Source organism: Elgaria multicarinata, chromosome 9, assembly GCF_023053635.1.
Source record: "Elgaria multicarinata webbii isolate HBS135686 ecotype San Diego chromosome 9, rElgMul1.1.pri, whole genome shotgun sequence".
In the NCBI taxonomy this organism is placed as follows: domain Eukaryota; kingdom Metazoa; phylum Chordata; class Lepidosauria; order Squamata; family Anguidae; genus Elgaria; species Elgaria multicarinata.
Window position 1 is genome coordinate 66,392,951 of NC_086179.1, and position 121,896 is coordinate 66,514,846.

At 39.8% G+C, this 121,896-nt stretch overlaps 1 protein-coding gene across 4 annotated transcripts; it reads left to right on the forward strand.

Annotated features, from left to right (window-relative positions):
* Nucleotides 1–14,518: 14,518 nt before the first annotated feature.
* On the forward strand, nucleotides 14,519–121,692 carry MET (MET proto-oncogene, receptor tyrosine kinase). Of its 4 annotated transcripts, none has more exons than XM_063134042.1 (22): nucleotides 14,631–14,712; nucleotides 25,080–25,265; nucleotides 38,379–39,599; nucleotides 58,670–58,861; nucleotides 71,626–71,760; nucleotides 74,841–75,014; nucleotides 82,027–82,187; nucleotides 84,908–85,010; nucleotides 85,157–85,293; nucleotides 86,417–86,578; nucleotides 88,631–88,730; nucleotides 95,520–95,735; nucleotides 99,942–100,088; nucleotides 102,271–102,430; nucleotides 103,579–103,719; nucleotides 108,023–108,253; nucleotides 110,072–110,152; nucleotides 110,974–111,155; nucleotides 112,555–112,664; nucleotides 115,834–115,999; nucleotides 119,258–119,394; nucleotides 119,489–121,692. In XM_063134042.1, exons 3-22 carry the CDS (start codon nucleotides 38,394–38,396, stop codon nucleotides 119,697–119,699), a joined length of 4,152 nt encoding a protein of 1,383 aa, XP_062990112.1. In that variant the 5' UTR covers nucleotides 14,631–14,712; nucleotides 25,080–25,265; nucleotides 38,379–38,393; the 3' UTR covers nucleotides 119,700–121,692. The 4 variants fall into 4 exon arrangements, with proteins under 4 accessions (XP_062990115.1, XP_062990112.1, XP_062990114.1 ...); XM_063134043.1 differs by lacking the exon at nucleotides 14,631–14,712 and adding an exon at nucleotides 14,838–14,853; XM_063134045.1 differs by lacking the exon at nucleotides 25,080–25,265 and having other exon boundaries at nucleotides 14,519–14,712.
* Nucleotides 121,693–121,896: the final 204 nt, after the last annotated feature.

Here is a 121,896-nt window from a genome sequence, read left to right on the forward strand (position 1 = left end):
CATCTCTTAGCACATATTAGCTGGAGTTCTGTACACAGAGCTAAGTGACCAAACTGTGTGGGATTTCAGCTAGCCGCAATAAATGTAGATTGTAACACTGTCAGTTTCGAGGACAACATTCTGTAAAGTGCCGTGTGTGTTTATAAAGTCATCCTTGTGATCATAATTCTGCAGAGAGATTAGAAAGTATTCTTTAGACAAGAAGAAGCCTCTTCCTGAAAGTGTACTGGATGTCTTTTGACACCCTTTTCTTATTTTAACATAATGAGTACTACAAAGATGGAACATCAGGACATTTCCATGACAGGTTGTTTCCTCACCCATTCTGTGCACAGTGGAAAGGATGCCAAGTCCAAGACATAGTGCTGATAGACAGCATTTACATTTGCTACTCTTAATAGTAGGTAAGCATTAATTCATATTAGTGTAGTGCCCTGATGTACCTAGAAGACACAGTGAATGTATAATTAGACAAAAGCTATTAAAGAATGGGATTTGATGCTGTCTCCACATAGCAGCAGCAAGGAGAATCACATGAAGTCCCAGAAACTGATGCTGGGCCTGTTACTTATGACCTTCAGCCTCTAGGGCAGGGGTGGGGAACCTCAGGCTTGGGGGCCAAATCTAGCCCTCATGGGGTCCTTGTCAGGCCCTTTGTGGTTGGCCCCACCTCTTTTCCCCAGTCACCAGTCAATCGGTCCTCAAGCTGTAAGAGGTTCCTTGCCTCTGCTCCAGGGCCTTCAAAGCCTCAGTGGAGTTTGCCGCCTAGTGACATGCAACAAGAGAAACCTCTTTCCACCCATCCCCATCCGTGTAAATATGTGCCTTACCAGCTAGTGGTGAGCTAGTGGTATTGTGCATTCACAAACTTACTTTGAACCATTTGAAATTATTCATGGATTATGGCAGCAAAGGCAGCAGGCCTGGCCCAACAGAAGTTGCCACCTCAAGTCAGCTGCTGCTGCTGCTGCTGCTGCCACCACATACCCTAACCCACTTCTTCTCCCCATGCATCCCCACTCCCTGTTCTCATGGGGCGGTAGCTCCTCCTTTCATAAGGTGGCTGGAACACTCCACCAAACTTTGCAGAAGATGGGAACTGCCAGCCAGAGGAACCATCACCGTTGGGCAGCCGCAAGCTGTTGGGCAGCTGGCTAAGGAAGCAGGCAGCTAGGGAGGGAAGCAGTAGTGACAGGAGGAAGAGAGTGGCCAGCCAAGCAGTGGCAGCCCTTTGGGTGGGGAAGGCGGAAAAATTCTATGCTCTTTCCAGCCTGTGTCACCTGTTGCACCTGCTTCCTCCTGCTTAATTATAGGGCCAGCCTCAAACAGGAGAAAAATCTGATATGTTTGCTGTTGAGGATAGGACCTAGGGTAGCCAGGTGTCCTCTTTTACAGTGAGCATTCCTCTGTTTGAAGGGCTACCAGAGGACTGCCCTCTCTTTGAAGGTGTCCTCCTTAGGCATGCACAAGGGGTCTGCCGAGTGTGCTCAGGCACATCCTAATGTCTAAAGCAATAAGCGCCGAATTGAGGTGGGGTCATTGAGTAGGGATCCAAACACAACGGGAATGACCCTCTAGCTGCTCCACCACTTAAGCACCACTACCTCCAGGAGAGCACCTTTGTTCCTGGCAGCAGGAGCGAAAAGAAATCGCTGTACTGGGAGCTTCTTTGGTGGCAGCCGTGAGGCCAGGAGGAGGGCTCCCGAAGGCTAATATCACCTTGTAAGCCCCTCCTTTGGCCAGTGTCACCACAAAGCCCAATCAGTGATGAGGCTTGAAGAACATCTCCTCACACACACACACATACCTGCAATGGCCCTCCTGCGTTCAGGCAAGCCAAACACAGAATCAATGTCTACTGTGTTTAATAAATAAATGAATAAAAATAAGGCCCTTTATGACTGAGTATTCAATAAATGTTTGCCTTTTTAAAAAAAATTGGGTGCACCCCCTAATGGAATGTGCTGTGAACGCCTGTAGTGAAGCCCTGTGAACGCCTCTGTTGGAAAGGTTGTCCTGCCTAAGTCCATTTTAAAGATAAAGAACATTAATTGCTGTTACACATCCACAGTTAGTACCTGAACAACAAAAGACTGAACTGGCAGGCACACAGGTCACCTGCTCACTGTCTCCCATGGTGAAATGTAATATATTTCCATTTAAATTATAACTATTATTTCTCAAGTTGCATCTATATGTGTCAATTAGCATATGCAAATTCTATGCAAATGGTTGGCTCTCTCATTCTCTTTTTGGGTGTTGCATGTCCTCTTATTTGGCCGTTCATAAAAGGCTATGCTTACCTGCAGCTGCTCCAGCTGAACAGCTGCTGCTGTGCTCCAACCTGTGCTCTAAATGCCCTAACTTGTTTTCAACCATGCATAATTATACTTGTGCGTTTAGCAGAAAATGCAAGCGTTATTTAATTAAGCTATTTGGCTTCAAGACAACTGATATGCCTATTAAAACTATATCATAAGGAAGGCCTTTTTTAAAAAAAGCAAAGGAGCAAGATTATATAATGAGATTAACTGCTAAATAGTTTGGGTTTTGAATTGTTTTTAAAGGCACAAACATTTCCCACAATGACTTGAAAGAGCTTTCGCTTGCAAAGATAAACAAACAAACCCGTACAAGTGCCAATCTCTGGTTTCAACTGAAAGCTGAACTAAATGGGCAGGTGCTTTTGCAATATACCCTCTCGTGCACAGAGTGGTGGGATTGCTTGAGAGGAAGTTCACCTCCCTACAGGCCACTAGAACTCTGAACTATCCGCAGTCCTTTTCAGTAGGGACCAAAAAACCTCAAGCTGCAATGCTATGCATCAGAAGTGTCAAACCTCAGGCTCACCTGGGATCCCCAACCTTCCTGAGTTCCCCAGATGGGCACCACTCCTTCCCCAGGCCTTGTTGTTTGGTGGTTTCCTGGCTCTTGTGCAGTCCCCGCTCCTTTTCTAAAAGAATCAATTGCCTCTCCTAAGGCTTAGTTACTGGCAGTGGCCCCGTTCAGACAACACGCTAAACCATGCTGCTTAACCACAAAATGGTTAACGGAATGCATTGCATTCCATTAACCATTTTGTGGTTAAGCAGCATGGTTTAGCGTGTTGTCTGAACAGGGCCAGTAAGAGCTTGACACTAAAATAGGCTGATATTTTGGCTCCACCCCTTTTGCCTTTAGTCCTGCCTGTCACTATAATGTGGTCCCCAAGAGCGTCTCTGTAATTAAATTTGGCCCCCAGGCTGAAAGAGGTTCAACATGCATCTTGTACACACTTCTCTAGGGATAAATCCCTGTGGCGTTCTAAGATTTGCCTACAAGAACCTGGCTCCTAGAGGCCATCAGATAAGTCATGCAGCCTGTCCATTGAGACCACACCTCTTCTAATATCCCCCCAAAGTAACCTGCTGCCACCACCTACTGATTTGCAGCGAGCAGTAAGGCTCTCCCTCTTGCATACTTGGCTGTGTCATTAAAAGCCAGCATGTGGGGTGAGGCATGCTAACCTTAGAATCCATAAATGTATGTACTGATGGGAAATAGCAGCCACAATGAATAGTGATTTGATACAAAATAACAAATAGTAGCTCTAATATCCTATCATAACCTAACCGACAGCTTTAACAACTGTCCCTCATTCTTCTTCTTACTTTCTTCTTGCCTCTCTCCCAAATTCTTCTCTTATTCTTCTAACTGTCTTTTACTCCGACTTCTAACTAACTTTAAGAACATAAGAAGAGCCATGCTGGATCAGACCAAGGGTCCATCTAGTCCAACACTTTATTGCCACAGTGGCCAACCAGCTGTCGACCAGGGACCCACAAACAGGACATGGTGCAACAGCATCCTCCCACCCACGTTCCCCAGCAACTGGTGCATAAAGATTTAGATAGTGGAGGTAGCACATAGCCATGAGGGCTAGTATCCATTGATAGCCTTCTCCCCCAGTAATTTATCCAACCCCTTTTAAGTCATTCAAATTGGTGGCCATCACCACATCTCATGGTAGTGAATTACAGAGTTTGTCAACTGTCTCTCCTCACTTGTCACTCATTCTAACTCGGGGGTGGGGGACTTTGGGATGTCTTTGGGCCATTTTTAGCCCCAGACACACAGCCCACCTCTGCATGGGCTGCAGTCTGTGGCGTGCCCCCCCCAAAAGAGCAAAATTAAGCATCAGACTATTCTGTAGCAATACAGACTGCTACTGTGATTAAATTTAGCTTGTCTACAGCCTAAATTTAACTCTTCTGACAGTCTGTAGTAGCTATGGAGCACCAAACACATCAATTTTAGCTTTGCAAGTAGAAACCTTTTTTAAAACAACGAAACTCACAGTATGGCCCTGCCTTAAAGCAGGAGTCATAGCAAGGCCAACTACAGATCCAACTTAGGCTTGTAATTCTTTAGAGGAGTAGGTGCCATCTCATCCATGAAACTCAACTATCATAATTGATTCCCTGGGGGATGTTTTACCAAAATCCTGGAATAGAACAACCTGCTATTTTCAGGTTGATCAATATCTTTTGTGCTGCCAAGCTGTGTAAACAGCAAAGCAAACAAAATATTGCCACCTGAACAATACATCAAAGAAGAAATGTCTTGTAAACATTTTTCTTCCAGTTTCCCTAATAGTTCTCAAAGGGCCACTAATTGGGCAGGCTTTGGCTTACACTTCAGGCCAGACTTGCATTCAAAAGACTCAGCACAGGAAATGAACTCGGTCCTGAACTTCCTTTACAAAATGGAATAATCCAGGTCAGACCAGTGGGGCTGTTGTACAAAGAAAAGAAACGAAAAGAAAAGAAAAGAAAAGAAAAGAAAAGAAAAGAAAAGAGGAAAGTGCATTGGAGATAAAACGAAGGACATCTGTTCCCTACGAGGAGTCCAAAGTTCCAGAGACTCTAGGTGGTGCTATTGGTCCAATCAGGAGTTTGCTAAAGCTTTACATAAAAGTCCTGGCCACAATGAATAACCTTATAATGCAATCCTATACATGTTTATTGAGAAGTAAGCCCCATTATATTTCCTGGGTCTTACACCCTGAGAATATAATGCAGTTCTTATTTAAATTTAGTTTAGGTTACAGTAACATGCTCTAGATGGAGCTGCCTTTGAGAAGTGCTTGGAAGCTACAGCTAAGAACGCGACCACCAGGATATCAACTGGGGCAGGATACATGATGCATATACTGATGTCTTTATGACATCATGACTGTCTTCCAGAGGTCTCCAGACTCAATTTCAAAATGCTGGTTTTGACTTTCAAATTAGCCTGGGACTGGGGTATGTTAAGGACCATCTTCTCCCCTATAAACATTACCCACCCATTCAAGACTGGCATTATGGGTCGGCATGTTTGGACACCTACTGAGGGCCCACAGCCCAGCAATGGCCCATTGACAAGAGCCTCCTGGAGTTGCTCTGTTTCTTCAGCATTGGAAACTGTTTATTCACCTGCCTCTTGTTCTGGCCCAGACAATGGTGGTGGTGAGCAAGAAGAATGGTAGATGATGATGATGCCTGCTTGTCACTGGCTGAGTTTGGATGACATGCTAATCAATGGAGTGGGGGGGCAGGTAATAGGAACTGAATGGGAAACAACCATTGATTAGCGTATCATCCAAACTCAGCCACTGTCTCTTTGCATATCAAGAAAGCAATTGGTCACCATGATGAGAAAGAGGAGGAGGAGGAGCAATAGCAGCTTGGGACAATGGTGGTGGAAAGGTGAGAGAAGAGGTCCATGGAGGGTACCTTGACCAAGTGCCCTTGAAAAACTGGAAGTGGGACTGCACACCTTTAAAAAATTCTTGTTGGGTGGGGGGCTGTTCCATGTTCTCTCACTGTTTGGCATGTGGTGGGTGGGATGTCTGGGACTGGACTACCTTAGCAGTATCACCAACATTGTGGAATTCCCATCCCAAGGAGATTTGCTCTGTCCTCTCTGTTGGCTTTCAGGGGCAAGGCAATTTTAAAGGACTCTAGCAGGCAGCAGGGGGGAGGCATTTAAGTTATCTTTTTGGTTCTGATTCCTGCTCAGTTATTTGATATTTGAAATATGATTGCTTGTAATAATTTTTATAACCATTTTAAATTTTGGTATCTGTTTTAATGTGTGTTGCAGATTTCATTAAGTCTGTAATCCTTTTCACACCTATCTGGAAGTAAGTCCCATTGAACTCAATGGGGCTAATATCTGAGTAGACATCTATCGGATTGCACTGTCAATTTGTTAGCTGCCTTGTGGACCTTTAATTGAAGGGAAGGACATAAATATTCCAGTAAATAAGAAGACATAACCTGGGGCAATTTTCATTGGATGAGAGCTCACCGCAATCAGAAGCTGTTTGCTCTTCCTGAGTTAAGTTATGTTCTTAAACAGAATTGCTCAGGTTAGTCAGTCATAATGGGTGGGTCGTACAGTTTCAGACTTTTGGTATATCCGCTCTTTGATGTCTAGTCTAACTCACAGCTTAAAATGGTTACAATAACTTTTGCACCAGTGGTCCTAAAAATTTTAGAACTCCCTACTATTATTGACATGAAATTGACTTTCAAGTAAGCAGGCATACTTCAGTCTTAGCAAATACATGTCCCTGTAGGGCAATGATTGAAAAAAACCTTGTGGAATTTGGGATGTCTAAAGGTCTAATTAGATAACCTTATGTTCTTTCTTTTTTTAACTCAGGAAGAGCAAACAGACTGACAGTCACAGGTGTGCTTTCCATGGTGCCTGAAGCTCAAATCAAATAAATCCTTTTCCTAGTCTTCACAGCAGTCATAGAAGTGAGAAAAGCTAGAGGAACCAGACATATTATGCTGAACTGCAGTGAAGAAAGGCTCATACATAATCAGCGTGATATCTCTGAGGCACATCTCCTACCCCTATTCTTCTCCCAGGGTGGCAAAGATGCAATAAAACAGCAACCTGTGGATTTCTGGTGACCAGATACAGAAGAGGGCAGGGCTGCTGCTGCTTTAACTATTGTTATGAAGAGGGAATGCATACATACAAATGACACCTGCTGAAATTCCCTTTGCTATACAACTATTAAAGATACAGGAGCCCTGTCCTCCTTTTCATATGGTCACCCTATGCATAAGATTGCACCCAAAATAACTTTCTCTTGAACCTGTATACCTTGCAGTATTGGGCAAAAGGCGGAAAACAAATAAATATAATAATAATAATAATTATAATTATAATAATCTGATGCAGTAGCAGGAATGCAGCAAAGGATGGGGGCACTGCTGAAGACCCTCCCCACTGATTAGGACAACTTAGAAATTTATTAAAATATATGCTTCTCTATATAGTATCCAGTGGCAGCTAAAAATGTTTTAGTTTGTTCAAGCATTTTAAATATGTGTGTTTGTTTGAATAACTCACCTGCCTCTCAATGCTGTCAGTTTGTTTAAATGTTGTTCTTCTATTTTATTGAATTATTAGATATTTTATACATTTGCCTCAAAATATCGTTGAAATGTTAAGAAAAATAAAATATAATACATATATTTTCATTAACGATGTGCTGGTGGGATCAAAGTCTTTTCATATAGCTAATCCAAGTATATAAGGACAAAATTCATTCTGAAATTTGTGTTAACATTCTCTCTTTTGTCTTCTTCCTATTTAAAACAAATCTTCAACAGTTGTTGGAAGAACTAATATCATGTGAGTATTTTTTCACAGTCACTCCAAAGCAAACATATAAATGTGGGAATATAAATGCTGACTTAGTATTTTATATGGAAATATTAGTGACTTATCTTCCTATTAGGTTAGATGTCTCTGGAATGGTAGGAAACTCAGAAAGATAAACAAAATGCCAAAAGCACTAATGATGTCCTGTAGTTAGCTGTGCTAGTGTTTCATTTTAAAAATGTTTTCTAGTTCAAATCTCTACATACATATAACTTTTAGGGTGGAGGGAGACCTGAAAGAAATGTAATTTCCCATCACAGTTGTTACCCTTTTATTCTATTTGATGAAGAGTTTTGGATAACTTGTAACTTTTCCTCTCTTACACCAACATAAGTTGTTCTAATATCCCCTTACTTATGTGGAAAGTAATTATAAGGATACTCCTGTTTCCAGTGAGACTTTCTAGTAGAGTGTAATTCGAAGTAAGTTGACTCAGAAGGTAAGTGCTTATAGGATTAAATTCGAAGGCTGCAATCCTATACACATTTACTCAGGAGCAAGCCCCATTGAATACTTACTTCTGAGTAAACATATAGGGTTGCACTGCAAGTGTGCTTTGAATTGTAATTGTAACCTTAGCCAGGCTATAGTGTGAACCGCCCAGAGAGCTTCGGCTATTGGGCAGTATAGAAATGCAATAAATAAATAAATAATAGGAACAACAGGTGCCTCATGGTGCAGCTACTGCTGTATAGCATTTTAAACTGAAGGTAGGGATATCACATGTTTGAATGATCCCATGCATTACACCCTATGTTAAGCGACCTGTATGACAAAATGGCAGCAGAAGCTAGCAAACCCCTGGAAAATCTGTATGTGTTTTGGGCACAAACCAATTTCCAATTTAATCTACTTCTGATAGTCTTTAGTTTAATTTCCATTGCCCCACTGTTGTGGTCCAGATAAACAACATTTCCTAGGGCAGTTTTGCATCTTGATTTGTTAGCCTAGCTTTCAAGATTCCTTTCAATACATCACCCATTTTCTTGAGATGGGCTTTCCAAGAAGGAACTGAAAACTGCAATGTTGTCAATGCAGGCAGAGGTCATCTACCCTCTTTATTAAATTATGAACCAGCCCCTGGAAAATACGTGATCTAAAATTAAACAGAATAAATTCAGGTGATAATTCTAATGATAGTCCAAAACTTACTTTATTCTATCATCTGCATCTAGAGTTGCCTAGCAATACTCCTTGGTCGGGAACAAAGGTTGACAACCCTAAGAATGTTTCAACACTAGCACTTTTGTCACATGTAATTGCAATTTTATTTCTCAGTTACTTGGTGTGTTTTATGCCTCAGATCAGCCTTCCCAAATCTGGTGCCCTCCAGATGTTTTGGACTACATCTCCCAGCACTCAATGCTGTCATGGACTGATGGGAGTTGAAGTGCCAAACATCTGGAAGAAATCAGATTGGGACAGGCTGTCAATACCACAATCCAGTTTTAAGCAAGTCACATTCTCCCAGCCTCAATTCTCAAATGGGAGTGATAGAGTGATCTATTACACCATCGGGATCAACAGTTTTTGTGCGGGAGGATGATACTTTGTTTTCCTTTTTACTTCTGGGGCAAGGCTGGAATTATGGGATTGTTGTGTGCAATCAGACTTGTGTAACAGGGCTTGCCTAGATTTATCAATCATTTGTGAGTTTGTTATTTCTGGCTGCAATTCTATTTACAGTTACCTGGAAGTAAGGTCCATTGAAAACTGTGGGACTGAGTAAACATGCGTAAGATTGCATTGTCATACTCATGCAAAGGGCATCTAGGAATAATAATAATTCTTACAATGAAGAACTCTTGATACAATGACAACAATTATAAGTCTTGGGTTAATTTTCAATATAAAATAATGATTACCCCACTGCTTCTGTACTCGTAGTTCCTGAGATCTGCATTCCACGCATAAAGCCTGTTTAAGCAAGCACTGACAGATGTGTTGTGAACAGGGAAGTCCCGCTGTGTTTCGATTTCCATTCTGTAACCATGCAGGCACCTAGCTCTTTGTAGCGAATACTTCACTGTTTTCCAAAGTAAAAAAGCCTAGCTGAGTGTCATGTATGGATGGAGGGGACGGACGGACGGACGGACGGACGGACACACACACACACACACCCCTTGTGCTTTCTTCCTGCCCAAATAAATGGCTCCCAAATAAGTTGCTTGTGAACAATCTGGGAACTGGCTCTTGGATCATCAGGTTAACATCTTGCCTCTTGGCAGGGTCCTTCCGCAGTTTTCCTATTACATCTTAAAGGGTTGGATGGATACTGTGTCATTCTTTTCTTATCTGCAAAATCAGCCTGGGGGTTGGCATTGTTGTGAGATACTGTAGAAAGATTTAATCCTATGTTTTTTCCTTAAAGCAAAGCCTGATCACAGCCTGGGATCTGACAAAAGAATGTTAATATTTCTTAATGGTCCTGGAGATATCTTTTTATGGGAGATAATTGTTAGAATATGTTGTTGTTTTTATTCAGAGACCTCTCTGGAATGTTTAGAATGGGGAAGCCATCAGGACCTGGAGAAGATGACACATACCACCCCACCCACATACACACACGGATCTCCAGCTAAGTGATGCAAAGTGTGTGTGTGTGTGTGTGTGTGTGTGTGTGTACACATGTGCGAACAAATTGAAGTTTATGAGTGCAATCCTATGCATATTTAAACAGAAAAAGTCCTGGAACTCCCAGTCTCACAATTAAGGATTGTAGGACTTTCTCACCAGTCTAAACATCTATATAGGATTGCACCCTAATACACAGAGGCAAAGAGCTTTAAGCTAAAGGTTAGAAGTACCTTGGTGTGCCTCTCTCTCTGGAGATTTGAAGTGACATAATAGATTTGCTGCTTAGCAGGAATGTGTATATTGCTTTCCTCCACCTATGCTCTACTATGTTTATCATATCTGTAAACAAACCAAGTACCATACCATGAGTCTCTAATGATCTTTCCTTCAAAGAAAGCCAAACCCGAGTTGTGCTGCCCCTGGAACTCCTCCTGCTGTAGAAGTGGGGAATGTGCAAAAGAATGATTAAACCTCCCTGTAGATCCGTCAAATATAATTGGAGATGCTTTTCTTACTCATCTTTCTGTCAACAGTTTGAGCACTGACACATAATAGGATTAGTCAGTTTTTCTTCTTACAGATAGGAATGGTGCACAGATCTGGAGGCAGGACAGGGTTGGAATGGGCTTGATGAATGGATGGAACCTTCTATCAACACCACTTGGGGGAGGGAGGACGAGCTCCCTCCCCCATCTGAGCATCCTCATACTTTTCTCCATGAACATGCAACATTCTAGCCAAGTTTAAATAATATTTTTTTAAACTCATGTATTGGAAAGAATGCAATTATCAAATTGCTGTCATTGCAAATCCAATGGGTTTGGGGTTTTTTTAACCACTGGAGCACAAGATTTGATAGGCGTTATCTCAGGACCATATGTAACTTACAGAGTGTTGCAGGAAGAACAGTCCACTTGCTTAATATTGAAGTACTCCGTTTCTCTCAGGAGTCATATACCCACAAATAGATGGCTATTTGATGATGTTTATGAGGTGATTTAAGTCTGGGTCTCTAGGGAGAGATGTTCCCCTTTGACAGTCTCAACAGAGCGAATACAGATTGAATTTTCTGAGATATCTATTGTATTAGCTCAGTATGATGGCATGGAGAAGGAAGGCAAAGGTTACCCATGCATGTTTAAATGAAGGACAAGGGCTTTACATTGTATGAGATCTTTTATTTAGAACACTTATGTGATATTGGTAATGGGGTGTGGGTGGGTGTATGTGTGTTTTATGAGCTTTTGAATACGGCACTGGTAACAGAAAAAATTACTAGGTCCCCTTAATGCTGTAGTTCTGCACATTTCTCTGTAAAAGGGGATTCTTAGTTTTTTAGATAGGTGCAAGAGTCTTAGAGCAGGGGTGAGCAGAAAATAGACTGGGATCTATTGTTAGATCTCCAGATCATTTGCAATAGATCAGCAAGGATCTCTGACCCCAATGATTTAATAAGAGCATCAGAAAGCCTTATTTCCCTCCTAAATTAGGCTGCTGAAATCAAGAAAGCTGGGTGGAGGGAATTGGGAGTAGATTTGTGTGCGAAAGGATCTGTGTTCTGAAAACAGAATTCTGACACTGAAAACAAATTCTTGAGCTGAGCATGTGCTCAGAGGCACATTTTTCCTCAGCTATATCCACTTTCCTGAGCTACTATTTTGCACTTGACTCTGGCTGGGAAACCTCAGGGGTCCAGTACAACAGCAAACTAATTAACTGAAAATGGGAACTTTGGTTCAAACTATTAGAGTTAGAACAAAAACAGCAAAGAGTGTTATAGCACCTTAAGTCTAACATTTATTCTGGCATAGACATTTGTGGACCATAGCCCACTTCATCAGATGCCATTTACATTGCCATAAGATATATTGTGATTTATATTCCCATAACATGGTTTGATCCTATGTTTATTTTGTGTACTGACAAGGGCAGGGCAGAGAGAAACCATCTTAGGAAAATGTGTTTGTGGAAAACATTGATATCTCTGAAGACAGCAGGACTGCTCTAAATTAAATGTACAATCCAATGCATGTTTAGATAGAAAAAAGTCCTACAATTTCTAGCATTCCCCATCTAACCATGCTGGCTGGGGAATGCTGAGAATTGTAGGACTTTGTATGCATGTTTAGACTTCCTGCCTAAACATGCACAGGAGTGTATCCTAAGCGGCTTAAGATCTGCAGTAAAATCTGCAATCTACAAACACGGACAACAGAGGTTCTTGAATTTAAACTGGTTTACTCCCACAATCAGCTAATCTGCATGCTCTTGGTTGCAGCTAGTGAATTGGTAAAAAACCAGTTTGCATTGTTTGATACCAGGAAAGAGACATCAATAATTGTGTTTGAAAGAATGTTTAACACCAGTTGTTCCCTTTCCTAGTTCCTCTGTGCCTACTGAGGGATGCCACTAAAATTGTGTCTGGTTTCTTCCAGTCAAAAGTGTGTATGTAGGGGGTACCATTACAGTCACACATTCAACAAAACCCCATTTTCCTAGCATAGTTTAAGGGCATTTAGTTCGTGATAAAAATGTTGCAGGACTACTAATGTACAGTCTCCACTTCAGCGCAAAAGTGGTAAGGCATTTATTTGTGTAGAAATGAACCTGTGTGGGAGGGTTTGGGGATACGCCTGCTGGCCCTGCTCTGACCTCCATGAGTTCAAAGGTCTCCTTGCACAGAGCCTACAGGTTTCAAAACGATATTCATCTGTATCCTGGAAAAAAAAGGGTGATTCACATCATGCCCATTGGAATGTGATAATTACACAGCATATACCTCTGACTGTGCTTTTGTAGGGCTGCCTTTGACAGCTCTGTGACTGGCAAAAACATAACAAGGAGTCATCTTGGAGAACATTAAAGAAGTCTTCTTCAACTGGGTGCCCTCCAGATGTTTTAAGACTTCAACTCCCATTCACAACCAGCATGGTCAATAGTCAAGAATGTTGCGAGTCACAGTTCAAAAACTCTGGAGGGCACAGATTGGGGAAACTTTAAGGACAGATTTCTTGGGACAAAAGCTTTTATAGAGGGCCATTTTCATCATGATTTCAGTCCATGAAAGCACAATAAATCTGCCAGTCATTAAATTGCTTTATAACAGTTTGGACAACTGTATATGAAGTGTGTCCTGGGGCCCAACAGTTGTCAAAACTGTAACAAAGCACTTTAAAGCAGTAGTGTAGATCCTGTTCTTGTTGTAACAGACCAACACAGCAGGTGCCAATTTCTTTCTTACTCCATCTTTATGCTGGCTGGGGAATGCTGGGAGTTATGGGACTTTTTTTCTGTCTAAACTTGCATAGGATTGCACCCTTAAAGTCACATGAGCCTTTTCAGGAATAGAAAATGAAAAGTAATGGCCTCCTGAAGAACGATTGCCCATTGGTCACATCTAACTCTGCCTGTGCCCATGGACCCCAATACCCTGGGGCTGCTACACCCCGGGTTGGCGCTACCATTAGGCCAACTAGAGGGTCAGTACTAGCCCTCAGAGGGGCGCAGAACTGACCTTTAAGGCTCACAGTTTTATACAAATTAGTTGTTTTAAGAAAAAACATAATAAAAGGAAAATATAACAGTTCAGAAACTCTTCTTGAACAGCTGAATCGAAGTTGGCAATTTGTTGAGGTGTGCAATAGCTCGCCTTGCCTAGGGCGCAAAATAATCTGGCCAGCTGCGTCTCAGGGCAACGACGGGCTCATTAAGGGCAGCTCTTGGTCGAGCCCTGGTGTTGCTGTGCGCTCTGAGAAGCGCCCTCCTCTTTCCCCTTTCCCCACGCTGGCAGGGCGTTTTCGAACCCCGCGTTTCCTTCCCAGGACGAAGGAAATCACCTGAGGGGGGCTGTGGGGCGGGCGTGGGCGCGGGGCAAAATTGGCGGGAAGCGGGCCTTCGACGTATCGAGAGCTGCTCGTTTGCTTTAGGGGCCGGCCGGCGGGCGGGCGGGCAGGCAGGGAGAGGAGTCTCTACACGACGCGGTCGGGCCTGAGCTGAGGGGAAGGAGAGGAGTGTCGCTCTTCGCCGCCTTTCCCCTCCGTTCCGCTCGTGCGCTGGTGAGTCACCGGCAGGTCGGGAGCACCGCGCGGGAAGGGAGCGGCACAAAGGCAAGTGGCGAGTTTGCCGCTGGGAGCCGCCACGAGAGCGGCGAAGCGAGAGGCTCAGCCAAGCCCACTCGTCGCCTGCAAGGCAGCCAGCAAGCCAGCGCGCGAGAGACGCTCTCGCCAGGCAGCCGCCGGCGTCTCCGCCTCCTTCCCTCCAGGTGGCTCCGTCAGCGGAGGGGAAAGAGGAGAGGCGGCGGGCAGAGGCAGAGCGAACGTGCGGACTCCCGTAGTAGTGCGGCGCTGGTCGTGGTGGGACCGTCAGCGAAGGAATCCAGATGTGGAGCAGGCGCTGGCTGAACAGCTGCGCCTTCGCCAAGCAAGCAAGGTACAGCCCAAAAGAGCCCCGCGGGTCGCCGGTGCAACGGGGAGGGAGGACGCGGACATACCCACAGTACGGCTGCAATGCACCAGCGGAGCAAGTAGCCCTTTCTGTTTGGTATAGCCGAACAGGTTTCTTCTGTACCGGGTAAGGGCGGCGAGTAGGGCTGGAGTCTTAAACACATCTTTGTAAGTTAGTTGACTTTAGTCCGGGGGTTAATTCTGAAGCAGGCACTTGGCACAGTTCAGCTTCGGCACTTTCCCCCCTGATGCCTGGAACGTGGGAGGGAATGGTAAGAAGGTGCGCGCTCCTGAACGTGGGCATATTCTTTCCCCGTTCATCTGGAATGAGGCTTTCCTCTCATTCAAAAGGGTGTGAAACCCAACATATCGGCTTTTTTGCAGCGCGTTTCTAAATGTGCCTATTAATAGTGAATTTAGTAGGGGTTACTTCCAGGTAAGTGAGCGTAGCATCAGCCCTGGAGGGATTCCAACGATTTAAGACGTTGTTATTAGGGTGGTGGTACTTCCTTTTGAGGGGCCGATGCTGTTTATCTGGAATAAGTTACGGATGATGGGTGGCTGCGGATGGTAGAGGAAATGAGTGGCTGGAATTTTGGCTGCCATGGCTTTTGGAGATCTGCCTGGTCTGGTCTCAGCAAGATTCAGCCAAACCTCTTGTCTGTGCCAGGGATCATTCCTGGAGCATGTGGAGCAGCAGTAATAAGAGGAGGGGACCTCTAAGCATGTGCAAAGTGTTTTTTCGCCACTGAGTGACCGCAGCCAGGCCCTCCTGCATTTGAGATTAAAGGCGGAGCTTCTAAATCAGGGGATGTCCAGATAGTTTCTCTTTTAACGAGAACCGCATGACTTGTTTTCCTGAAGCTGATCTCGGATTAGGTGAAAATAGTGTTTGGTATGCGTGCACAGACGCTCAAGTTTCGAAGAAGCGGGATTTAGCAGGTGTGGGAACGGCTAGACCTCAGAATCTTTTTCTGAATGTAAAGGTTCAGCCTTAGGACATGTGATGTAATAGCAAAGCGCCTCTGAGAATACAAAGAGTGCATTATCTTAACCATTCGTAATCACAGTTTAGCGTCTACACATCTGAAATTATGGAGCACAGCTACCCCAATATCCAGGGTTGAATCTTGGGCTCTATTCAAGAGTGAAGTTTGCTTGTCTGCGATCTTAATATAGGATCTGATGGGTGCTTTGATTCCTTATTGGACTGGAGCGAAAGGGAATCTTCCGGATCGAAGCACAGGTCGTTTTCCGAAGACTTTACATAGAGGGAGAGGGAAAAAGAGAGACATGCTGAGCTCAGGGAAGGAGCCAAGAATAGGTCAAATCCCTTTTCTTAGAGATGATTGAAATGAGATCCTAGATGATTCAGGAATGACTCTCCCTTAAGGAGGAGTGGAGGGTTAGGGAGAAAGGACTGAAGTGGCCGGAGGCTGTGCAACGCAGCGGCTTGCTTACAAAGAAGTTTGGCGACCCGCAGTCTGACTCAGTCTGATGGTAGCGGCGGCAGCAGCAGTAGTAACTGCAACACCACCGCTGACGAGGAAAGCGCTGGGAGGGTTTGAGAGGCAGGCGAAGGAGGCGCGCCTTTTCAGGCAACATTGCCGGGAGGGGGGTTTCCTTCTTCCTCCCTGCAGGTGGGCGCATCTTTTCGCAAACTTGCTTAAGGACCAGGACTCCTGGTTGAAATAACGCGGTGCCCCGCTTCCTCGAAATGTAACTGACAACATACGTGTGTGTGTCCTGCAGTAGCATGGTAGGTACCAAACCAGGAGTGGATGGCCATGAAAGCAACTTTAACCACACCTTACGAGAATGACTTAATCTTCTCTGTTTGCAATGTTGCCAGACTTCTACGAGCATCTGGGTGTCGTGCCAATTTGAATGTTATAATCTAGGAGTACAGTATACTCCTGCAGTCTGCGAATGGGATTAAAAACTGGTTTAAATCGAAACATGCAGTTCATGAAATTACCCTTACCACCCAAGTCTATGGGGCAATATTGGAATAATATAGGAGGTGAGATGTGGCTTGCAGCCATGATCCTCTGTATTTCTAACTTAGCTTATTCAAATTAAGTAAGAATCCTAAATACTTCTGCAAAGAAACTTGGTACTTAGGCAATGCTCTGGCAAGAAGTATTGTGTCAATGTCACAGTGTATTAATAAGACTTGTTCCATTCTCTTGAAGGTAGACTTAGGCATGTCAAGTCCATGTCCACAAAACGTGTTTACAGGCTTTTTCTGGCCTAATTTAGCCAAGTCTTTTATTTGAGCAAAATATTATGTAATTCTTCAGATAGTAAGTTCTGTCAGGCCTGGAAGAAATATGAGCCAAAAACAAGTGGTTGTCAATTTTTTAGCTTCAGTGCATACCCATTTCTGAATAGAGAACTTTAATTGGGAAGATTGTCTCCCACGTGAGTGTGGTGTATAATTGTGATATTAAAGCACTTGATATCAAGGGGGTGGTTGCTGATTTTAAAGGGAAAACGTGGCCCAAGGTTGCGCTCATGTCCTGTCTGTGGAGTTTCCGTCAACAGCTGGTTGGCCATCATGTGAGATGGGTGCAATAGGTTCTCCTAGATGTTGTGGTAGATGCGTGAACTCCTAGGAAGTAAAATGCTGGCTAGGGATGCTGGGAGTTGTAGGACTTTTCTTCTGTCTAAACATGCCTAGGATTGTGTCCTAAGGCAATTATGTCACTCAGTTGAGGCTTGTGTTCAAAAATGGACAGGGCTGTATCAACAAACATGGGGGATAATTGCATATGGTAGAAGCATAACTTGTTTGTTAGAAGGAAGTTCATGCCAAGTTGTTGGGAGAGACCTTTAAAGCACAGAAGCAGGAGGGAGGAGTTGGTGCTGAACCCAATTACAACTGTACCTGCACTTCCACTGTTCCTCCTGCACTTCGCCCTCTAAAATCTGTCCCTGCAGCGTTTTCCCCTCCCACTGAGGGTTATATTCTGGACCCCTTTGCTGGGGGAGGGGGAGTGGTTCAGCATATCACCCTCACACCTTCTGCTTTTGCACTTCAACACACTCCTTTGTGTGAAAGGATTTCTATCACAATGGCCTGCTGCCCTCAGGCCTAATTAGTTATACAGTCTCACCTTTCAACAGCAAGACCCCTGCTCACAGTACACCATGACATCAACATGCCATAGAGCAGAAGTGCATAACCTCTTTCAGCTTGAGAGACAAATTCTATTTCACAGAAGCTGCATTCCAATGGTGGGGTGGGCCAAAAATACAAGCCTATTGTAGCTTAAAGCTCTTACTGCCAGTAACTAAGCCTTGGGAGAGGCATTTCAACCTTTTAGATTGGGGGTGGGGGGACTGCACAAAAGTTGGGAAACCACCAGGGGAAAACAGGCTAGGGCCAGGAGAAAAAGGGCCTTGGGCTCCTGAAAGAAGCCAAAGAGACGGCTTTGCCACTGAGTGTTACACCCCTGCCATATAGCATGAGTATTCACCCAAATTGGGTGGTGCTTCATTGAAAGTTCAGCCTTCCCTATTTTTGTCAACAATCCTTTCTGGCACTCTTATTCTGGGCTTGCTGCAGCAAGTGGGTGGTTCACATTTTCTGACATTGCTCCAGACACATTGCATGATGCAGTTAAGGCATGCTACAGAGTAAATACGGTGAAGCCTTAGCTATGGTACTCTTCAGCCTCACCCTTGTGAACCACTCTGTCCCATACAAAACTCTGCTTTCACTCCCAACACTTGAGCTAAGTGGAGCAATGTGGGAGTTTTCTTTACAAAAAACCATTTCCCTACATTTTCCTATAATTAATACTATCTTAAATACAAATTTGATAACTTAAAAAGATACCAACAATTTTGTTTTGCTTAACCAGATTCTATTTGGAGTTTTAGGAAATATTGTTTTGCTTGTATTTCCTGCATCACACAAAGTGTCTAACTCAGGAGATTTGTTTTAAATAGTTCTCATCAGTGTCATTTAGGGGAGATGGCTGAATTCCAAGCATACACTATAGCTTGTTTTGCAGTCATCACCACATGGTGGAATCACATAGGATTTGGTCACATGGAAGTGTTCCAGATGTACTTGGCTCTGTGGTCATCAGTCAATCAGCAAGTCTAGAGAGCAAAGTAGCAGGGTGTTTACACTGCATAAATATTTCCCAATTCCCATATGATGGACTTCTATGGTTGGTCATGTCATTTTTTTTGTCATTAATGTAGCCTGTATATTCTCTTAAAGGCTAAGAGCATGTGGGACATCTCCATAAAAAAAGTAAAAAGTTATATGGGGAAAATGGGCTCTGATTCCACTCTTACAGTATTATACGAGCCATTTGATATATAGCTATAAAGATAGCACAGTATTCATTTTCTGTCCTGATGTGATGATTGCTGTCCACACTGAAGAGGATTTTGGAGAAGGACATGTTGGGAATCACACAAGTGGGATGACTTTGTAGATATACTTTTGTATGAGAGCATCAGAAATCTGTAAAGTCCTTAGATAAGGCTCAGAAAATCTGCAGTTCTCACCTACTAGGGGCAAGACCATTAACATAGCAAAACTGATTTTCGAGTAACAAATACAGAATTGTGCTGCTAGTGTCCCAGTCTTATTTTAATATGCCTTTGGGAAGGAGTTGATTCCTCTTTTTAGAAAAAAAATGCTGGGAGAGTTACTGTGGTGCATTAAGTATAATGGCATATTGATCTTAGACGTGTCTCTGCAGTGCTATTTCCATACGTCTGAGAGACTGCCACAAGGCTTGTTGGGTTTATCTCTTGGCTTTAAAAGTCTGAAAGATGCAGTTATGCTAGCCCCACTGTTTTCTTTTCCATTTACAGGAGGAGTACTATGGTGGCCTGGAGGGAGTTTCTGCCACTCATCCATCGCTTGAGGACAAATGCTTGCTTGTCTTAGAATAGCAAGTGATTGACTAATTACAATTCTTGCTGATACTCCTCACATTGTACATCCCTGATCAGCAATTAGATTAATGGGAGGGTGCATTTGAGCAAGCAGTGGAGGGTGGTGGACTCTGTTCTCACTCATCAGCATTGATCTAGCCATCACTTCCTTCATACAGCTGTCTAGATTTGCAACATGGTGGTGGTGGGGCTATGATTAGCAACATGGGGGTTGGTTTGTCCCTGGTCCTCACATTACTTTATACCTAAATGTATCCACAACATTATTCGTATGTAATCCTGTTTATACTATAGAACAGCTTTCTGCAACTGGGTGCCTTCCAGATGTTTTGAACTTCAGCCATGGGGTGGTATACAAATGTAATAAATAATAACTACAACTCCCAGCATTTCTGACCATTGGCCATGCTGGTTGTGGCTGATAGGAACTGAAGTCCAAAACGTTTGGAGAAAGTAACTATATGCTTCCTATTGACCCAGAACACACTTGATTCTCTCCTTCAGAAGTTTCTGGCTCTTCTGGAATAGAATGAATGGGGATGTGAAAACTGAATCCAGACATGATGGCATTTGGCAATCCTTGCCTTTCAGAGTTCAATGACCAGACCAGTTGTTTCTAATGCAGTTCGCCCATGCAGTTCTGTTCTACAATCATGATCTGCTCTTTTAAATTGTCATTAGGGAAGCATTTTATCTATTTTACCAGCTGTACTTAGGTGTAATGTTAAACCATGAGTCAGTGCTATGTGAATGACCCTAGACTCTTTTTGGGTTCATGCACTTCCCCTCCCCTTCTTGGTGGTCCAGAAGAGAAGTTTGGAAATTTCCACTTTCTCTTAACTGTTACTTGTCATTTGTCTAATCGGGGATAATGGTTTAGCACTAAATATGGTTAGTTTCAACAAACCATCTTCATAACCCATGGTTTGAAGTTGGCATGTTTTGAAACTGACCATAGTGTTAAACTATGATACCAGGTTAGATGAAATAACACACCAAGGTAAAGCAAAAGGTTCCAAACTCATCCTCCTTAGCCATGTGGCAGGGGGGAAGGGAAGGGGGAGCATCTGAACCCTGGAGGAAGCTAGGATTGTTCATGTAGTAGCGAAGCATGATTTAACATTGCATTCAATTGCAGCCAGTGCCTATAACTACATGGAGTTATATGATTTTGTCAATCATGTTGCTTCCAGGCTTCATAATTGTAATATATTCCATCTAGGCCTAGGGTTTCCACTGAAGAGTATTCAGAAGCTGCAGATAGTGCAGAATATGACTACCCATCTTTTTGTTAGATTATTCAGTTACCAGGAGAACCCTCATGACAGTATAACAGTGGTCATATAAATGGCTCTTGTGCAATGGAATTGGTAGGGTGCAGGAGAATTCGCAGGGATGTAAGCGCCCCATTGGCCTATATATAATTTTTAAGGAGCCCTTAAAATAAAAGGTATAATTATAACTGTAGAACACATTCCTTCATTGAACAGGCAGGCCTTTGCATATTTGCTGAATGTCCAATAAACTCTAGATCATTTGAAGTAAGAAAAGTAATATGTTTTAGAATATTTTACCAGGAACACCAAGTGACCTGCTTAGGAATTACTGCTAGGATAAGATACAAGGCAAAACAAAGAAAAAAAATCCAAAAGATAGCAGTGAACTCCTTATTTGTTATTTAGCTGATTGAAGAACACTTGTGCACAATGGTTAATTATATATTTGGCAACTAGAAACCATGGAAGACATAGACAAGTGGTACTGAGCAAAGCGAAATGTCCTGAATTTTGCCCCCAAGATGAGAAATAATGTGTGCAATAACAGACATTTTCACAATAATTAGAGGTTTTAACTTTTGATAGTGTTTAAAAATATTTTTTTACCTACAATAACTCTTAATTTCAAACAAATTCAAGTAGCTTGCCATTCCACTGACATTCTGGAGAGTGAAATATTAGCGCTATGTTGCAGATCAAGGCAGTGTTGTTCCACAGAGATCTGCATTCAAATCCTAGATCAGCCACAGGCCAACTGAATAGTGGCTCAGCATGGAGCACGTGATTTGCAGGTTCAGTTCTTGGCATATCCAGGTAGGGAAGGGGAATACTCCTTAACTGAAACCCTGGAAAGCCTATGAAAGTCAGTGTACACAGTATGGCTAGATGGACCAATGATCTGTTTCAGCATAAGGCAGCTTACCATTTTTCTAACAAATTTCTCTTTCCATTAGACCTTCCTTTCCATTAAGTAAATCGTCCAGGTGGAAGGCACAGAACCTAAAAGGGGAACTTACCAGCAACAAGATGAGAGTTTTAATCTACCCAGCCTTAAATGGTTTGGGCCAGGGGTAGGCAACTTTTGGGGCTGCGGGCACATTTAGCAACTGTCTTGGGTACCACCACAAAATAGCTGCCATGGGAGGCATGGGAAAAGACAAGCAACGCGCCCAAAAGACTGAACTCAAAGGAGAGGTAGGTTCTGATCCCCAGCGTGTTAAACAATTCCTTTGAACCCATAGCTTTCGGCACCAACAGAAACTTATTTCACAACAATCATAGCAACTGGTAAGAAAATGTGTTAATTTTTTTTAAAGAGGTAGGGCACCTTGGGAGGTGCTCAGAAAGGTGACTGAGGTACATTGGTTCCTGTGGGTGCAACATTGTCCCCTTCTTCTCAAAGTATTTCAGGGAATCTGTTCTATATAAACTCTCTGCCACTGTGTTTTAAGTCTGCTGAAGAGGCATTGTCAGGGTACCACTTTTGAAAGTGCAAGATCATCATCCACAAAGAGCAAGGCCTATTTAGTAGTTGTCACAGTAATGCAGAATGCCATCATCCAGGAGTTGTCCTTGGTCCTTCTGCCTTGTGGAAGCAGACAATCAAATAGTCCTCTTGCTTTTTATATTATTGTAAACCATTTTGTGAATACATACTGGCCCTGTTCAGAAGACACCTTAAACCATGGCTGGTTAAACCACGGTGGTTAAGCCAGAAAGCCAGGCTGTGTTCAGAAGACACCTTAAACCACAGCTTTAACAACAGTGAATAATATTCATCATGGTTAAAGCCATGGTTTAAGGTGTCTTCTGAACATGGCCTGGCTTTCTAGCTTAACCACCATGGTTTAAGGTGTCTTCTGAATGGGCCCACTAAAATGAGGAATACAAATGCTGGAAATTATTTTAAAATGGGAACTCATTAGCATTGACTTGAATGGATCTTCAGTTTAGAGATGATTTTGCCCAGGATTTCCACTTACTTACATTATACATAAAGAGCTTTTGAATATCCCTCCTCAACATTTATGTAGTTTTGTATAAGGGCTTAGAAACCTGCAGTTCAATAGTTAAACAATTTTTCTGTAGTTAACAGTAACATAAAAAATAATCTGCTTGTATAATTTGCCTAGGTTATATGAGTGGGTTGAGGAAACATATTCATTTATTACCATTACGTTTGAGTCACACCCTTTTTCTCAGATTTGAATACCCATCTGATTAAAGATTACTCACTTAAATATTTGATTTTAGTTTTTTAATTCAAACAGGATACACCTGCCTTGGGGGAATTCTGAATTGCAACATACCTGGAGACTTGCACAAAAGAATGTTTTGAAAGTGATTCAAGGACAAGGCTTGTTTGGGCAAATTCTGCTCTTTTGTCATCTGTATACCACTAATTCCAAGTACAGTTTTTAGGACTACTTATACGTGACATTTGCTTCTGGGCAAGAAAAAAATTATGCCATCATCCATGAATTGTGGCAAAAGAGGTTATTATTATTATTACATATACTCAGATCAGACCGTTGTTTTATGTATTGGCTTTGCAATCCATATACATGCAGCACAATAAACTCACAAGGTGTCCTTCAAGACTAGTGGTGTATACGGTTATACCTTCAACACAGACCTTGTCTCAAAGTAAGCTAGCCTTCCCCAGCTTGGTGCCTGCCCTCCCAATGACTTGGCCTACAAATCTCATCATTCCCAGTCAGTATGGCCACCATGCTGACTGGAAATAATGGAATGATGGGAAGTAGGGTGACCATATGGAAAGGAGGACAGAGCTTCTGTATCTTTAACAGTTGCACAGAAAAGGGAATTTCAGCAGGTGTCATTTGTGTATATGGAGAACCTGGTGAAATTCCTTCTTCATCACAACAGTTAAAGCCTCAGGAGCTACTGTATACTAGAGTGACCATTTTTAAAAAGGGCAGGGCTCCTACAGCTTTAACTGTTGTGATGAAGAGGGAATTTCACCAGGTTCCCCATATATACAAAGACACCTGCAGAAATTCCCTTTTCAATACAACTGTTAAAGATACAGGAGCCCTGTCCTCCTTTTCATATGGTCACCCTATGGTAACACATCTGGAGGGTACCAAGCTGGGGAAAGCTGATGTAAGACAAGCGTTTTGCAACTCTTTTTCAAGTAAATGTGTTCAGGAACCGGATGTTAAAAAAAAAATCCATTAATTCAGCAGAACAGGGACTTTGATTATAAAGGAGTAATTACAAGAGGACAACTTGGTCACAACGTGCCAAACCAATCAAACTTACTTGTGATCACGTTAGAGGAAAGAGAAAGGGATGAATTCATATTTTCTATATTTTGATATATTTGAGGCATTTACTACAAGCATAGATTTTAAAACTCTGAAGCATAAAGAATTCAATGGTCCAGGAAGAAATTATTTCTAAATAATTGCTGTGGTTGGGGAACTTCCTATGCATGTCTAGATTCCAAAAACAGATGAGTATCTTTAGATATTTCCATGTCGTCAAAAGCCTCCAGAGCTATGTAAGCAACTTTCCCCATATTTATCTTAGCTGCTTGAAAAATTCAAATGCTCTTTCTTTTCTGAGAGCCTACATTGTAATGCAGATTTTGTGCTGGTAGTTGTGAAGCTTCATTCAGTAACTGTCTGAGTTGCTCTAACATTTTAAGAAGTCAAGGCAGGCAGGATAGCCTTGGCTGCCATTGGCTAGATCTGAAAGGGTAACACACACAAGGCAAAAGGGTAAAAGTAAGAGCTTAAAATATGCGTAATTCAATAATAGAAATTAGCATACTTTGGACCATGCCTTCAAAATACCTATAAAAGAATAACCCAAACAACATTTAATGTATCAATTAAAAACAAAACAAAAAACATTTATTTTGGAGAACACCGCCCCCCCAAAAAAAATAACACTGAGGAGTTGTACTGGTATATTTTTCTTATTAAAATCAAACTTCTTTTTTATTTTCTCAGGAAATAAATTTATATAAAAGGCTATTATTCAGATCTAAGATTTTTGAAATAGTAATCAATCAGCTTATGACATGCATTCATCTGCTGCTACCTTTCAATAGAGTTGCCAGATGGAAATTTCAGAAACAACTGGGAGATCTGTAATAAGAGACATCCATTATGTTCTACAGAGCTGTCATGTTCTGGAAGAAGGGACAAAAAGGGAGGCAGGCATTTGGCAACTCTACTTTTACCTCTTCTACAATGGTACAATGCTGCAGAGAGTAAATATGGATGATCACCAGAGGAACACCACCCCCATTCGGAGGGAAGCAAGCAATTGTATACACACAGGTTGCAGCCAAAGTCCAGTATAAGTAAGTTTTAGTTTATAGAATCATACTCTGTATGTCAACCAAAGTGAAAGTATTGTCCATGTTCTCTTATAAAAATTGAGTATCTTAACCAAAAGTACTGTCAAAGAAAATAAATCAATTCCTACTAATTAGATCTTTGTGAAATGCTGATAGACCATGCTCTGAATTGTTTGTATTTACATGCAATCAATTGCTGCGTTTGTGAGAAGAGCCTTATCGTACTTGTAATAGATAATAGCCCTGTTCAGTTGCTCATGTTGCTACAAACGAACACATGGCAGAGGCTGATATGGATCCTGACTCCAGACCCCACCTTCAATCTCAAAGCATTGAAGGATCATATGTGCACAGAGCATATGCATCTTACATACATTCTGGTCCCCTGGAAAATAGAGGATCCTGGAGCACTGTACAGAAGCATGCACAAATAGGATATTTTAATGCGTGGAGACTGGGGGTGGAGCAAGCAAGTACAAGCCCATCAACCCACTCTATACATCCAATTTTACCTAAACAAGTACATGGATATGGCTACTTGTCTTTGCTTATGAACCAAGGTAACTAGTTATGAATTGCCCTCCAAAAGGACGAAAGAGGCTTAGTTTGCATAAAGTTTGCATATGCTAATTTATGTGTGTATAGATGCAAATTTAGAAACACTCCAATTTAAATAGGAATACAGTACATCTGACCATAATGTAAAAGATTGTGGGCTCACATGATCAGCAGAGGAGAAGTAGCCATGGTGGCTTCTTTTCCCTACTCATGCATGCTGCCTGGATACATGTCTTCTCCAATTACTCTCGTGGCTTCCAAACCACCCTGTAACCCCTACAGCAAGCTATGGGTTGTGGGATGGTTTGGAAGCCACACCCAGCGTGCACTTTGCCAAGTTCAAGCAATACAGCAACCCATGTCACAGTGAAGATAATTAGAGAAATGGTGTGTGGGGAAAAGAAGCCACCATGGCTTCATTTCTATGTCCAAACCTGGCCAGGTGTCCTGTGTGCATTGTTCAGTCTCCTGTCAAGGTATTAACTGTTGATGGGCATCCATTCTTATGGTTTCTTTATCTTTAAACCAGAATTGGACACGACAGCCTTTCAAATAGAGGAACGCCCTTTGTCAGCCCTTCAAATTAGAGGGCTGTCCTCTGTAAAAGAGGCCACATGTTAGAAACCTAAAGCTATAATACTGAACTCCAGTCTTCTTGCTGTGTTACTGCAATAAATAGCTCCAAATCAGGAAATCATGACATTACTAGGATGGCCTACTTCAGGTGGGGAAGTGTCTAAGCTATGCCAGCATGGGTCCTGTGCTACAAATGCCTTTTTTATTTCTACATATTTCAAAATGCATAGCTACCCCTTATGACTAAGTAGCCTTAGACATCTGCTTAAGGCAAGATTATGTAGGCAGATGTGGTACTTTGCTGCAGCAGCATATGTAAAGGATGCTCCCTACTTGCTCTGTTTTAGCAAAGATACCCACCCACCCCAGAAACTTCAATTGTGAAGAAAATAATGAGTATGAAGGAAGAACGAAGGCCCTGATTCTGTAAGGGAGAGAGATAATCCCAATCTGGCTGGATATTGGGCTTTATTTATTTTATTCCTCACCTTTCTACTAGAAAATGGCACTCAGGGTCACTTGGGAGAGTGAATATTATTCTGCTAGAATTTGAGATGTCTGATCTATTAAGAGGTACAAAAGAGAGTGGATGGTGGAGAGACCATATGTGCACATGAAGGAAATGTTACAGATTCAGCAAGCCATAGAACCAGGCATGGATGCTGTGGGTAATTTGAAGTCAGCCTCTGTTTTTCCAGAACATGTCATGTGACAGATTCTGTTTGATTTAACTATTTGGGGAATAAAGAAAAAAAAGTTTAGTCAACACACATGGGAAGGAAGGTTTAGCTCAAGCAACAACATATACAGAAAACAGGAAACCTCTACAATAAGAAAGCATTTGTCTTCATACAATGGAACATAAAGATGTGTCATCATGCAGTTTCAGACAAACACAACTATTTCTAAGTAAACTTGCACATTACAGTAGAGCAAGAGTATATTAAGTTTCCAGGACATTTCATAGCCTGCTAAAACTTGCACAAAGGGGGAAAACAAACAAATGTAACCTATTCAACTCTGTGCAGAGCTCTTAATAAGTAAGTAACTCAAGCACAGGGAAGGGAAATCAATTTTCAGAAGTTAAAGAGTAACAACTGCAGATTTAATCAAATTGCATCTGCAATCCCCTTACTATTCTCAATATTTCTGAAAGCAATGAGCTCAATGGCTAAGAATGAATTTCAATAACTGTCACATATTTAGTTGCTAGACTTAATTCTTAAAATTTATAGAGCTGGACCAACTTAATAGAAGCAAAATGCTTTAGGGTGTTTGATGCTATTTAGTAAGGTAGACATTCCTATAAAACTACAGAAAGAACACAAAAAAAACTAACAGCTCTATCTACAACCTAAATAAGATGAAATCCTGGCAATTCAATAGGGCTTTTCTAAGATAAAGAAAATATCATGAAAAGATGTATAAAGTCAATATTAGATTCTAATAATCTGAATGTCAGTTGGATTCATACCCAAGTAAAAAAAAAAATGATCTGAAAATTGGGCAAGCAGTTGGGACCAGTACATGTACTTGCTCCTGCATGCTCAAAAATAACCTATGGTTTATTAAACACAGGTTATTTGTCATGCATAGCGGGTCAAACACTCTATGGGGATTGTACAGGACACATTCCTATAGATTTTATCCTTCTATTTCATAGTAAGTGCACAAGATATGATATTATTAACTTTTGAAACTTTACAGAAAGCAAAGGTAGCTGTGTTGGCCAAAACAAAAATGCCAAAAATCATGTTACTACACTACCTTTATTAGGCCAACTAAAAGGCCTAATAAAGCTTGCACAATATTTTGTGACCTTTGAGTTGGCCTAATAAAAATATTATGGATTTTGGACATTTTCTTTTTGAACTTAATTCATTAATTCTCTTGGTTCAAAATACTAGGCATTAGTAGTGGTATATTCCACAGTAAGTACCGTATTTCTTTGATTGTAAGGCGCCATCGATTGTAAGACGCACACTAATTTCAGTACCACCAACAGAAAAAAAGCTTTGATTCCAAGAATAATAATCACACCTGCGATTCTAAGACACACCCCATTTTTAGAGATGTTTATATGGGGGGAAAAGTGCACCTTAGAATCGAAGAAATACGGTAACCTTTTTTTTAAAGCAGGGGCAAGGAATTGCTGCGTAGCCTGTCAAGAGTTGAGAACCCTCCATGTGACCTTCTCCAAGCCCTGCCTTATTGGCCTGGAGGCTACCATGGTCATGGGGGAGGAGATGAAGAGAGGAACTTGTTATCTCCAACCTGTGGTTCCCCTGGGGACACTGCACACCTGGCTGGCACTTGCAAGACTTCCTGCAAGCACCAGCTGAATGCATTTTGCTCCTGCTTCTTGTTCCTCATGCAGGAAATGAAAACAATAAATAGATCAGCAGGAGTGAAGCTGGTGAAGGATGCACCCAACTCAGCAGGTGCTTACAGGAGCCAGCACTGCAAATGCCTGCTGAGTCCCTTTCTCCATACAGAGAGAGGCATGGGGCTCCATGCCACTAGCTGGGTTCACATGTCACGCTAACCCATGGTGGATGGCAAGCTATGCTGAGTAAATGGTTATGCAAACAACCTACTGTTCTCCCATCAGATGATTAGGCAAACAAGCTACACAGAGCAGTTTATTTCATTCTGCCCCCTTGGCTTTGGAACGGGCACTCTGGTTTAATCAGTGATTTGCAAAACTCTATACAAATATACTACCATGCCTATAGTCCCACTTTCATAGTTCAGCCCAGATTTTTACTACAACCAGTAATGTCAAATCCATAACACAAATAAATGGTTGTCACATGCTTTAAGGAAAAGAATATGCTCTAGAGAATATACATTTCCACACAATGAATGTTCATCTGTTGAAATTCTGTCCTACAGGTATTCCTGCCTTTTAATTTATCCTCAAATAACATGAATAAGCAGCAACCTGTACAGCACACGGTCTTCCTTGAGGCAAATAGCCTGCCAATTCCAAAGATGTGTTAACACTGAAAGGAACAAGTTAGCACACATGCCCTGTATAAGGATGCCTTTTGAAATTAGATTGCAATGCTGATTTGATTTCCTAAAAGCTATCTGAAACAAGAAAACAACACAAGGTTAAAGATTCTCAAGAGTAATGAGCATTCGTGTGATTTCAAAGAGCTCAATGTAGAACAAATCTTGTGTTCTAGAGGGAAATGGGGGAGGGGGGAAGAGGAGAAAGGTCACTTAATTATTCTTGTCTTTAAAGTGTCATCTACACAACATTTCCCCTGGGTGAAGAAATCAGTTTAAAAACGTTTCTGCTAACATGGTTGTGTTGGCTGTTATGTATTAATTATACTTTAAAAATAATTGCTAAGGGCTCTAGAGTGCTCTATAGGAGAACAACACAATGGAAATCCCTAATTTGTATGAGACATGGACCTTTCTGCACACAGATGACACAACACATACAATGATTGGATGTTTTCCTACTTTCTTTAGCTATAACCAAAGTGGTTCACAACATGCAAATTAAATCTAAAAATGAAGCACAAACCTATAGTATCTTATCTCAAATAACCAAAGAGTGATCAAATACCCTCTTAAACATTACAATTTTCATCAGTCTCCGAAAAGTCTCCAAAGATGGGCCAACACAGATTTCTCTAGGAAAGTTGTACAAAGCTAGTGCCACTATGAAAAAGGTCCTGTTCCTATACTCCAGGTTGACATATCCTGGCAGTATGATGGATACAGAACAGGGCCACAAGTGCTGATTATCTTTAAGGAATGCTTTTCCCTTTATAAATTGAAGACCAATATTTTAAAAGTGATAAAAACATCACTTTGGGTTGGATCCATCATTGTGTAAATGTACTTCGTCTCCTCCTTCTGAAACCCCCGTGCATGCTCCAAATCTCCTCTGCAGGGTCCCCTAACCCACTGGAGCAGATTTTGGGTGCAGGAGGGGTTGCAGGAGGGGAAGCTTTTGCCCAGCAATGGAATCAACCCTTTTTATTAGGCCCAGAAGCTAAAAAGTTTATGTGACTTTATTGTGTAACGGAATCATGGCAGAGTGGAATTGACAGGAGTGTAAGCACCCCATTGGAGCCTCCCCATATCCACAGATAGATACTGTAGATAGATAGATTATAGACACATTGTACAGATCTGTTGCTATAGGATATTTTAATAATATATCCATAGTTTTGAAATTGACTAGTAATGGTCAATTTCAAAACTATGGTTTGTGTTTCAAATGCACATGAGAAGTGTGTACAATTTTTGTCACTCTGGTGCAAAGGAAGTTATTGCTTGAATTGATGGATTTTTGTTTCATTTGAAAACTCCTCCATAACTCCCTAGAGTGAGTAAGGATGCCTGCTTGGAGTGAGTAAGGCATGTTTTAGCCAGGGATCTCCAACCATTTTGGATGATTGGATACATTTAGAATTTTGAGAGAATGTTGTAGGTGCTCTCACAAAATGGCTGCCATCTATGGGCTTGCGTATTCATAAAATGATTTCCATTTGACTGGTCACAAAACATTTATTTCCGAGAAGGCAAAGTGGTGAGACTAAAAGAAAAGTAAACTGCCCAAGAACCTAAGTATAAGGCAAAGGTGAAGTCTGAGCTGAAATACACTGGGGTGCAGAAACATACTGTTTGGCTATTAAAGCTTGAGCTTTGAACTTTTTAATGCATGTCTACACTGCTCAAACTTTGGTTTAAACAAAAATGAGCAAAATCAGTCAGGTGGATCTCTAGTAATAAGCATTATACTAACTTTATTTCTTAATTAGATTTGTCTGCAATAAAGCTGAAAGGGCTGTTAATAATTATGTCTTTTATATCCAGGAAGACGTGTTTCCTAGGTGGAAGCTGTCATAAACAGCTACTTGGCAGTGCTGAAGTATAAGAAACTGATCCCACCCAACCCAAATCCTATCTGAATGGAATGAAAACATCCCCCACCCTTTCAAAAGCAGCCCTACACCCTAAACATGTGGCACTTCAAGCAATATGTTCAAATATGCAAGTGGACTTGAACAGATTTATGATGATTCATATTGAGATAGGGATGGATTGCAAACATGATGGACCTTAGATAAGTTCTGGCGAAGAGGAAACATGGTAGCATCCATTATTTGTAGTTGAGATAGTATCATGCCAAGAACGAAGTGGGGTGTCAGGCAGTCTGAATGGCCACAGGTCATTTAGAGGCTATCGGTAATTGATTATGTCAATAACAGGAAGGCAAAAGAGTGGTACCTTGTGCTCAAAAGGGTTGCTCCAGAAGAATTATCTTTTTAAAAGCCTACTCAAATACTTTTTCCTGTTTCATTAGGCATGATTAGAAACTTCATGAGGGTTTCAATCAATTTGTAGAAACAAATCATTAACAATTTTTAAACACTTTAAAAAGTTATTTAATATTTAGTGTTCCTTTGTTTTTAATCTGAGCATTCCGATGAGGTAGGCCACTGTTTCTGTTTTAGTAATGGGGAACTGAACAAATAATTTTGAGGGAGGGAGAGAGAGTGTGCACCCAGTCTCTATAAATGGCTACTTCAGGTAAGAATCTCCAATGTTTTTTGTTTGTGGAACTTATCATGAGGATGCTGTATCTTCAAGGTGTGCATTTCCCTTTTTCTCTACTTTCAAGTGTCAAACGTTGTTGGGTTGTTTTTTTAAAGAAAAAAGCCTTACTGTTAAGATTTCATAAAATTCGACTATCAGCTCTGATCCATATACAGATGTGAGTTCCTATTGTCTGCTTCCCCACGCCTGTTCAATGTTCTTTTGAGAGTTCTGATTTTGAGGCTTTCTTTTCTGTACTTTGAGCATTTTCAGCTTTCTTATTATGGTTTTGATCCTTTAACCTTTATTCCTCATAGAAGTGCTGTACTTCCTCAACAAATGTTGGCTTATATTTCTCCTTCTCAGTATTGTTAAACAAAGCAAACCTATTGATCTGCTTTGTTCCTCTGGAATACTAGTGAATATTTTTGAAGGTTCATTATTATTATTATTATTATTATTATTATTATTATTATTATTATTATTAGGCCTGTAGTGCCATTCTAGTCCATCACTACCAGATGCAAAGAAATAAATCTAGTTGTCTGACACAAGCTCAAAAACTTGCATTATTCTTATGGGTCTAAAGCACTACAGCAGGTTACAAAGGAAATGCTATGATTTGTACTGCACTCCAGTCTACTTACTGTAAATTAACATTACATGAGTAAAGAACAATATATTTTCTTCAGGATAAAGGACTACTTTCATATGCATGTGTCTAAGAGCATGCTAAAAGTAAACCTGGCAAAACCATGAATACTACAGTGATCCTCATAGAGATTGGATAAATTCATGTTTAAGTCATGACAGAGAAATAGAATATCAAGATCCCCAAAACAAATTCTCTGTAGTACTGTTTACTGTGGAACTGGCCAGAAGGGAGGTGGTTCTTGGATTTAACCTTAAATAATGCAAAAGACCTTGTGCAAGATGTGAAAGTTATTGCACTATTTATAAACAGTGATCAGAACTACCAAACGGTGAACAGTTACCAAATGTACCAAATGAACCGCCCAGAGAGCTTCGGCTATTGGGCGGTATAAAAATGTAATAAATAAATAATAATAAATAAATTATATATAAGTGGGAAATTACCAAGGAAGACCAACACAGTTACATTTTACTTCAAAAGAAGAAACTTCCCCCAAATCGATGGGATTAGTAAAAAGAAGTTAAAAGGAAAAGTCAAGGGGGTCAGATCTCTCCAGAACACTTGGAAGTTACTCAAAACCACAATAATGGAATTTCAGCTAGAATGTACAGTATATTACAGGTCACAAAAGGTACCACCAAGTCCAAGAGAGATTTGCCAGATTCATGGAGGATAAGGCTATCAGTGGCTTCTAGTCATGATGGCTACAAATTACCTCCAGTATCAAAGGTAGTATGCTTCTGAATACCAGTTTCTAGGAAATACTATTGCACTAATGTCCTGTTTGTAGGCTTCCCATAAGCATCTAGTTCGCTATTGTGAGAATGCTAGTGCACCAGGGTGAAGTCTATACTAGAGTAACCAGCCTTCTTAAGTGATACAGCTCCTCAAAATCTGTACATGTTTAGTTTCTGAATGTTTGTATCAGCTCTTGTGGTGTTCAGCACAGTACAAGTTCCCCGGAATGCTTGTAGAATTTCCTTTGTAGTGTACTGTGTGTGTATGTGTGTGTGTGTGTTGGGCAGGCTTTTGTTGATTATGTCTTTATAATGCATCTTGTCTTGAAATGTGTTTATGAACAAGATGAGCCATTCAGCCACTTCCAATTCTGTTATAAATATTAAAGGAAATGCTGTGGCAGGATAGGATGAGTATGGAGACCAATCCAATCAAGTTTCCAGATGGTTTTGGGGGTAGTGGGGGTGGATTTTCTTGGGGTTTGAAACCTGAATAATCAAAAAATTAACAAAGGGAACGGAAGAAATGTATATGCATGACTGTAACTGCATAAGATGGTCAGTCAGTTAGGAATTACGCTTAGTAGTGAAAAGAGAAAATTAGTCTCCCACTTGTAGTAATGAGTGTTAAGCCACATAAGTTTCCACCATCAACATAGCAACTCCAGCACTTATTTTTGCACCTCCAGTAACATGACATGTCATTGCTGACTACACTTGCGGTGATGGGCAAAAATCCATTTATAATACAAGTTGGTTGCTCTATGAGAGATTACTGAGATCATGCTCTACAAAAACAGCTTTGCTGGTGACTGTGTTCAGTCTTGTTGTCAGTGCTTTTTCAGTTCCTTTTAGGAACTGAAAAACATGTTGAATCCAAACCAGAAAAGTATCTATGTAGACAACAATTCATATTGTAGGTTTGATTCACTAAAAAGAAAGAGAGACCATATGCCTCATCCATGATTTCAAAGAGAAGTACTCATGTATTTGAGGTCAGTGATGGTCTTGAGTACTCGGTGAAATCTAAGAGCCAAATGATGGGTTGCTGAAGACTTTCAAGTCTTTTCCAAAAGCACATAAAGAAGATCAGTTTACAGTGACTTAACTTTGACTAAGACTTAAGGTGCTAATGGTAACCAACAGTGCACAAACAGTTGAGCTAGGTCTACTTTTGTACCATTATAAAAATGACAACCTGGACACTGCAACTCTGTAAATCTTGGGTGGATCATGCTATATCATGTCTCCCAAGAACATAATTCCATTACCTATTGGAGAATAAACAACACAGACCAGTTGCAGTTCATAAAAGCTAATAGCATGCCCAGAGAATGCCATGTGCAAATGTGACATATACATATTCTGTGGCTTAACTTAACAGCCATGGATATTCCAGAAAGAGGCCATAGGCAAAAGAAATGGAATACCACTGTTAATATGATTTGGGATGATTTGGAGTGATATTCCTATTAAATAATGCATTTTAAACCCATGGACGTTCCTTTCCAATTTGTTTGCTATAATTGGCATGACGTATTTCTTGCACTTTAAAATAAATTTAGCAGTTTCAAGTTTGTGCTTCTTATTTTTTCCAGGAAACATATGTTCTTAAAAATCAAAGTTGGCATTTTTGGGTGTGTGTCTCTGTGTGTGTGAAAGCAGCTCACCTTGCCTAGGGCGCAAAATAGTCTGGCACCGGCCCTGGTGTGTGTGTGTGTGTGTGTGTGTGTGTGAGAGAGAGAGAGAGAGAGAGAGAGAGAGAGAGAGAGAATACTTCACCACAATTTATAAAGATTTTTAAGACCCCAACCCAATTTGCCTCTTCTGTACAACGGGGCTTGCTGGTGGAGCAGAGAAATACAGTCTCAAAGGAATGCTTTGGTGTATTTTGATGGGTCAGAGACCCCTTTGCAGGCCTGATGTCAAAGTTAATTTCTCAGGTTCACTTTTCTGTGCAATTGGCTGCTGCCTGGGCCCTGCTTATCATTAGTTGCCTTGCTTTACACCCCAGCAGCCACAATCATTCTTCTCTAACTAACTGTTTCTTAATTTTGGCTGAATTTAAATGGATTGTTTAGATAGACCAATCTGATATTTCACATGGCTTATAAAGATATTTAGAGTTCAACATTTGTTTCTTATCTCCTCCTTTCTCCCTGTACAATTTTGTCCAGCTTTGAGAAAGTATCAGCAGTTTAGGGGCCTGCATAGATGGCTTCTGCCAAACCTCCTGTCAGCACAGATTAATAGTATAAACTTCAGGGAAAAGAAATGCATTATTTACTGACTGAAAGCATTGGGAGGGATGCATCAGTCTCCATAAATCAAATATTTTGTCACAACTTATTGAATAAAAAGTATGTATTAGTTTTAAAACTATGACTTGGATTCAAAGAACCACCTGTAGGATGGAGGTCTCCCATCTCCATTCCTGTACCCTGGAAAGCTGCTCCTGTGTTTGCAGAGTGGATGCCTCCAGAATAGCTAGCAAGGCAGTTTGGGAGGCTGCAGGGAAGTCAGAGATGGCAGCCCTTGAGTGAGCAAAAGCGTCCTTCGCTGTGCAGGCAACTCTTCGGATCCAAGCCAATGTATCCTTTAAGAAAAAAATGTAGGATTAATATTCGTAAAATAAGGCTATTGTTAATTTTACTAAAGCCTGGCTTAACGTTTCTAGAAATCAAAGATGCTTTGAGCTTGTTTCTGTGAGCATTTGTACATCCGTAAGAATACTATTCATCTGCAGCTAAATAATATTTTCCGCACAATCCTGTAAACAGCATATGGTCATATTCATTTTAGATTGTTTAATTGTTTTCCTCTAAGGAAACTAAATTTAGCTTAGCAACTGTGCCTAAGTATCAATAGAACAATGTTTAGTGTGACTTGTAGTGTAATGTTGAAAACTGGTGGGAGAAAAACCCACTTCTTCAACCACAATTCATTTATTGTCCACGTCAGAATTTTAAATATCACTATAGCCATGAGTCATATGACTCTGAAAACCACATCAAAAATGAATAAAAATGAAGAAATCCGCTAGGTTGGACTCTTCATTGACTTAATTAGCTTGTTAGTTCTTTGTATGAGAGTGCTTGTTGCCTGCCTATGCAATCTAAATACTTTCCAAAGGGACTTATTGCTGTAGGCATTTTGAAAAAGTGAATCTAATCTCAACAAAATAAGTCAATAAGCAAAATATATGAAAAATGCATTACTCAGATAATGGAGTAATGAATGCACTTGGAATGTCATAGCACTAGAACAGAGAAAAAGATTCCTACACAACTTGAAAACAAAGTTTCCTCTCTTTCTCTCTCTTTCTCTCTTTTAATAAAAAGCATTTTCTTTGCCAAAAAATAAGAAAATTCTCATACTAGTGACTGACACATTGTCATTATATGAGGCAAAATATTATAAAGGTTGTATTTTAGTACTGAGTTGTAGAAAGATACTAGCACAAATATAGAAGCATGCAATACCGACCTAAAAGCTATTTTGGATTAAGTGCGGTTTATAAATTAATAAAAGAAATATATGTGATTAATATATGGCATTATATTTTAAAATATATTCCATGTTAAAAATGCTACCATTACTATTTCATATATATTAAGTTGGATCCAAATCAATGTAATGAAAATACCGTGTTATACCACTTTCTTATGTTACCTTATGTTATTTTATATTATTATGTAATGCATTCTATATTAAAGGATCTGTGTATAAAATGGCTTCTTAAAACAGTTCATATTCATAATGGACTTCCCTATAAAACTATTGTAGCAAAAAATAGTTTCAATAAGTTCCCTGTGTTGGCAAGCAACATTCCTTTGATGGGACTTGATCTGGGATTTTAAAGGTTTGGGTCGTTTTTACAGGGCTGTCAGAGTTAGAAGACTGTAGGGATAATGGGAACATCAATACTGCCTTAAAGGTACTAGAAAGGTTTCTTTTTGTTGCTGCTTTTTATCACTGAAGTTCCAGTTTCTGTGGTTTGCAACTCATGGGGTTGTCCTTTGGCATATATATATATGCCTAGACTCAGTAATGGGCTGGATGAGGGCCAATAAACCGAGAGTAAATCCTGGCAAGACGGAAGCCCTGTGGGTGAGTGGTTCCCGAGTCTGGGAGACAGGCTCATTGCCTGTTCTGGATGGGGTTGCTCTGCCTCTGAAAGAACAGGTTCATAGTTTGGGGGTACTCTTAGACCCATTTCTGTCGTTGGAGGCTCAAGTAGCCGCCACGGCTCGGAGTGCCTTTTACCATCTTCGGTTGGTTCGCCAACTACGGCCTCTCCTGGACAGGGATAGCTTGACCACGGTGGTACAGGCATTGGTAACCTCAAGATTGGATTACTGCAATGCGCTCTATGTGGGGCTGCCCTTGAAGCTGCTCCGGAAGCTGGAGCTAGTGCAGAATGCTGCAGCTCGGCTGTTGTCTGGAGCTGCCCCTTTCCAGCATGTAACTCCTCTGCTGAGGGAACTGCACTGGCTGCCTATTCGCTACCGGGCCAGGTTTAAGGTTCTTGTACTTGAGTACAAAGCCCTAAACAACTTGGGACCAGGATACCTGAGAGAGCGCCTTCTCCCTTACCAACCTGCCCGGTCACTGAGGTCATCCGAGGGCCTGCTCCTGGTGGTTCCACCTAGATCCATCCTCCGATTGGAATCCACCATGGGAAGAGCCATCAGCGTGGTGGCGCCCCTCCTGTGGAATTCCCTGCCTCTGGAGGTCAGGCAGGCTCCAACCTTGTACTCCTTTCGGCGCCTCCTGAAAACATCTTTATTCCAAGAAGCCTTTCTTTAACATGCAGCCTTGGATTTCTGTGTTGTTGTTGTTTTGCTTCTTTTTAAATTTTGTTTTAACTGTTTTATTCTGTTTTTATTTTCATTTTACCTTGTACACCGCTCTGAAATTTTTTCAATGAGGAGCGGTATATAAATATTCTAATATATATATATATAAAAGTTATGTTGACTCATTATGTGCTTTATTAACTTTTCTTAAAATATCTTTTTACAGGTTAAATCTGCAGTTATGAAGCCATTTGCTACTTTTGCCTCAGGGATTATTTTATTTCTCTTCACCTTGGTACAGAGGAGTGACAGTAAATGTAAAGAAGCAGGTTCAAGGCCAGAGATGAATCTGAATGTCAAATACCAACTCTCTAATTTCACTGCAGAAACCGCAATACAAAATATAGTTCTGTACAAGAAGCACATCTACGTGGGAGCAGTCAACAAAATCTATGTCTTAAATGAAAGCCTTCACAATGTCTTTGAGTATAAGACTGGACCTGTTTTGGAGAACCCAGATTGTACTCCTTGTGAAGAATGTAAACCTAAAGTAAATCAATCTGATAACATTTGGAAGGATAACATCAACATGGCATTGCTCCTAGACACATACTACGATCATCAGCTCATCAGCTGTGGTAGCGTTGCACAAGGAATTTGCCAGCGCCACATCATTCATCTTGATAATCCTGCTGACATTGGACGTACTGTGCACTGTATGTATAGTAAAGTGATGAATAAGGAATCAGACCAGTGTCCTGACTGTGTTGTAAGCCCCTTGGGAACTCAAGTTCTGGTAACAGAAAAGGAAAGATTTGTGTATTTCTATGTAGGGAATACCATAAATAACTCACTTCAGCAAGACCATTTGCCACATTCAATATCAGTGCGGAGATTAAAAGAAACCCTGGATGGGTTTGAGTTTCTCACGGCTTACTCGTATATTGATGTCCTTCCAGAATTCAGGGATTCATACCCCATTAAGTATATTCACGCCTTTGAAAAGGACCACTTTGTGTACTTTCTCACTGTCCAGAGAGAATCTCTAGACTCCCAGGCTTTTCACACAAGGATCATACGGTTCTGTTCTTTTGATTCTGAGTTGCATTCGTACATGGAAATGCCCCTTGAATGCATTTACACTGAAAAGCGTAGGAAGAGGTCAAGCAAGCGGTCAAATGAAGTATTCAATCTTTTGCAGGCTGCATATATTGGTAAGCCAGGTGCAGCCTTAGCCCAGGCAATGCGTCTTGATCTGAACGCTGATATTTTATATGGTGCATTTGCCCAAAGTAAACCAGACTCTTCAGAACCAGCTCATAAATCTGCTGTCTGTGCAGTCCCTATCAAAACCATTGATGAATTCTTTGGCAAGATTGTAGGCAAACAAAACATGAAATGTCTTCAGCATCTGTACAAGAAGAACAGCAAGTACTGTCCAAACAGGGTAAGTAAGCATGGTGCTAATTACTTGCTTTAATCAATTAATTATCCTACCCATCTCTAGTTTTATTCATATTGACTATTCCATTATTCACTGCGTAGCCCCATTGATTTCTCTTGTGAATAGTAAGTATTTTTCAGGGCTACTATTTTTTGGCTGAAGTCCAGGGCCAATTGTTCCAAATGATTTAGGTTGTCCATCTAGATAAATAACAGTGCTGGTTATAGCCAGTGATAATTCATCTTTGTAAATAGCAGTTCCTGTAAATTAAATATAGAAGTCATTGGAGGAGGCTTGAAGAGGATAAAACCTGTATTGGAGATAAAGGTCCCAGGAAGAAAATACTCTTTCCTTTAAGATATTCTTCAATGTAGTTCAAGTCACCCAAAATGGTTGAACATCAACAATGAACAAACGGAAAATCAGTTAAATAATAGAAGTAAGCAATAATACAGCTGCCAATAGGTAACCCCTTCTGGCCATTTGATATTAATTATTGTTAAAAGCCTGGGTAAACATGCTAGACTTGGTCTGAAAGATGATAATAATAATAAAATAATAATAATAATAATAATAATAATTTATTTATTTATTTATTTTTTACCCATCTCTCCCTCTGGATCAAGGCGAGGAACAACATAGAATACAAAAATATTTTAAAATACATAAAACTGATTAAAACATATAAAACCAATACATTGTTAAAATAACAGCCAGACTTGGGGGTTAAAATTCGACTGGGTAGGCCTGCCAGAAGAGATCAGTCTTTATAGCTTTTTTATATTCAGAAAGACTGTTGCTTTGGTGAATCTCTCCCGGCAGGCCATTCCACAGTCTGGGAGCGGCAGAAGAGAAGGCCCTCTGGGTAACAGTTGTCAATCTAGTTTTAGCTGGCTGAAGAAAATTCTTCCCAGAGGAACTGAGTGTGCAGAGCAGATTGAATGGGAGAAGGTGATCCCGCAGGTAACCTGGACCCAAACCATGTAGGGCTTTAAAGGTAATAACCAACACTTTATACTTCGCCTGGAAACTAATTGGCAGCCTGTGGAGTAATATGGTCACCCCTAGGTGACCAGAGAAGGTGACCAGAGAAGGTCTTTGGTGGTGAAGACCTTGGTTGGTGTGCAGACAGATTAAGCCCTAGTCCTAGACTCTGTACAGCACTCTTCCCCAATCTGGTACCCTCCAAATGCATGGACAACAACTTCTATCATGGCTAGCCAACATAGCCATTGGAGAACCCCAGGTTGGGAAAGGCTGCTCTAGGACGTTACAGGTCACAAATTACAGCAGTGTTTAAGTACTGGAGACATGTTCACCACATTCACTTTTATGTGGGAAGAGACACATTCAAATTATGCAACAATTCATCTGAAATTACAAGATACAAATTCACAGTGCAATCCTATGCATGTTTACTTCAGAAGTAAGTATCACTGTGTCCAGTGGGGCTTACTCCCTAGTAAATGTGTTTAGGAAAATAGCCTTAAGTTGTTTTCATCAGTGGCATAACCTTTGAATATGTTTCATTATTCCTTTGTTGCTGCCAATACTGTCAGTGAAATGATGTAGAATGCTGCATGTTGATGTCATCCCATATCTTGAGGCCACAACCCATGTGTGCATTTGGGAATTGCAGTGCAAACCTTTCTCATTTTTAAAGCAAACACTCAAATATTTCCCAAATGTCCCAACTGAACTGATGCACTACATATCTGTCAACAGCAACTGAAATAGCCAGAAAAAAATATTGCAAAGGAAGGTATCCTCCTAATGTTTCATGCTTCCCAATTCCCTGAGTGGTGAGAAATTCACAACGACATTATGATTTGGGGCTGAGGTTTTTGTGCACAGTGTGTTCTCCCATTCAAGCAGCATTTTTCCCCACCCCAAGACAGCAAAGGGAAGTCCCAAAAATATCTTAGGGATCATCTATACCTATTAGCCTTTTGAGAGGTAGGGGGAAGGATCCCGAGTTTTCCCGCTTCTGGGATCGTCTCCCAGCATCCATATGCCAGTGTGATGTCCCAGAAGGAAAGAGGGACATCCTGCATAGTGTTTTTTGTTTGGTTGGTTTTTAGTTTTTGAAGGAGACTTTTGCGCAGCAATGCAGGCGTGGTCATGCGCCAAAAAGTAAATCATTAAAAAAAACACCTGGGAGCCATCGCTGCAATGGCAAAGCGACTCACCCCTCACCCCCTTGCAGAGCTCCATGCCCGGTGGCAGAGCCCCACTATTCACAGGGAAGAAGGGACGACCCCACGAGCAGGTGCCACAAAGCCTGCAGTCCTCGGGGGTGGCCTGGGATCATGGAAAAATCAGAAAATTTGCAGTCCCAGTTACCTTGGGGAAAGTCACTGGTTGTCCCTGCTTGACCCTGGGATCCCCTCTGTTTCATTTGGATGCACAGGGTCGACCTAGAGACGACCCCGGGATATATGCATGGTGTAGACATGCCCTTAGATTCAGTGTGAGGAACTGTATAAGTACAAGAAGTCGAATGTATGCCTGCAAGCCCTTGTGCACACCTGAAGGGATGTCCTTGGATCATTGTTTGTATTTGTATCAGAATATTAGGAGTCCACAAATTATGTCTGGGCTTAGCAGGCAAAAAAGTATTTCTACTAGCGATCAAGAATATAGTAAAAGTGCCTCTGACTAGAGAGTGCCATTCCTTTTCTATCCAGCAAGTGATAACCTACTTATACCACAGAATCAAGAGGAGGGCTAATAGCCCAGAGGGCATTGTTCTCTATAACCCTAAATCTTCTGCCGCTCACTTTCTGGAAATGTAACTTTGCCCCAAAACAGCTCAGCAAGCATCTATTTTCATAATGTCTCACCTCTTTCCCAAAGAAATCTACTTGAAATGCAGTCCCACTCAGAGTCCAGTATTTTATTTTATTTTGTTTTGTTATCTTGGGCCATTTCTACACCTGCCTTTTTCCCAGGGATCATCCCTGTACATGCAAATGACACACAGGGGATCCTGGGAACAGGCAGGGATGATCCCTCCATTTTCCTGGGATAATCCTTAGGTGTAGAAAGGGCCTCAGTTCAATGAATGCGAAGAGAAAAGGTGTGGAAAAGGAAAGTGAGAGGGCGGTCAGTTGCGAGTTGGAGAATGGTGAAATGTTGCAGTGGCAGAGGCACTGAGGAAAGTAAAAGGCAGATTTGAAAAATCTACTGGAGGCTTTCCTGGCAACCTAATTTAGGTGCTGTCTCCCTTGGTATTCTTGCTGATCAAGATGAAACACTTTCCCAACCCTAGCTGCCCAGCAAGTGAGTTTATTGAAGGCTATAGAATGTAAATTGGGCCCTGAATAAGGAGATTCTGTACATGGGGAAAGAGTTTCTGCATCCCTGATTTAGAAAGTCCTTTCCAAGTTATCAGTGCCAAGTTGAGACATTTACAGAGAAACTGTTTCCATTAATTTCTCAAATGTTCAATATAATCATCAACTAGGTGCAATTAAGTATTTGGATTTAAGCCAGTTTGTTCTCAACCAGAATGAATGGCTTAAAATTTAAGCCCTAAACTGAAGCTCTTCAGTGTAAATCGTTTGTGACTTGTACCTGGTGGCTCTAAAGGGTTTCTTACTTTTTTTTCACACTTTCCAGGAAATTATTTGTAGTGTGGCAGATACTGCATACCACCTCACGCTGTCTTCCTTTAGTGCTTGAGTCAAAATTATTCTTTTTCTCAAAGCTTTATTTCCTTTACTCATTTTTCATTTTAGAAGCATCAGGCATTTTGTTAGAATGATTTTCTTCCATAAAACCATTGTTTAGCTTGTAAAAAAGGAGGCTAAGGGGAGACATGATAGAGGTGTACAAAATCTTGTGGAGAATGTGGATAGGAAGACATTTATCTCCCTCTCTCAAAATAATAGAGCCTGGGGTCATCCCATGAAGCTGACTGGTGGGAAATTCAGGACAAATAAAACGAAGTCCTTCTTCATACAGCACATAGTTAAATTATGGAATTGACTACCACAAGATGTAGTGATGGCCACCAATTTGGATGGCTTTAAAAGGGGGGTGGATAAATTTCTGGAGGAGAAGTCTTATCAATGGCTACTAGCCCTGATGGTTATGTGCTACCTCCAGTATCCAAGGCAGTAAGCCTGTGTGCACCAGTTGCTGGGGAACATGGGTGGGAGGGTGCTGTTGCACCATGTCCTGCTTTGTTGGTCTCTGGTCTATAGCTGGTTGGCCACTGTGTGAGCAGAGTGCTGGACTAGATGGTCTGATCCAGCATGGCACTTTTTATGGTCTTAGTATTTGGCCTCTCCTTGCTTTATCTTGGGTGGTATTATTATTTTTTCTAACTCACTTAAATCTATCTAATCTTTCCAAAGCATCTCATTAAAAAATATTGCCAGAATCACCAGTCAGTTTCCACTTTCTGAAAAATCTTCCTTGTTGGAGGATTTTTTAGAGTCAGCCAGTATTTTGCATATCACTGATGAATATATTAGGGATACTGAAGGTTTGATTATATGAGCAACAACACAATTTCAAGAAATGTCATAAGAGCTTAAGTCAGGGGGCTTGCTGGTTTTCGATGCATAATACTGATAACGAGCTTCTGTGGAGGGAATAAAATGAATATATGCTCCCTTTGCTATTCTTCTCATAAAGATGTATTCATTTATTTCTCTTGATCTTTTTCCCCCCCTTCTCACGGAAATAGCAAGTTTTGTAAATACCTTGTGTTGGAAAGCCCACCAGAAAGCTTAGTAAAATTTGCAGCATGAGTTTTCTGCACTCCTAGCTCATAGAACAATTTAGTGCTGAATTGAGATTGGTAACATACAGAAAGGCATAAAACTGGTTTAGGGACTCTTATTTGCTGCTTTTGTAGAACATAGAAAGGCCATGTTTAAAGTTGTCTTCTAAATCTTGATTTGTTTGCTGGCATACCTTCTAAATCCTGAAGCTATGATTAACTGTGCCTTCCTGGTTTGTTTCACAGTTCGTGCAAAGAGAAGAACGAAGCAGCAGCAATGCCAGAATTGATTGACTGAGTTTGGGCCATTAGGATAATTTGCTTGGGGTTATTTTTCCTTGAATTAGGCATGGTATCTGCTGAAACATAAGACCATGTCTGTTTGTCCATCTAACTCAGAACTGGCTGTTCTTGCTGTAGTCTATAGACTCCCATTTTATTCCCATAATGTGTTTTAATACAACAGCAAAAAAGAGGTGCCAAACCTATTAAAACTAAGGCCATAGCTAGACGGGGCTTTATCCCGGGGTGATCCCCGGGATCATCCCTGTGCGTCCACATGACACACAGGAGATCCCAGGATCAGGGAGGGATCCTCCCTTGTCCCAGGATCTTGCCCTCCCCTTTAGGCCCGTTTTTTCCGTGGTGCTCCTCGTGAGGAGCCGGGACCCACGCACAGGGCGCAGAGCTCCTCAGGAGTACTGTGCCCATGGGGGGTGGGGTGAGGGGAATGGGTAATTTTTTAAAAAAACAACACTGACCTTTTGCGCATGAGCGCTCATGCGCTGCTGGCTCTTTAAGAAAACAAAAAATGGCGGGCACCACGCCTCTCCCTCTGAGGTCGTTGCGCGCCGCGTGTAAACAGAGGGAGAATCTCACAATAAAAACATTGCGAGATCTTCACCCCTCCGTCTCAGACTAACAGGTAGGTCTAGCTAAGGCCTAAATCTGACATGAGATATCTCCATGAGATGTGTCTAATACTGTATTTATTTTAATGTAAGTTATATTCCTGAAATAGCTTACCTAAACTGGCATCCTTCAGATATTTAGGACTTCAGCTCCCATCAACCGAAGACAACATGGTTAATGGTCAGATATTCTGGGAGTTATAGTGCAAAACATCTGGAAGGCGGCAACTTGGGGACGGCTTCTTCAGAGTAACATACAAGTACTATGCAATGCAAGGTTTAAATGATAGGGAGAAACATAATTCGGTAACCTCCCAGAAAGCTTTGTCTATTAGGCAGCATAGAAATGTAATGAATACTTAAATAAAATGAGCATTTTGTTAGCAATACCACAGGGAGACCTTTTTTGTTTTTAATTTAAGCTCACAATTGTGATCATTTATTTGCACCCAGATGCTGATAATGGAAGGCCATATCATAGCAACAGAAACTTTCCAAGCTAAATTTATCATGGGTTGTGTTATGCCAAAAGATAACCCAGCTGTGTGAAAAATTCTCATGGTTACAGTTTTAACAAAACCTTATAGAAGGTTAAAATGAGAATATGGTTGTGAAATGTTTTGCTGCCTTACGTGGGGGGGAAATAACCTCGCTGTAGTGATATGCTGTAGATGGGATTCCCAGAAACTCCTACTGTTCCAAATGCAGTTGCCAAGGAACTGACCAAGGCAAGCCACTTGGGACATACAACACCTATCTTACAAGAATTTCAGTTTGTTTGGCTTCTGGGCCCAAGTCAATGTATTGGTTGTGGTTAAATGGCCAGCAGCCTTTTACTTAGCTACTACTCATCTGATCCAGTTGTAGATCCAGGTAGGGCTCTTCTAACTGTTCACTTGGTCAGCACCTGCTTTACCCCAAATATTTATTCCTCACTAAATACTGAGCCAATTCCTCTGTCAGTTACAGGCAAGATTCAACATTACCTCAAACAACAACACATCCGTTTACAAACAACTATGCACCAATACACAACCCCGCAACATATGTCAACTTTATACTGTCTCCAAAATATATATTTTAAATCCAATCACAGCAACTTTACTTTTCTAAATTCAGTGTCCATAACAATGGACATTATCTACCAAGGATTTGGGGACTTTGAAGTGAGAGCAATGCTCAATGGAGTTCACTCTTTTGGCAGTTCTTAATTTTAAAAGGAAGTGGGAAAAGACCCAAACAGTACCTGGGGAAAGGGGGGAACCTGGGGAAAGGATTTAGAGCAGTTTCATCGAAACTAAAAGATGGTTAGCAAACAATCCTGAATCATAGTTCTGGCATTTTTCTGCCACACTCATGATAGAAAACTCAGTCCAGGCACAGATCCAATTTTAGTCATTTTCAGCTTGGGTTACTCAAATGAAGGATTCTAGGCATCTTAAAGTAGAGACAGTTGAAATAATTAGACCTCAGTTTTAGTGTGTGTGTATTCTACAAAGGAAGGTGTGGCAACCCCCCACCCCCACCCCCACCCTTCTTGTCTCAGTATCAAGTAAGCACACAAAAAGTACTTTAATTTTACTGTCCCTTTGATTCACTCTATCTCTCTGCCATGGCATGATAAAGTGGTCACTATTACTGTCAAATGAAGATGCAAATAGGGGAAGAAAAGATTTAGGAGTGTGAAATGAAGGCAAGAGGGCCCCTGAAATGAAATCAAGAGAGACAGTGAAATAAACATGCAGTGATATTTCTTTACAAAAATGATAGATGAGAGAAATTGAGTTACGCTTATTTTGGAATGGGAGAAAATAATTGCAACCTTCTATCAGGAAACCACAAAGACCTTTATTGATCTGTTGTCCTCGGGATATGTCTAGTAATATTTAATAAAATAAACAGAGACAAATAACTCCTTCAAGGCTCTGTAACTATAATCTCTTAATTTTTAATAGAATTGTTTGGCAAGATTAAAAATACCACATTTCCTGATCTTACAGAGTTGATGTGACTTGTTTGAAACACTCACACATTAAAGAAATGGATTGCACATTGCAAGTAGGTACAATATAACCCAATTGTTTTTCCTGAGGAGAAAATATATATGGTTTCCCCATTTATTTAATATCTCTTGCAATATTATACAAATTGCCTAATACATCAGAGTCTCTACTTTTCAACCTGAAAATAAATTTGTTCTCATCCAAAACTGAGTGGTACAAAAGCCAATGGAGATAACTGAATCTGTGTGCTCTCTCTTTCTCTCTCTCAAAAGAGAGAGAGAGAGAGAGACGTCAAATTTATTTCTTGTGTAGACAAAACAGCATATTTCCCATTACAAGGGCCTAGTGGAGTTGATTGGATCCTGGGATCAAACTGCAGGTGAAAGCAATGCTGAATCAGCTAGGATTCAACACCTTACTTCTTTAGAACCATCTTGACTGCTCTTTTACAGCCCAGAATTTCCCTAATATCCAAGCTTCAATGCTAAACAATGGTGAAGTATGGTATCCCCCCAAAGCTGCCATCCTATGCACACTTAACTGGGAGCCAGTCCCATTAAACAAAGTGGGACTTACTTTTGAGTAAATATGTGTAGGGTTGCACTATAAATTGACAGCACAAATTAGCAATGGTCATTCTTTAGGTTTGCCACCTCTCATAAGACAAAAGTAGAGCTCACCTCCCAAAGAGCACAATATAGCATTGTTTGCTTTTGTTCACAGCTTTAAACAGAAACAATGCTGAGTAACAGGTGCAGGATTTTATTTCCTCCCTCAATTTTGTTCTACATATAGTGCCAATCTTCATCTATTGATCCTGCTGTTTCACTCCAGTTTGGGATTTTGTCTGCCCCATCCATTTGGAGAAGAAAACACGCACCTTAACCGGAGCTGCAAAACTACAAAAATATATAAAATAAACAACTATATCATAATCACATAGCTACTTATGACACAGATCTGCCAATTCAACATGGCATGTAAATCATTTTTAGTTATAGCTTTGTGTTTATAACACAATTAGTTGTAGTTTGGGTTGCATTAGGTTGTTCTGTGTTAGCTGATATTAAGTGTAGATGGTACTGCTTGGTAGCAAGGGACTTTTTACCACGTGCAAATAGTTGTACGCCTTAGATTAATAGAGTGTTTTCTGTAGCTTCTGCTTCACCTCACTGGATTCTGCCCAAGTTCATTTTTTTATTTCAAGGCCCTACTTTATTTTATGTTATGCATTCAACTCATTCTTTTTGTTCATCCCCCCTTCCCCTCACTCACACTCTCTCTACACGCAAACACACAACACAATTTTCTAAAAGGAGTCTGCATTTGGCCATGAGGAAATAAAAATGCCATGCCTGCTTTTTACTGTAAGGGCAAATCATGCTAAAAGTAGAATGAGCATGTAAGAGTACATTCTAAGATTTCTATTGATTGGTCCATTCAATGGGGTTGTGCATATGTTCATTCCCCCACCCTCCTGGCCTGTGTTCACTGCTTGCCCCTCTGACTTCAACATGTCCAATACCTGCAAGTTTGGTGGGCCTAGTCATGTACAGCCCATCCATTCTGTTTCAAAGCTGGTGGATTGCACCCCACAGAGTCAAACAGACTCTGATTTACAAACACATTTCCAAGTTTGTATTTAAACAAAGGCTTCTCTACAGAGTTCTCTCAGACTGTGGCCCCTCTCTTCTTGGTCAAGAAGCAGCGGGTGTTGCCCTTAACTACTTCCTCCCAGGAAGCACAACCCATTCAGGCTGAATCCAGCTGTTCTCTCATACTGTTACATCCCTTCTCTTTTGAGAAAGAAAATAAAAACGAACTGAAATTTCATACATAGGCTTTCAGACGTGCAGGTCCCGTAGTAACTCACCCACTTCAAGTGTTGACATCCTTCAGCTGCCATCTTTTATTCTGCTCTCCTGTAGACTCAGGATGTATCCTTGCTGCAGTCTCTTCTTCTATATTCATGTTCCTTGGACTATCCTTTGTTGTGTCCCGTATTCCACACATTATCTGGTCCCTTATCAATATCTTCAAAATTGCAATGGGCTGCTAACGTCTTTAAACTTGTCCAATATTCTTCAATGGCTTCCCTTGTTGCTTGGTCACATATGAAAAAGTGGTATCTTTCCAACATTTCATTCTTTCTGGGGTTGCAGTGGGCATCAATGCAACCTATTAATGTAGCCAAGGTACAGTATATTTAGGGAATGTTTGCACACAGTTTCTCACTTTTCTCCCCCTTTCTCCAATCAAATATAGAAAGAGTTTCATTTTTTACAGACTCTTTATCTGCCATCACAATACCCACCTAGAGATTAAACTCCTCTTTCCAGGTTTTCCATGCCTGGGTTAAGTACTGAGCTCACAGGCTTAATGCGCTTGGTGGCTTCAGGCCCTCCATTTTCACCCTCTCTTCCTTTCTCTTTCTCTACTCACAGTTTGCTTTGCTTTTCTGTCTAGGATTCAGTCACTGCTGCCACCATGTTTCAAAGTTGGTGGATTGCACCTTACAGATTCAAACAGACTCTGTTTCAAACAAATTTCTAAGTTTTTATTTAAACGAGGAGTTCTATAAAGAACTCTCTGAGGCTGTGGCCACTCTGTCCTCATGCCAGAAGCAGTGGGTGTTGGCCTTAACTACTTCCTGGTTTCTCCCAGAAAGCATTCCCCCTCCCAGCAGTTCTTTCATATCGTTACATATGCATTCAGATTTAGGACCTCCCAATATCAGGAAGCAGCTGTACTCCCTTTTGTGCAATCCACAAAACACATGGGCTTTGGTGGGTGCAGCTATGGGGTACATTAACATTGGGAAGTCAATGGGTGCAGTCTCTTTCCCCCTATATATTTACTGAGTGCAGGTGGGTGAACATGTGCCCACCTCTAAGATCATGATAACTCTTATTTAGGTATTTTTGCCTTAAGTTAAACATTACATATTACCAGAGACCTTTATTGATACAATTATTCATTCAACTCAAGTGCTATCTTGGCCAAGGGTAGCAACCTATTTTGGTCACTATTTCATATTTTGCTTAAAATAAGTAGCACCCTTTTGGTCTTGGTGATCTGTGTGCTGTGCTTTAAAACCTAATACAGAGGAAGTAGACAAACTACAAAGAATGCATGGGGGCATTATATGTATATCTGAATCAATACTATTTACTTAGTGCTAATGCACTAACCTGATTACAAGAACTGATGCAGTGGTAATCAATATCAAAAGTGAATAATACTATGAATGATCTCTGAAAAGAAAATGTGTGATGTTTTTAATTTGTATTAGCTAATTACATCAACATTTGTCTCTTTTTACCTTACGTAATGCACCACTAGTATAATCATTAGTTTCTCCCTGTTGTTTTATCAGTAAATTAGTATTACGAGTTTCTGGAAATATTGGATGCTAAATTTATACTAGATGTCTTATTTTATTGCTGTTTATTTTGTGTTTTGAACAACTGTGTCTATTGATTTGAAGGAGTCTGGGACTGAATTTCTGTTATTTAGGAGACGGATCCAGGATCTGCCTTCCGTTGACAGAAGAGTTTGGCTCATGGAAGGTGCCTCTGCCTAATATTCAGGGATTCCTCCCCCCCACTCCCCGCCCCACTGCTGACCCTATTCCCTGACCCTCTCTGTAGTATTTTCAGGGCACTGAGGGAGCTGCAGTGAGATGGAGGGATGGGGAAATCTTCCTGGTAGCATATTTACATGTGGCTAAATCTGGTCCCAACCCAGTGTGTATATTGAAATGGGGACCCTCACTTTCCAAGAGCTCCTATTGCCTATTTTAAAAACTCAAATGGTTCATAAATTAGGAGCCTTATCAGGGTAGGGAGGCAGAGCTCAGGTTAAGACTTACTGTTTGGTATTCAGTGTTTACTGCAGCTTTAGATAGTTAAGTATTTACAAGTTGAAAGTTAAGCATTCTTGCAGAGTTTAAACAAGCTGCAACTCGTGCTATGTATCATATTAAGAATAAAATTAAATTAGACACGAGGCTGTACATCTACTGCTGACATTTCAGGGTTAGAATCCTGTCGCCATAATTTTAATTGATTTTTTAAATTTGATGTTTAATTTTTGATAATTTACAGATTATTATAAGCAATGCTATCCCCTGCTTAAATAATAAAGCTTATTTGTGAAGAGGAGCTGGGTAGAAACCACAAAAATGCTTGACTTATTCTCTAGGAGTCTGCAGGAACAGCATACAGCCTCAGATAATATAGTCTTCTTCCAATTTATGTTTTATGCTGAATAGTTAAGATTCCAATCACATGACAGATAAATTTTACAGTGATGCTTAGTTATCATAAATATTTAGCAGCTACTTAAGCTAGATTTTTGATTCCAACTCAAGCTTTATCTCAGGAAACCTGAAATGTTTATATATGCACACTGATAAATTCGACTAGCTTAAAGTCAATGGGTCTACTCTATGCAGGACTTCCATTGGACACTGCCCTTAGTTTACAGTGTGTTGTAATTATTGTGATAGGCTTAAACGTGGAAAAGCAAAATTCAAATCTCTATTCAGCTACAAATTCACAGGGTGTTTTCAGACAAAGATAAGCTTATTTTTTTTCCTTTCTGATTGTATTTTTATTTTTATACTGTGTTGCTTTTGCGTAGACTACCTTATGTACTTTTATAGAAAGGTGGGGTATATTTTCATTAATATTAAAGACAGAGCAATACGTTTTCCAGCTTACCTCACAACAACCCTATGAGGTTAAAAGTAAAACTGGGGTCTGAGTTCCTTGGAAGACAAAATAAACTTATATAGACATAGACAACTTCAACGTTTTCCAAGTTGATTTTAAAAAAAACCACTTGGAGACCTGTATCATGAATCGTAGATGCAGATTTACTTCCAGCTAGCCACAAATTATTGTATGAGCAAGTGAAATGCAATTTTATTTCACATCCAGTTTGGACCTGAATTAAATAATGGCCTGTATCTCATCAAATTCCAATTCAGACCTACATCAGATAATGTTTTTTTCTGGATGAGTCACAGATGGACTTCGTACTTTCCCTTATGTACATGGAAGAAAGAAGCAACACCGAGCCACATACCAGTAGGGGCCCTGCTGAACTACAATATTTGTGAGATGTGTCACTGAAATTTGGCATTGGATTTAGGAACATTTAATCCAAGGATAATGGCATTTTCCCTGTTGCCAGCTAAGTGAATAGTTTAGGGAATCTGTGGGGTGCAGGAGAACTGAACTTGAGTTCTCTAGACAATGGGTAATAATAATAATAATAACAACAACCCACCTCTCCCTCTGGATTGAGGCAGGGAACAACACTAAATACAATATAATATAAAAAATTAGTTTAAAAAGCATATAAAACCAATATTTATTTATTTATTTATTACATTTTTATACCGCCCAATAGCTGAAGCTCTCTGGGCGGTTCACAAAAATTAAAACCACAATACAACAACCAACAGGTTAAAAGCACAAATACAAAATACAGTATAAAAAGCACAACCAGGATAAAACCACGCAGCAAAATTGATATAAGATTAAAATACAGAGTTAAAACAGTAAAATTTAAATTTAAGTTAAAATTAAGTGTTAAAATACTGAATGAATAAAAAGGTCTTCAGTTGGCGACGAAAGGAGTACAGTGTAGGCGCCAGACGGACCTCTCTGGGGAGCTCATTCCACAACCGGGGTGCCACAGCGGAGAAAGCCCTCCTCCTAGTAGCCACCTGCCTAACTTCCTTTGGCAGGGGCTCACTGACAAGGGCCCCTGTAGATGATCTTAAGGTCCGGGCAGGTACATATGGGAGGAGGCGTTCCTTCAAATAACCTGGCCCCAAACTGTTTAGGGCTTTAAATGTCAATACCAGCACTTTGAATCAGGCCCAGACCTGGACTGGCAGCCAATGAAGTTGTAAAAGGACTGGCGTAATGTGATCTCGCCGGCCAGTCCCTGTTAGTAAACGGGCTGCCCTGTTTTGTACCAGCTGAAGCTTCCGGACTGTTTTCAAAGGCAGCCCCACGTATAACACATTGCAGTAATCCAAACGAGAGGTTATCAGAGCAATATTAAAATAACAATCACAGCATCTTAAAATTCATCTGGGTAGGCCTGCCGGAAGAGACTAGTCTTTATGGCTGTCTTAAACTCAAAAAGAGCATTAAGCTGACAAATCTCCTCCAGAAGGCCATTCCACAGTCTGATAAGCCTTTTTATCAATTAAGCAATATAGTTATTATTCATGGTAAACTGACTGGCAAGATCTTAAATAAATGGATTAAGCCTTAGAGGTGGCATTGTTTTCAAAAATCATTTTAAAGTCTCTCTTTTCCCATCCAAAGACTAATTTTGCATTCTTAGAGTAATTAAATATACAATTAATGTAGTCATTATAAAGAGAAAGATATAGTCTTTGAATAGGTATCGAAATTTACAATAGCTCATAAAGATAAGTCATGGTGTTCATATTTTTCTTTTGCATTGGTTAAGAAAATGACGACGCATTCTGTAAAGGTGTACATGGTAGTTGCCACCAAAAATTGATTCATTCTGGCCGAATTTTAAACACAGCGTTGAGTGAATAAAAAGAATATACCCATTTGCTGTTACACATACCTGGTGTCGCATTTAAATATTGGCACACACTCACTAGGTAGCCTTAAGCAAGCCGCTGTCTCTCAGCTTCAGTTCTCCCCTCCCTCACTCCAGGCACAATATTCAATATGGGGGGGGTCTCATAATACTGAATCATGTACAGGGTAGTTGTAAAGATTACAGCTAGATAATGCATGTAAAGCACTTTGGACACTTGAAAACACTTTACCATCCTCCCCCAGCCTCATGCCCTCCTGATCATAGAATAATAGAATAGCAGAATTGGAAGGGGCCTACAAGGCCATCAAGTCCGCTGGAGGAAGAGATTCCTGCTCCCTGCTCCAATGCAGGTGGATTCCTGCTCAGTGCAGGAATCCACCTGCATTGGGGATGATGTATTGGTCTACCACTCCCATCATCCCCAGCCAGCATGTTAATGGTTAGGGATATGGAAATTGTAGGCCAACATATTTAGAGGGCACCAGATTGAGGGAGGCTGCACACTATAGATGATGATAAATCTCCACATACCATCAAATCACCACGAGAGAGTTCCCCAACCCTCCAGAGCAGATTTGGGTGGGGATGGGGTGCAGGAGGGAGAAGGAATCTCTTCCTCCAGTGGACTCCTTTCTGCTGGTCGAATGATACCATTGGACACAACCCATGGAACAGGGTGGCTGGAATCCGCAACAGGAAGCACTCTACCCTGCAATAATTCAGTACTGACTAAGCAGCAGGGCGAAGTTCAAGTTTTCTGAAAAGTATCCTACTTTTCCTAAAAATATATATATCTTAAAAGTCCCAAACACAAAGTAATTTATGCTATGAAGTGTATTCAGATATTTTAGCCTGATATATAATTTTAATAAGTTGCTGAGTAAGCATGCCTGTTGCAACAATATAGCCAATGCCCTGTTAATGTTATATCTCTAGCGTCCTAATGTGATGTGACCTTACACTCTAACAAGCTGAGGCAAAGCTGATGAACATTAACATTTTAAAAAACTTGGTTTCAAGATGAAACTTGAAATAACATTGTTTTTATTGGTATTCTGGTTTGCTATTAAAATGCCTGTTGCAGAGGTCTGAAGAATAAAAGGACACCTCTGCATTGGATCTTCAATACACAATTAATCATGTCATAATCTACCTTAATTTTTAAAGAAATCCTTCAAATTAATAAACAATGAAGAAAAATAAGCTCAGTATTGATTTTAGAAGACAGTAGTGTTTTGTAATTTTTATTCTTATTGTCTACTGCTCCATTTCATATTCTAGAACTGAAGCATATCATATATACTTTCCAATATTAAATTGCTTATCGACAGCTAAATGGCCCATTTTTATTATCTGAAACAGAAGATGGGGGCATCAATAGTAACTGAATTCTTAGTTAACAGATTACCATTGAATTGTCAATATAACATGGATGTGTTCTTTTTCTAAGGACTAATTTATAGTGTATTGTTTTAGGAGTAATTCACCAGACGAGAAAGGCATGCATACCCTGTCAATGACTTGGAGGATTAAAAATGAACACATAATCTATTATGGAATAGTTATGACAATATAAAAGAGCATTGCCAAGTGTAAATTTTAAATAATGGGTGGTCAAAATATTCCCAGCCTAATTAAATTTACCTAGTTAAGCATTTTTTATTTGGCTTGAAGGAATTCAGTGGAGAAAAGCAATACTTTTCATTTTTAAAAGCAAGTGTCTAGGATTTATCACCTTATCTATCCCCTGCAAACATTTTCTAAAAAGGCGTCTACAAAAATATTTTAAAATCTACTTGTTAGGGTTATCATATCCTATGTATGTTTTTTTGTCTTAACATGCATGGGATTCGTAGGGGGATTTTCTGGTGGTGTTTTTAATTTTTAGAGGTACTGAACATAGGCTGCTTGGAAGCTTAAGTTCTTGCAATACCTTACAACAGTACTCCTTAAATTCCCCATTATAGTAGGTGTAAGGAAGATCCAGAGATAGACACCAGAATGGTTGACTTCACTCAGACTCACAAACTCAATGAAACTGTTATAACTTTAAAACATGTATTAAAACATTCAAGAAAGTTAAAGTCAAATAGATACACGAACCTCCAATCAGCAAAGCAAATTAAAAGAATGTACTCACAAGTCTAGCAGATTTCTGGAGAACAAGACAAACACAAATAAACATAGACGAACACAGACTCTGTGAAGGAGCTCTTCTCCAAAGAGGGACTCCCATCTCTCCCAAGCAAGACCAAGTCATGCCTGAGGGAAAGGGAAGACATCTTATCCCTCTGTGCTCAGCCTTAAATGCCCAATTTGACATAATCAATTCCTCCTATTGACATCTTCTAGACTCCTAAACCCATTGGACCACTTCAAAATTTAGACAATCCTCTTCCCAGAATGTTCCATCCCTTTCTGACGTATTTGTTTAGGACAACAAAAGGTCAAGTTCCCTGTTCTTGTGGTTAACCTGTCTGGTTTACTTCTCTTTACTTATGTACAACCTCGCCTGTCCTTCACCCTGGACCCTTCACTATTAGTACATGTCACAAGTTCTTATGACTAATGTCTTTTGAGCAATACCAAGTTGCAAGTCCTCATGAGTAACATGTTTGAGCAACCTCAAATCATATTTCCAAATCATTTTCTATCAGGCCTTATCTAAACTAAAACATCTAACCCTTGATACAGTGTTCCATGTGTGTATGCCTACTTGCCCATTTAATATTAAAGTATATCCTATCACTTGTATACCCATTTAAACCCATTCCATGCCCCCAAAAGCTTCTTTCCATGCTATGCCAACAAACTTTTATAACCCCAATCTTATAATTAGTAAAATTTAAAATGAAGAAATAATCTTACAGATTGCGACTTAAATCTGTCATAGGCTAACCTGTTATTTATCAGTTTAGTAGAAAAAAATAGTATATTGGATTCTTCCCTCAGATTTTTTTTTTACCTTTTAAAAACATAGTACTTGTATAGCATGCATATAGCATGCTAAGATCTGTGAAACAATTCAAAATCTTCTCAGTTACATTCACAATACTTTGAAGAAAAAGTTGCTCACATTCGTCACAACTTGTACCCCACAGTTAATGCAGGTCCGTCTGTAGAGAACTCACTGGTCTAGTTTTATTGGATGAGTTTTGGTTGTTGAGGCCTGAGGATGTGGACAAGCTGCTTTGCCAGGTCTAGTCAACCACCTGTACGCATGACTCTTGTTCTTCATGGCTTATTACATCTAATAGGGATGAAATGTATGACTGGGTCCAGGAGGTTGTCAACTCCTCTTTGAGAGAGGGGGATGGTACCTGTCCCTTTAAAGGAGGCAGATATTAGGCCATTTTTGAGAAAAGCTAACATGGACCTGGAAAACATTGACAACTATAGGCCGGTTGCCAAAATCCCCTTCCTGGTCAAGGTGCTTGAGCAGGTGGTTGCAAGTCAACTCTAGGCACTCTTGAATGAAACTGATTATCTAGATCCATGTCAAACAGGCTTCATGCCTGGTTTTGGAATGGAAACTGCCTTGGTCGCCCTGTGGGATGACCTTTGCTGAGAGAGGGATAGGGGAGTGTGACCCTGTTGATTCTCTTAAAGCTCACAGCAGCTTTTGATATCAACCATGCCTTCTGGACTGGGAGTTGGAGGTACTGCACAGCAGTGATCTAATTGGATGGCTGATTCCAGAAGGTAGTGCTGGGGGATTATTGCTCTGTTCCTTAGCAGTTATGCTATGGGGTGCCATATTTTTATCCCCATGCTGTTCAACATCTACATGAAACTGCTGGGGAAGGTTATCAGGAGATATGGACTGAGGTGTCACCAATATGCGGATGACAATCAGCTCTATCTCTCCTTTTCATCAAATCTAGGTGAGGCAGTGGGTGCTCTGAATCAGTGCCTCGGTAAAACAATGGACTGCTTGCAGGCTAATAAACTGAGACTCAATACAGACAAGATGGATGTACTGTTAGTGGATTGTTCTTTTGCTCGGATGAGTAATATTCAACCTATTCTAGAGGGGTTTGTACTTCGCCAAAAAGACCAGGTTCATAGCTTAGAGGTGCTCTCAGATGCAGAAGTGTCATTTGATGCACAGGTTGCATGGAGTACCATTTACCAGCTTAAGCTAATATATCAACTACGATCCTATCTGGACAGAGATAGTCTAGCTGCAGTTATCGATTTTTTAATAACTTCTCGTGTGCATTACTGCAATGTGTTATATGTGGTTCTGTCTTTAAAAAAGGTCTGGAAACTTCAGCTGGTCCAAAGTAGGGCAGCAAGATAGTTAACAGGTATGTGGCTGAATAACGTGATCATATTATGGCAATACTTTTCCATTTGCACTGGCTCCCAGTTCATTTCTAGGCCTAATTCAAAGTGCTGCTACTAACATTCAAAGCCCTAAATGGCTTAGGGACAGGTTGCCGGAAGGATTGTCTCTTCCCATATATACCTGTTCAGATTCTAAGATCATCTTCAGAGGTCTTTCTCCGTGAGCCCCTACCAAAAGCAGTGAGGTGGGTTGCTACTAAGAAGAGGTAGGGGGGGGGGTTCTGTTGTGGCACCGTGCTTGTGGAATGAGCTTCCCAGAGAGGCTTGCCTCGCCCCTATATTGTGGTCTTTTTGGTGTCTGGGAAGATCTTATTTTCTCAGGCATTTTAGTTTTTTAGTTTCTGCTGTTGTTAAATATATATCAATATCCACTTTGAAAGTGACTTCAGTGTCTGATAAAGGGCCCTTCCTGATTCCCTCCCCACTTTGGGGTTTCTGATTTGGTTTGCTGAAACACTTCTAATTTTCTTACAGACATTTTCCAGAAACACGACCTACTGCGGAGCACAAGATGATGAGTATCGAGTGGAGGTTACAACGCCTTTGCAACGGATTGACTTGTTTACAGAGCAGTTCAACACAGTCTTGTTAACATCTATATCTGTCTTCACCAAAGGGAATCTTACCATAGCAAATCTGGGGACATCTGAAGGCCGCTTCATGCAGGTAAGTCATACTGTTTTTTGTTTTTGCAACAGCTTCAGAATCACTGTGGAAACAGTAAGGGCTGAGAAGGAAGTGAAATTTCACTTAATGGGGAAAAGGCAGCCATTCTAAAATGATATCAAAAGAGGGTATAGATATAGATTAAATAAGAATTAGAAGAAAACAAATTGTGATGCTAGGTTTCCCGAGTTGACATTTTCACCTCTCTCCAAGTTAAGTTTGCTTCCTAATACACTAGAGCCAGATCTACACCAAGCAGGATATAACACGTTGAAAGCAGTTTGAAAACAGCTTATGGAATGTGTCATGGGCCCCAACAGTAGTCAATACTGTTATAAACCATTATAAAGCAGTAGTGTGGATCCTGCCTAGGTTATTTATCAATTCTACTTTGCCTCTCTGTGGCTTTCCAGCCTCCAGCAGTTTTCCCCAGTCCTCCTTCTGAGATCCCATTGCTGGGGACAGTGCCTTAGCAACTGTTCCATTTATTGGCCAGTGCTTCTGCCTTCACTTCTGGGTCATAAAGCAGCCTCTTGCGATAGACTGCAACTTCATAACTGCCATTGGTTCAGAAGTGCTGCTGCCATTCCCTTGATTTGTACCAGACAAAGATCTGTTTAATGGATTCAAGCAATAGGACTTAATAATCCCTTTTTTGGGAGGAATGGGAAATTCACATTTGTATACTATAGAATGATACTGTATGACCTAATTCTCCTTTAACAAGAAAGTGAATGAAAATGGCCGCTGTCCTAGTTTGTTCAATAAAGGTGGAAGATGCATCTGAACATTCCACTTGGTTATCTCCTAAGAAACATGAAACTAAGTCTTGATCTTTCTTAAAGTGTCTCATTGTTTCCTAAAACATTATGTGATGGCAGTCATGGGCTTGTATTTTGCTTCTTGATTCTTACATGCAAATTCTTGGTTATTACAAGTGAGCTTGAATTCTGTTTTAGACTCCCTGCATAATCTTGAAGTGAGAAAAGTAAAAAGAGTTGACTAAGTAAAATGTTAGTAGCAACGAAATTAATCTCTCCTTCGTCTCCTGCAAATTTTATGTACTTAACATAAAATATTGTTATATCCTCGATAGAAGAACAAATAGTTAGAAGTTTCTACTTTATAATGGTTGCATTATTCATTCATGCCTTGAGCCAGATCTTTTCACTCAGCATTTTGCCCCCATCACATGGAACGCTAAAGAATCTAACACAATACTTCCAAAGCACGTTTCCTTTTCTAAGGCCAGCCAAGGGAGCAAAAGGAAAGCTATTGTCTGAAATACATAGTGCTATTAGCAGAAATATTCACATCCACTGAATTAAACTAGATTGAGTTACAGAGCAAAGTTATCTTCAAGATCATATTGTAATAACCCATCGAGTCTCCCCCTCCCCCCCCCCCCGGCTTTTTGTTTCTTTTTCTTCTTTTTTGCTTGGGCAGTCCTAGGGCCTTACACATTCAACAATGCAGAACACATGGCCTGACTTTAATACCTAGTAACAACATATCCCTGAAACCACCCTTAATATAGCTTGCTTTAAGATACATTTTCAAGGGGAAAGAGAGTGGAGGAAATGATATGTCTCCAGGATACGGGTATTAAAGCACTTTCAGAATGCAATGATGACTTAAATAAAAAAAAATATTCCTCTTTTCCTGCACATGTGGTTGCTGAGAAATAGTTTCAGATGTGCTCATTATCAAATTCCCTAGTTTATGCTAGATGAGAAGGGGATTTGTATATTAATGTGCATATTAATTAGCAGAATGTATAATTTTCCTTCAGTGGAATTGCCTAACTTTGGGATAACACAACAGTTACATAATTAGACAAATGAAATGCCCTAATGCTCAATTTAGAAATGACTGGCATGATCTGATCAGAGCTAAGCATTCTGAAATTTTGTATAATGTAGATAGCAGGGACAAAGGGGTGTACTCACTTTGCCTCTGTAGTATAGGAAATGACAGAGCTGAACCTCACTGACACAATGGCTGAGTTCACACAACATACTAACCCACACACAAAGGTTTAGTGGGCTTGTTGTCGAACTGTGGGTTGTCTGAACGCAGTGCATTTTTCACAGGGTGGCTTGTTAACCATGCAGTGTGGCTTGTTAACCAACCTGAACAACCCATCAACAAACTAAGGGTTCTCAAGGTGGCTTTTTCAAGAAAGATAAGCCACATGTATGGTTAACAAACCATCCTGCAGACAATGGCTGTGTTTGGACAACACACTAATTCTGTTTCTATTACTCCCCCTCCAGTTGATTAGCATGTCATCCAAACTCAGCCAATACGATAATCCATGGTACAACCATAACCCATGCTTCAACAACAACCCATGCTCGGCTACTGAGTATGAGTTAGTGTGTTGTGTAAATCCAGCCAATGGATGTCTACTAAGCCTAGCCCAAATTCATGGGCCTTAGTGTTTTAACTTTCATTAGAACCAGAAGGGCTTTAAACATGAAGGCTTAGATGTATTTAACTATATACCGACAGGCCTATGCACAAACCTATGCATTTCCTCAGAAATAAGTCCGTCTGTGTTCAGTAGGCTTATTCTCGGGTAAGCATGCATAGAATTGCAATCCAAATCAGCTATGGCGATCTTTATCACACATATTTTATGAGTCAGACTCACAAATGAGACCTCAAATTACCCTCTGTGACCATTTCCCTAATTCCCCACACCTCTCCCAAACAAATAACTACAGCTGATAATGTAAGGATTTGTTCAGGTCAATAGTGAGTCCAGATGCTTTACATCAGTGAATCCAGATGCTTTACATCTGCATTCTAGTGTTTATAACAATAATAATATAACAATAAAATACAATAAAATAATCACTACTTAGTAATAAAACTCTACAAGTTGGGTCACCTCAGGAAAATCCTGCAGGAAGAGGTGTGTCTTAAGCGTACTTCTAAAGATCAAAATTGAAGGCATCTGCCTAAAATGAATAGGAAGAGCATTCAAGAGGGGAAATACTGCAACACTAAAAGCTCTGTTACAGGTCCTCCTGAGGTAAACTTCTGGAGCATACAGCACTGCCAGAAGTGCTCCTTCAGAGGACCACAAGGACCAGGCAGGACATGATAGTATCCACAAACCAGGAAATCTTCATTGGCAGAATTTCTGCATGTCATGTAACTGCTAAAATCCCTGGAGTCCTGCTAGGAAAGAGACTAGCAGTTGTATTGCAGAGTTAATGTATAGCAACAGGTAGCAAGCAAGAAACAGTGATCTTGAGCCGCTTTAAAGTTGGCAGTCATTTTATTTTGAATAGTCCAAATAGCATATGGTTTACTGACTAAACAAACCTTTGCTAGCCCATTGGGTCACAACAATGCTCCAAAAACATTTAGACTCTAATTTACACTTTGTTTGTTCCAACAGAGTATCTCGAATGTTTTTCCTTTTAAAAAAATCACTCCCCCTTGCCCACCCCAAATATTCTTATAGAAAGTTAGACAGCATGCAGTCATGGGAAGTCAATCAAACCATGTCAGAATAAGTGGCTTTGGCCACAACTCCGGTGAATATTACTTACCCACAAGAGGTCTCAATAAGGTCAGGTAGATCAAACAAAGATGAATGTGTCTATTTGAAATAAGAGAAGGTAATTTGGATTCTGGTTCTAGTTTTTGTAAGAGGAAAAAAATAGGAAAACTATCCTGGTCTTTAAGACTTGTATGTGGTAATGTAACACATATTGAGCTACTGAAAAGGTATCCTTTTTCAATTCCTACCCTTTATTTTAGTTTGAAGATCAAACTACTTTATCAACTGGGAAGAGAAGAATGATAAACTCTACACCAACTGCAGCAGGCAATTAAATATAAGACTTGGAAATAGGTTTAGCCTTTAGAGTGCAGATTGTAATCTTCTTCTGGTCTAAAGTGAGTAATAGTATGTATGTGGACGAGGGAATACACTTTGGCCTATTGGAGCACTTGCAGCCCAGTCCGATACATCATTGTTTTGGCTATGCCAAAAGTGTTAAACTTTGTGTTAGGCCCTGAATATCCTTGACTTCAGCGTTCATTAAATATTATTGAGTTTCTGTTACAAAACAAGACTGCTAATAATTTTTACTAAGACAGCTGCCTTGCATGAGAAAGAAAAGAAAAATGGTATTACTTCCTCCCTAGGCTGTATGACAAGCTCTCTGCAAGTTCTTCAACCTCCCCCCTCCTCTCCCAAGAGTTTGCAGCTGTTTCTGCCTCTTACTATTGTGTCTGTTTTTGGTGTGTGGCTGGGAACAAAGTCTCTAAGTCCAGCTGTTAGGTGCTAAGTGAATTGGGTATTTCTCAGTGGTGGTTTGTTCAGAAAGAATAATGCTGTCACAACTAGTAACATTATGGGTATAAAGCTACATTTTCAGTGGGTGAAAACTGGGAATGGTCTATTGAATTTTTGGAAGCTCTGCTGAGTTGCTTCAGAGTTTCATTATATAATTCTATTGTCTATTGGTTATTCTATCATAAACAATACTATAATAAATATGGCTGTAGTCTCATTGGCCATGTTTGGATATCTGTCCTCACTTCATAAACTAGATCCTGGCTTATTAACCTGGTTTGTTAACTAACACTAAGCCAGACTTCTCTGGTTCAGATGTAACAGAAAACCTTGGCTTAATACAAGCCAGGATTTCCATGCCAAACCCAGTGTGCATTGGGAGAAGGGATGGGGAGAGGTGTGGGATGAGTGCACAGACATGGAACTCAACTGTGGCTTCATAGAGATCTGTAGGCATCTATTATCACTTTGGCCCCATTCAGAAGACATCTTAAACCATGGCTTTAACCATGGTGACTAAGGCAACAATCCTTATTCTCCGTGGTTAAAGCCATGGTTTAAGGTGTCTTCTGAGTTGGGCCATAATGTGGATAATCTGACTGCTATCAGTATGAGAAATCTCTGAATTCGCCAAAATCCCCAAATGTATTACAGAGTTATGTAAGGATTGTGCAGCATAAAGAATATGACTGCTAGGTAATTAGTGGATAAATAGTAGCCCATTATTGTATAGGGTCATACCTGTCAATATAAATTTCTTTAGGAAGATGGTAATGCATATATGGCTGTCTTGAACTGTAGAGAGAACTACAGCAGAAGTATGTTCTGAAGCCAAATGTATGTATAACATTTCATCCCTCCTGTACAGACTTGCTTTCATCTGCCTCACCTTATCAATGAAAAGAGGCAGCTTTGTCTTCTCAACAGAATCAGGTTTTTACAGAATCAGGTTTTTACTTGTTTCTACAATATACAGAATGATCGAGTGCTTGACCTCAGAATGTTGATAAAAGAAAATTAAATTATATTGTTGGCTGATGTACACCTATGTAAGTGATGGTTACAACAGCTGGGATTGCTTAGCTTGGAAAAAAGGAGGTGTACAAACTTACACATGGTGTGGAGAACGTGGGTAGAGAGACATTTTTCTCCCTCTCCCATACTACTAGACCCTGGGGTAGGGTGACCATATTTTGGAAACCAAAAAGAAGGACAACATGGTCACCCCCAAGGGCGCGTGTCCAGTACCAAGGGGGCGTGCCCACCCGAACATAGCCTTGGTCACATGTCTGATTTTACAGCACACATTTAAGACAAATCTGTTCTACATAGCATCTTAATGTTAAAATCACTGAAATAAAGAACAAGTGAGAGATTCAATGTAACTGAAATTAACTTCACTCACTCCTACTTTTGTAGGTTTTGCTGTACTTTGAAGCTTTTGCTATGCTTTGCGTGATACAGTCTCCCCTTCCCTCAAATATCTTTTTTGACTGTGTCTTCACTCATTGCAAGCTGCTGTTTTTGTTAACAGGGTTTGCTACTGGCCGGCCGGATGGCTGGCTTTTTTTAATTTCAATTTTTTAAAAAAGCTTGTGTATAATTGTCACAAGTGTCTCTACTCTAACATTAGGGTGGGTGTTGTGGCAGTTTACCTAAAGACTGGAGATCCCCTTAATGCCAAGGGCTGAAACTGCTCAATATGCAAAACCCCAAAGAGGAGGTTTGACAACCTGAGTTTGAAGGATATGGCTCCAGCAGTTTTAAAACACAATAATTTTAAAACTTTGAACTTTTAAAAAAATCCTAAAAAAATAGATTAACAGATCTGATTCAAACCTGGCATGGCTAAATCTCTCCTTAAGAGCTATCATGGTGCCAACTTTCAGCCCTTTATCTTTTAAAAATGTCATTTTTAAAAAATAATTTTAAAACCTCAAACTTAAAAAAAATCCTAAAACTCAATGGATGGACAGATCTGTTTCAAACTTGGCAGAACTAAAGTCCTTGTTAAGAGCAATCATGGTGCCAAGTTTCATCTCTTTATCTTTAAAAAATATTTTTTTGAAAAAAATTAAATCCTCAAATTTTAAAAAAATCCTAAAAAATCAATGGATGAACAGATCTGTTTCAAATTTGGTATGGCTAAAGCTCTACCTAAAAGCTATCATGGTGCCAACTTTCAGCTCTTTATCTTTAAAAATGACAGTTTAAAAAATAATAATTTTAAAACCTCAATTTTTAAAAAATTCCCAAAAAATCAATGGATGAGCGAATCTGTTTCAAATTTGGTGTGACTAAAGCTCTACCTAAATCCTTTCATTGTGCAAAGTTTCATCTCTTTATCTTTAAAAATGATGATTTAAAATAATTTTAAAACCTTAATTATTAAAAAATTCCTAAAAAATCAATGGATTAACGGATCTGTTTCAAATTTGGTATGACTAAAGCCCTTCCTAAGAGCTACCATTGTGCCAAGTTTCATATCTTTATCTTAAAAACTGACAGAGTTTTTGTTAATTCCCATTAGAGCTGCTCTTTGGAAAAATCCGGATTTCCCCTCCCGGATTTGTCATCAAAAACCCAGACAAATCCGGGCAAATCCGGTCATATGGTCACCCTACCCTGGGGTCATCCCATAAAGCTGATTGGTGGGAGATTCAGGACAGATAAAAGGAAGTATTTCTTCACACAGCACATAGTTAAATTATGGAATTCACTATCACAAGATGTAGTGATGGCCACCAATTCGGATGGCTTTTTTATACACCGCTCCGAAATTTTTCAATGGGGAGCGGTATATAAATATTCTAAATAAATAAATAAAAGGAGGCTGGATAAACTCCTGGAGGAGAAGGCTATCAATGGCTACTATCCCTGATGGTTATGTGCCACCTCCAGTATCTGAGGCAGTAAGTCTGTGTGCACCAGTTGCTGGGGAACATGGGTGGGAAGGTGCTGTTGCACCATGTCCTGATTTGTTGGTCCCTGACTGACAGCTGGTTGGCCACTTTGTGAACAGAGTGTAGGACTAGATGGACCTTTGGTCTGACCAAGCATGGCACTTCTTATGTTCTTACGTATGTAATCTTAAACTTTCCAAATCCAAGGTGATATATGGTAGATCAACCTATCCTTTTGCTAGGTATATACCTCATAATTAGAAAGCACAGCATTGCCAGACTTTCTTCTGTACCAAAGATACAAAAAAGCACATCCCCTTTTTGGACTGTTTGTTCCCATAACATTTTGTTCATTGAAATTGTTATGGGACTACAACTTTTCAATGCTTTGTCTTATACAAGCTAGAGTGCATTGTTTCCTTTTATATTCCTAGTCCTAGAAAGTTCACACACAATCAGTTTTTAAATTAAAGCCTGGAAGTATTTTAACAAGGGGTGCACCCTGCAGCAGCTACCCATGCTCATGATTGGTTCTTGGCACCATAGAGATGGTTTGTGGGAAGTAGTTTCTTATGGGAAGCCTGCCAGGTTGATTGCCCAAAGTGCTGGCTTTCCTGTAGCCCTGCAAACTGAATAGATAGTGTGCAGGAGGACAATATGGGCTTCCCTTTCCTCTACTGGAAATATCAAATGTGCTACAATATCATACCTGATTCTAAATCTAACATTTAATTACTTCTGAAACACGGCAATTCTACAAAACCAGTACAGATAGTCCTGCAGAAGGGACCAATGAGTTCAACCAACCAGAGCAGAAGTCTTATAGACATAAGTTTCCACTTTGTCTTTTGTCTTGATTGCTCCTTGCTCTTCAGGGATGCATGAGATAGCTTTCCATACTTCAGTATTAATATAAGAGATAAAAGTATGGGAAAATCAGAGCTAATCATGCCTGTAAGAACTGTAGTGTACTGACTGTGAAGAAGGAGGAGGAGGAGGAAGAAGAAGAAAAAGAACAAGTTATTGTTTGTGGGAACAGGGCTAGAATCAAAACAGAGTTTATATAAATAGTTGGAAACAATAGCTGCATTTAGATTATTATACAATTTCTTGACTAGATCCCAAGCTTTGTACATGTCCATAAATTTATTGCTAGTTTGAATTTTAGTTATTTTAATTTAATTTTAGTGGTCTTAGCTCTGTACACTGTGAAAATAATGGTAGCAAACATGGTTCAGATAAATGTCATTCCCTGACAGTCAAGCTCATTCCAGGGAGTTTGAGCAAACAAATAAGTTTGAGGGGTGTGATGCAGAAAACATTTAAAGGAAATTAATAGCTGGAACCAACTGACTATTTTGAAAGAATTCCTTATTCTAGCATTCTCTTCAAATGGGAAAGGTTAAGGTCCTCAATGTAGATCTATTATATTGAATGGATTAGAATGATATATATAGTATTTTTAAAGAGATCTATGTATGTGCCCTTTTTACAAGGATATGGTGAAAATGCTGTGAAATACAATAAAGTTGGCTTTTGGCATATCTGTTCTGGATAATGGCTTACACCTGCCAGAGAACCGTGGAAAAATAACAAGGCAAAGCTTGGTTTAGTTTCAACCAAGTCTCTTGTTTTTGTAGAAATCATCTTGAGATGTATACAGAATAGCACAGTTCTTATAGTCAGTGCTGATCCCCACTGTGATAAAAGTTACTGCATGCATTTTTAGTGAAATAATTATAGTCTTAATATGCAGACTTATGTGTAGTTTCACTGATAGTCGAGACTTCTGATTATATATTAGTATCAATTGATAGCAATAAAAATGCTGGAAAGAATTTATCTGGTAGCCATGCACTTCAAGCTGATTACTCACTTCCAGTATAAATGAGACATTAATCTCCTGATCTTGTGTCTTCAGTATTTGCCATCTCCATAGACCGCAATTATTGAAATATTCTGAGTTGCTGTGGAAAGCCTCAACATACTCATCTGTGATTATATTTTAGTGTCAGAATGCATCTGTCAGCAGTGCCAGCGTTATAAATCTTACTCAGCCATTTAATCAGGAAAGTTTGGTATATATTGCTTGGCCCCAACTCCAACTTCTGTTTTACTGTGAGGAAAACAGAATCAACCTGAACTGTCTCAGCTGGATATTTAGCTAGTTCTTATTTGTAACATCAATGCTGCCACTTCTTTGGATCTCCAATGCATTCTCTCCACTCTGTTTATGTTTATCTGAAGCACATCTGGGCCTGGCCAGCACTTGAGAACCCCCATGTATTACCCCCAAACTTCTAGGAAGGAAGTACAGGATGCATATGTAACAATCAAATGAAACCCAAATGTAAAATGTCCTGGTTGAGGTGATAGGCATCACTCAGATATGTGGCCAGTTCCTCCCTTACCTGTTTTCAAAGAGATTCTACTGGGATATGGAGGAGGTGATCAACATTTTACAGTATGGTGCTGCAGGACATTTACAATGCTATTGAATTCCTGTTGTAGTATTCAAGAAGACCACACATACATATCACTTAGTAAAGAATAAGGATAGATGATTATTTTGGCTACTCTAAATTCCCATTGCTCAGTGATAGAGCATGTGTACTACATGTATGTGGTCCAATGCTGAATTCTTTGTATCTCCAGTAAAAGAGTATAAGGTAGCAGGATTAGAAAAGACATCTGCCAGAAACTATGGAAGACTACTGTATGTCAGAGTAGACCAGTCTTCCCCAACCTCATGCCCTCCAGATGTTTTAGACCTAACTTCCATCATCCCCAGCCAACCAAGCCAATAATCAGGAATGTTGGGAGTTGTTGTTCAAAACATCTGAAGAGTACCAGGTTGGGGAACGCTGGAGTAGACAATACCGAGCTAGATGGACCAACAGCCTGACTTCGTATAAGGCTGCTTTATGGTCCAAGAAATTCACCAGAATTTAAATGCCTTAGTTTCACTTAGAAGGAATGTTGGTACAAAGCAACAACAAAGATGGTTTCCATCAAGGAGATGATGCTTCCAAGTATCAGATAGTGATAACGATGAAGGGTTTTCAAAGAAAGCTTACAAACTTCTGATTGTTTTGCCTCCCATATATTGCATTTCAGGGTATGTGGTAATGGCCTCAACATAAGTTCCAGAGTGATAAGTGTGTGTCAGCTGTACTTTTCACCAGCAGTAAAGAATTCCATTGTCTGTATTGCCAGGGCAAATCTTGTTTATTTGCTATGAATTCCAGCTACAACAAAAGTGAATCTTTGTTGAAGCTCTAGACAGCTCTCTGGAACCATGGAAACAGGACCAAATGCTTCTGGCATTATTTTGTGGATGCCTCCTAGAAGCACTCAAAGGGTTAACACTGTTTCTCAGTCAAGAAATAACATTTGGCAATAAAAGGAAGCCCAAATGAGTGATAGAAAAGCATTCTTGGCATTTTGTAACAGTGGGCATTCAAGAGAAAACACAGCTAATGATCCACGATAAAGGTATTTGCAGCTGTGGATTTACCTCTCCCTAATGCCAACATTAATCTGTTTTTTTATGCAGCTTTGCAATTTATTCCTCCTCTTTCTTCTTTAACTCTCCTGGCCACAAAACCAAACACATCTGAAATACATATCTAAGTTGCATGCCCCTTAAAATTATGCATCTTGGTTCATTTCCCCCCTCTACATTATCAGACAATGACTGCAGTGCAAGCTTCTACCACGATTTGCTCATAAACATGCCACTGAGGCTAAAAACCTTGGGCACTAGATTCCACACCTGTGGCAATAGCAACAGAGTCTTTTAAAAAGTGTATTTTAGAGTAACTTCAATGGGCTTCACTGAGATTTTACAGAATTCGTAATCTGTGGAATTCAGCCTTGCCACAGTTAACAAAACATGATTGCACATTGTAACAGTAATTAACATTTACCTAAAAATAAACCTTTCACATAATAATTGTGGTTAACCTAATCGTCATTAAAACGTTTTTATACAGACTCAATTGTGCCATACATTTTAATAGAGTAAATATAGTTCTCAAAATATCTATCTGAAATTCTCTTCAAACCAGCCTTCCCAATCTGGTGCCCACCAGATGTTTTGAACTTCAACTTTCATTGGCTCCAATGGTCAGGAATACTGGGAGTTGTAGTCCAAAACATACGGACAACACCAGCTTCGGGAATGCTGCTCTGAACCATTGATGAAACTGTTTTTATATAGGTTTAGTAGAAAATATATTTACTGTGTAATCCTATGTATATTTATTCAGAAGTAAGTCCCACTGAGTTTACTGGGGATTACTCCTAAGAAAGTGTGTATAGGATTGTAACCTTACTCCTCAACTTTGTTTTGCTGATATAAATTGTTTGTTGCCTTTCTAGAGACTGCTCATAGCAACATGCAAAATTCAAAGAAAATTTGATTTTTAAATTTGGGATTTGGACATGTAAAACCAAACACAGTATTCCCAAGAGGGTTTTAAAAGCAGCAGTACAAGTAGCTAAATGCCTTTGGAAGTAGATAGATAGATAGATGTTATCTGGTAAAGAACATTTAGTGACAAAGCCTGATCAGTATCCATAGGGAGATCTATTTTACTTCACAAATAGGAGACACCCAGATCAGAGCTGCTCCTGGATATTTTAGGCCTGGGGAAACTTATACAAGAGGTCTTCCCAGGGTATCCTGGGCCAAAGCTATTTAATGCTTTAAAGATAATAATCAACCATTTTTAATTGACAGCAATGTTCTGCACTACTTGGAGCTTTTGAAAAACATTCAAAGGCAACCCCTGTATAAAGAACATTGTAATAATGCAATCTAGAGCCTACAAAAATATGATATGAAATGTTAAAATCAGTGTGACTTACCCACAGATAATGTTGTACTGAATTGCAGCTTTAGCTTATATACAATATCTTTTGATAAATGTATTCTATGGCATTGCCACTACTAAAATCATGCCATGAGGATTTAAGGCCCAATATCCTTCTTGTATTTGAGAACCAAACTGCAAGATACCAATGAGAAATATTCAGGATGGGATCACTCACCATTTTCTGTTTTAATGAAACACAGCTGCAGGGAGCCCACCAATTTATTTGGAGCATTGGCTCGGTGGGTATCCCTTTTCCTCTTGTGCCATCTTCTCAATCAGATTATCTATGCCCCACCTAACAAGCTGCTCTTTCATCCTCTGGATGGAAAAATACATACAAAGCTCCCTGCCAAAGACTAAACAGCAGCCAAGGTGGAGAGCTTGATCAGAAAAAATGACCCAGAAGAAAAAGGGCGAACTGTGCAATCCTAGATATGACTACTCACAAGTAAGCCCCACTGATTTCAGTGGAGCTTACTTTCAGATAAGCGGTACAGGATTCAAGACTAAATGCCCCTCCAATCTCCTGTGGCTGCACTTCATTAAGAGAGCAAACATTAAATCTGTTTGTACCAGTGTAACAATTTGTGGACCAATACCTGAAGATCAAGAGCAGTGGGTAATATGAATGTAATTATTTGTTTAAAATGTTCCTTTTTTTAGGTAGTGATTTCTCGTTCAGAACGCACAATACCATATGTGAATTTCCACCTTGATCTCCATCCTGTTTCCCCAGAAGTTATAATTGAGAATTCACCAGGCAACGATGGTTATGTCCTGGTGGTCACTGGGAAGAAGGTAAATGATTCATAATCCTTTGTTTTGCTTGAGAATATGCACTTGTTGAACCAGTCTTATATAAGGATTGCTCCTATTATCCACCATTTTACAATGCTTCAATTGTGTAAAGTGCATTTTTGTTGTTATCTTCACTTTCACAGGGTGAGGTGTGAAGGTAGGTCAATAATTTCTCAGTTTTATAAATGGAGAACTGAGACTAAAAGAGTCTGACTAATGGTTGTTCATCAGGTTTTCATAAGGCTGAGTGGGTTGCGAACCCCAACCCATTAGGTCAAAGTCTAAAGAATGCTTTATTCAACCAACAATAAGCACACTTACACTTTATATTTTGGATTATTAAGGGAACAATCAGGTCTATCTACAATGTAGCCAACATAACCCTTTTCTTTACATTTGAATATAAATGTGGAAATGCAAAACTGATCTGCTACTTGTGAAAATGACCTAAAACTCTCTGCACTGGTCCAGTGACTACTAGACTGTGCTACTTCAAATTGTTTGATGCACTCTCTCATGTTCCAATGATATTTCCTTTGCAGCCTTTCCAGACTCTCATGTATGTTATTTGTTTCCTGAAATGTTTTTTGTGCTTGTTTTAGTTCTAAGGAAACAAGTCAATGAATATTGAGAATTGTTTGAACAGGAGAACTGTGATATAAACCAGCAAAAGGGAGGAAATGCAAACGTAGGGCTGACACCTTTTCTTTTTCTTCAGAGCAAGCTGTTGAGAACAAAAATGCACAATGACTTAAGTAAAAAAATGGTGTTCAGCATTTCCTGGCCTTTGTTGATTTGTATGAGTCTTAAATGGCATCAAGCGTGTCTTATGCTTGGAAATGGAGCTTAAAGCAAAGCTAAGATATATTAGTGTAATTAGTAGTTGTTGACAACTGTAGCCAACAAAAATTTCTTTACATTTGAATATAAATGTGGAAATGCAAAAAGTTTTGCCCCATCCTTTTAGGAACATCATCATTAGCCATATAAAATCAAACGAGGGGCTGGCTTGGGTAATCAGAGATATGATAACTGAAGGGATGTTGTTGATTCAGGTTTTTAAATCATCAGCGTGTTAGCACAGGCAATGAATCCAGGATGATTTTAAACTCCCTTGCTCATTATCTTTGGAAATGAGTAAGTCACTACTGCTTTCAAACAACCCTGTATTTCATCCACATCTATATGACTTCAGCTGTTTGCAAGGCCAATTAATCTGAAGGTGAAAGAAAAGTAAATTAAGACTTTACAAAATAATAATAATCCGTGTGTGTGTGTGTGTGTGTGTGTGTATTTAACAGTTCTAATTTGCTGTGGTGGAGATTTGCTGATATCTTTACTTGGTTAAGCAGCTCAGCTCTACATAGGGTGTTTTTGGATAATCATGCAGAGGGATGAAGCCATCATGGCTTCTCTCCTGCCCCCATGTATGCTGTGCACTTGGCCACCGTTTGCATAATCCCCCATGATGCAGCACAGGTTGGCGTGTCATCCAAACCCAATGTTCAGCTTGGCATGTCATGAGTTGGAGGGTGGGTACAAAGCCATTCCCGCTGCGCCCTGCACCAGATTAGGATGACATGCCAACCCATGCTGCACTGCAGTGGATTACGCAAATTGCAGTCACTCATGTGGGGGCAGGTGGAGAAGACATGATGGCTTCTTCTCCCTGTGCAGTCGTCCGAATCCAGTCATAAGGTGGGGAGCAAGAGGAACCTTTTATTTTCTGGTACACCTGTTGCATCTGTCCTGTCTCTGATGCCACCAAGCATCCATTTGGAGGTGTATTGTTCTTAAAAGTATAGGCACTTAGAAGCAAATCACACAGTCATTTCCCAAATTTCATTTGGGATATTGACTGAGCCTTCTGGGTCTTTACACATAGAATTTTGCACAGATAGGTCTTTAAGGGTTGTATTCAATGCTATTGATTCAGCAGCAGAATGAATTGCATGCCACACCCATATCTGTTGTGGATGGCCGATGGGCTCTCCAGAGCAGATTTGGGGGACATTTTGTCGTGTGCAATCTTGTTGCATGAGTGCAATGCACTTGCATGATGTTGCATGGAACCTGAAGAATATTACACTCACGCATGGATGTTGAGTGGTGTCACAGGCTGGCCTGAAATGCCAGACAGACAGGGAGAGAAGGAGGGCACACCTTCCTCACCACACATAGGGTTGAAAATTGGATAAGCATATCCGGCCTTCTCGCTGAATTGATTCTTCCAAGCTTGTAAATGAATTAGAGGTTGAAGATAAGAGATGCCACCTATGTTTAAAGGACACAGGTTGTAATCCTAAACTATATAGTATCTACCTTATTACACATTTGGTATGAGAAAATGTAGAGCATACTGTATGAATGTAATCAAACAGTTGAACTTTGTATAATTCACCCAGAGATTTTCCTGCACCATTACCAAAGAGCTGTAATTTCTTGGGATGCACTCATTCATTTAGATGGGGCTTGCAGAAGAGACCCTCCTGCTGGATTGTGCTTTCTACGTTCATCAATGAATATGAGCTTTATGGGACTGTAAAAGTTAGTAGCTATATCATTGAGACTAGCTTGAAAGTGTTACTGGCACCTCATATGTGTGCAAATTGCCTGTTAACCCAACAAATGTTTGGCAGGGGCTCCGTGAGCCCCTGCCAAAGGAAGTGAGGCAGGTGGCTACTAGGAGGAGGGCTTTCTCCGCTGTGGCACCCCGGTTGTGGAATGAGCTCCCCAGAGAGGTCCGCCTGGCGCCTACACTGTACTCCTTTCGTCGCCAGCTGAAGACCTTTTTATTCACTCAGTATTTTAACACTTAATTTTAACTTAAATTTAAATTATACTGTTTTAACTCTGTATTTTAACCTTATATCAATTTTGCTGCGTGGTTTTATCCTGGTTGTGCTTTTTATATTGTATTTTGTATTTGTATTTTTAACTTGTTGGTTGTTTTATGATGATTTTAATTTTTGTGAACCGCCCAGAGAGCTTCGGCTATTGGGCGGTATAAAAATGTAATAAATAAATAAATAAATAAATAAAATAAATAAATGATGTTTGTGTAATGTTCCTACCACTAGGTAACCAAGATACCCCTAAGTGGACCCGGGTGTTCTCACTTTAGTACCTGCAGCCAATGTCTTCTATCGCCTTCCTTCATGAACTGTGGCTGGTGTGGCAATCGGTGTGTGTGGTCATGGGAGTGCAGCACAGGAGAGTGGACACAGGAGACATGCTCGCCCAAAATCTCTGAGGTAAAGCAATCTTTTTCTTGAATTAAATGAACCTTTGTGTAAGGAATATCTGTATTATTTCCAAATATAGTGATGGGTTGGTATAGCATCACGTGTGTACAATCCTAGGAAAACTCTCATGTCCTCCCTGGAGGGACATTGCCATAAAAGAAGAAGTCGCTTGCCAGTTCAGCATGGTTTAAGGGCTGGAGGGAGCCAGAGAAAGTGATTGCAACGGGCCAGATGTAGTCCATGGGCTGCCAACTGGCTGTCCCTGTTGTAAACTTCCTTTTCACTAATTAAGCTTCCCCCCACCTCCAGTTATTTGGAAGCTGCATGCTTTCACACTGTGGAACACCAATGCAACATGAAATGGAGGGCCAAAGTAAACATGACATTGGGCAATCCCTAATTCAGTCTCCTTTGTGTGGTTTTTTATCCTGCAAGTAAAAACATCAGTGACATCCCCCAAACCAGTTTGGGGCTGCAGCAGTGAGTGTGTGTGTGTGTGTGTGTGTGTGTGCGCGCGTGCGTGCGTGCACGTGTGTGCATGTGTGAACCCTGTGCCCTACCCTACCCATTTTTCCACTTGGAATCCCACCCCTCGCAAAGCTATTTGCCCCACAAATACATAAAAATACGTAAGTCTAGAAGAAAGCCTTTGTTGTGTCTCACCTGAATAAGAATCCCAGGAAACTGGCAAAAAGCTGATAGAATGCTTTTCCGTGCTTTGTCTTGAGATTTGCTACCAAGGTAAAACTGGGAAAGTGTTCAGGCGCGCCGATTTACCTTGTTATGTTTTTCATTCCTGTGAACTAACAAGTCATAAATATGGGAATAAGTCAGGTGTAAATATGTTGAATGGCTCCCAAGCTTTTGGCATACCAGTGTGTGAACACACCCAAATCTTTTTCACTTAGAAATCTCACCATGGAGTGACTTGTTCATTCTTGATAAAAACATTTGTGTAAAATGGCTTTCTTTCCTATATTGTGAGGCTATTTTTAAAAAAGAAATGGTAAAAAATGCAAGTAAAAGCCAGTTGTTTGGCTAAATGTAGTTTTCCCTCATGGGACCTCTATAATAGAGTTGTCAATTCTGGAGTCATGACTGAGTCGAATGTTGTTGTTGTTTTTAAAAAATAAAAAACACGATTTCCTTTATTGTTGCCCAGTAACTAAAGAAAGAGCTTTCAGCTATGCCCTTGGGAAAGGGGACAACTAGAAGAGGCGTTCAGTTAGAAAAAGTTCATAAATATAAAACGTGAACAAAAATAAAATTACATAAATGAGTAAAGATCCTAGTAGCCTATTGCTGTTTTCATTTAGCTATGGTCATTGGAAGATTTGTAAAGGCTGCCTCTGCATTTAACCAAATCATTTTGCATTAAGTGTGACGTAATTATGAAGGTCTAGTTTTACAGAATGACCATGCAGCCCCACAAATACATGCACCAGCCACGTGGACTACAATGTATTTGTCTCAGCTGCAAACCTGATGAAGAAAATAAATCTGTGGTACACATGTAACTTATAAAACTATTGTGAACTACATCAGAGTAAAAGAGGAAAAGCACATGGTGACAGGACATTTATTTTATTTTATTTTATTTTATTAATTAATTAATTAATTAATTACATTTCTATACCGCCCAATAGCCGAAGCTCTCTGGGCGGTTCACATAACAGAATAATGGTAAATATATCTACTGTAATGGATTATAACTCAGTTGTGAATTCAGGAATGATTAGTGAACAGTCCTTTCACTGTCATGTACTCTAAAGTTATGTACAGATGCACAGCATGACGGGAGATCTATCTCCTCTGAAAGGGAGCATTTGCTTTCATTTTAAGCAAACACATCTTAAATGGGGGTAGAAGGCAGGCCCTAAATAACTTTTAAATTATGAAGTCTGATTCATAGTTACATTAGGCCTCTTATGTAGTTCATGTAGTGTAAAAGGGCCTTAGAGTGAATGTAAATCATATTTAAAACTACATTAAAGCCCCTTGCCCCTGGCAGGGCAAGGGTAAGAGTCCTTAGTGTGGCTGAGATGTCATGCTTTGATGAGTCTTCGAGGTTAGCATGAAATTGTTCAAAGCCATCCTGCATAGCATGTTTGTGACAAAACGAAAGCATCTTACAGTTGTATTTTCACCCACATGAAATAACCTTAAGGTTCTGTTTTGGGGGAGGCACCAACCTCACCTCATCCAATTTCTGTTGACATGACTATGGCAGTCCTTTAAATCAAGACCACTGAGTACAGTTTTTGTGGTTACTGATAAGGAATTTGCGTGCAAAGTTAGTGAAAGGGGGGGAGTATTTCACAGAGTGCCATTGGATTGATTTAAAGCCCGAGTTCATTTGCTGAATATATGCAATGAATATTATTCTCTGGCAGAGATAAATGATGAAATATCCTAATAGCTTGCACCACAGCATGTGCGAGTTTGTGAAACTTGTTTCTAAGAGGAAGAAATATAATGCAGCTGAGTACCTAAATCTTTATGGTTGCTAGCTGCTAAGACAGATTTCATGCTTTGCTGGACCATGACGCTTGGCATTACTACTAAAAATAAAAAAAAGATTATTCATCTTTGGCCTAATGCTTTAAACCCATGCACATTAAATCTTGCAGAGAACCAAGGGTTTGGCTTCTTCTCCTCTTTTTTTTTTTTTTTTTTTTTTGCTGTTACTATCAAATGGAAGATAACCTGTGTTGTGTGGCTTTTGCAATAGAATCTGAAAATCCCTTAATATATAAAAGGTTTTCAGAGAAACAGTGTGATTTAAAACATGTTAAAATTATACTCTTATGCTAAAGCCAAATATAAAGTAGTAGTTGCACAGGTTTGAGTCAGTGCTAATGCTCTCTTGTGCCCTTAGGTTGCAATCCTATGAATGTTTTGACAGAAACAGCCCTACTATTTCCAGCATTCCCCAGTCAGCACAACCATCTGGGGAATGCTGGAAATTGTAGGACTTTTTCTGTTTAAACATGCATAGGATTGCCTCCTTAATGTGATAAGACAAGTTTTCGTCATTCTGTATCTGTCTTAATGCCCAGACACATGGGCCATAGCTAGACAGGGCGAAATCCTGGGGCGACCCCTGGGATTGCCCCTGTGCATATGACGCATAGGGGATCCTGAGATCAGGGAGAGATGATCCCTCCCTGGATCCGGGATCTCGCCCTCCCCTTTAGGCCCGCTTTTTCCGTGGTCTCAGTCTCCTCATAAGGAGCCGGGACCCACGCACGGGGCGCAGAGCTCCTCAGGAGCACTACACCCATTGGGGTGGGGTAGGGTGGGGTGAGCGGGGAAAGTAATTATTTTTTAAAAAATTGGCGGGCCTCTCCTTCTGATGTCATCACGCACCTTTAAGAAAACAAAAAATGGCGGGCACAACGCCTCTCCCTCTGAGGTCGTTGTGCGCCACTTGTAAACAGAGGGAGAATCTCACAATAAAAACATTGTGAGATCTTCACCCCTCCGTCACGGACTAACAGGTAGGTCTAGCTAAGGCCATGATTACCTTGGCAATGGTTGCAAGGGTTTTATTTCCCAACATTTCTTTTCCAAAAAGAAAAAGGAGAAAAGCCCAACCCATCGAAACAACTGGGATTTCTCTTTACATATAGAAATGTACAATTATTGAAGACATTTTGGACTAAAACTTATTTACCCTGGAAATTCTAATGTAATGCCTATTTATTTGGCATTGAGCAGCTATGTTTGTTTGGCTTGAGAACTCTGTTGAAATGCCTTGCAATTATTGCTTATGCCAGTGGGGAAAAAAGATGTGATTCTTTGTTGAAAGCCGGCTGAGAAACTTGGATGAGTATCACCCGAGAGAAAACCTAGTAATAGAACAACAACAAAATGTTTTAGTTGTGGAATTCAGGTCAGTTTAAAAATGTGAACACACACAAATAAAATTCCCTCTGTGTGAGGTTTGAGAAGGGGCTGTTATCTGGTTTTGTAGTCAGTTTCAAGCTTCCTCTTTTAAAAAAAACAAACAAAAAAACATTATTATGTATCTGTATAGCAGAGTCCCTTGTTCAGTTGGGCAACAACTCTATTCCCAGGGTATCAAGTGAACAAGCACCTATTTTATCCCTTTCTCCACCCGCATATAGTAAAGAGTTTCCCAAAACACTTGTGATGCCAAAAAGGGACTTTTTATAATATGGGGGAGTCCTAACCTCATGAAATAAATTTCCAGTCATTTATATTGTATTACACCATTTAAAAAAACATGTTTGACACCACTAATGGTTCAAGGCCTGTTGCAATCTAGTCCAGAGAGAGATTTGGTGTAAGGTTAGCATGTTGTGAGAAATGTGCAAGACACTTTACAGTCAAAGTCTTTTCCACCCATTTCAACTTTGACTTCACACTTAATGTGGTTGTGTTAGTCTAGCTGTCCAGAGTGTTGTCTGGGGGCATTTTTATGAGTTTACCAGCTGACACGCTCTCTTGACAAAGATAGCCTTGCCACAGTTATCCACAGTTACCACGGTAACCTTCTCAACTGGATTACTGCAGAGCATGTATGTGGGGCTGTCTCTGAAAATGGTCCAGTAACTTCAGTTGGCACAAAGGGAAGCAAGTTTATTAACAGGCTGAACAGCTTAAGACTGTGTGTTTTCTAAAGGATTACATCTACCCACAGTTACCTACTTGGACCATAAGTTTGTCTTCAGAACAAAGTGTGTTGGCTAACTACTTAGGAAAGGGGCCTTTTCAGTGGTAGCACCATGATTCTGGTCTTTTTACCTCCAGGTGAAGGCTTTTAAAAAATAAAAATCCTGGGTTTTTTGAATTTTAAAATCAGTTTGCAATTTATAGAGTTAATAATTCTGCAATTTTAAGATCTGTGAAATGTTTAGTGTTTCTGCAAGTTGTATTGTTTTATCCTCTGTTGCTGTTTTTATGCTTGCATCTAGTTATTATGATTTAAATTTTGTATGCATTTGTTTTATTTTATTGTAAGTAAAATAACTTTTGTGGTGGCATATAAATAGTATAAAGCGATAAGTAAGTAATCAGTATTGTTCAGGAATGGCCCGTGGATTCATAACCCTGGGAATGCACTTTATGTTGGACTGCCCTTCTGCATAGTTCAGAAGTTGTAGCTAGTGCAGAATGCAGCCACTAGGGTGCTCTTTCAAAAACAAATGGAATGTCACCATGAAGAACCTTAAGAGCAGGCCTTCTCTGTAGTGGCACCTACTATCTGGAAAACCCTCCCTCGTGTGGTTCAGGAGATGAAAAATGTAACATCCTTTAAACGCCTCCTGAAAACACATGTTTTGGACAGACTTTCCCTGGGCTGCAACTGCTGCTGAGTTTATTTTGGTTTTGCATGGCATTTTTAAACTTTTAAGCTTTATATTATGTTTTGATTTGCTGTATTTTATGGTTTTAATTGTGGGCTGCCCAGAGAGCTTCAGCTATTGGACAGTATAAAAATGTAATTAAGAAATAAATAATAAATAAATAATTCTACCATCCATTTTGTGTGGAACCCATGTGGTACACTTGATTTAGTATTGCAAGCATGCACACACACTCTTCCAACCTGCTCCTAGGTGTAAAGGACTCTCTATAGTCCCTGGCACAGCATATGTAGGGTTCCCAGCAATGGCCAGCTCAGCCAGACATCTGTACATGTGTTGTGCATGGATGTAGAGTGTGCGTTGTTTGGTATTCAGTCTTGTTTGAAATATTTAAAAGCAACCATGTGAGAGAGAATTCCAATTTGCAGCACTTGCATAATGTAAAACATTGAGGAATGCACAAAGATGACTCTGAAGAAGATTCCAAATGGGCTTTATTAAGCTTTGGATTTGATTCTTCATCCCCTTTTCCCCAGGAGCAATTATTTCACCATTATATGGTTTAATTTGTGCAGTGTGTTCCGAATACCTACTCCCCCCTCCTGTAGCATTTCATTTCTTAAATCCTTCTAGTATTAAGCTAAGTAGATGAATTTTTTTTAAAAAGTGCCAGTTTTATTGGATGTTCAAAGAGAACAGTAACCTGAGCATTTTACTAGAAATGTTCTTTTCAGAGGCTGCATGAAAAAGCAGAGTTCATGATGAAAGGCCAATTGTGTTGCTTATTAAGAATAAAATAACTGTTACTATAAAAGATTATGCTAAAGACACTTTAGTAGGTTTCATCACACGCTTAAGTCAAGTCTTTTGTTCTCTGGCCAGGACTTGAATGTTTGCAAAATTAGATGGCATTGTTAAAAATCTACGTAAGTTCTAAAGCATTGTCAGGTTTTTATTGACAGTGCCATGCCGAATCCCCTTTTCTGAAATTTGTACGACTTCTATAGTATTCATACATTTTTCCCACCATTGTTACATTTACAGCACAATTTACAATATAGAAAGCTGTTGGGGGCAGGGTGGGGGGGGAAGACCATTTCCTTTCTAGATTGTCACTATGTTGCTGCAAGGTAGTTTATTTTTAACTTGAAATTTAGAAGTAACCAAATGATAGCAACTCAGCCAAAGCATTGTAGAAGCCATATTAAATTTGTGGCTCCCAAGGCAACATTTGATTTAGATGTCTTTGAAGCTATCATCACCGTGAATTCTTGCCTTTTCATCAGGTTGGTGAAATAAGTTACATCGCCAGTTTGATATTCTTTTATTCAGTATCATGCTTCTAATAAAATAAGTACATTGTATTCTTCTACATACCACAAGAAAGACATAAAAGACAAGCTAAAGGGGTATTAAAAAAACTATTACAATGCAGAGCTTGTTCAGAGCCCCTAACTATAATAATTCAGAGCTTTCTTGCAGTGGCTGGATTATTTATTGCTACTGTCTGAGGAGGCTCATACTGTGATGAATGAAAGGTGAAGAACAATTAAGATAAAGGGTATGGTACTCTCCAGCAAAAGAAATTATTTTCTGCCATTATTGTTTTCCCTTAAAAAAATAAAAAATAAAAATCTTCAAAGCTGACCAGAAATCCTAAGTGCGTTACTTTTTCCTCTTTTTTTCAGGTACTTCCAAGCAGTGCAGCTTTTGATGGTGTAACAAGACTGACGCTATGCGGGTGGGACTTTGGGTTCAGCAAAAACAACAAGTTCAGTTCAAAAAAGATATCAGTGATTATTGGCGGACAACGATGCATTCTGGATGGCAAAGCGAGTGATAAAAACAAGTAAGCTATCAATACGGTCTAAGCAATTATTGTGATGCATGTAGGCAATGGAAACCTCCACAAACAACCTTGCAGGCACAGTCCTATGAGGATAGTCACCAGCCTCCAAACTCAGAGCCTGCCACATATCCAATGAAGGGCCGTCGGAGGTGGAGGCGATCTTTGCTTTTGCTCTCCAGTCGCCCTGCATTGTTGCTAGGGGTGGCCGAACTCGGTGAGATCACCCCGCTGCCGCTTTAGCCTGCCCCAGTGAATTGGGCCGCGCAAGCCCCTGTCGAGTCGGCCTGCTGCATTAATGGCAGCTGCCATTAATGTAATGGAGGGAAATGTTCACTTTCCGGAGGCTCTGAAAAGCACATTTATTTCCCTGCCTCCCCTGCTCCAATGGGGGCCTTAAAGGCCCTCTTAATGCAAGGGTACCATGTTCTAAGCGGGCCTTTAAGACCCCCATTGGAGCAGGAGGGGGTAACAATGTGCTTTCCGGAGACTCCGGAAAGCACGCGTTCCCCTCCTCTGCTCCAGTGGGGCCCTTTACCCTTGCCTTAAGAGGGGTTTTAAGCTGTCAGCAGGTTCGTTATCAATTCTTTCATTTCTTTATTACATTTAAGATCATCATGCAGTGAGAGTAATGCAATCCTTGGTGTAACTTCTACTTTAAATCCCACAATCTGTTCAATCTCATAAAACACCATCTTCCATAACTTTTGCACATGTATACAATCCCACCACATATGTAAATGCGTTCTCTTTTCACCACAACCCCTCCAACAATCTGCTGAAAGCTGTTTATTAATCTTATTTAATCTAACCGGAGTTAAATACCACCTCCATACAAGTTTATAGTAATTCTCCTTTATTCTTACTGACATATTTCTCAACACTCTCTGTCTCCATAGTCCATCCCACCTCTGTTGTCCTATTTGTATCTTCAAATCAGTCTCCCAAACCATTTTCCCAGCACTATCCAGCCCTCCTTTCTCAACTAATATATTATATAGTTGACTCACTAACCCCTTTATCCCTATATTTTGTCCCTTATCTATTTCTTTTTGTTCAATTAATTCCTCAAATTTCATCCTCTCTCTACATTCTCCATTTTCTCTTACCCAATTTTTAGTCCATTGTTCTAATTGAAAATAATTTAACCACGTTAATTCCAAATCTCTCAAAACTTCTTCCAACCTCTCTCTTGTATTCATCCCCCTTAACCACTCTCCTAATTTCATTTTATTTATTTATTTTAAAACTTTGCTTAACCTCTTCTTTAAATTTTCAGGAAATTTAATTGATAGTAACTAGGAATTGGAAAATTACAGGAGATTATTGTATTGAAGAATGGTATAAAGAAGTGTGGGACATTGCTATAAATGATAAATTGACATGTAATATAAAAATGAAAAGAGGCATAGTAAAAACGAATGATTTTGAGAGTATATGGCAAAAGTTCCTGGAGTTTGTATTTTCTAAAGGAAGGGGGGATCCACCAACAGATGAAACTATGAGTTTTTGGAAACAAGAATGAGATCCCGAGGTGGGGGGAGCACTGTTATGTTTATTATATTATGTTTAATAGGTTAACATCGAATATATGATAGTAAGGTATTATAATGTTTTTGTATTAAGTGATTTTGATTTGTGTTTGTTGTTTCAATAATATATATATATATATATATATATATATATATATATATTAAAAAAGAGGGGTTTTAAGGCCCCATTGGAGCAAGGGTGGAGGGAAATGCACTTTCCGGAGCTTCTGGAAACTTTGCATTTCCCCCTGCTGTGTTAATGGTGATTGAATGTTATCACCCTTATTATGCTTGGCTACCATTAAGGTCAGTCCCTGATTCGGTGTTCAGAAACCAAGCAATCTGAGTCTTTCATTCTTTGGAAGTCTGTCATTGAAGTTTGACTTTATACATTTATACTGGCTGAATTATATTTTAAGGTATTGTTGGTTTTATGTATTTATATTTTTAATTGTGAAGTTTTATGATACTATATTTTTATACTTGCATTTTGTTCGCTGCTTTGGGTGGAAGCATCATGTGCTGGTGCGGCAGTAAGCATGATGTCAACGAACCATTTGCTTTTCTGTGACTGGCTAAAAAAAGCCTCATAGCATCAGCCTTTAGATGTATTTCTGATCAAGCTGCCCTAACATGTTCTCTTCATTTTGTGACACCCTTGGAAGATCCAAGGTTGTAGATACTTTTCTTACTACTGTAATCTCTGTTATGAGGGGGCTGTGGAAAGAGCTTTGCTGCTCTACCTCTGACTGGGTTCGGACAACACGATAATCCATGATAGTTTAATTAAGCCATCATGGGTTATCGTGTTGTCTGGAGGTTTTTTTAACCCACAATGGCTTATTTGGCCACAGTCTGCAGAGTGGGTTATTTAACCCATCACGAGTTATTGTGTCATATGATGATCACAGTGTGTGTGTGTGTGTGTGTGTGCGCACATATATTGCAGTCAAAGTATTTCAACCAATTATTGGCAATGTATCTTTAACATGAAAGCTCTAATGTGCTATCTACACTCACTAATTTAAAAAAGAAGACAAATGAAATCAATGTTATGCACCAAAAAGCCGTCAGTTGGCTGATATCCTTTTTTGTTGTTAGTTTGTTTGGATTCAATTTATTATTATAAGTTTGTGAAATTCTATTTTAGTTATAACATAATTAGGATTAATATCTTTGTTTTTGTCAAAGATTGGAGTGCACACTTGGTGCCGTAAAGAATGCAACTTTTAATGTTTCAAGCACTGTTTCAAATGGACAAGCTAATTCTTCCTTCAGTACATTCTCTTATGTGGTAAGTGTTGAAAGGTGAAAGTTTCAATTTGATTAGGTAACATGAGTGCTCATTTGGACCTAATTATACATGTTTCTTATTCTTTTTAATTTGATTTTGAGCACTTTTTTTAAAATGTAACTAGCCAAATTACTTTTACTGTGCAGGATCCCATAATAAGGAGTATCTATCCCAACTATGGTCCAAGATCAGGTGGAACATTGCTGACATTGACTGGAGAATACCTCAGCAGTGGGAATTCTCAAGAGATTTATATCGGTACAGAGCAATGCAACTTAACCAGGTATAATGTGAGAAATAACGTTTAAACTCTTTTATATTTTTAAATTAATTTTCTCAAAACAGATCTTATTCTATTTCGGTTTCTTTTTTTTTAATTACTCATTTGTCTTTAGTGTGAATTTGGTCATAATGGCCAAATCCTGCATTTTATCTCAACGTTCTTTCAGTTAAAGTAAATTTTGAGATTTCTAATTCTTTGCCAAAAGCAATCTATCTGCAGTGACCATACAAGATACCAATTCCTTAGGTACTAGATACTTAATTGAATGCTGGTCTTCTAGAATCCCATGTCTTAAGATCTTTTCTATTATAAACCTGATTATTGTTCAATGTTTTTTGGCCAAAGGGCATTCGCACCATAACTGATAAAAATCTCCAATCTCCTCCTCCTCCTCCTCCCTCTTTCTCTCTCTCTCTCTCTCTTTTAATGCATTTCCAATAAGTAGGCAGATATTTTTTTATTTATCACTGCTGGAACAATGCCATCTAAACATAGACTTATTCACTGTTATTAATGTACAGGCTGGCTGAAGGTCTTAACAATTGTACTTTGTATATCCAAAAAAAGAAGAATAAATTAAATAGTGCAATTTTTTCAGCAGAAAAGGTAATTAGACCAAATATAGACAATTTGTGTATGTAAGAAAGGTCTATATATTACAGAGACTGCAATAGAGTGCATATCTATGCATCCCTCCCCATTTTTTTTTGGGGGGGGGGGCTAATGGATACCCAGACATACACACTGTCAAGGGTGATGGACAGGTCTTGCCCTTACTACAATGTTGTTTTTAGAATGCCATTGAAAAAATATCTTATAGAAGTGAATAACAGCCATGCATTTATTTGGATCAAAGTAAAGGGGTGCACTTTGCAATACTAGTGGGGGGAATAAACATACATCTTGTACTTGATGTACCTTCTGTCTGAGATGAAGGACATGTTTTGTTTCCTATCAAATGTATTCCAGATGGAAAACTTTTTACTTTGTTCCTGGCATTTTCCCCTATTGAATGGATTTTCCACCTGAGTCAGAGACTGTTTGAGAAAACATGCTGTATGTATGTTGTAATAATGGTTATAGTAAACATTCCTTTTAAATTTATTGGTTTTTTCTTGTCCAGTGTGTCTGATAATACCATAGTGTGTTACACCGCTCTGCAAAGAGAAGCGTCAGAGTATCGTGTTAAAATGAAAATTGACTCAGTCTATCGGCCAGCGGGTCATTTTACATACAAAGAAGATCCTGCTGTTTCTAAAATTTATCCAGCCAAATCCTTTCTTAGGTGAGTGACATTTTCTCATTGAATAACAAATGAGAGAAGAACAGCACTGCTACAAAATAATCTACAAAGGGCACAATCCTATGCATGTTTAGACTGAAAAACGTCTACAACTCCCAGCATTTCCTAGCCCCAAGTGAAATAGCATTTTTTTACCTCTAGCAGCAATGCCAAGTGATTATTTTATGATCTGGAATCCATAAGGAGACAATGCCTTCCCCAAAAGTGACAGGATTTCTACTGTTAATTTAGGAATGTTATTGAATTCATGGCCGCTTAGGCACCGTTTCTCTCTCTCATTCCCTCTTTCTCTTACACACACATACATACTGTCTCTCTGGACATGTTCAGATGACGCAATAGTTAACCATTTGTTAATAGTTAACTCCACGGATGACTAGGGCAGTGGTTCCTAAACTTTTTCAGGTAACCACCCCCTTGGTTCAACAAACTCATGCCCAGTGCCCCCTACCCTACACTATAAAAATCATTATTCAGAATAGCAGTTTTCAACGACCCACTAAGGAAGATAAGATAATAACAATAAAATTCAAAACAGTAACAATTAATTGAATATTTATTCAAAATCCAATTACTTTTTTTTAGTTTATTCAATTAAACATAATTGATGAACTTCACCAAGTGATATAATATTTTCAAAGTCTGATAGTCATTTAGCAAGAATATTAGATATCACATTTCGTAACTAGGGTAGAGTACCTCACTATTCTGTAAATTCTTAATGTGATGGATGGGCTTGATGAAGTGATACCAATTTCCCAATGTCTGATTTAAAGTCACTTAACATGAGTCTTAAATCACCATGTTTAGTAATCTGTTTTGCAGCCGGCGTGGCAGGGCACACCAAGCAGGGTATGTCTCTTCATTAGCGTTTTGGTGCTTTTGAAACATTTCAATTCACTGTTAAAAGGACTCTTCTTAAATGGTATTAATACATCATGTGTGGATTCTTCCCCTATATGGCTAGGGACCAAACTACCTTCTCCCATAAAAATGTCCCTGGATTTTAAGACCTTCTGGAGAGGCGCTTCTTGGAAAAGACCACCTCAAGCACCCCCCTGCCGCCCCTTTGCTTCTTAGTGCCCCCCCTGCCGCCCCCTTCCCTCTTAGTGCCCCTATGTGCAATCTCACCACCCCCAAGGGGGCAGTACCGCCCACTTTGGGAACCACTGATTTAGGGGGTACTCCCCACATGACATGATAATAGTCATCTGTGGAGTTGACTATTAACACATGGCTGAGTATTGATGATCCCTCCCCCTCCCCACCCCCTCTCTGCCCTCCCCACAGAGTGGCGGCACTGTGTTTCTTTATCATTTTCTCTTGTAGGAGTCACTTGCCCATGATATGACCCCCCTCACATACTGTACTTGGGGGTATGTGTGTGTTAAGGTGGGCTTGTTGTCCTTGAAAAATAACACATGACAGACAATTCCTGTGTTGACATGTGGTATTCCTTGTTCAATATTCCATGGATTATGCTGGGGTAGGATCTGGCTTTGCTTAAAAAGAATTACTCTGGGCCAGTCCAATAGTCTGACTATCTAGTGTCTTTTCCCTAAGGGTTGGCAAGATTTTAGTGCAATCCATTTAGAATACTATTAAAATACAGTATATGGAAAGGATCCAGTGGTGTTTGTCTGCTAGTGCTCTTGACGTTGCGCTAGTGGAAATCAGTGTTTGTGCAACGTTTGTGACACTTGCTAGTGTGACAGGTTTTCCAGGAAATCCATCCTGCTAGCAAGTGCTTGCATTGGTTTCTCCAAGTGCAATATCAGTAGTACTAATGGGTGGACACCATTGGATGCTTACCTATATATGGGCTGGTCCATTTTAGAGGAAGAAGTCATTTTTCCAGGTTAAATATTTTGGTAGGTTGCATATAGAGATTACATTACTTATTCTTCAGGGAACATTCAGAAATGATAACCTGTAGAATCCTAAGAACACATTGATATTTATGAAAATTCAAATACTAATTAGTTTTCTGAATTGTTATTTATATGATTATTTCAATTTCTTACTTTTCATCAGTGGCGGAAGCACAATTACGGCACAGGGGATCAATTTGAATTCAGCAATCTCTCCCAGGATGGTGGTAGAAGTCCGTAAGCTAGGCAGAAACTTTACTGTGGTAAGTTTGTAGCAGGAGTGCAAATTTTAGGTGCATATATACATGCCTTCAAGTGAATGTGCAGCATAATCTTGTGCTTGTTTACTGAAAAGAAGTCCCACTGTGTTCACTGGGGCCTATTCCAAGGTGTTCATATGATTACAGGCTTGCCTGCTCGTTCCACCTTTAAAACAAGTTGGGCAGACATAATTACCAAGAGTACTACTGCTGTTTCTATTATCAGTCTTACATTTCCCTTTCCCCATGCTTCAGGTAGGCAGACTGTCTGCTGTCTTTATTCTTCAAAGTTCATTTATGGATTTATACCATGGGTGCGGAACCCTTTCAGCTCGAGGTCCCAATTTCCATTGAGGAGAAGCTCTCAAAGACTGCATTCCAGTGGCAAATAGGGCTAAGTGCAAAGCGTGCAGGACCAAAATACTAAACATACCAACTTATTTTAGCTTTTCAACTCGTTAGAATGGGGAGAAACTGCATCATAGCCAGGAAACCACCGAACGATTGGTGGTTGGGGGAAGGGAGTAAGGTCAGGAAAGGTGGCATGGCCTTCTAGGGCATCCCAGAGGGCCAGATATGATCACTGGGCCTGAAGTTCTGCACCTAGTTCAACAATCCTTTTAAAAAATAGTATCAATGTCTTAAATGTTACAAAACTGCTCTAGGATGGAGGTGGAAAATCAGTTCTTCAAGGCTGCCAAAGCTGGTTTCTATTGCAAAGTATCTGAACTCAATGTCCTCGAACGTAACCATGCAAATATTAGGTAAATGTGACAAGGACATGTAGTTGGGAAACTTCCAAAGTGCAACTCCTCTTTTTATTTAATCTTACAATTGAAATACCAGATCTGTGAAAACTGGGAATAATTACATTGGATTATGAAATGTACATATGAAGGATACGAAAGCTATTCTTATTTATTTTGGTTATAGTAGATGCAAATATGATCTGAATAAACAAGCATTTAAAATTTTGAGTAGTTTCAGAGATTAATTTTTATTCTGTATTTCTCTGTGCATCTACTAATTTCTGATACATTGACAAAATAAACCAAGATGAGGGTTTTGTTTTGTTGCATCAAGGATGGGAGCAAGGAAAACATTCGAGGTTTGGTTTTCTTAAGGTCTCTGAAAAGGTTTGATAGTATGCTCAGTCAAATTCAAAAGCAGCACAGTGCAAACTTCTATGCCAGCATAATTTCCAAATACCACAAAACATATTAAGCCTAGCCAAGCATGATGATAAATCCTCTGTCACACGGGGTTGCATTTGGCCTTGTCAGAGAAATGTCCTTTCTTATTCTGGAGAAGCCATCACGGAGAAAGCAAAACCATCACAGACAGAAATCTTTTTATCCAGATTGCCATGGTTTGAGAGCCATTTTAAGGTGAATTCTGAGGAAAAGAATTCAGTGCCATGAAGACGTTTGAGAATTCTGGGGATACAAAGATAACATGGAGCATTTCAGCTATGAAATAATGACATGGGTGATGGCATCTATGCTAGGAATTTGCACAAACGCATTTTTAATCCATCCAAGCATATGTTTGCATGATTGTCACTCAGGAAGATTCACAAATAAGAGAAAGAAAAAGTCCTTTGTCATCTGGAAAGCGATACTAGGCTTTCAGACTTGTGCAGCAATAGATGATGCCTGGGCAAGAAGAAGTGGTGAAGTGGAACCTTTCAACCCATCACTGGTATAAAGTCTGTTTAAGGTGGACCGTGGCTATAAAAACTGCATATTTGCAGATCAGCATACACACTCAAACTGCCCTGTGATTGAAACACAGATGCAAGCTCATCATGATAAGACTGGTGTCAGTATGTGACAGTTTGGACATAATACCATGTGGGAATTAATGTCAGGCCTATGCACTCTCCCCTTGCCCCTCCCTCCTTTCATGCACTAGCTTCAGTACTTCAATCCTCGTCTGTTTAAACTAGAATTCCCTAGAGTCCAAAATTATGGATTAGTATCAATTCACTAACCAGAATCTTAAGCCAGGATCAAACCATTGTTTAAGATTCTGGCTAGTAAACTGACACTAACCCAGAGGGAATTCTAGTTTAGACAGACCAGACAGAAGCACTAAAGCTGACACATGAAAGGGGAGGGTAAGGGAGGAGCATACATGGACCTGACACTAGCTCTCCGCTTCCTAAACCATGGTTTAACAAGCCAGGATCATTATGTCTGAAAAGTTGTATAACACCCCAATTTCTGCATTACCTACCAATGTGCCCCCCACTTTCATTTTGTTCACTGCCCCTCATCTCTGGTGAAATAGACAAGGGCAGGATTTCACATGAGAAATCTTAGCTTATAAGTCTTGCAGTTGGGTAAATGCATTCGTTCAGTCACAAACTTTTTTTATATCCACCATTTTTTTCCAAGTGCCTGATATTGATCTGTTTAATCTTTCCATTCTGCATTCTAAAACATGACTCTTTCAGTTCCTGTGTCAAAGGCCTTTTATCCTGAGCGCTGTTATGATGGCCCAAATTCTATCACAAACCACCCTTTTACTCCTTGTTTTATCTGGGTCAGCTATTAGGTGATGCCCTAAGCACACAGATCTTCTTCTACATTTATCCAGTTGCTGCACAAGTTAAAGAAGAATCAAGTTAGATTCTAGAGTTCAAGTTTTATGGGTCATGTTTGCATTCTTTGTCTCATGGGTCTACAATTAGTGTTGAGGCATGGATACTATGCCATGTTGTAAGTCACATGCATTTTGTGAAGAAATCTTTCTTCTTCCCTGTGCTCCAATTAAATACTTCAGCAATATTTTACTTTTGGGCAAATACTTCCACTTGCATTCTTTAAAAAATCAAAACCCCAACATCAAAAATAAATGTATTTAAAGCCAAATTGAAAAGGCAGTATCTTAATATAGTCTTGGATAGATTGAATTGGTTTTTTCGTATAGATTATCAATCCAGTATTTCATGAAAAGCATCACATTTTTCAATTGCTAAAACCAATTTCAAAGTAAAAAATGTCATGTCAAATTATATAACAATAAGGGCACTACAAATGCAATTTTGCTTGACCTTCCCAATCAGTCACATTGCATCACCACTAAAGAGTATTATTAGATTTTTTTTTATCATTCTCTGAAAGCATCCTTTTCAGAAACTACCCTGATAAAGTAAAGAGCTATAGACCCTATTCTAATAGATACCCACAAACTAGGTTATGAATGCCACTGTTATTAATTTAAAAGACATTGGTACTCTGCAGTAGATAAGAGGCACAATGAATTTATACTAATGAAATCAGTGTAATGATTACCAGGGATCTGTTTTGATGTATACAAATGTTTCTGTGTATAATCATCTACATTCTAGCTACCTTAAAATTGGATATAGGTATATTTTTAAATAGGCTTATTAAAGAACAGTGAAAGAATTGCTTGAGGCCACTGCAGTAAACATGGTAGTTATTTACATGTTTAGCCTATGTCTTGCTATTATTTAATTCTGGGACACAATGAAGTAGGTCTGCGCTAAGTATTACTAAATCTGGATTCAACCACTTCCAAGGAAATCTCTTTGCCAGATTCTCTGCCCTACTGACCAAATTGCATGAATAGCACAGTCCTGTGCATGTCTACTTAGAGTTAAGCCCCACTATCTTTAGAAGCATTTACTTCCTAGGTAATGTTTAGGATTATAGCCAGAAACACTTAAGTACCATTAACTTAAATAGATCTAACTTTCTCTGAATTGTTGCTGGTGCCTGCAATTTACATTTGTTGCCTTGAGACATGCACACATAACAATACAAGGGAAATGTGAAAGATTATGGAATAGACTGCAGTGTGGTTGCCTGGGCCAAAATCTGCATCATCCTGGGTTTAGAGTCCTGGGTGCATATCATTTTGGATTTGCACAGTGGATCCTTTGAAATGTACCTAGTATAAGATATGATATTTTCTTTCATACCAATATATTATCTAATGGCTCATAAGGCTTGGTCTGCACATTGGCTCGGTTCAGACAATGCTATAGCCAACACTAAAGGGCTTAGTGTGCGTTGTCGTTGCGTGTGGGTTGTCATTGAAATGTGGGCTATTGTGTTATCTGAACCTAGCCACGCTAAGAAACCATTGCTTATAAACCATGAACAACCCATAGTTCACAATGCAACAACAAACCTTGGGTTCACTTCATGGGTTGTTCATGGTTTACAAACCATGGTTTGTTAGTACAGCTGGGTTCAAACAGCATGATAATCCATATTTCAACAGCAACCCACAGTTAATCTACAAGCTACGCTCAACTCCATACTCCGACTTGAGTGTGGGTTATCTTGTGGAAGGAGCTGGTGAAATAAATTTTGTCCTGCAGATTTGGGATCATGTATGTTAAGTAAATAATAATAATAATAATAATAATAATAATAATAATAATAATGAGTTGTAAGGGACTTTGGAAGGTCAATGGATGTTCTGCAATGCAAGATGCAACCACAGCACACACACACCCCAACAGATGTCCAGCGAAGAAGAGCCCACTACCTTCCAGAGACAGCCCATCAAATACCTCATTCGATTAATAAATTCGTCCTAATATTTAGCCAAAATCTGCTTCCTGCCATTTTCACCCACTGATTCTGGTGCTGGTGAGGGCTGAGCTAGATCAGTTGAAGCATTTAGATGAGTTGAAGCTTGCAAAAGAAAACATTGTGCAGGGGAAATTTGGTTTCTGCTTCGTAACATGGCTGCTGTCCTAAGCCTATCCCCATCACCTGTGTGTTGTATGGTAAAGTGCTGTTTAGAATGCTTTTCCTCCTCACAGCTACTTCGACAAGGGTCTTTAGAGAGGCAGCCTCCCGCCCCCCCCCATCAGATGCTACCTGACACTCTTAACTGTCAGCATTTGAACTCACTGCTTACTCCCCCCCCTCACTTCAGAATTGTGAAGGTTTTAATTGGGCATCCTCAGAACTTGCACTATATTCATTTCAACAGATTGAAACCAGAGCTGTGGTAGTTTGCAAACTGCAAGAAAATGAGTTTGTGCTACAGATGGCAAAAAAAAAAATGATGGAATCACATGCAAAGCTGCTTCACACAAACTGGTTTCCATATGGAACAGCCTCCACACGGATGTGTTTTGAAGTACCTAAAACACAATGTTGTTACCGAATGCCTCTGCACAGTATGCGAACAGCTGATCACATGTGTAAATTGGCCTTTACATTTGTGTAAAATAAACTATGTTGCATAAATTATGTGGTTTATTTTGGACTGAAAATTATTGACAGAGAACATGAGATTTAGAATTTCTGGCATAAGATATAATGGTTCTCTTCAGCTATCCAGGCACTGAGCAGAAATAAGGTCTTTCTGTGTTTTCCCCCACTACATTTTCTTAATGTAGGTTTCAGTAATTTTACAATAATTTAAGCAGTTCACTAGAAAAAACATTCCAAATCTCTGCCAGTTTTGAGGTTGAGGTGCCCCATAGAGTTTTTGGCAGTAGTTGAGAATATTTTTCTCCCATTGTCTTAACTAAATTCCATTGCTGGTCTATTTCTCTTGTTGTTCCAGTTGAATAAAATACCACAGTCCTCTGCTATGTACTATTCATACTGTTCTCTCAGATGAAAAAATGTACAAGTAGAGCAGAATTTTGCATGGGTATATGAACCAACAACCTCAAATTAATTTTAGGGAATTTTTGTGTACCAATGGGTTTTGATAAAGATGACAGGGAGGAGGCTTCTTTATTCAGAATTTATGTGATACAAGCTACACATACTGGTAGATCCATGGCTGATCTCTTGACTTATTTTTTATTTTTAACTTAAATGTTTTTTGTTCTTAGTAACTGTAGGAGTAGCTGCTAATCCTATTAGATGAAGTGGTGAAGAATATGAAGGCATTTAACCCTTTCCCTCTATTTTCCTGATGTAAATAACTCTCACACAGGTTGCAAACAGTAGCTTGATGTGTCTGCATGAGGGCAAAAAGGGTTAAACCACCAGGCAGAATATAAATGTAATAATGTAATGCCACTTCACCTGATCTAATTAGCGCACCACTATCCTTTCAGCTGTATTTAATTAAAAAAAAAGTGAAAGAAGTACCCTCTCAGTACTTTGCAGCCTCAGATAGTTGAGCAATTTCCTATGAGTGCAGGAACAAAGTGTCTCATTCATTTCCATGGAACTCTATGTAAGACAGCTTTCCCAAACTGGGTGCCTTCCAGATATGTTGGTGACAACTCACAACATCACCAGCCAGTGTGGCCAATGGGTTGATGTATAAACAAATCTTCAGAAGTAAGCAGGAACAGAATTTATAACCTCCACGTATTATTTTTTAGCATAAACAGCATTCCACAAGATGTAGGGAGTACTGGACACTGTGTACTCAATTAGACATAAAAATAGAAAACAATATTTGAAGTTGGGGGTGTCTCTCCAAGACCCACACCCAGATTCTTGCTTACATACAGCAATGCTTCTAATATATCTTGGTTAAAATGGGTTTATGTAACGTTGATATTGTTCCAGGTAGGTAAGGAAAAGCATGCCCAAGAGTTGAATTTCATTCATTTCTTTTTAAGGAGTGCAACATTTTATAATGGATAATCTATATTGCTATCCTGTTGAAAGGAAAATATCAAACTATAATGGCAAAAAAATTTTAAAGCACAATATAGCAAGAGGAGAATATAGCAAAAGTCCACAAGCAACCTTTCATATAAAACGTTACAAGTTCATTTATGATACTCAAACATTCTTGTACTTACTTGGTTTCCTTTTCTTTTTACAGGCCTGTAACCATCGGTCAAATTCTGAGATAATTTGCTGTACAACTCCCTCACTGAATTTCTATAACCTGACACTGCCTTTGGCGACAAAAGTTTTTTTCATTTTTGATGGTGTTACCTCATCTCGTTTTAACTTTGATTATGTGAATGACCCTGACTTTACAATTTCTGAAAAACCAGTGCTGATTTCCAATGGAAAGCAAAATATAGTGATAAAGGTAAGATGTTATGCAGTTTTAAATGGCACAGATTAGTTTCCACCAACAACAACCTGGGCATTTTGGAAACATGAAATTTGTCGGGAATAACCTTCCCTCCTTCCCTGTTCAGCGATCCATTCACTTTGGTCTATGTTCATGTGAATAGTTATTCTCTGTGGCTGTAAGTATATGCTTTAACACCACTTCTTTTCACTTATTCAATGGAAATTGAGCAATAAAAGTGGCTGCATATACTTTTTAAAAAGGAGTCTATACCCCTGCTCCCATCCCTTAGGCCATAGCTAGATGGGGTGAAATCCCGGGGCAATCCTCGGGATCGTCCCTGTGCGTTCACATGATGCACAGGGGATCCCAGGATCAGGGAAAGATGATCCCTCCCTTGCCCCAGGATCTCGCCCTACACTTTAGGCCTGTTTTCGGAACGTGTGTGCAGGTGTCACAGTTTGGGAAAATTAAAAAAACCTTACCTTTTGCACACGAAATGTGCAAAATGGCAGGCGTGACTTCCTCTCTTTCCGCGTGTAAACAGAGGGTGTGTGTGTCTCGTAATAAAAACATTGTGAGAGCGTCATCCCTCCGTCGCGCAATAACAGGTAGGTCTTGCTAAGGCCTTAGTCATCTCTATTAGGTGAGCTAATACAGAATCCAAGGGAGATTGGTGGCTCCAATTTTAGTCAGGCAGTGAATCCATTCTGGATTTCAGGCAGAACCAGCCAGAACTCTAAAGGAGCTTTCCAAGGTTCTGAACCCATTTTGGGGATAGGGTTCAGCACCTTGTGTAGCTCCTTTTGAGTTCTAGCTGATTTTGCCTGAAACCCAGAATAGATTCACAGCCCCTTTGAAACTGGAGCCACCAGCCTCTACTAGGACTGGACTGTAAATTGTCAGTATGTATGTATTCTACACTAAGCCCTTATACCTCAGTTGGCTGTATGTTTAAATAAGATCACCGAGTAGCTCCCATTTAAAATGAGAAGTACATCATAGGGTAAACTAGGATGATTATTCAGCATTCTCCCCCACAAGTTAAACTCAAATTGAGAGGCACTCATAAACTATTGGACAGCTTTTGAGAACTTGTGTTCCTTCAGTCAAAAGGTCACTGTGGGCCGGGTTGGCAGCACTGTGAGATTATGTGCACACAAAAACAGAAGCAAGTTTACATGCCTCTTGATCATATTTTGTTGTCCAGTAATTAAGCAAGCACAGCATGAAATTAAATGGCCAGTTGGTTCAGTGAACAAACAGTTCTTGCCGAACCAAAATTCTTTTATCTACTTTCTTAATTAGTTTCAGAAGAACGAAAGAGCCTTTATCACTTGGTTTTTCAGTAAAAACTAATCCAATGTGGCACATTGTGCTTCCAGCAAATGAATATATATAAACCAAAAGATTATTTTTATCTAGCTCAAAAGACAACAAGGTTCTTTATAATAATAGCACTTAAGAAAAACAACACATATTTATGCAGCCATTTCATTTATTTTAAATACTTTTAAGCCGCCTTGTAAGGCATAGTCCACACAAGGCAACTTATAACCAAAAATATAAAAAACATTAAAAATGTCAAACAATTAGAAAGCAGAATCTTAAAAAACATAGGCCAAAGACATCTCATGATATTTTCAAAAAACAAGTTAAGTAGCTAAGCAATTTCACAAAAATACACAACCGCTAAAACTCTAAAGAGAAGCCCATCCAAAACAAATGAGTTTCAAGACTCATCAGAAGCCTGTTATTGTAGGGATCAAACAATATTCAGTTGAAAAGAAGTTCCATAATGGGGGGACACCACCAAGAAGGCCTTGTCACTTGTACCTGCCAACCAGGTGGGCAAACGAGCTGGTTCTCCAAAGTTGATCTTAACACAGAGGCAGGTTCATAGGACAAGGTTTTCTGAATCCTTCAGGAAACCTGGGGCCAAACCATCTGGGCCACCACATTTTGCACCAATTGAAGCTTCCAAACCATCTTGTATTCCTCCCATCAATAAAACTGCCAGGGCAGCTAAGGTAATAAAAGGTATTGAAACATGAAAGGACTTATGTATAGAGAGGAGCTCCATCCAATCAGTGGATTTGTCTGTCAAGTTCTGGAGTCCTTGGGTTTACAGGGGCGGGGGGAACACTTTTTATTCTTTTATTTAAGGAACGAGGCAATGATATAAAGAATTATAGAGTGTTCAAACAGTACAAATGTGCTTCAATCTGAAACATGAGGTCAATTTTAGTTTCCTTGAATAACGTTTTAGTTCAGTTTTATAAATGGTAATCAAACTAGTAACAATGTGGAGATGCCTTGGGCACTAAGAAAGAACAAACCTCTATTGTGTTTCTTTTAGTCATTTTTTTCTCAAAGAAAGAGTACATAATGTTCTGTCTTTCAGCTTTTCTGCCCATGTGTAGGTCGTACCTTCCAAACCGAGATAATACATGTTTAAGTGTCCCAGAAAATTGCAGATGGCAGAATGCCTGTTTATATAAATAGAAACCAATAATGCTTCATTTAAACAGAATAACCAGAAACAAAAAAATACGTGTTGCATATTTAGCATTTTACAGAAATCCATAACTCTGTTCAGGTGTTCAAGAGAACGTGTGAAGGCTTAAAAGTATGTACTGGGAAGTGTCTGGCACACTGGCCCCATCTCCCTCAGTTCAGACATTGTTGTGTTGAATGAACAAGGTCTGTGATCACAAGTGGAACTCCTTTTCAGACCTTGCTGATTCAACATGGGATGGGGGTGGGGATGGCAGCATGCATGGCCTCCCACCAGTGCACACTTTAAGCCCCCGTGTGAGCTGCATACAATAACTGAGGGTAAAACTTAAATTTATGTTTCTAATTGTTACACTCACTGTGCCAGCTCCAGGTTACAGGAACAACATAATGAAATGACATACAAAAACAAATAGCAGAGAATGGACATTGAAATGTAGTAAACCAGGGATACATGGCTTGTAGGCCACATATCCCCCCTCCCCAAGGATTAAAGTGCAGCCCCCAGATCCCCTGCTGCTGAATTCCTCCCACCCCCCAACATCATGCTGATTTCCTGACAATTTGCCTAATTACTTTTCTGCAGGACAGCAAGCAGAGTGGTGGGGAGAAGAGTAAGATAAAAGCCAGGTGGGGTGGAGAGCTGGGTCACATGGGGGCAGGGTGAGAGGCTGCATTTGAGGGCCCTCAATGCTGCAGGGCCCTGGACCTCTGCCCGGCAGTCTGGCCCTAGACAACCACTGCAGATATGGCCTTTAGAGCCAAAAACGCTGTGCATCCCTGCAATAAACCAAGGGTGATGGGTTGCTTGCACACTTGTCTTCAAATGGCCAATCAGAAAAGTATGGCCCTTCCAAGTGCCCATTGCAACATATCAGTGTAGCCTCTATCTGGTTGAATTGACCCTCAACCCATTATTTCTACCTTATCTATGTAAAAAATTGAATTTGCAAATGGCTATAATGAGAAGACAGGATACCCTGGAGAAGAGGCTGATGCTAGGGAAAGTGGAAGGCAAAAGGAAGAGGGGCCGACCAAGGGCAAGATGGATGGATGATATTCTGGAGGTGACAGACTTGACCTTGGGGAAGCTGGGGGTGGCGACAGCCGACAGAAAGCTCTGGCGTGGGCTGGTCCATGAAGTCACGAAGAGTCGGAGACGACTGAACGAATAAACAACAAAAATAGGAATGCACTGATAACTTGGATCATGCGAAATAGCCTGCAGGCTTTGCTGCCTGCCATGTCATAGAACCAAGTAGCAGAGTTCCAACAGGAATCCATTGAGATGTCTGTGAGAGACTGAATTATGATATGTGTAAGCCCCACTATCAGTCACAGATATACATGGGCCCCCACTCATTCCATCTCTCTTCATTTTGATAATACTTGGCATACATTATTTCAGTCAAGGAGGATGTTGGCACCATGCTATATGAAAGCAGAAGAGAAAAAGAAACCCAGTGTTTAAGCAACCAATCACCCTTGGTTTAATGCATTTTAATAGCCATTCAGAAATTCAATGCATTTCTCTGACTGGGGAAAGAGCTAATATATTCCAATGCTCATTCTGTAATTTGTTTTAGCCTGTTTCTCCAATAAACAAGCTAAGCAAAGAAAAATGAACCTAGACTGGTAAAGTGTCCTTATTGTCTTTGTTGTAATTTTGTCCTGTTTTCTAATTATTTTTGTGTCTTTTTCTAGGGAAATAACATTGACTCAGAAGCTGTTAAAGGTGAAGTGCTAAAAGTTGGAAACAAGAGCTGTGAGAATATCACCTTAAAGTTGCAGTCTGTTTCATGTACCATTCCTAAAGAGCTGCTGAAATCCAACCATGAACTAAATATAGTGGTAGGATATCTACCTTGGCATGATATACTTCATGAATTTGAAATGTCATTCCTGTATTTACAGTACTTGCAGAGTTGAAGCTCCAGTCCTGTTTTGTGTGTTCATGCACTGTGTTTCATCCTGGCTCCAATTTATATGTTTATCTGGTGGCAGCATCTGCAGCAGTGTGATGGTGGAGTGACCTAAGCCTTTTCATCACAGATCCTTCCATATTAACCAGGCCCTTCTATGTCCCTTTGCTCTCCCTCCACTTTTTGGGGGGAATGCCTATTTTTTCTTGCCCCAGTGGAATTAATAACAGCTTTGGGGAGATCATTTATATCTGGAAAATCATTTATATCTGTAAACACATTACTCATACAAAAGATGATCTATTGGGTGCTATGGGATTAACATCTGGGTTTGTCTTCTGGGTTGTGGCCTTTCCTATACCAGAAAGGCTAAGTGCAGTATTTTAAAGAACATGATTAACATTTGAACACATATAATATAGGCTGCTGTGATGTCATCACATAGATAAGATAAATCCAAACATTGATACGTCCTTTGCAGCAGCAACAAACAGCATTCAATTTAAATGCCACAGCATTTTGTTGTTGTCCTATAATATCTTATATCACTATAGAAAATTATATATTCTAGAGGAATTCAAAATCTATCCCTTTGTTACATAATATTCTTACAGCATGTTCAAAGGATTCAGATATTGGCATGTTCGCACAGGACATCTTCTTGCTGCATTTCTCAGAAATCAAGGGAGTCAATTTGCATGCAGTATTGCAAGAATAAGAGGAGTTAGTTTTTATTTACTATACTCTTGTTGCATTTCTGCTTACCTACAAATTGTTTATGCACCCAGCAAGAATGGAAAACATAAAATATCTGATGTGAAAATCTATTCTTTATAAAAATGTTGTGAATTGAATACCAGAGTAGGCTGAATAAGGACTGCCAAGTCCATTCCTACTGATTGAGATACTGCCATGTGACATAAAATACTTTGGTTTCCCTTGTTGATCAGTGTTGCTTGTTCTAAAGTTCTTACTTAAAGTCAATAAACAAAAAACAAAACTGGAAAAGACACCATTATAGAGCCCTAGATATTTGTAAACCACCCAGAAAGCTTCAGCTATGGGGTGGTCTATAAATGATGATAATGATGATGATGATGATAATAATAGTAATAATAATAATAATAATAATAATAATAATAATAATAATAGAACTATGGCAACAGGAAAGTATCACAATTATTGCATTAGTCACAACAGTCCCTAGCATCACATCAAAAAACTATACAGAAAACCTTCAGGAACTGGGCCTACCGAAATACATCCACGCTAACATCCAGAAAGCAGTCATACTTAAAACATGCTCAATTCTCAGGAAATTCCTGAATCTATAAAAGACAGCATGACTTGGCAATGCCCGTCACGTGCATCTAGAAAACCGCCATGAGCGAGAATAATGATAATAATAATAATACTAGATATTTGAAGATCTCTAGAAAGATGGACAATGCTAGATTTCCTGATGAAACAACTCGGGATTAGTTTTTCTTTAACAATGGGATGCTGACATTACACCAAGTGCTTGGTAATTACTTACACAACCAGAACAAAATATTAGTAAAAATAGATGGGACAATATTACAAAAGTGTACCTGTAAACTAGAATTCCTGCTATCATAATAGAGGGTTGATGCTCTTTAGACAGAGGGCTCCAGGTTCGAAGCTCTCTGCCACCCCAAAGCCTTGTTGGCAAGAGCCAGGCATGGACGATGGAATGACAAAAGCATTTCCATCTCCTGTTCCACATTAAGAATCATTTTCAGCTCGATGGGCCTCCTTTCCCCTCTCTACCATCGTCATGCCACCTTTCTTCCTTCCACCTCAGAGGAGCTGCTCCTGAGCTTTCTGTGGCTGCTGGAAGGGGTGTGGCATCTCTAATCAGATTTCACTCACCCACCCACTGTCATGGAGGTTGTAACAGTGTTTACAACCTTGGGTGGGTGGGATCAGTGCCATCCTATGCCCATGGAAACAAGACTAAGAAAAAAATAGGAAAAGGCAAGGAAAAGGACTTATAAGCATGAATGGCATGTTTATGTGGACAATTACTTTTTCTTAATGTGTGTGAGAGAGAGAGAGAGTAAGTTTTTGTGTTTTCCCCTTTCTTTCAGTGGAAGAAAGAAGTTTCATCTACAGTTATTGGGAAAGTAATGATTCAACCTGAACAGAATTACACAGGACTTATTGCAGGAGTTGTGTCAGTGACGATTTTTCTCTCATTGTTGCTGTTTGGACTTTTCCTGTGGAGAAAAAAGAGAAAGCAAATCAAAGGTGGTGGTCATTATCTTTCATACTACACTTTTATTCAGCAAAAAGACAATTCTAGACCCCAAGAAGCTTATACAGGAAGAAAAAGCATGATGAAGGAGCAAGGGTAGCAAGGGATGAATGCATGCAAATCCAGATGTTTACTTATTGTTACAGTTAATTTATTTTTTATATTTATATCCCCCCTTTTCCCCCTTGTGAGGAAACTGAAGTGGCTTACATAGTCCTCCTCTTCCTCCTCCCCATTTTATCCCCACAAGTCACCCAGTGAGCTTCATGGCCAAGTGAGGACTACGAACTGGTTCTCCCAAGTCCCAGTACAACACTAACCACTAAACCACACTTGTTCTCATTTGGTATTAAAGACTAGGAAGTCAAGCTGCGGCATCTAGCAGAAGTGTTGAAGAGGGATTGGAAGGAAGAGAGAGGAAAAGCTAGCACTCCATAGGTATTTTGGGGAAGGCACTCCATTCTTAAGGGCAGTAAAGGTGCATTATTTACTACCAATAGATTTATTTATTTTTTAAAAAGGTGGCATTCGAAGTTCACTTTAAACAGTGAAGAGCTTGGAAGCCATTAGCTGGAAGCCATAGCTGGCACATGCCTTTCCTCTAGTCTAAGCCAAGGGTGATTATAAATGTAAGCAGTTTGGTTGGGATTATGGAGTCTTTTCTGCATGATGATTTCTTGTGTGGCTAAATACATAGTTGTCAAACCTGAGAAGTCTTTGATCAGCTTGGCTGCTCTCCTCCTGAAGCATGGCCATCTCTCCCCCAGTGCAGCAAGGCTACCTGCCCTGCTACAGAATTACCTTCACATCAATTACATGGAATATCATGCTGCACTCTGGAATAATATGCAGATTTAGCCAGTAGCAATTTCCCAGTATCTGGCTGACAGCAAACCAACAAAATATATTTCTCTTTTGCTATATGGAGGAAGAGAAATAGATTTTGCAGTATCATACCTGCAGAACATTAGCTGCTTGCCCCAACTTAGGACTACTTTGGACAAATGAGTCTTCTAAGACAATGCAAGTTTGTACAGATCCATTGTAAAACTCACTCTGCTACTCCCAACTCTTTGAACAAGAGAAAAATAAATCTCTTAATTTTAAAACTGGCACTCTTTTTGCTTTTTTTCATGTTAAGATTTAGGCCGAGAGATTGTTCGCTATGATGGAAGAGTGCACACTCCTCACTTGGACAGGCTTGTCAGTGCAAGGAGTGTGAGCCCTACAACAGAAATGGTGTCAAGTGAATCTGTAGACTACAGATCAACTTTTCTAGAAGGTATTGTTTTTCTGATTCGTAAAAACAGAAGGGTTGCCATATTTTAAGCAGCCGTTAGTTTTACTTACCTTATATACTTGGCAATGTGATATAGATTACAGCCTGTTAAAGGTATTGGAGAAGTTATAATAAGATACTGCTCTTATGTTGTATTAAACTAATTTGATTTCTCTTACACTTTTCTCAAAATGGTTACATCTTGAGTCCATTATAAAACCGGAAGTCCTATCCATTATGCTCCACCATTATGGCAATGAGGGTACTCCTCCCCTTAGGCCCCTGTACTGACTCAGTCAGTTTCAAGGTTCTGGTAGAGCTGATGGTGAGCCAAAGCATTACAGTTGCCATGAGAATGCTGCCCATGACAGCATTCCTTTTGCACATTTTCTGTAATGTGGCTGTAACATTTTAGAACCGCTTACCACCTAGTCGATTCCTAACAACACGCAGGTTGACTCCATAGCCCAGTTCATATTACTAGTGCATAATAAGCCAGAGCATAGAAACTCTATATGACATGGCACCAGTCTGTGCAGCAAGCCATTTTAAGCATCACATCTGGTTGGGGTGAAGGATGAAAATGGATTTGCCTTGGAGGTGGTCACTGGCATTCCTGTGGTGAGCATAACCTGTGCTCTCTGTCTCCTCCCTCATTTTCCCTTATACCTCTTCCTTTCCCCCCTACTCTGCTTTAGCTGATCTCCTGTTATTGCCTTAGTATAACTACCATCCATTGTTGTTTCTGTACTTTTAGTCATGCTGCTATATATGCCTTGAGCAGCTTCCCCCCTCTCCTTTTCAGGTCCATCATCCATGACCTCCTTCTTCAACTAAGCCTTGCCTGACCCATCCTAAGCTCATTTTTTCCTGCTGCTCTCTTGTCAATGCATCTGGTGCAATCCATATATAAAAGGACTGAAATAATTTTTAAAAAACAGTGTTGATTTCCCAGTAAATAAAGGATAAAGTATATTCTGGTTCATTTCACTCTTGCAGGCCTGTAGGACCCTCTCCTAAAGAGAAGGTTTATGGAAAGAGTGTGTCCGGACCAGTTCATACAACCAGTGGCCTCCCGCATGATGCATGGGGCCGCTGGTGGGCTCATGACCCTTGCATGACCATCTGCAGTCTGGCAGAAGGGTTGGAAATGCAGCCGCTGCAATTTGTGAAATCACAGCAGCCCACGTCTAAGCTGCTGTGATCACACAGATTGCAGGAGCTGTGTCAGCCTGCTAATTCACACCAGCAGCGCTACACATTCTCAAAAGCCTGAAAGCAATACAAAGGGGTTCCAAGAGCTGCTTCATAAATGTTTGTTTCCTGCAATTTTTTACCTACCCCATGTAAAAAAAACTTAATAAAGCTCGTGTGTACAGTGCAATTACACGTCTGAAAGCTATTGAGTGCTTTTACACACAACATTTCTCATCTGAATTTACTCTCAAAGATCACTAAATTAACTGTCTTCACCAACTAAAAAAGTATCTGCCCTAAACTGAGAATCTACCAGAGATTTAAAAGTCAAAATGTGTTCTTGAGACTACAGTATTTATGCATCATTGCCTGTAACTGTGCATTCATTCAGGTACACTGCAACCAGTAGTAAAAGGTGTCAGTGCCCTTCCTCTGAACTATGACAATCTACATCCTGCTTTTATAATAACCAGTGATGCATGAGTCAGAGATCATGCTTTGTTTTGAACTTAAGGGGCTAAGCAACTTTATATCTCATATAGTATTTTATGTTTACACAATAGTCACGTACCAAGGACACACCAAAACTTGCAGTCATCAGCCATAGAAGGCAATGAGTGAAGTTAACTACATTTATGTGAGTGTAAAGCAGTGTAGAAATCCATTTGAACTATGCCCTATAACTGTTCAGAGTTCTGAAGACATTGTTACAGAATCACTTATTTACCTAGAAGGCACTCTGAACACAGTGAGACTTGTTTCTGATTAAACATACATAGAATTCCTCTGTTGTCCTTGTGATGCAAGGCATTTTTCAAATAAATTATTTGTCTAGGTTATTTAATTAGCAAAGTATTATTTTTCATGTCATCAGTTATTGTGGCAGTGTAATTTTTTCAATTTTAATTGAAGTCAGTTTATAACTGACTTGTGAAACAGTTAAAAGGAAAAAGTTTAATAGGTAGAGAGCATGTAGTCAGATAACATCCTAGTCTGTGCGCCATTAGTATGTTTAGTTGTTAGCTCTTCCGAGGCCTGGGTTTGAGTACTGTAATCCACATACGATAATGTTGGGACACTTACCTTCCTGTGTTGTAGGAAACATTGCTGGTGAGATGAGGTGTAAAATATTGAACCAGTTCACACATCACGACAGCCCATGGGTTATTGAGGACAAGCAGGGGAGCAACTGAGCACACTGCCTCTGCTGCACTCATTGCTTCCACTTTCAGTTAACAACCTACAAATGGGACGATTGAAAACCTACAATCATCCCGTTTGTAGGTTGTTATAATGTCTGAATCCAGACACTCTGGGTTGTTTAGAGGTTAAACAATCCAGAGTTAATGGTTTGTTGTTGGGCTACAATATAATGGATTTTGTGGTCTATGACTAGACCAATTTTTACATTGTATTTTGCAGGTGCAGGTTCAAGTGTTGTGTAAATTGGTAACAGAGAAGTCTGCTTTGCTGAAGGACCAATACAATTAAATGGGCACAATCCAAGCAAATTGAGATTTTTTAAGCCTTGTTAATTAAAATGAGAGAGATTTAAGCACATGCTCAATGTTCCCATTGAAATCACTGGGGCTTTCATGTTTGGCTAGTTCACGGCCAAAATATGTTGTGCAATTTCAAATGTTTCGGTAAACCAGACTTTTATATTAGCAGTGCGCATGGTACATTGTGTCTGCAAAAACATAGTATCCAAATAAGCTTGTTCATAGAGATGAATAGACCACCCTCGGATACCTACCTGAGGCTTCTTCTGCTATGAGGGGGAAAGAGACACATGAACTTGCCAAGTGTCATCTCCCAGAATTAATAGCAGGGCTTCCTTGTATACAGAGGACTCTGAACTGCAGTGTCTCCCTTATAATCCAGTCCTGCTGAGTAGTGTTCACTAGCTTTTAGTGTGCCATTCCCTTCTCTTACATCTGTGGTGGCTTGAAATACATTTTACAGACTAAAAATTAAGGAAAAAAATCTATGAAGATTAATGTCCTATCAGTCATTTAAAATGCAATGCAAAGTGAAATACAATTTAATGTATTTTAAAGATTTATGGGCAAATGTTTCATCTGCAATACTTAACTGTGTTTTAAAACTACAGGAAATGAATCACTCAAGCCATTTTCCTAGTTGAATATTTACCACTGGATAAATATAGTCACAGATCTCTGATTGCCCTCCAAATTATAATCTGACAAGAAGCCATAGTCTGCTATTTCCTCCTTTTCACTAATGTGTCATTTCCCAGTTTTACACTCCCATAAGGATATTAGAAGTACGGATAACTGCAGATATAATTTTAGCTTGGTTTGAATTAGGAGGACTCTGGGAAATTCAAGTGGAGCTTTGCCATTCACTTCCTTCAGAGTAAGATAGCTTTGGTGAGTCTTAGGAAGATAATAGCTTTACAAGGCAGTGGAGTTTAAAAAATACATATATAAAAGTTCTGAAATAATTAAAAAAAAACCAGCGGGCCTGTTCAGACAACACACTAAGCCATAATGTTTAGCTCAAAATGCTTAACCTCTGTGGCTTAGCATGTCGTCTGAACAGGGTCAGCGTTGATCTCCCAGTAAATAAAGGAGAAAATATATAATGGTTCATTTCCAGAGAGAGATGTCCTGGCCTTTTTGCAAATCATATCCTTTGACCTGGGAGAACTTCTTGTTAATCTTTATTATTAGATTTGGCATTCCAAATTTGAGTCCCAGTATTCAGAACAGATTCTGGAGCTCAGGCCTGGCTCATATTCCATTGTGACACCCAGATGATGGAACCCCCCATTCCCTAGAGAGCAATTGGATTCCTCTCTTTTAAGCTTGAGGCATGCTGCTAAGTCCTTTTCATTCTGCCAAACTTTTAATGTAGTTTTCCTACTTCTAAAGTTTAGTATTTTAACTTGCTCTTGGGATTATTCTATGATACTGTTTTATTTTGGGGGGTTGGTTTTATTGCATTTTTAATATGTTTACTCATTTTGTAAGGCACATTTCAATTTACTTAGAAAGGGGGGTTAGAAATTTTAAATTAATTAGTCATATTAGCTCTGCTATAGTGGAATTCACTATTGACACAATGATTTTTATTTTTCTTATAGATCAGTTTCCAACTTTCTCTCAGAATGGATCGTGCAGACCAGCCCAGTATCCTCACACAGACCTATCTCCCATTATGTCTACTGGAGACTCTGATTTATCCAGCCCATTGTTGCAGACCAATGTCCACATTGACATCAGTGCCTTAAATCCAGACTTGGTCAAAGAAGTGGAGCATGTGGTTATTGGTGCTGATAGCCTGATAGTGCATTTTAATGAAGTAATAGGAAGAGGTAGATATTTAAACGTTCATTCCAATCAACACCTCTACAGTGTCATGCATCATACACTTTTATTAATTAAGGGCACAACCCTATGCATAGTTAGACAGAAAAAAGTCCTACAATGCCCAGCAAGCCCCTGCCTGCATAGGTGGCTGGGCATGCTGGGAGCTGTATGACATTTTTCTTTCTATTAACATGCATAGGATTGCACCCTGAGTGGGTAATTATTGGGTTCCTATATTAATGCAACAATGCAATGTAGTTCAATTTGCCATCTTACATTATGCAAACATCTACTGCAATGTATTGGAGAGTCCAACTTTTGAGAGGGTTGCATCTAAAAAAAATAAAATATACTCAACTTTTACTGGGGAAACTTTGGTTAAAATCCATATTTGGGATTTTGAATTGCCCAGTCTTATGACATGTTTGCTTAGAAATAAGTTCCACCAAGTTAAATGATTTCCAAGTGAGTGTGTATAGGTTTGGAGTTGAAGATTATTATTTTCAGTCTGGGTTTTTTTTCCACATCTGAGGATACCAGCTTCATGGGGAATGTAGAACATGCAATGTATTTGCTAACTATTCATCAGCATCATGAAGTGTTAAGTATATGCTTCCCTTGTTCTTTTTACAAACTGCTCAGAGTGGCTTACATAGAATGCCCAGAACATTTTCCTTCAAGCTACTGCTCACAGCCCAGACCCCTTCATCTTTAGCATGTGAGCGGTATCCTGTGCTTTTAGGACCATTGTCTGAAAATTGTTGGCAGCTCGATTAGGACATTAACATTAGAACATTGGCTAATCATACATTTCTGTATGAACTGATCTCCTTCATGCTATATCTGATCTACCTTATTCCTTTATGAATAAATTTGGTCCCCTTGTCTCTATTGGCTTCTTCTCTTTTGCCTGATTTAACAAATGAGCCTATAAGAATACTGGTGAACTAGCCCTATGAACTATATATTCCAGTGAGATCCAATGAAAGTTACATTGAAAATATTTTCAGTATTGGTTAATGTAACAAAAGCCCTGTTTTATTGAACCAAAGGTCCATTTAGTCCAGCCTTTCCCAATCTGGGGCCCTGATGAAGTTTTTGGACTACAGCTTTCAGCATTCTTGACAGTTGGTCATGCTAGCTGGGGCTGATGTGAGTTGAAATCCAAAACTTCTGGAAAGTATCTGGTTGGGGAAGGCTAATCTAGTCAAACGTCCTGTTGTCCAAAGTGACCATCCAGATGCCCACAAGTGGAGTATTAAGGCAAGAGCCAGTGTGGTGTAGTGGCTAAAGTGTTGGACTAGGAGTCGGGAGATCCACTCAGCCATAGAAACCCACTGGGTGACTTTGGGCCAGTCACAGTCTCAGCCCAACGTACCTCATAGTGTTGTTGTGAGGATAAAATGGAGAAGAGGAGGATTATGTATGCCTCCTTGGGTTCCTTGGAGGAAAAAGGTGGGATATAAATGCTAATAGTAATAATAATAATAAGAGTCCTCTCTGATTGTTTGACATCAGCAACTAGTATTCAGAGGCTTGGCTATCCTAGCTAAATAGCCATTGATAGCTCTACCTTCCATGAATTTGTCCAATCCCCTTTTAAAGCCATCTAATCCAGGTTCTATCACTACTTCTTGTGACAGTGAATTTGATAAGTTAATTATGCATTGTGCAATGCACTTTCTTTTGTTTGTCCTGAATCAGATACCAATCTAAGTTTTAACCATATATTGCAGGAAAATAAGAGTCTACAGTAACTTTCAAACCCATAATCTCTATGGTGAGAAATAAGAGAAGGCTAATCTTACTTGTTCTCTATGCAGGACACTTTGGATGTGTTTATCATGGAACTTTGTTGGATACTGACGGCAGGAAAATTCACTGTGCTGTGAAGTCCTTGAATAGTGAGTCACATGGTTTTTAACAGTAAGCCATAATCAGTTTTAAAGCAAGCAGAGTCAACTTATACCACACTGTAGTACAGAACTGCACTTTCACCTACTAACAGTACTAGTTGAATACAGGCTATTTTCAGTGGGTGTCTTTGTATGGCATGCAGAAAAAGCTTTTCTAAGGACTTATTTGTCTCGCCGTGTCCATGTGGAGGAATGTTCATCTCCTCTCCTCCTGCCCCCCCTTGATAAATACAAGATTAAAGGAAAGAAATGCAGAAGTATCGTTTTACACACTGCTGGGCTGCTTTATGTTCACTTTTTATGAGTGAGACAGTTGGAAAACAGCAGGAGCAAATTGGCACACACTAGTAATGACCTTCCTCTGGTGTTGCACTTGGGACATTTCTATTTATTGTTACTACTCTATGAAAAAATGAAGGGAGGTGCAATTAAAAAACAAAGAATTCTGGAACTACAAATGTATGCTGTGAATGTATTCAGTACATTCTGGCAATGAGAAACATTCATTGAGTTATACAGATGACATTTCCAATTCAGTTGGCTGTAGATCTGGAATGCCTAGTCCTGCAACCCAGTAACTTTCCTTCTATGACTAGACATGCTGGATATAATCTTGAGGGAGAATCCTTGGCTCAATTTTAATGGAGGTGTCAACAAAGTTTTATTTTAATTTATATTGACTTGGGGGAGGGAGCACTTTTAAGAGTAACATTTGACATTGATTTAATTATGTTTCAAATGTGTTAAAATGTACTAGAAATGAGATACATGGTTATTTTTTTATTTGGTTTTGCAACTGCATTTCTCAGGGATTACAGACTTGGATGAAGTCGCCCAATTCCTAAAAGAAGGGATCATAATGAAGGATTTCACTCATCCCAATGTCCTATCGCTACTTGGAATTTGCTTGCCCAGTGAAGGATCTCCTCTGGTGGTGCTTCCTTATATGAAACATGGAGATCTTCGAAACTTCATTAGAAATGAGTCTCACGTATGTACATTCTGGGGCCAGTTAATGATAGTGCAGTTAGGCAATATGTATGTGACTACTGGTCTTTCTAAAAACACTAACTGATTGATCAGCCTTCGCTTTTCAATGTTGGAAACTTCCATGAGTAAAGCTCACAGAAGGTGCCACTGCCCATTTTTGGGAAACCTCTCCCCCTGCACCAGAGCTACCTCATTCAACAGGGTTCCCTGATCCTCTGTGTTGATTTTTCAGGGGGCTGGGAAACCTAGTGTGTTAAGGAGGAGACAAGGAAGTATGCTTCCGCCAACCCAGTTGTATGTGCGTAAATGGATCCAGCTCAGAGGGCCCATTCACAGCAACAATTAATGATTTGCTAGGTCACATGCTGCTGTCACTTAAAATATGCAATCTCCAATTAGCCTGAACATGGCTTGCAAACCCACACACTATGAATTATTTGTTGGTCAAACTAATCTAAGAACTAATTGTAAGTTAACTTTGGGTTGTTTAATCCTTGAACAACACATAGTGCTTGGGTTTGCACATCACAGAGCAGCCTAAGGTCAGGCCAATCAGAGGTTGCATATTCAAAGAGACAGCTGCCCACACACACTTGTGACCTGGTTAATGAACCTACAATCTACCATCGCTACATGCCAAGCGGGTTAGTGTCATTTAGACAGAACAATCAGTCAACCAAAAGCAATGTTTTAAGAGCCCCAAATTGTATAAATATAGTTTCTTTTACTCTTAAGCTTTCATTGGCATAAAGTCAGTTCCAAACATCTCTCATCTCCCTGACTTTCCTTTCCACTACTGTCCTAGGTAGTTATCTAAAGACAAAGTTGAAGTTTAGTTACAATAAACTGAAGATAGTGGTTACTATACCAAGTAATACTCTTTCATTGTGTATCTAAACATTGCTGGCCATTCATTTCTTCTTAGTTTTTGTACAATAGGGCTAGCATTTTACTTAGCTCACAGCTTTCTAGTATATCTGTTCATGCCTAGAAAGATTATGACCACTGCATTCTAGGTGAGCAACTATGTGCACACTTGTTTGGAAGTGAGTCCTATTGAATGCATGAGGACTTACTTCTGATTAATGAATGCTGTTCATATAACTAAAGTATTGTACCTATGAATATGAATTTCCTTCATTGCTGTTTCTGAGTATACTTTGTATGATTTCACCATACAAATGTTTTAATAGACTTAATTATTTAATGTATTGATTGTCCATTTGTGTTTTCTACTACTAAGCAAAGCTCAGTTTTCAAAAACATGGTGGTAAAACACAGAAAGCAAAAACTAAAGGGTCATTTAATCAATTATATTTTATAGTAGACATTTATTACTCTGTTTTTAAGTTGTTTTAATTTAACTATCCATATTTAATGTCATTGTCCATATTTTATAGAACCCAACAGTAAAGGATTTGATTGGATTTGGCCTGCAAGTGGCAAAGGGGATGAAATACCTTGCAAGCAAAAAGTTTGTCCATAGAGATTTAGCAGCAAGAAATTGTATGTAAGTACAGTAACCTGATTCCATCGTAGCTTAGAGCACTGTGTAAAGTAATGCTCGAAGAAAGAACCCTCCAAACTGCACAGCTTTATTTGTATTTTATACTCTGATATATCCTGTTTGGTTCATTGCTGCTGCATCCATAATCGAAGCTCCTTCCACTCTGGAGCCAATAGCAATGTTCATAGTATTCTCCGTCTGCCTTCCATCGATGTAATCACCATGTGCAGAACTGCTGAGCTTTGCACAGAGAGTTATATCTCTTATGCAGCACAATCCTATCTATATTTACTCAGGAGCAAGTCCCACAGCATTCAGTTGGGCTTCCTTCCAGGAAAGCATGCATTGATTCAGCCTTAAGGCTATTTTCTGTGCAGAATTCCTCCACTGAAATATCTCTGCTTAAGACAGTATCCTCTCTGGATAAGAAAGTGTACTGTATGGGCTGCTCAAGAGAAACTCCCAAGGCTTCCGTTTGAAATCCATCCTTTCCATACTCTTGGTGCTTTCTTTAGGCTTCTTTCTTTCCTGAAATGCCATTGGGTTCTGAAAACTCAGCAGTTTGTTTTACTTATTTCATTGGGTAATATAACATAGCAGTTTTCAAAAAAATGTTCACTTGGATGCAACATTGGCCTGGTTTGCATGATCACCACTGCCCATAGTGGATTGTTTAAGACACAATGAGCCATGGTGTGTACCAGGCAGTTCTTGATTATTCAAGCTATGGCTTGTTGTGTCATCTGAACCTATGGACTGTGGAATATGTGAGGATTAAACAACCCTCACATAACCCACAGTCCCCAGTTCAGATGACATGATAAGCCAAAGCTTGAATATTCAAAATGGCCATTTTAAATCTTCAAGCCGTGGCATGTTGAGGCTTAAATAAGCCGCGTGAACCAGTCCATAGTGAACTAATGCCTCACAAAATAATTACAGATGAATTAACAGATGAAATCAATAATGAGCTTCATGCCACCATTATATTTGACATTTATCTGTCAAAAATATTCAAAAGGATTTTAGAAAACTACTGTAAACAATTGCTCTTTTTGGTTTCATTATTCTGTCACTTAAAGTTAGTGATAAACTATATGTCTTCACTACAGTGCCTAATTGAAACAAACACTTTGGAATTATTAAATGAAAACAAACAAAAGAGCTGGTTGGATAGCAGAACTTGTTGTTCATAGTTTCACCTTAGTTTTTCTCTGAGCTCTACTATGCAAGATTTTTTTTTACCAATCAAACATTATGCAAAGAACCTTATTAGTGTCTGGGTGACCAGACAGTTTAGTTCACGCAGTGATTGATTGGTACAATAGTTGTCAGCATCATTATGCTGATTCATCACCTACATTATGAATTAATGAGCTTAACAGCGTTAATTAATAGAGTTTATGCTCTAGACATGTGGTGATTGAGTTCCATTAGCATAAAAAGGCGACCACGAGGTTGCAGACTTCTTTAAAGTGTTCATAAGTATTATCAATAAAATAGCTCTATATTAGCTATTCAAATTGCAGATGAATTACTGTCCTGGTTTATTACTCATATATATATATATATATATATATATATATATATATATATTTACATTGATGAGGTTCTAAGACATTAAAGGGAAAAGATTCATGCCATCTCAAACCATTCAGCTTTAGTTACCAGCACAGCAAGTAGATGACAGCTAGAGTAACAAAGAAGCAAAGTACCTTGGAACAAATTAATGAGCATTCTTATTGGTGGGGGTGGTCAGATGCCACTTAACTGCTAACCAGAAACGTGTTACACTGGGCCATGAATAGCATCTGGTGAGATGGCTGTGTGATTTGTTCACCATGGGGTACTCCTAGATCCATCATTGTCTCTGGAAGCCTAAGTGGCAGCAGCAGCTCGGAGTGCCTTTTACCAACTATGCCTGGCTTGCCAGCTGCGGACTCTTTTGGACAGGGATAGCTTGGCCACAGTGGTATGGCATTAGCAACCTCAAGACTGGATTACTGCAATGCATTCTATGTGGGGCTGCACTAGCTCCAGCTGCTCTGGAAGCTGGAGCTAGTGCAAAAACGCAGCAGGTCGGCTGTTGTCAGGAGCTGCTTCTTTTCAGCATGTAACGTCTTTTCTGAGGGAACAGCACTGGCTGCCTACTGGCTACTGGGCCAAGTTTAAGATTTTGGTACTAGTGTTTGGTGCTAAACAACTTGCGACTAGGATAGCTAAGACAGTGCCTTCTCCCTTACCAACCTGCCCAATCACTGAGGTCGTCGGAGGGCATGCTCCTGGTTGTTTCACGTGGACCTGTGGCCTGATTGGAATCTACCAGGAGAAGAGCCTTCAATGTAGTGGCCCTTCTCTGTGGAACTCTCTGCCCCTGGAGGTCAGGCAGGCACCAACACTAGGTTGCTTCCGGTGCCTTCTGAAAACAACTCGGTTTCAAGAAGCCTTCCCCAACTGACTAACCACTTTTTTTTCTGGCTTCTTTCTTTTTAAATTGAATAATTTTAATTTGCTTTTTAATCTTCTTTCTTTTACTGTTTATATCTATGTTCACCGCTCTGGAATCTGTGTTAGATAATTGTGGTATATAAATGTTGTAAATAATAAATAAATAAAATTTAACTTAACCCACACTTAGTAGACAGCATACCTGTCATAGGTTAGATCTACTTATATCAAAAAGTGGATGAACCAGGAGATAAAATAATGAGAAATTATTATTATTATTATTATTATTATTATTATTATTATTGCCACTACTATTGCTTATTCAATTTATAAGCTGTTTTATTGCCAAAATTCTCAAGGTGATGTTTTAAATAACAGCAAAAATAACTCCCAGAACTATTAAATCTTTGTTGCACAAGCAATGGATCTTGCATGTGGAACAGAAGCAGTTGCGGGAGGGGGCAACAGAATTTGTGAATGTTCAGCATTCCGTTGGATACTGCCCACAGGGACCCAAATATTCAACCCAAATATTGGATTATTGTAGCTTAGTTATTGAGAATTCCTCCCCTTGGTGTATTGATATTGCACTAGTACTCCAGTTCTCTTACATATTGTTAAAATATGTAAGATAGCCTTTGAAGTCAATGGTTTCAAAGACATTATAAGACAATGTAAATTGTGTCTTCTCAGCTCCAGATAATGTTTTTTGTCATTTTTCTAGGCTGGATGAAAAATTCACTGTCAAGGTTGCTGATTTTGGCCTTGCTAGAGATGTCTATGATAAAGAATACTACAGTGTGCACAATAAAACAGGAGCCAAGCTGCCAGTAAAATGGATGGCTTTAGAAAGTTTGCAAACACAGAAGTTCACTACAAAGTCAGATGTGGTAATGTGCCTATAATTATTTATGTAACTCTTGCTGACTCTCCACATTTCAAGGCATTCCTGGAAATATTAAAGTAAAAGAATGATATGGTAGATTAATGCAAATACCTTGTAATCCTAAATCAAAACTAAGTTTTAGTTCTTGCAAAATATGACTGGTTTATGCCTATTTTGCTTTTCTGTCCACATTCCCTAACCACAGAATTTTAAACATAGCAGCAAAAGATGTTAAAATTTTAGACCATACCCTGACTGTGTGGCTGTTGTCCCCTGTTGTAAATGTACTGATCTCGAAAGAACCTGTAACAAACATGATCACATTGGTCTGACTTTAACGTTTGGTCAACTCAATCCAACCAGCTCCATTTTTTCCCTAAGGTTCAAGACTTCTTGTCTGCTTCACATATAGTAGAGAGACCTGTCACACTATTTTCCTTTCTCAGTCCTTGTCAAGAATGCTGTAGACTGTCAGTGAAAAGAAAAAGTATACATTTCTGACAAATTAATGCAGGAGTCCCCAACCTTTCGGGGCTGGCTGGCACATCTGGAATTTTGAGAGTGTTGTGGGTACTCTCACAAAATGGTTGCCACGGGGGCTTCAGCATTCACAAAACAACTGCCACAGTGGACATGGACACATGTAACTCCCATAAACACCCATTTCCCAGAAGGCAAACTGGTGAGGCCAAAAGAAAAATAAGTTGCTCAAGAATAAGTACAAGGCACAGGTCCGGTGTGAGTTCCAAAACACAAAACAACTATTTTGAACCCCAATCTCACAGAAGATAACTGATGAGGCTCAAAGACTAGTAACTTCACCAAGAAACTGAATACAAGGTAGAGGTGGTGTCCAAGCCTCAAATGCCAAATCACATATTTGCTCCTATCAAACACAATAAAATACCCATTTCACAAAAGGCAAACTGGTGATGCTCAGAGAAACACAGATATGCACACAGCAGGCAAATAGACATCACACACACAAAATGCCCCAAGCAAAACATACACACAGCCCCAGGCAAAACATTCACACCACATCAAAACAAGCACACCAGCTAAGACACATAGACAACATTTTAAAAAACAAACATTAAAAAAACAAGAAACAGGCAAATTGTACACATAGCTTAGACAAAATCCCCTCTCCTTGCTTTCTAGTCTCCAATAGCCCATAAGACACTCCCTACCACCCCCAGCGTAGCGTTTTTTCCCTTTTTTGGGGGGGGGGGCAGCAAGGCACACTTCAAAATGAAATACTGGGCTGCACCCCCCCCCCCATTTTCATTTTCTAAGAATGCCTCTATGCCCCAGAGGCATTCTTGGAAATAAGGATGATGCTGGAGGCTTATGTTTCACTTTGCAGCATGCCTGCCTCCCTCCCAATTAAATTGTTTTTGTTCAATTAAAAAAATAAATCTTAAAACACACACACAGGAGTGTCAGGGAGTTTGGCAGGAGTCAAAATGGAAGTCAAATTTCTCTTCCATTTACTTCCCAGCCCTTAAATTTGTGCAGGTTTCCCCTCCATTTACTTCCCAACCTTACATTTGCACAATTTTCCCTTCTATTTATTCCCAGCCTTTAAATTCATGCAATATTCCCAACAGTTTAAACAAAAGACCTTAGAGAGTGGCTGAATGCGACAGAACAAATGGTGTGCCTGCACCAGTAAGGCATACAATCGTACCCTCCTCAATGGGGCCCCATTCACTCTGTCCCATGCAGTTGCCTTCTAAGGGATTTTTTAAATTGTCAGAGAGATTTGCACATATCCACTGAAGTGCAGTAACCACAGCAGATACTGCTCCGAAAAGGAAAATGGAAGGAATTAATAACTCCCATTTTTAGACTAGCTGGAGACTTGGGGAAGTGTTACAAATGTGGAGGACACTGTTAAGTGTCAGTTCAACACTTAAAAGCAAGAGGATTACAATGCCAAAGGTGAGATATTGTCCCATCCCCCTTTTGGTGCATTTACTGCATTTGCGTTTCCCCCCATTTTTGGTGGTTCTGAATTGTGTTATTGGGTCCCTCCTTTCTCTTACTGTTATTTCTCCCACCCACCTGTCCTTTGCAACTGGGTGCAAATGCAGCCTTGTCTTGACAGTTCCCTTGCATGTTGCCTATCTCACTAAGGTGCTCCTGTTGATAGCTGAAACATACAAGTAAATTGACCAGGCAAGACAAGACTACACATCAGACAGCCAAATCTGTGCTCTTGTGCACTTGCAAAAGAATCAGAAAGAATAAAAATGAAAAAAATTACAAATACGTTTGCATACTCCCAAAGCAAGGGGGGAAATAGTGGTGAATGAGTGGCAGTCCTTCCAAAGTGCTGTTTTGTCATCAGTCGAGGAGCAGTCACTGGCAAGGAGGCGGCACTGGAGATATCTTGAAGACTGGCATGGTTGTTGTTTTTTTGCGTCTCTTGCCAAGTGCCTCTGTAGCTGATCATGGCAACCCACAATAAAATCACTCTCCCAGGTTTGGACAACACAACAACCCACTATGGGTATGAACAACCCTAAAACAAGCCATGGGTTCTCAAGATGGCTAGTTTGCAAAAATGCACTGGGTTTGGATGACACAGCAACCCATCATGGCTGGTTGCCCATGGTGGGTTGTCGAGTCATGCGAACCCAGTCAAATTGCCTTGGAGGCTGCGTTGGTTTCAATTGAACTTATTTATAAATAAGGGTACAATCCTATTCATGTTTATACAGGAAAAAAGTCCTACAATTCATGCTGGCTGGGTAATGTTGAGAGTTGTAGGACTTTTCTCTATCTAAACATGCAAATAATTGTGCCATAAGTGTCTGAGGATAGACATGTCAGATCACAATCCTGTACACATTTGAGAATACGCCAAATTGGTTATTTCCTCAGCCACAATTGGTTATTTCCTCAACCACAGAGTTGCAAGGCAAGAGCGGTAAAAGTGGTGGCTGCCGCTCTAGTCCAGCTGCCAGGATAGATTTTCAGAAGCAATAGCTGATGGGATACTAGAAAGAGGACTGAGGGGGGAGAGAGGGCGGGGGATGAGTGAGTGAACTCAGCATGAAGTAATAGTCAACTCAACACTGATCCTAATCCACAGCATGGTTGTTTATTATCCTGTTGTGTGGGGGTACCCCTAAACAACTGTTGACTTGATTATTACCCCACCATTGACTATTGTGTTGTCTGAACACAGCCATACACTTGCACAGAGTCCCAAGCACTGCAGTCTTTTGATTTGATTTTCCTTTACTTTTGTTAGTGGTCCTTTGGAGTATTACTTTGGGAGCTGATGACAAGAGGAGCGCCGCCCTACCCTGACGTCAACTCTTTTGATATTACTGTTTACTTACTACAAGGAAGAAGGCTCTTGCAACCTGAATATTGCCCAGATCCACTGTAAGAAAATAACTTGTATGACCTTATACAAGATCCAGATCTAAGTCATTTTGTTTTATAGATGAGAACTCACTTTCCTATCTTCCCATTGCAGGTATGAAGTCATGCTCAAATGTTGGCATCCGAAACCTGAACTACGGCCAGCATTTTCTGAGTTAGTTTCAGATATATCGATGATCTTCTCGACTTTCATTGGGGAGCATTATGTTCATGTGAATGCCACTTATGTCAATGTGAAATGTGTTGCACCTTATCCGTCTCTTCTGTCATCGCAAGACAACATAGACAGGGATGCAGATACATGACCGGGCATATTAACTATACCATCAAGTGGGGGGAAACCATAAATACTACTTCTTTTGCCGGCTGGTTTTTGTGAAAGCACTGTGTGTGTGTGTTGTACAAATTGCACTATTTTGAGGAGACAATTTCATGTTGCTGAAAGCTACAGGATTATATATTGTCCAGATATAATTTTCAACTGTGATGGGTGACTGTAACAACCAACGTTGCTGTTGCAACACTTCATCTACTGCCAGCTATCACTCATCTGTGAGTAATCCAGCTGCTGCTATAAATTTCACTGTGTGCAACTGATGAATTCAGAGGTCATCAGTCATTCAGAGTGCCAGGCACTTAGGGAATGAGTTAACACTATTGGTCAGCAATCTTTTGTTGTGTAAGGGAAAGGCTAAATAACAAATATTTCAGAATTGTAAAAATTCATCTCATCTCTATTAAAGGGTTGCTTTGCTTGCTATAGCAATTCGGCTGTTATGGAGGCATACAGGTAGACTAGCTGCCCAAATGAAAGCCCAAATGGGTGCTTGCCACATTGTCCAAGGGACCACAATACTTGGGTTTTCAAAACAATTTTGAACACTGGTTGCATTTATGTGATAAAATTATTGCAACAGCATTCAGAAACAAGGAACATAGTGAACATAATAGTTCTTTAAAGAAACCATTCCCATTCTGCAATAGGACTGAAATATTTTAGAAGTTTCTGTAAACAGTAGGCCAAAGAGTAGATTGAACAGATTTGTGGGCAACATTCCAGAGTGAAGATTAAGAAACTGTGTAGAAGACCTGAGAGAGGAGTTAGCTAATAACTATAGATTTTAGCAACAGTGGCTGTATGTGAATCAAAGAAGAAGCTGCAGCAGAAGAAAGGTGAAGAGCTTAATAAAGGATGTCAGACAGCCCTGAACCTGAACCAAATGAAGTGCAGTACAGTGTAACTGTTGCTAAACTGGGTGTGTCACATCTAAGCAAATAAGAACTGAGAAGAGATTGTGATGCAACCCAGAGCTGCTTGACGCTTTCAGCTGGTTCTGTAGATTGTGACATGCCATATGTCTTCATGATGACCAAAATAAAGATTTTTAAAACAGACAGTAATTTAAAGATTTTTTTAACTGTGCTCTTAATTTTAGATTGAGCATCACATTTCATTTCTGTTCCTGTGGAATTATGTGCATTCTACTGTATAGACTGGTGTAGGATTAATAGCTAGGTGGGTGGGGTTTTTTTTTTGGTGTAAACCCTTTCAAAGCATTCTATTTTTATATTGAAATTTTTATTTTTAATTTTATATATGTATAAAGTTTTGGTTAGGGCATAAAATACTGCACTGTGAACACTTCAAAAATACTTTATTAGCCTTTGAATCATAAGTTGTAAAGAGATTACAAATCTGATTCTGTAATGATGGGCAACGCAAATAGCTGATTGCATGCCATCTCCACCCCAAGTGTTAAAATCCCCATTGCTGGAATCAAAAAACACTTTCAACATCTTGGAGGATGTTGGATCCAAATATGAGGGGGATTTATTGTTCTTGAGAGAGAATGCTCCACTGAAAGATTTATGATGAGGTTGAAGTGGGTAAGTAAACTACTTGCTGATAATACTGGATTGCCACATCCATTTCAGCAGCAAATACTTCGTGTGTGCTAAGAGCAATGTTAATTGTGAATTGCCTTTGCACAAAAGGGTTCTGCTGCAGGCAAAAAGATGAAAAAAACATCTTGAGGGTTAAGGGAAATTATGATGCTATGGTTTAGTGCAGTTGTTCTGAACCTATGTACACATGTGTTGAGGAATGGGTGGGGACAATGAATCAATTATACTATTTATGAGACGAGATTAATGTCGTGGCTGGGACACCTGTAAATAATGTGTGATTCTTGTAGGGATTTGATGTTTGTACATTCATATACTTGCCAATAAGATGGATGGTACTTACCTTTATAATTGTGATGACTTAGCAAACTTATTAAAATAAAGTAAAACATTTGTATGTTGGCTGTTTGTTTCAAGTATGCATATATATGTTTAACTAAGAGTGGAGGTGATCCCACCAAAACTGGAATTCAATATTATTTGTGAAATAAGTAGGACTGTAGATGACGGGTGGACGTTAAATGGTTCCTACCCTGTAACCTGGTCAGGGGAGAATGATGCTTTACAAATAGAATTGAAGATGAAATGAGTAACTTA

What these genes read in the sequence shown, in the direction of transcription:
- MET (XM_063134045.1), top strand. Translation starts at nt 38,394, where the DNA reads ATGAAGCCATTTGCTACTTTTGCCTCAGGGATTATTTTATTTCTCTTC. An exon ending in ACCATGAACTAAATATAGTG is followed by an intron (nt 100,089 to 102,270) that starts GTAGGATATCTA and finishes CCTTTCTTTCAG; the next exon opens with TGGAAGAAAGAAGTTTCATC. An exon ending in AAAGAGAAAGCAAATCAAAG is followed by an intron (nt 102,431 to 103,578) that starts GTGGTGGTCATT and finishes TTTCATGTTAAG; the next exon opens with ATTTAGGCCGAGAGATTGTT.